Here is a 144,179-nt window from a genome sequence, read left to right on the forward strand (position 1 = left end):
CATACATACATACATTAGATACATACGTACATACATACATACATACATACATACATACATTACATACATACATACATACATACATACATAACAAACATACATACATACATACATACATACGTAAATTAGAAACATACGTACAATACATACGTACATACATACATACATACATACATACATACATTACATTACATTACATACATACATACGTACATACATACATACATTACATACATACATACATACATTACATACATTACATTACATACATATGTACATACATACATACATACAGACATACATACATACATAAATACATACATACATTACATACATACATACATTAGATACACACATACATACATACATACATAGCAGCCTGTTACTGGTCAGGCTTCTCTGTGCACTGATAACAGTGTGCAGAGGGTGACTGGCATCATTCACAATTGCCAGTAGTTTTTTTTAGTGTTCTCCTCTCTGCCACTGTCACCAGGAAGTCTAGCTTCAGGCCAACCACAGAGCCCGCCCGCCTGATGAGTTTTTCCAGCCTGTTAGCACATCTTTTTGTCATGTTACCCCCCCCCAGCAGACAACAGCATAAAAAAGCGTACTAGTCACCACAGACTGATAGAACATCCACAGGAGTTTCCTGCTGATGTTAAAAGATCTCAGTCTCCGCAGAAAGTACAGACGGCTTTGGCCCTTCTTGTACAAGTGATCTGTACAGCATGTCCAGTCCAGCTTGTTATCCAGCCACAACCCGAGGTACCTGTAGTTGTCTACAATCTCCACCTTGTCGTCCCTGATGGTCACTGGACGTGGTTGTGAGCTGGACTTCCTGAAGTCAATAACCAGCTCCTTAGTCTATACATACATACATTAGATACATATGTACATACATACATACATTACATAAACACATACAAACATACATAAATACATAACATACATACATACATACATACATACATACATACATACATACATACATACATACATACATACATACATACGTACATACATACATACATACATACATACATACATACATACATTAGAAACAAACGTACAATACAAACGTACATACATACATACATACATACATTACATTACATTACATTACATACATACATACATACATACATACATACGTACATACATACATACGTACATTACAAACATACGTACATTACATACATACGTACATACATACATACATACATACATGCATACATACATACATTACATACATTACATTACAATACATTACATACATACATACATACATACATACATACATACATAAATACATACATACGTACATTACATACATACGCACATTACATACATACGTACATACATACATACATTACATACATACATACATACATAACATACAAACATACATACATACATTAGATACATATGTACATACATACATACATACATGCATACATACATACATGCATACATACATACATACATACATACATACATACATACATTACATTACATTACATTACATTACAAACATACATACATATATACATACATAGATCCATACATTACATTACATACATACATACATACATTACATACAGACATACATACATACATAACATACATACATACATTAGATACATACGTACATACATACATACATACATACATTACATACATACATACATACATACATAACAAACATACATACATACATACATACATACATACATACGTAAATTAGAAACAAACGTACAATACATACATACGTACATACATACATACATTACATACATACATTACATACATACATACATACATACATACATACATACATACATACATACATACATACATACGTACGTACATACATACATACATACGTACATTACTAACATACGTACATTACATACATATATACATTACATAAAAACGTACAAACATACATTACATACATACATACATACATAACATACATACATACATACATTAGATACATACGTACATACATACATTACATACATACAAACATACATACATACATACGTACATTAGAAACATAAGTACATTACATACACACGTACATACAAACATACATACATACATTAGATACATATGTACATACATACATACATACATGCATACATACATACATGCATACATACATACGTACATACATACATACATACATACATACATACATACATACATACATACATACATACATACATACATACATTACATTACATTACATACATATATACATACATAGATCCATACATTACATTACATACATACATACATACATACATACATTACATACAGACATACATACATACATAACATACATACATACATTAGATACATACGTACATACATACATACATACATACATTACATACATACATACATACATAACAAACATACATACATACATACATACATACATACATATATACATCCATCCATCCATACCTACGTACATTACAAACATACGTACATTACATACATACATACATACATACATAACATACGTACATACATCCAAACATACATACATACATAAATACATACATACATTACATTACATACATACATACATACATACATACATACATACATACATACATGCATTTATTACATACATACATTCATACATACATACATACATACATACATACATACGTACATTACATACATTACATTACATTACATACATACATACATACATACATACATACATACATACATACATACATACATACATACATACGTACATTACAAACATACATACATACATACATACATACATTACATACATACATACATAACATTACATACGTACATACATAACATAACATACATACATACATACCTACATACATAACATTACATACATACATACGTATATACATACATACATACATAACATAACATAACATACATACATACCTACATACATAACATTACATACATACATACGTATATACATACATACCTATATACATAACATACATACATACATACAAAAGATAACATTGAAGGCAACAATGTTGTTTTGATGGCATACATTTGTATTGATTGGATAAGTTTTTTGATATTTCCTTCAATGGCATAAGAATCATACTAACATTGTAGCAGTTGTATATTAACAGCTGTAGAAGTTGGTTTTATTCAACTCCCAAAATGTCAGTAAAATTCTTTCCATTTTTCTTTCTCTGTATTTATATCTGCCTGCATGGATGTGCTGCAGACGCAGCCTAATATTCTGATCCTTTCTACAATGTCAGCCAAAACATATCTATAAATAACACTGCAGGGGCTTAGAGAAGAATATGTGACATATTCACATCGGCCTCTAGCTAATCCACTCCTATGGGGAGATCCAGTTATGGGCAATACGGACCAGGTGTCGGAATAATATTGCCAAAGAGGCATCCATCTCAAGTACCCTTTTTTGTTGCGTTTGTTGTATTTCACAGTCTCTCACCCCATAATCTTTACTTGTCATATGAATACAATAGATTAGTATTTAATTGATATTTAAATCAAATCCATTTTTGGAGTGTAATAGTTAATTATATTAATATTCATGCTCATATTACTAAACACAAAAATTAAAACAACAAGAAAAAGTACAAATTGGAAAGATAGACTTTGTACATTCATGATGTAAAGCCATTGCTTTGGGGTGGAATATCTTTGTTTAATGGTCCTTATTATGGTGTAACCGAAGTAACCTCTGAATGAAGACAGATTATTTAATCACAAGGGTTATGCTACAGATAAGTTATATATACAGATATATCATGTTCAGCTCAGTTTACTATATTCTTATACCATACAAACTTGCAAACATAAATGTTGTGACAGTTTTACATAATGTTAAATGTAGTAGGTATGTGACAGGCAAACAGGTATTTATACATACCAAATCAATATTTCCTTATATTGAAGTTATTAAAGGAAAAAGAAAAGGTTTGGGAAATTAATGTGAAAGTGATCCCAAATTCTTCAGCGGTAGTGCATTTAATGTTTTTTTTTGTTTGTTTTGTTTTGTGTGTGCATGTTCACTTTGCATTTAAGCTGTACGGGGTGGGTGAAAGTGTAGCCATGTTGTCAAGCTGAAAGGCTTAGAGATGGGAGTGTCTCTTCCCCTGCCATATAAATGTGCTGCTTTTATCTTTGTTAGTTTGGTTTCTCCACCAGTTTGTCAAGTCTATCAAGTTATCTGTTCTTTATCTTTTTCTCTTTAAAACAGCCCTCCAACAGTTAAAATGGAAGCCATCAAAAAAAAGATGCTTATGCTGAAGTTGGACAAAGAGAATGCCCTGGACCAGGCTGAACAAGCTGAGGCAGACAAGAAAGCAGCTGAAGAGAGAAGCAAACAGGTAGGGTAGTGAAAATTGATGTACATCATTAAAGGAATATCAAACAGTCAAACAGACAAAATAATCTGCTTTAGAAGCTGTAACAGAGACTTGTCTCTCTTCACATTTGTAAGCATTCCTTTACACTTCCAGCATGACATTGTTTTAAGCTTAACAAGTAATATCTTACTTAAAAAGTAAGCCCATATCCATAACTAGAATCAATAAAAATGATTATCTATTCCGGCTTTATCATCAGTGTGGTCACATTTCTCTGATGTACAGATGACTGGAAAACCTTCTAACTCTGTTTCAACTTTCACCTACTCAGCATGAAGATGAACTTCTGCAAATGCAAAAAAAGCTGAAGGGGACAGAAGATGAGCTGGATAAATACTCTGAAGCCCTAAAGGATGCTCAGGAAAAGCTTGAAGTTGCTGACAAAAAGGCTGCTGATGTGAGTAAAATGACAAAAGTGTTGCTTGCCATGCTTTGTATAACATCCATTAATACGTTACTTGACTCAATTATGACTGGCATCTCAATTACCTGCCTTTATGACACATTGAATGACTTTAATGTATTTTGTTAGATCGGCTTCTTTAGTTTTAAGAAATTTTGCAACTGATTCCAAATAAAAACTATATTCGGACACCCTTTTTAAATTGCTGGTGGAGACCTGAGGAAAGAGGCAGTAATAAATTCTGGGAGGACACAACACTCTCCTGTAACTTAGATGTAGAATATGCAACATTACTATACATTTGGAGCCTGAACCCATTGTTTTCTGGTGACAGTATCCAATGCATGCCAGCCTTGCTAGGGGAGTTGCATATAAATAACATCATTACCAGACATAAAAATAGAAGTCATATCCCTTATTATGATCTGAAAGGGATAGGTATGGTTTGATTCTGACATAAAAACTTCAACTTACTGAATGTGTGATATAAAATAAAGAAAATAATGTATTTCAAATTCAATATGTGTCCTATCAAGACCTTTCTGATAGGACAAAAATAAAAAGAACAGTGGAAACTGAGTGATGCAGTGAGTTCAAACCATGCCTGTTTTATTCCTGTCTCTCTTGAGCATTACATTCCCATCATGCATCCATGAACTCCTCACAGCTGTTGGTCAGATTCACAGTCCTATATCCACCATGATGTCACCAGCTTAACCTTGGCATAACAATTGTTTAAGTCCATTTTAGTTACATCACCCATTCCTCCCAGGTCACTGTTCAGTATCTGCCAGTGTTTGATTTGGCTCACAGTGTTGAGTTTAATTTGGTCTCACTCCTTCTGATGGAGGACAAAGTAAGCCAGAAAGTAAGAAATTTATTTACAAATCCCATTTCCAGAAAGTTTTCTTAAAATCCAGCTGTTTGAATATTTCATCAACAGAAATAATTTACAAAACATTTAAATAAGAATACTGTTTGTTTTATGCAAGAAATCTGTGTTCATTCTTGCTAAATACAATTTTTCTCCTGCCCACAGTTTTAGTGTTATTTGTTTATTCTCATGATGTCGAACACAGATGTGGACAGGGCTCTAAATGAACACTGGCCAGACCGTCAAATGCAGGTTAAAAATCAAGTTTAGTGGGTATAAATAAAAACCTACAGATACTTTGGCAGGTGATGAATTAGTGATTCAACCATAGAGTCAAATTTTGTCATGGAGAACCTGCTCAGCATTTACAGGGCATGACTTTTGTTTGATGAATGCACTATGCAGCCAATCACACGCTAGGACAGACCGAGACTGATACCATTATGTAAAAATAGGAAGTGGGATAGACACTCCAAGACAGTGTGGAGTTACAAACCAGTTTCACAGAGCGACAGAAAATGACAGATAAGTCAGATTGAATCATATTGAGAAAAAGTAAAAAAATAACTTAAAATTGAAAATTAATCGGCATCTGGCAACATTTGAATGATATTTGAGACTCAAAAGCTGAGAAAATAATTTGGAAAATTCTACAGTCATTTAGCAGACGCTTTTATCCAAAGCGACTTACATTTGAGAGTAAAATGAAAATGAAAACACCTTTCACTTTATCAAAAGTGTTGTAATGTTCAGACTTTATTTCTTTATTTGTTTATTTGATTTTATTTTATTTTATTTTTTTTTCTGAGTTCATTTGTTTGTCTAAAGGTTTGATTCAAATGTTAAACAACAAAGAAATCCATAAATATAAGGCTTTTACAAAAACACTGAGTAAAAAACATTGCTTACCAACATACAAATCATATACTGTATAATTGCTAAATTAGACTTAAACAGAAGCTCAAAGTGAGACTTTGGCAGACCACCCATGAGCACCTTTACCAGCTGCTGTCTGAACAAAATGCAGCTGTATGAGAATAGAATTTTAAAGGAAGTGGAGTTAAGAAGGGAAAAAATGTGGTGGTTGGATGACTATAGACTATGCTGGTTCACTAACCAGGTTAGTAAGTCACTTTGCTTCTTGCTGGAAAACAGAAAATTTGTGTTGTTCAGCATTTTTATGAAAGAATGAAAATATAACAATTTAGAGAAAAATTATGATTTACTATATATATATATATATATATATATATATATATATATATATATATATGATTAAATGTAAAAACTGATCATGTACATTTTTTTACCCCCAAAGATTTGGCTTGTAGAAATTCTGATTGGCTGGTAAATTTTTTTAAGAAGTAACTTTAGAGCCCTGATTGTGTAGTTTAGTTAGACCAGTCAGGCAAACACCATCTGTATCTATGAAGGCACATGTCATGTAGAATGGGGTCTGGCTAAAATAACCTGGTGAACCTCAAGTGATCTGATATCAACCCAGACCTTTATTGATCTGAAGTTAACACTAAACACTATTTTCCACATGGGTGCAGAATCCAAAAGTCTTCCAAGATTTCTCCTTAAATGACTTGGTATCATCATATCCATGAGAAATTCATCCATGTCATCCATAGGTAACGGAAAAGTTTAGTGGAAAAGGACAAAAGAATCTACATAGGCTGGAACAATAGTAAATTCAAATGATAATATCAATGATATATATATATATATGGGCCGTATGTCTCATGTTCCCTTGTCTCTCATTATATGAGGTAGGCAGTAGTGCAGAGGGAGGGATATATATATATATATATATATATATATATCTTTAGCTCAGTGTGTAAGTTATCCGACTTTCACGCAGGAGACACGGGGCAAGTACCAACACCTACTGTGTGTCCTTAGCCAAGACCCATTGCACTACTGCCTACCTCATAATGAGAGACAAGGGAACACGAGACATACCGGCTCAGACGTAGCCCGGTCAAACAAGGTCTGCGTCAGGTGCTGGGAAACCAGAGCATCCTGGTGAGAAGTGGGCTACTGGAACGAGACGGAAATGGACGAGAAGCAAGAACAAGGCTGTTGGAATGCTACCACTCCAATAACCCTAGTCAGAGGTTACATGCAGAGAATGTGGGAAATAAAACCCACAATCAACACGTACTGCCAAACAACTAGTAGCTCAACGTTCCAACATCCACAGACGGCAACTGCTATCACAGCTTGAGAATGACGAGGTACAATACAAATGCTACGGCAAGGGAGCCAGGACGCCAGGTCAGGGGGGAGTTAACAACAATTCCCCATCCAGAGATTGGGTACGAAGCCCCAATAAGTACAATCACGCTGAGCGAGGCAGCGACTGACCTAAGAGATAAGATCATGGCAAAAATTAACATCAGGCAACCCCAAGGCCAATCACAGAGGCTGAGTGGAGCACCATCGGAAAGTCTCCTGGAAGATGTGAATGCAGCCTTGAGAACGATTCCTACAATGACCATCACTGAAACCAATGAGCTCATCTACACCTCAGCAGCAGTGATTCTTGAGGTGCTTGGCTATCAACCAAAGAGCAACTATAAAGATACATATCCACCATGGAAGAGGAGGTTGGAGGCTAAAATCAAGGCAGCTCGGAGAGAAGTGAGCCAACTATCAGAGCTCCAGAAAGGTGCAATGAAAAAACAGGTACCCAGGAGGTACAGCCAGATGCCCATACCTGAAGCACTAGAAACTGCCAAACAACGACTCCAAGCCTTGACCACCCGCCTAAAGAGGTACAAAAGAGAAATTGAAGCAAGGCGAATAAACCAGCTGTTCTCAACTCAACCAGCTTAAGTGTACTCTAAGTGGCAAGGTAATAACAACAGGGCAGACCCGCCAAGGCTGGAGACTGAACAATACTGGAAAAGCATTTGGGAGAAGGAGGCATCACACAACAGCGGTGCACAGTTGCTGATGGAACTAAGTGCAGACCACAGCAACCTCCCCGAACAAGAACCAGCAACCACCACAGTGGCAGACATTCAACGAAGAGTCTCAGGTATGAAAAACTGGACAGCACCAGGGCCTGACATGGTTCACACCTACTGGCTGAAGAAGCTAATTGCACTCCATGACCCAGCTGCTAAAGGATGGGACCCACCCTGAATGGCTAACTGAAGGCCGGACAATCCTGATCCAGAAAGATCCCCTGACGGGAACAGTTTCATTCAACTATCGGCCAATGGGCACATGGATCAATACATGAGCCCAGCAATGAAGGGCATTGGTAAAAATACCAAAGGAGCAAAACACCAGCTGCTGGTAGACAGAACCATCGCTCGGGACTACAGAACCAGGAATACCAATCTGTGCACTATCTGGACTGATTACAAGAAAGCCTATGACTCAATGCCACACACATGGATCATGGAATGCTTGGAGATGTATAACATCAACAGGACTCTAAGAGCCTCCTTACTAAGAGTAAGTAAATGTTTATTTATATAGCACCTTTCAAGATAAAATCACAAAGTGCTTAACAATAAGATAAAACACTAAATAACAGTAATACAGAGAGAATAAAAACAAATAAAATTAAGTAAAAGCAAGTTTAAAAAGATGTGTTTTGCAAACTCAGTGTGGCAGTGGAAGACCACCCTTGAGGCCAACTGCAAGCCAATTACCAGTGTCCATCAAATGTGGCATATACCAATGAGATGCCCTGTCCCCTGTGCTGTTCTGCATATAGCCAAATAATCACCAAGACTGGCTATGGATACCGACTCAGGAATGGGCCCACCATCAGTCACCTCCTCTACATGGATGATATCAAGCTGTACGACATGAGCGAGCGAGACATTGACTCACTGATCCACACAACCAGGATCTACAGCAATGACATTGGAATGTCATTCGGACTTGAGTAATGTGGGCGGATGGTGAAAAAGAGAGGGAAGTTAGTCCATACAGAAGGGGTCTCACTCCCAGATGGCAGAATAGCAGACATTGAGGACAGCTACAAGAACCTTGGAATCACACAAGCAAATGGCAAACACGAAAGCTCCTGACAATGCATGGAGGGTTCCACCCCAAATCCAGCACCCTGAGACTGTACACTAAGCACAAGGAAGGAGGCAGAGGACTAGTGAGGGTCAGAACCACTATCCAGGATGAAACATCTAACATCTTTGAATACATCAGGAAGATGGCCTCAACAGATGAAGTGCTCGGTGAATGTCTCAGGGAGTGGAAAACAGATCATTTGGTGATGGAGGAACCATCATGGGAGGAATCCTACCAATGGCTGGAAAGGGCTGGACTGAAAGACAGCACAGAGGCACTGATCATAGCTGCACAGGAGCATGCCTTGAGCACCAGAGCAATAGAGGCCCAGATCTACCATACAAGACAAGACCCCAGGTGCAGACTGTGCAAAGAGGCCCCTGAGACAATCCAACACATAACTGCAGGGTGTAAGATGCTGGCAGGCAAAGCTTACAAGGAGCGTCATAACCAAATGGCTGGTATAGTGTACAGGAATATCTGTGCGGAGTACAGACTGGAAGCCCTGAGGTCAAGGTGGGAAACACCTCCGAAGGTGGTAGACAATAATTGTGGTGATGGACAAACAGCAGAGGAAAGCTGTTGTGGTTGACATCGCAATATCAAGCGATTGCAACATCAGGAAAAAGGAACATGAGAAACTGGAGAAATACCAAGGCCTGAAAGAAGAACTTGAGAAGGCCTGGAAAGTGAAGGCAACAGTGGTGCCCGTGGTCTTCGGAGCACTCGAGGCAGTAACCCCTAAAATGGAAGAGTGGCTACAGAAGATCCCAGGACAAACCTCAGACATCTCGGTCCAGAAGAGTGCAGTCCTAGGAACAGTAAAGATACTGAAGCTCCCAAGCCTCTGGTAGAGGACCTGAGCTTGGATGGATTAGATTAGATTAGATTAGATTAGACTTTATTATCTCACAGTGGAGAAATTCACTTGTTACAGCAGCTCTTGTTATAGAATAAAGTGCAGAAAGACAGAATAAGGTGAACATGCATCACAGCAAGAAGGTGCAATATAAATTATTTACAAGAAAAAAAAAAGTCTAAGAAAAGCAAAAATATGTACCATTATAAATATAAAAGATATATATATATATATATATATATATATATATATATATATATAATATATATATATATATATACTATATATATATGTAAAAAATATAACAACAACTTCACAGACTATATACATATTTACATGGTGATGGTGGGATATGAAGAATATGATGACATTGATAATGGGGGGTATTGCACAGTAAAATATAAATAAATACTACACAGTATTATGACTATACAGATAAGTTGTACAGTCTGACAGCAGTGGGAATGAAGGACCTGCGGTAGCGCTCCTTCCTACACTGAGGGTGTCTCAGTCTGCTGCTGAAGGAGCTGCTCAGCCCCTCCACAGTGTGGTGCAGCGGGTGAGAGGTGTTGTCCATGATGGATGTGAGCTTGGCCAACATCCTCCTCTCACCCACCTCCTCCACAGAGTCCAGCGGGCAGCCCAGGACAGAGCTGGCCCTCCTGACCAGCTTGTTCAGTCTCTTCCTGTCCCGGTCAGTGCTGCTCGCTCCCCAGCAGACAACAGCGTAGAGGACAGCAGAGGCTACCACAGAGTCATAAAATGTCCTTAGCAGAGGCCTGCATACTCCAAAGGACCTCAGTCTCCTCAGGAGGTGGAGGCTACTCTGGCCCTTCTTGTACAGGGCGTCTGTGTGGTGTGACCAGTGTTGGGAAAGTTACTTCCCAAGTGTAATATATTTCACATTACCAGTTACTTTCAATTTTAAGTAATACATTTCTTTACAATATTACTCTCTGTATAAAGTAATAAGTAACATATTACTTTTCAGTTACTTTTCACCAAAATAAGCATTTAGGACAAGGCATTACGCAATGAAGGTGCGCAATATTTTGTCATGGTGAATAGTTCTCATTTAAATGTAGTTCCTCATTATTATAGTATGTGTGTGGCAACAAAGTCTAATGAGGTTGCATCAGAAAGTAGTTGTTAATATGAACTGCTGAATTACAATAATGTAATGATATGGAAGAATTAAACGACATGATGTCATACAAACTCTTGTTCTACACCTCATTGTTCTTTTCGATTTCTCTGATGTATTCAAAATAGTGAGAGTAAACCCACTTAGAAAATGTCGAGTCGGTTGCCATCATTCCTCGTCCTTTTCTTCTTCTTCTTCTGTTAATTTAAAGCCGCCGCCCTCGTCTTCTTCTTCTTCCTCTTCTTCTTCTTCTTCTACTTCATATTTATTTTCGGCTGTTGCGCGATGGTTGTTTTATTATTTATTTGTCTGATGTTTATACTGACAGTTGGGATTGTAACGCATTACCGGACTCATTTACTGTAATAATATTACCAAAATATAGTTAGTAATGCGTTGTATTACTTCGTTACTGCCAAACGTAGTATATTAGAGTAACGAGTTACCTTTGTAACGCGTTACCCCCAACACTGGGTGTGACCAGTCCAGTTTACTGTTGAGGTAAACACTCAGGTACTTGAAACTGTCCACCCGGTCAATGTCCTTCCCCTGGATGTTCACCGGTGTGTGGGGTAGTGTCCTTCTCCGGAAGTCAGTCACCATCTCCATGGTCTTACTGGTGTTTAAGCACAGGTGGTTGCGCTCACACCAGTCCACAAAGTCCATGATGACTGACCGGTACTCCAGCTCGTTCCCCTCAGACACACAGCCCACAATGGCTGAGTAGTCAGAGAACTTCTGGAGATGACAGCTGCTGGTGTTGTAGGTGAAGTCCGAGGTGTAGAGGGTGAAGAGGAACGGTGAGAGCACTGTTCCCTGAGGGGCCCCCGTGCTGAAGACTACCACCTCAGACACACAGTTCTGCAGACGCACGTACTGTGGCCGGTTGGTGAGGTAGTCGATGGTCCACGCAGCTAACTTTCCATCCACTCCAGCTCCTTCCAGCTTCCCCCGCAGCAGCGCCGGCTGGATGGTGTTGAACGCACTGGAGAAGTCAAAAAACATGACTCTCACGACGCTCTCAGCGGTCTCCAGGTGAGCCAGCGCCCTGTGCAGTAGGTAGATGACAGCATCATCCACCCCGATGTTTGGCCTGTAGGCAAACTGCAGCGGGTCCATCATGGTGCACACCACGGAGCGGAGGTGACCGAGGATGAGCCTCTCCATGGTCTTCATCAGGTGGGAGGTCAAGGCGACGGGTCTGTAATGGTTCGGTTCCTTAGCCTGTGATATCTTAGGAACCGGAACCACACAGGAGGTCTTCCACAGGACAGGGACCTTCTCCAGGCTGAGGCTCAGGTTAAAGATGTACCTGAGCACGTCACAGAGCTGGTCTGCACAGGTCCTGAGCAGCCTGGGGCTGATGCCGTCTGGTTCTGCAGCTTTCCTGTTCTTCAGTCGCCTCAGTTCTCTCCTCACCTGGGCCGATGTAAGGGAGAGGGGGGAGGTGGAGGGCAGTGGGGGGCTGGTGGTGGAGTCCATTGGTGTGGAGTGGAGATGGGGGGTAGGTGAAAGTGGAGGTGAAGATGAAGGTGGTCGGGGGAAGGGGATGGTTGACGCTGGACTGGGGATGTGTGAGAGACCGCCCACGGAGGGCGAGGGGCCAATTTATATATATATATACATATATATATATATATATATATGTGTGTGTGTGTGTATATGCAGGGCACAAGCCAGTGTTCTGATAAATGCAAAGGGTTGTGTCAGGAAGGGCATCCGGCAAAAAACATGTGCCAAATGTATGTGCAAATGCATCCTATGACTACCATACCGGGTTAGATGGAAGTGGATAATTCACTGTGGCGACCCTGGTGGAGAAAAAGCCAAAAGGACAGAAGAAGATATGAATAAAAGTTTTAATTTATTAATTTAGAGAAGAGAGAATTTGTTTAACTTCAGCAGAACAAGCACTGGTTTCAGTCAGGGTTGGTACAGTCAGGTGAGTTTACTGCTTGAGTTTCTGTCTTGGTTTTGGGTTATTGTTTACATTGCTGGTGTGGGGCTCTGTCGTTAGCACCTTCTCTCTACAACCAGTTGAGGCCGTGACGCGGGTCACACCCACTGTGTACTGCTCAGGGCAAAGCAGATAGAGGCGGTGATTTTGAGGAAAATCCCGTATAAAAGAGAGAATTTGTTTAACTTCAGCAGAACAAGCACTGATTTCAGTCAGGGTTGGTACAGTCTGGTGAGTTTACTGCTTGAGTTTCTGTCTTGGTTTCGGGTTATTGTTTACATTGCTGGTGTGGGGCTCTGTCGTTAGCACCTTCTCTCTACAACCAGTTGAGGCCGTGACGCGGGTCACACCCACTGTGTACTGCTCAGGGCAAAGCAGATAGAGGCAGTTTCAGCCGGTTGCAATCAAGCAAAGTGAGCTCAGCTGTGTCAGCTCCAGGTACTTTACCACACATGGTGCACTTAAGCGTCAGCGAGGAGTCAGCCATTGTGTCAGCCCACGTCGGGTTAAGACCACAAAGGGTAAAGACCTGCGAGTCTACCTGCGCAAGTCCACGAGCTTAAACCTCCTCACAACTATATTAACGCACAATGTGCTTCAAACCCATCCCTGTCAGATATGGGTACAGACCAAGGCGTGTCACCTATAGACACCGCAATCCGCAAAACCTGTCCTTTCCAATGGTATGCACGTCAGCCACACCCTCTGTTACTTTTGGTCTCTGGAACTGTCAGTCTGCAGTGAACAAAACAGAATTCATCAGTTCATTGATAAATGCCTCTGACATTCAGGTCCTAGCCCTGACTGAAACCTGGATCCATCCAGAAAACACAGCTACACCAGCTGCCCTTTCTGTCAATGCAGAATTTGCCCAAACACCTCGCTCAGGTGGACGAGGAGGTGGAACGGGCTTTCTTATTTCTACAAAGTGGAACTTGAGTATCACACAATAAAGGTCTCTACACCCATTACTGTAACATTCTGGTCATTTACCGCTCTCCGGGTGGCAGTATAGCTGAGTTTGTCTCTGAAATGGACATGATTCTCTCTGACATTCCTGATGATGGCACACCACTAATTGCCATGGGAGACATGAACATTCACATTGGCAAACCACAGGCAACTGACTTTCTGGCTCTCATCTACTCTTTCAATCTCAAACTGGTACAGACTCCTCCAACTCACAAAGCTGGCAATACTCTTGATTTGGTGCTGACCAGAAACTGCTCCACAGCCAACCTGTCCGTCACCCCGCTGCACCTCTCAGACCACTTCCTGGTTAAATTCTCTGTCTTCCTTCCTCATGTCAATCAAGCGGCTCCAAAAATGGTGTCCTACCACAGAAACTTGAGATCCCTCAGACCTACACAGCTGTCTGATGAGGTTTACTCTACCCTCCCTTCCCACTCAGACTTCTCCTTACTGTCTGTTAATGATTCTACAGAAACACTCTGCTCCTCTCTCACCTCCTCTCTGGACAAACTCTGTCCTCTGGTGTCAAAACCAGCCAGACAAAACCCTCCCAGTCCATGGCTCACAGAGGTTCTGAGGGAGCACAGAGCCGGACTCAGGGCTGCAGAAAGAAAGTGGTGTAAATCAAAAGAGCACACTGACTTGTCTGAGTACCAGCAAAAACTTGAAACTTTCACATTCAGCCTAAAGGCGGCCAAGATAGCCTTTTATCAAAACAAGATCTGCAATGCTCCCAACACACGACAACTGTTCATGGTGTTTAACTCTCTTCTATCTCCACCACCTGCTCAGCCTCCCACTGTGCTGACTTCAGAAATGTTTGCTTCCTACTTCACTGAAAAGGTCACTACCATCAGTAACCAATTCACTGAGCCTGACCTCATTCTGCTCTTTCCGCTGTCTAAATGCGGACAAAGTCTCTAAACTTCTAGTCAGCTCAAAACCCACAACCTGTCCTCTTGATCCTGTTCCCTCTGACATCCTGCAGAGCATTTTACCTACAGTCAAAACTGCAGTAACCCATATTATCAACTCCTCTCTTAAATCCGGTGTCTTTCCCTCTGCCTTCAAGCAAGCTCGGGTTACCCCACTGCTGAAGAAACCCACACTCAACCTAGCCCAGGTTGAAAACTACCAGCCGGTCTCACTGCTTCCATTCATGTCTAAATTACTAGAGAGTGCTGTCTTCAGTCAGGTCTTACAGTTCCTCCAAGACAACAACCTGTTTGATCCATATCAATCTGGCTATAGGCAAGGTCACTCTAATGAAACTGCCCTCCTGTCATTTACTGATTCCCTACGGCTTGCCAGATCCACTGGTCAATCCTCAGTCCTTATACTGCTGGACCTATCTGCTGCCTTTGACATGGTCAACCACCATATACTGTTCTCCACACTCTCGGAGCTTGGCATCTCAGGATCTGTCCTCTCGTGGTTTACGTCCTACCTCACAGGGAGATCATTCAAAGTATCTTGGCAAGGGGGAATGTCCAGATCACATGGGCTGACAACAGGGGTGCCTCAGGGCTCGGTGCTTGGCCCTCTTCTCTTTTCACTATACCCCTCCTCACTCGGTGCAGTCATTAGCTCTCATGGTTGTCCTACCACTGCTATGCAGATGACACTCAGCTTTTCCTTTCTTTCCCACCTGACGACACAACCATCTCAATGCGAATATCAGCATGCCTTGCTGATATCTCCGCATGGATGAAGGATCGCCACCTTCAGCTAAATCTGTCCAAGACTGAGCTTATTGTCTTTCCAGCCCCAGGTCTTTCCAGGTTATTGAACCCCTAGCTGCTGCCATAACACAAAATAAAGAGATTAAAGGAATCCATGCCAAAAATATAGAACATAGGATAAGTCTTTATGCTGATGATGTATTACTTTTCCTCCAGAACCCACCGACATCTCTCCCCCAGACAATCACACTTATTAACACATTCTCATCAATATCTGACTACTCCATTAACTTGTCTAAGACTATTGTTATGCATATTAACTGTGACCTACAAAACACACTCAATACTACAATACAGTCTGGAAACATTAGATATCTACGCATAAACATTTCCCCCAGGTTATCAGAACAGAAGAATTATCTAAACTAGAAGACTCAATTCGTCTTCCAACTTCAAAATGGGAGGCTGACTTATCCAGTAACTTTAATAAAGATAAATGGTCACAAATATGTTTAAACACCTTTAAAATGACTAAGAATTCAAATATGCAACTGATACAATTCAAAATTCTGCATAGAACTCATTATACAGGACAAAGTCACTGTCACAATCAAACATCTGCCCACACTGCAATGAAAACACACCTGACAACTATGTCCATGCCTTGTGGTCCTGCACACCTGTCTGCAGGTTCTGGCTTCAGGTATGTGTGGACATGTCAACATGGTTTAAATGTAATGTTCCTGCAAACCCCACACTGTGTCTGCTAGGTGACTTGGGTGACATTAATATGGCAATTAACTCTGCACACTTGATATGCACAGCATTATGCGTCGCAACGAAAACTATCCTTGTGAACTGGAAAACCAAAAATAATCTGTGTATTCAGTAGTTTAGGAATCTCTTAGTTGACCACATCAGTAGTGAGACAATGTCTGCCTCCTGAAAGAACCATTTAGCTGATTCTCATTCCCTCTGGCTCCCTGTACTTAGCTCCATCACTTAGTATAGGTGGAGGACTTTGACCTCGTTGCATTGGGGGTTAGAAAATGGCCGGGAGTGAGTGGTGGTTGCGGGTTCTTTGTGGTTTCCCGTGGTGCGGGACTGGGCTGCTCTGTGGTGGGGGTGGCTCTGGGTCTGGCCCTGTCAGGGGCTGAGGGGGCCAGCGGTTGGAGTCGCCTCATGGTGGGGGGACCTTGGACCTTGGGTGTCTGGTGGGTGGGTGTCTTCTGGGGTCAGTGGCGACTCATTGGCTGCAGTTGCTGCGTGGCCTGGTCGTGGGGGGCGGCTGCCTCTGGCCTGTCTTGCCCTGGGGGGCCTCCTGGGGAACAGGGGTGCCTAGTGCTGCTGACAGCTCACCAGGGAGCTGAGGGAGGTTCTCTTCCCTTTGGACTTACATCTCTGGACCCCTCTTCTTCCCCGCTCTCTCTATCTCTCTTACATACACACACAGACACAGACACACACACACACACATAGGGATTTGGGAGGCGTGCACGTCATGCGGGGTGTAGCCGGGGGGGGCCACCCAAGTGGCTTCCTTAGCTGCACCCTGTGGCGACTCACCTCTCGGTTTAAATTACACTTAGACATCAAAACCCCAACACAACACACAAACAACTTCTGGGGGGCGTATCATGTGATGCATGGAGGGCGGGCGTAGGGGGCAGTGCCCCAGTTTTACTTGCAAAAAACACACTCACCACCAACAGTCATGAGCGGGGAGGAGGACAATGGGGACACCTCACACCCCTCTAACCCAGGGCACTGCCATGGGTGGGTAGGGGAGGTGGTTGCCCTGGGGGCCGGAAACCGGGGCAGCTGCGCTGATGAGGGGCTGCTGTTCTTGGGGGATGCCCGGTCGGCCGCATCTGGGTGGGAGGTGATGGGGGGTGACTGGGGATGGCGGTGAGGGCTGGATATGGGGCTCACCAATCTCTGGTCCACAGGGGATGTCTCTCAAAAGGCATGGTGGGAGGGAGGGGGGCTAGGCAGTGAGAGGGTTGTATGCTGTATGAGTGTTTATATTGTGTGGGTGGGGGTGAGGGGGCATGTACGTGTCTAATGTCTTGTGGGGGGGGGGGTCCTGGGGGGGCCTGGGGGGGCATGGGGGTGGTGTGCCGTGGGTCTGGGCTCTGCCGCCTTCCCCATTCTCTCATTCACTGTTAGGCATGTGGGGGGGTGGGCACCTTCTGGGGTTGGTATCGGCTCATTGGCTGGGGTCCCTGTTTGGGTCAGTTGTGGGGGGCGGCCTCTCCTGGCCTGTCTTGCCCTGGGGGACCTCCTGGGGAGCGGGGGTGCCTAATGCCTCTAGAGGCAAATGAGAACTGGTTCTCAAACATTTTTACCTGGTTAAATAAAGGTTAAATAAAATTTTTTAAAAAAGGCTCAACTTACTTACATCCCCAGACCCCTCTTATTTCCCGCTCTCTCTGTCTCACACACACACACACACACACACACATAGGGAGTTAGGAGGCGTGCACGCCATGCAGGGTGGAGAGGAGGGGGCCATTCAGTGGTCTCCTTGGATGCACCCTGTGGGGACTCGCCTCTCAGTTTTAATTGCACCTAGACACCAAAACACAACACACAAACAACAACTGGGGGGCATGTCATGCGGTGCATGTCAGGCGGGGCCACTTAGGTGGCCTTAGGTGGTGTCCCCACAGGGCATGTGTGACGTGACTGTGTGATGGTGAGTACTTGTGGGTACGGCACAGGGGAGGGTGTGAGTGTGGGGTTATATGGGGTGCAGATTGGAGTAGGTGGGGGGTGGGGGGAGGGGATCGATGGTGCCCTGGTTCCTGGGGTGTGAGGCTGGAACATCGGGGTGTGTGCTGGCCTACGCCAGGTGGTTGTCGGCGACTGCCGATCTTGGCTCACTGGGACCTGTGCCCCAAGACCGTGGGGGGCTCTTGCTGGGGCTCTCCTCTGCCACCCTTCAGGTGGGGCTGGAGTCGTCTTCATGGTGGGGAAACTTGGGTTAGTGCTCCGGGGCTGCTGCAGAGGGCCCGTGTCTCTGGGCTACCCTGGTCTGCCGCTGACCTCCGTAGGGGCGTGTTCACATTTGCACGATCTCACTCACCACTCTTCATCACTGATCACTCCTCTTCCTCATCCTCTGCATGCTGACACAGTCACTGAGTTGACCAGTCGGTTTATTTACTAAGAGATAATTCTTTTTTTTTATTTTTCCTGTGAGTTAGTATCTGGTCGCTGTTATGCTTCTTTCATGATATGCCTTTTTGATTTGGTTATTTAAAAACTCTTAATGACTAGCAGCTCTGTTTTTTGTTTTTTTGTTTTTTTTTGCAAAAGTTGTAGGAAACTTTCTGATGTGTTCATGTACAGGTGTAACAGTTTGTTGTCTGGTGATGGTGTGGATTGAAGGGTCGTGTCCTTCTGTCTGTGGTGTTTTTGTCTCCTTTCTTCTTTCCCTTTTGCATCTTTTTGCTATTTTCTATCTTTTTTTGTCCCCTCCGGTCAGGTCCAGCAAGATTATATAGATTCTGTGATTCAAAGTAAATAAATAAATAAAGGAATCAGATTATCAAGAGGAGCCTCACCCATAGGCCTCCCCTCGGCAGAGCAAATTTGCTCAGCACGATACAGCAACCAGATTATTATTTTGCTTGCTATGATGCTGGACAGGACAAGTAGAAAAAAAACAACAACAACAAAAAAATAAATAAATAAACTATAAGAACTCATAAGCGTGACAAGAATAAAAAAGTAGGTAAAGGAGTGCAGGAAAAATATAAAATAAAATGAGATATAATAACATAAAAACACTTCTAAAAACTACTAAATAAATAAAACAATAAGCAGTAAAACAATAAATCAGAAAACCATAAAAATAGGTAGTAAAAAAAATGTAAGAATATATGATTAAATAGGCAAAATTCTAAATAGCAATAAAATTCAGCTACAAGCTAGACTAAAAGGAAAGGTTGAGCCAGTTAAAAACATCAACAGTCTCTGCAGCCCTGAGGCTCTCTGGTAGGCTCTTCCACAGTTGAGGCCCATAGTGGTGGAAAGAGGCCTCACTGTAAGTCTAGGTTCTGACTTTGGGAACAACTAAAAGGCCAGTACCAGAGGATATCAGTGTCCGCCAGGTTCATAATTTAATATCAGATCTGATAAAAAAAAAAAAAGACCCAAGACCAGTAAGACATTTATAAATGACTATAAGAACCTTAAAATCAATCCTGAAATGCACAGGGAGCCAATGCAGCAAGTTTAAAACGGGTAATGTGTTCCCACCCTCTGATCCTCATAAGAACATGTGCTGCTGAGTTCTGGAGTAATTGCAGGTTAGAGATAAACTTTTTGGGAAGAACAGAGAGCAGGGCATTGCAGTAATCTAATCTACTAGAAATAAAAGCATCTAATGTGTGGAATAAAATCCACCTCTGAGTTAGAAAGGATGCCCACATTTCTCACACAAAGAGAATGTTTAAAGTTTTGTAATTTTGGTAAAACTATCTCTCTCTTGTCTACAGGATCGATAATTAAAACTTCAGTTTTGTCCTGATTGAGCTGTAAAAAGTTCTCTGCTATCCATGACTTTATATCTAAAATACAGTTTAAAAGGACATTAACTGGCTCCAGGTCATTAGGAGACATGACGATGTAAAGCTGCGTATCATCCGCATAGCTGTAAAAATCAATGCCGTGTCTCCATGTACAAATTACAAAGAAGTGGGCCTAGAACTGGGCCCACCAGACTTCTGACTCTGTTTAATAAAATCTGGTGATCTACTGTATCAAAGCCAGCGCTTAGATTTAGTAGAACCAGAACTGAAAGTTTCTGTGCGTCAAAATTACACCTGAGGTCATTAACAATTTTTAAAAGTACTGTGATTCCCCCTAGATTGATATTTTTCCAAAATATTGTTTTCATGTCTTCATGCAGCCCTGTTCACTAGGGTTGCCAGAGCAGTAGCATTCCAGCAGCACCTTGTTCGCATCTTGCTCTCCATCGGGGAAATGAACCAGCTCTTCTGCTTGACAGGCGTGGTTGAGCATCTTGCATGGCAGCTTCCGCCATCAGTGTGTGAATGTGTGTGTGTGTGAATGGGTCAATGTGATGTATGATGTAAAGCAAAGCACGTATCATTCCAGGTAAAGTAAATTGCTATATTTATTTACCATTTTACTGGACTAAATGTTTATTGAAATTTTAATATTTCATTATTTTATCACTTAAGTTAAATAAGCATTAGATCTCTCGTGTTATTCTTCACATTTTCTAACATTTTTCCTAACTTAAGACATCTCAGAGGCTTTTTATTTATTCATTTTTTAAGTCACCACAGCAAGCTTAAGTAAAACGTTTGTTACACATGTTTTACTCTAATGCAGGGTTAATATCCAGTTTTTGAAATTTACATCTACAACTTTCCTAGAAAACAAAAGAAAAGTTTTGGTAATGTTGGTAATATGTTGTGAATCAGTATCCATCATGTTTATCTGTGCTTAGGCTGAGGCTGAAGTGGCTTCCCTGAACAGACGCATCCAGCTTGTGGAGGAGGAGCTGGATCGAGCTCAGGAGAGATTGGCTACAGCTCTACAGAAACTAGAAGAGGCCGAGAAGGCAGCAGATGAGAGTGAAAGGTGAGTCTTTCCTTTGATTTTAGTCACAGATTTTATGTTAGCAATTTAGCAATTTAGGAAATTATTTCTGTAGTACCTTGTTTGTACATGTTCATATCTCTGTCACTGTTATGATGATACTCTAAGCAGATAACACTCTCTCAGCAGTTAGCTATTTATGGCATAGACACAATATTGTTTAAATAGCAACATAGATTCTGACTAGGCATACATTTGGGAAATAAACTGACCAATAAACTTTACCTGGCACAAAAAAACATCCCATATTTTAATGTACTGCTGGTTAACATTTACCATTTATCAAAAGGCCAATGGTATGTTATTCCAGGTTTTGTGCTTTTATCTGCAAAAAGTGAGAAAATAATATTTTCTCACTTTTTAGCTATTTCTCTTCACATATAAATACATTGACTAGTGTTATTTTCACTCATCTCTAATTTCACTAACCAAACTTTCCTTGTATTGTCACATTTTCTGGTAGTTTGTCCTTGTTAAAACATGCACATTATCCACACAGCCCCCCTCTGGAGCCCATGGGACCCTGTCGGGCTTAACCCGAAAGGGCGACATGGGCCTCCCCATCTTGTGGACTTGCCACCTGCGGAAATCAGTAAGGGTTGGGTGCAGTGTGAGCTAGGTGGCACCTCAAGAAATTTGCTTGCTTTTGATATTGGCGGGAATTGTGACATTTTCAAAGCAGTCTGTGACAGGCATGAAAGATGAAGATTCAGAAGATTTTGCTCAAATTGACAGAAATCTTGCTGTTGACTCTACTGTACAAAAGAGAAACAAACCTGGGTCCATCCTATTTTACACAAAAGGAAACAGCATGGTGAATATCATCATCTGATGGCGGACCACAAGGCTAATCCAGATAAATTCAGAACCTACGTTTGGACAAATTCACCCTGGTACCAGGTGGCTGCTTTTTATTTACATCTCTATAATCTTTGTGTGAAGTATTGTAGAGTGAGGGAAAGTCAGACACAGCTAGAATGATCTGTTCCTCCATGTTGGAAGTGTTTGCAGACTGTGCTGTCTAGCCTGCTCTCAGCTCATTGGTCAGTCAATGAAACCCTTGCTGGTTAGCTGTAGTACCATGCAACAGCAACAAAATTTGAATGTTTTTCTATTTTCTTGTGTTGCGTCCAAGGTTATAATAGTTTTGTATTTTTCATTAGTTTTAGTTTTTATTTCATTTTGATTTTTTTGTTTTCAAATTCAGTTAGTTTTAATTAGTTTTTAGGCCAGATTTTCCAGTTTTTATTAGTTTTTTTTTTTTTTTTTATAAATGCTTAGATTTAGTTTAGTTTTTATTAATTTTAGTGTTAGTTTTAGTTTTTTGTTGTTTCTAAATTGGGGTCTTTATCAGGTTCAAAATTCAAAATAATCAGTATAAGCACTCTATAATAAAAACTCAAAAAGATACCATTTTTAAAAACTGTATAAGGAGGAAACATGAACAACATCGACAAATCAAATACAATAGCCCATAAGATAGCAGCCTTAAGTAAAAAAAATGTGTGTACAATGCTGCTTCTGGGATTGTGTGCTATGTAAAAATCAACATAACCAACATACTAAAGACATACATCAACATAACATGAATCCATTCAAGAGACAGTTTACAGTCCTTGGCAACCAGGAGTCTAAAGGAGCTCAATCTGACTCATCATGAACAACCCAACAAACTGTAGACCAGAGCTTTAATTCATTCAGATGAAACAACATAATTAACTACATAAACAATTGCACTACAGGTGCAGCAGCTTTAGTACAAACCACTGCAGCTGATTAACAGTACAGGACCTCACATGTTATACTGGACATGATAAAGCAGTGAATATTTTAGAAAGTAAACGTGTCTGGTAGAACACAGAGCCAGCAGCTGGTTAAGATACTGATCTATCTCAGCTGGATGTTGATGTGCTTTTCTTTTCTTTTCAGAATTAAAATTTTAGTCTCCCAGTAAGACCAGGAGAAACTCCTCCATGATCCATCTCCAGTAGACTGGATTACTGTCATGGTCTTTAACAGGACTTCCTAAAAAGATCTGCAGCTCATCCAAGACGCTGCTGCTAGAGTTTTAACCAGGACTAAGAGATCCGAACACATCAACCCAGTTCTAACATCTTTACACTGGTTTCTAGTTTATACTGGTTTCCACTTTATACTGGTTTCCAGTTTATACTGGTTTCCACTTTATACTGGTTTCTAGTTTATACTGGTTTCCACTTTATACTGGTTTCCACTTTATACTGGTTTCCAGTCAGTCACAGAATAGATTTTAAAACCCTTCTGCTTGTGTACAAATCCCAGAATGGTTTAGGCCCAGAATACATCTGTGATATGTTCAGAAAATATAAACCTAGCAGAGCTCTTAGATCCAAAGACTCTGGTCAACTAGTCCAGACCAGAGTCCAGACTAGACTCCAGACCAGAGTCCAGACCAGAGTCCAAACCAGAGTCCAGACCAGAGTCCAGACTAAACATGGAGAAGCAGCATTTAGCTGTTATGCTGCAAACAAGTGGAACAAACTGCCAGTGGAGATTAAACTTTCACCAAATGTAGACATTTTTAAATCCAGGTTAAAAACATTTATTTTCTCGTGCATCTATAAATTCTGCACGGTAACTTATTAACTTATTTCGCTTTTAATCATTTTAATGTAATTTATAATTTTATTGTGATTCTTGCTATGTGTTGCTGTCTTTTACTATTTCTTAACATCTGCAATGTTTTGTTTTATGTAAAGCACTTTTAATTGTCCTGTACGTGAAATGTGTTGTACAAATAAACTGCCTTGCCTTCTATGCTAAGTGTACATAACATACTGTCCAACATTGTAAACAAAAGCTGTGTGTGTGACTGTGTGTGTAGGTCTGTTTCTGTACATATATGCGTGTGCATGTGTGCGATTGTGTGTGTGTAACTGACAGTGTGTCTGTGACTCATGTTCCCTCCCCATGCTGCTTGGCCTGGCTGGAGCTTCTCTTTCTGGGGAGGGGGCAGAGAGGCTACCTGGTCCAGGTGCTCCTGGTTAACCTTCTTGTGCAGCTTTTCAAATGAACTTTCAGATTCGTGGGTTTTCCTTCCACATACTGAACCACATATTGAAGCATCACACTAGCCGGCGTGGGCGGTCACGCTGTTGACACGTGACGTCGGACCTTCAGGTGCTGTACGACGCAGACATCTGCCGTAAATCCGGCAGAGCAAAGTAAACTGGTTTCATATCAACCCCGAGGGCTTATGTATGAAATAAATTTACAAAAAATGAAAACAAAGGACATTTTTGCTAAAAATTTTAGTTAGTTTTAGTTCGTTTTGTAAACACACAATACAGCTTCAGTTAGTTTTCATTTTGTTAAAACTCTCATTTGCAAGACCCCTGTGCACATCTACATAAACGAGCGTAACATTTCGCTTGCACGAATGTTGCCTGTCGCATGGCTGGAGGAGGGCAGCGATTTTCGCCTCATCGTGCAAGTACCATAGGAAATGATGGTGAAGGAGTGATATGCCTGCCTGTATAGAGTCCATTAGGAGTATTAATATCAAAAGTGCCTCATTATTAATTTTTGCAAATAGCTTTAATATATAACGTGGGTTGAAAGGCAATATTTAATTTAGCACTTGACAATAAAGCTGATTCTTCTTAATCACTCTGCTACTATTTGGCCCTGGTAAATCCTGGAATTTTCCTCTAAGTGTCAGGAAAGAATGTTTTTCTTTTTTTTGGGGGGGGGGGCAAAGTCCATTAAGATATTAAAATATTAAGATATACATGATATACTCTTGTAGTCAGCTTTAATTTTAACTGTCCTACAGCTCTACTTTGGAGTTTAATATTTTAAGTCTTTCTTTTTGGTCTTATGAAGAGGAGCTTCCCCATAATGTGATCGTATGGACATATTTAAGTACAAATTTACTGTCAATCATGTCTGAATGTGGCTGAAAAAAATTATTACACCATACAAATAACTGTAGAACTATAAAACAATCAAATGTTTTCCAGTTCATCACACTTCAAATCTTCACTTCAGTTAAGTGGTACTTCATTGCTACCTACTGGTGGAAACTGGTACCAGCTGGAAATGTAATGATATGGTTGCTGCCCTTGAATCAGATAATCAGAGGTTCAAACACCAGTCATTGCAATGTCAGAATCTTTGTTGTTAAGACTTATCAGTGAAACTGTGTTGACTTGAAGATAAATGAGGATCTGTGTCTGCAGAGGGATGAAGGTGATTGAGAACAGGGCTCTGAAGGATGAGGAGAAGATGGAGCTCCAGGAGATCCAGCTGAAAGAAGCAAAACACATTGCAGAAGAAGCTGATCGCAAGTATGAGGAGGTAAGCTTTTCTATCCTTGTTTCCTTTGTCTCTTACCTGCTTCGGGATCCCCCTGGATCCCTGAAGAAGTGGATGGGGAGAGAGAAGCCTGGGCTTCTCTTAGGCTTCTATAGTCCCTAAATTTCATGTCTCTGAGAAATACTTTCACTTATTTAGCCCAACAAAACATGTTGTTTTTAAATCTATTTAAAACCATATTGCAAATCACTTTGATAATATTTACTGTGTAATTAAGGCCCAATTTGATGATGATAATAATAATAATAATAATAATAATAAGTGACATTCATCAGGTCTGAGATGGGTGGCCATGAGCCCCCGCCACCCATCTCATACACCTTTTGCTAGCATGTAAGCTAATGTGCTAACATGTTAGGTAATATGGTAAAATGGCTAGCTGAGAATCTGAAATGATATACAAAGTTAGCATTTTTTGCTAGCATGCTAATATGCTAGCTAACATGCTATGTAATGTGCTTACTTAACGAGCTGAGATTTTGGCATGTTGATGGACATAACATTTTTTCTACAGCTAGCTAAGAATCTTAAATGTTGATCTACCTAGTTAGCATGTTTTGCTAGCATGCTGATATGCTAGCTAATATGCTATGTAAATTGCTTATTCAACTAGCTGGGATTCTGACATGCTGATGGATTTAGTTAGCATTTTTGCTTGCATGCTAGCTAACATGCTAGGTTAAATGGCTAGCTGATAATCTGAAATGTTAATGTAGCTATTAAACATTTTTGCTAACAGGCTGAAATGCTAGCTTGCATTTGCTAGCTAACATGCTGTGTAACATAGTTCTTTAACTAGCTAGGATTCTGGCATGTTGATGGATGTGGTTAGCATGCTAGCTACTGTGATAATATGCAATGTAACATGGTAAAATGGCTAGCTGAGAATCTTAAATGTTGATGTACCTATTAATAATTTTTGATAACATGCTAAAATGCCAGCTTGCATTTGCTAGCTTGCTAATATGTTAGCTAACATGCTATATAACATGCTTATTTAACTAGCTGGGATTCTGGCATGTTGATGGACGTAGTTTACATTTTTGCTAACATGCTAACATAAAATGTAACATGGTAAAACGGCTAGCTGAGAATCTTAGGGTGTGTCCCAAACCGCGCACTTCTATACTTCGAACACTACATTTAAGTGCTTAGTGCGCTGACACAGAAATTTCAGTAAAAACTCAGTGCACTGAAAGTACCCGGATGCTGCCCTAAACTCGGCCAAAAATCTAGTGCAAAACGATGGACACTACACGCACTAAAAGGACACCATCTTAAGATATATTTGCTTATTTAAAAGCGGTTTTTTAGTGTTTTAAATTGCACTTTATATTAACAAGTATGGGGGAGACATGCAAAGACACATGAACGTGTGCTGATGGTTCGTATTCTACTGAGATAGATTAATACAGTGGAGGCCACGGTTCTTTGTTTCACTAATGAGGCCTTTTAAAAGGCATTTAATAACATAAAAGTATGATGACATGCAAACAGGTATGTTAACATGATTTTGGATTTTGGAAGAAAAAAAGTATATTAACGGAGCGGCGCTGCTAAACCGGTAAGTGCAAAACGTTAGTGCTCAATTTGGATCAGGATTCTGGCATGTTGATGGACATAATTAGCATTTGGCGCTATACAAGCATTTCTCTATTCCAGTGATTGAAGTGTGTTATGCACTGAACAAGTATTGATGGGGTTAGTTTTAGAGCAGTTTGGTGCTAACCGTAGGTCAGCTGCTCCAGGAAAGGAGAGGTACTCAGTCCACAAGGTCACCAACCTGGTGGCGGTTGTCACCCGTACAAAGAGTGGATAAGCCCTCACCAGACTAATCAGGTAGGAGTCTTTAGCCAGGAATAAACAGTCCTCCAAATGTTTATGCTCTGAGAGATTCTTACATGGCCAGCTCATTCTGCCTGCTGGGTCCGATTCTGGTCAGATCCTTCTATCACGGTGAGGCGGACGTGTTGAGGACCTAAATGCAGGCTATAGGAGCCAAATATTGAAGATGTTGTATGTACCCAGTAGGGGGCACTGTATTGTTACCTGGAAAGGTAATAGACAGGGTTATATAAGAGGAAGACATCATTACATCACCAGGTGTTTTGACCGGAAGGGCAAAAAGGTTTTTGACCGCAGTGGCGCGAGTTAACTAAACTGTATTGTCTGTCTTGAAATGCATGATCGCAGAATAAATAGAAAAGGTCTGCATAGCAATTGGAAGTGGACATTTATTATTAGTTTAATGACAGCGACAAGGCGCGTCAACCACCACCGAGTCAAACATTCTCAGTGCTTTGCAATAGGCTGGCAGGCAGAATCACACAGGCAGAATCGGTGCAGGTAAAAGGGTTTATTCTCAAAATGCAGGACAGGGAACCACACATGACAGGGAGCTAACCAAAGGATCTGACAAGAGCAAACTGAAAACCATGGGGTATATATGCAGAGGAGGGAGTAACAGGTGAAGTCAGTAATTAGACCAGGTGAACTAACGAGCTAGAAACAGAAACCATAGGAACACAAGAGGGAAAACAGATAAACTTAACTAAACATGACAAAACCCAAACCATGATCTTAAAACAGAAACCAAACATGACAAAAACCAGAACTATAAACGAAAATCATAACTAAAAAACGACATACATGATCATGATGCAAACACAGCCCATGATCATGACAGATAGGAGCCACAGGCTGGAGAGCCTTCTGGCCAAACACGCTTCAAAGAAGCTTCCCCAAGTTAAAATAAGGATGGACAATAAATTTAAATGTGCCATTTGTAAATCTATGAATATTCATGTGGAAATGAATTAGTGCCAGCAGTATTTTCGTATGGCTGTGATGATTAAGTATGATTAGAAAAACATCTATAACATCCTATGCTGTGTTTTTTTTTATTTATTTATTTATTTATTTTTTTTTATAACAATTCTTTCATAATTGGCTCTACTGGAGAGGGTTGTTTTAATTGTTTTGTTAAGTTAATTAACATTATAAATGTAATGCTTTGTTCCCCCCAGGTAGCTCGGAAACTGGTGATTGTAGAAGGAGAGCTAGAGCGTACAGAAGAGAGGGCAGAACTGGCTGAGGCGTGAGTGTCCAAATCTATGTACTGGCCCATATTTTGTCTGGAAGCAAGGAAAAGACCATCAAGTTTGGTATCATTTAAAGCTGGAAAGTCTTTTACAAAGTTTAACACCAACATTACACTAAGGCTGGAAATTACAATCTATCTATCTATCTGTCTATCTGTCTATCTATCTGTCTATCTGTCTGTCTGTCTGTCTGTCTGTCTGTCTGTCTGTCTGTCTCTCTGACTTAGCGTTTTAGCAAATTCTACAATTACAGTTTTTTTTCCCAAACTCCTCCAGCTCATACTGGTATCCTTACTGCCACCTGTTTTTCCTCTTCTGTCTATAAAATAAAGTAAATGTGCTGAACTGGAGGAGGAACTGAAGAACGTCACCAACAACCTTAAGTCTTTGGAGGCACAAGCTGAAAAGGTAGGCCAAGCCAGAAGTCTGGCTAAGTACACCACTGGCTTATTACCATTTTATAGATCGCTCTTTTCACGCATGCTCATGAGTCCTGACATTTTCTCCATATTACTGGAGGGGCTGGATGTGAGAATGTAATTTCCAAATTAGGCCAGATTCCCAGTAAAAAGTTCAGATACCTGTCCAAAGAAGACCTTCAGTGAATGGGCCATCCCAGATCCCAGTTGTCTGAAGGATTTGGGGAGCAGAAGGATGCCTTTGCTGCTTTGTTATTTGTCTTCCTCCACATTCTTAGGGTGACATTGCTGACCCAACAAAATACAAGTATGTGCATCATCTATAGAACAGTTCACATAAGTGTGTACATTTTAAGTCTGTAAATGAAAAGTTAGGGTCTATCTTTCAGAACCTCGTTAATTTATTATAAATTGGTTTGAAGTTATTTGTCTGCACGGAGATGACACTATACAACAACATAATTTATTTAGCCACTATACAAATAAAGATGAATTGAATTAAATTAACTGTAATATTTGTTATGCTGTGATCAAAGCATCATTTTTGTAGCTACTTATTTGAATCTAATCTGATCTACATTTTTCTCTGCCAAAGCAAGTTTGCACGGTGTCAGATCCAAATTTTCCATGCCATGTCTTAGGTGTGACCAAAAAGTAACACAGGGAGATACACCCTAAAATCGTCAAGTAGTCAGGCTCCATCTTTCAGAAACCTTGTTAGTCATCTCATTGCATATGTGCTGCGTTGCTGAAGGGCATTCGGCCATGATGCAGAACTGACTTTCAGTTATTCTGTTTCTTAACACAGTACTCTCAAAAGGAGGACAAGTATGAAGAAGAAATCAAGATCCTAACTGACAAACTGAAAGAGGTGAATATAAAGAAGCAATAGACTTTTTATGGTGAATATCCTAAAGATTTTCATTAAGTCATTTAAAATTTAATTATTGCACTCTGTTCAAGTTTGTAGACCTTAAACATTACAGCATTTTATCAAAAGTTTTTTGTTTATCTCAGGCTGAGACACGAGCTGAGTTTGCTGAAAGATCTGTGGCCAAACTGGAGAAAACTATTGATGATTTGGAAGGTATGCTGCTGATTTCTACAAAGTCCATCTGTTTGTAGAACTTTAGATTTACAAATGAACTTGAAAAAGGAACTGCCATTTTGACATTTCAAAGTCAAATTGAAATTATCAGTTGTGCACTTGACAATGTGGTTGATATTTAATAATATATATATATATATATATATAAGCAATTCTCCTAAATTTCCACATAAATTACATACTTTAATTTACTGAGAAAACCCTAACCCTAATGTCACCAACAACCTCAAGTCTTTGGAAGCGCTATATATATATATATATATATATATATATAAACAGCTCTTCCCGTACCCAACCTCCCATCTTCCATGGGTAGGGTAGGTCACTGTTTATCTCCAGCTGATATTTCTATCATTGAGGATGGCTACATCAAGCACTGAGGATTTCCTTTGCTGCTTAGCCATGATCACAATGTCCGAGAGCAGCATTTCTCACTGCGGTTATATGTGCAGTTAAATTCCAGCTGTGAGTGACGGCTCACATCACCGTATATCTGTCAGTGCACCAGACACTGTTTCAGTTCTGATTCCGTTCTGGAGTCTCAGAACCATGGTGCTTTCTGGCGAAACTGGTCCGTGTTTAAAAAACTTCAACCATAAAAAAAAGATCTTTACTCTGTGGAACTAAACAAACAGATTTGGATAGGAAAATTGACGATTACGTTGTCTGGCTTCATAACCTAAAGTTTTCTGAAATAAAAAGCATATTTAGATGACAGAGAGAATTTTACATGCCTTGGCTCAACTGAATGCACTTCTTTACTTGATCAGAGACTGAGGTTACCAAAAACCAAACCCTACTAAATTTCTTTCTACTAAATGATAACACTGTACCTTTTTAGTAATGAGCTCTTCCTTGCTAGCTGCTGGTTTCACATTAGGTTTGAGTGTGCACGAGCTTGTGTGTCTCTCTGGGAGGTGAGCAGGGCGAGGACTGGGCCCGCTGCTAACTAGGACAGTGTTTGTGGTGCATATTAAAGGGGGAAAATATCCCGATTTTCCTAAAAATAACTCTTCATAAACAGCAAATTTGAATTAATCGATCAAACTGATTTATCACCCAGCCCTACCATCCTTCTATTTTCCCCTGCTTATCTGGGGTCGCAGGGGCAGCTGCCCAAGCAGGGAAACCCAGACTCCCTCTCCCCAGCCATTTCTTTCGAGGGGATCCCGAGGTGTTCCCGGCCAGCCGAGAGATGAAGTCCCTCCAGGGTGTCCTGGGTCTTTCTCGGGGTCTCCTCTCAGGGGGACGTGCCCAGAACACCTCACCAGGGAGGCGTCCAGGGGGGCATCCAAGCCACTGTAACCAGCCCAGTCTCAGTTCTGGCTTGTCCAAGAAATCTTTAAACTCGTTACTCTGTGTTGTGTGTGGGAATCAGAGGAGGGGTGGCTGGCTTGTTGTTCGGGCCGCTGTTTGTTCTGAACAAACAGAAAGATGCTAGTCAGACACAGTTGACTCTCTCATGGATGGTTCACATACAAGACACTATACCAGACAGGCAAGGTTAACGAAAACTAACAAAAAAACGAAAACTAAAATTAAAAAACCATTCTTGTTAACTGAAATAAAAATAAAAACGAGAGTTTTAAAAAAAAAAGAAAACTAACTTAAGCTGTATTGTGTGTTTACAAAACAAACTAAAATTTTAGCAAAAGTGTCCTTTGTTTTCGTTTTTTGTAAATTTATTTCATACATAAGCCCTCAGGGTTGATATGAAACCTGTTTACTTTGCTCTGCCGGATTTACGGCAGGTGTCTGCATCGTAAGGCACCTGAAGGTCCGTGACGTCACGTGTCAACAGCGTGACCTCCCACGCCGGCTAGCATGATGCTACGGAGAAAGTTAGAGAAAGGGAGGAGAGTCCTGTTTGGGATTTCTTTCGTTATGACCATGTCAAAGATAAAAGTGCCTTGTAGAAGAAGCAGGTGGTAAAATATGTGGAAGGAAAACCCACAAATCTGAAAGTTCATTTGAAAAGCTGCACGAGAAGGTTAACCAGGAGCACCTGGACCAGGTAGCCTCTCTGTCCCCCCTCCCCAGAAAGAGAAGCTCCAGCCAGGCCGAGCAGCATGGGGAGGGAACATGAGTCACAGTCAGTTACACACACACACACAGAGGCTGTGTCCGAATGTCCACCCTACTCCCTAACCCCTTGTTCACTACATAGTGACTCATTCTCTTGGCGATTCGGACATGAAGCTCCCTATTTTTTCCTTGCCGCAGACCACGTCACCATGGCGATCACAACACTCATCAAGATGTCATTCCAAATCCAATCCAAAGTTGTGTGTGAATATTTTTATTTTTATTCCTTATGTTGTATTTTGTCCTTTGTTTGCTTATAGGTCATTTCGCGCTGCTTGATTTTTTTCACCTCCACCGCCATGTTTAGCTTCTGTCCGCAATGCATTGTGGTCTTTATTGACCCATCTATAGATGGGTCAATAAAGACTATAGTGACCATCGATGCTCACTACTTTTCAAGATGCATTGTGGGTAATTTTGAGTGCACTTCTTTTTTCTCTCTGGAGATTCGGACACCTCTACAAAATGGCATGAGCCCTCCAGGCCACTATGTAGGGAATAGGGTGCACATTTGGACACAGCCAGCATCTTGCACACGCACACACGCAAACAGACCTACACACAGTCACACACAAAATCTTGAAAAGCTGAATTTGAGAGGCTTAAATTTGTTTTTGTTTACAATGTTGGACTGCAGGCTATGTACACTTAGTATAGAAGGCAAGGCACTTCATTCTTTATAACACATTTCATGTACAGGACAATTAAAAGTGCTTTACATAAAACAAAACATTGCAGATGTTAAGAAATAGTCAAAGGCAGCAACACATAGCAAGAATCACAATAAAATAATAAATTACATTAAAATGATTAAAAGCGAAATAAGTTAATAAGTTACCGTGCAGAATTTATAGATGCACGAGAAAAGAAATGTTTTTAACCTGGATTTAAAAATGTCTACATTTGGTGAAAGTTTGTTCAGATGTATTCTGGGCCTAAACCATTCTGGGATGTAAACAATCAGAAGGGTTTAAAATCTATTCTGTGACTGACTGGAAACCAGTATAAAGTGGAAACCAGTATAAACTAGAAACCAGTATAAAGTGGAAACCAGTATAAACTAGAAACCAGTATAAAGTGGAAACCAGTATAAAGTGGAAACCAGTATAAACTAGAAACCAGTGTAAAGATGTTAGAACTGGGTTGATGTGTTCGGATCTCTTAGTCCTGGTTAAAACTCTAGCAGCAGCGTCTTGGATGAGCTGCAGATCTTTTTAGGAAGTCCTGTTAAAGACCATGACAGTAATCCAGTCTACTGGAGATGGATCATGGAGGAGTTTCTCCTGGTCTTACTGGGAGACTAAAATTTTAATTCTGAAAAGAAAAGAAAAGCACATCAACATCCAGCTGAGATAGATCAGTATCTTAACCAGCTGCTGGCTCTGTGTTCTACCAGACACGTTTACTTTCTAAAATATTCACTGCTTTATCATGTCCAGTATAACATGTGAGGTCCTGTACTGTTAATCAGCTGCAGTGGTTTGTACTAAAGCTGCTGCACTTCTAATGCAATTCTATATGTAGTTAATTATTCATTGTTTCAATGAATAATTTAAACCTAGTCCAGAGTTTGTTGGGTTGTTGAGGTTGTTCATGATGAGTCAGATATATATATATATATATATATATATATATATATATATATAAAACCAACAAAAACAGACAACATCCCACAGTCCCGCCCACCACCCATTCTTACTGTACCACTTTATTCTTTTTAGCAATATTTGAGATGTTTTTAGAAATGTAGGTGTTTCCATTACCAGTTTTTATTGCAGTATTTAGGTTTTGCGCAGTTCTAGGGGTAATAGAAACCCCGCTACAGTCATTTACTCCAGACAGGCTGAGAAACAGCTGAAGGAAGGAAAGATATTAAGCTATTGATAAGCTGGCAAATATCACTGCCATGTGTTATTTCTAACAGTTTTAAGACTGTTTTAGTGTTTCAGGTGTGTTGTTAAGAAACAAGAGGAAGATTTATCAGGCTGAATTCTGTCGGATGTCTGAAATCATCTCTGAAGGAGAACAAACAGAAAATCAGAGCAGTCAGAGTTAGTGACTTCCAAACTTCCAAATCTCGGTTTTTATTATCAGACCTGAACTTTTTAGCATAAGAACTTAAAGTTTTCAGTCAGAATAGTAAAGTAAATTAATTCTACTAAAAATTTCATTTTTATATCTCGTCTTACATATTGCTTATTTTCATATAATGTCCTACTGCTAATGTTTTACTATTCTTGATCTGTGTGTTTACATATAGATGAGCTTTATGCTCAAAAGCTCAAGTACAAAGCTATCAGCGAAGAACTGGATCACGCTTTAAATGACATGACATCTATGTAAGTAGTAGTACTCACCACAAGTAAGTTTATACGTATCAAGCCTGCCAATCTAACTTTCTTTGGTGTATATCAAAATAACTTCATAGACTAATCTATGAGGTTGCATTTACCAAATCTTTATTTCTCAGCCTGTGAAAATGTATGAACCTGACACTATCTGAATGGTAGATCTTAGATTTTTTTTTTTTCTTTTTATATAAATTTTTACTTTTCGTTTTGTTTACAAGTGTTTTGAGGAGAAAAAAAAGAAAGGAAAAAAAAAAAAAACACTGTACATGTGTTTTGAAAATGATCACTAACCAGATGTGATGAAGGCAATAGATATAAGGGTACATTGACTTTTTATCTCTTTTCTTTCATTTTTAGCTAACTGCCCTGAAGCTTCACCATGGCTAGCTGTGGCTCTATTCCTTTATTCTCCAGCTTTTCTTTAAACCATTAAAAGTAGTTAAACCCTCACTCTGTGGTGATTTTTAGCTTCCTGTAACTTATTTTACTCCTCCATCAATTGTTTACTGATTGAAATTATTTTTGTCTATCATATCTTCAAGGATGGATGGATATCTTTAAGGGCTGTGAGAAAAAAATAAAAAAAATGTTTATGAAATGATGAAAATTTTGTTTTTATTCCTTGCAAAGTGAATTTCCCAAGGGTGAGAATTACTTAAATTACTATTAATATTTATTAAATTATTAGAATTATAAATATACAGTGTATGTATATACATATATATCCTTCCATTCATCCATGGGGGTGGGGGATGCGTTAATTACAATTAATTAATAAATTACAAATAAATTAACGCGTTATAAAAATGAACACATTTAATCACAATTTACGTTCGTAACAATGTGGAATGAAGAGTAGTTAGTGCATGATTTCTGGTACACCAGTTAAACTCAGACATGTCCGAGCTAAGCTAAATCAGTGTTGGTGCTCTATTTAACACGTTTTCAGACCCATCTGGTGACTCTATTTCAAAGAAGCAACTTGCAACACATCTGGAGACTTTTTCTGGTGTTATTGTAGATTTTGAAAACTTTGACTTTTTGTTATGTTTCTTATATTTACTTATTCTCAATGAGCAGGCATTCACAGCCCCCCCCCCCCCCCCCCCCCCCTTAATCTAAGAATCTGATCAAAAGAAAATGTATGAATATATATTGTATGTATGTGTACATATGGACAGACAGACAGATGATTTGAACCTGCATTGCCTGCGTTAATCGGCAGGCTTTGGTTGGTGGTTTCCAGACTCTACAGGTGTGAACCTGTTATTCCAGTCAAATGTCTGATATGTCTGTTGCCTCCATGATAAACAAGTCATTTTGTTCAAAGCTGAACAAGAAGAAAGAAGCAGACGGTAAGATGGGAATGTGGAACATTTCTTGCGTTGCGAAAGCTTTGAGCTCCTCCTTCCTGGCTCCTCTGCTGCTGAGGGAGGATCCAGGAAAGCTGCCAGGTTAGTGGAACGATCGACGCCCAACTGACACCACTGAGACAGAAAGAAAAGTTTGTCCAGTCGAAATGGCTAAGGTAAGACTAATGAGAAACTCTGCTGGTGTTTAATTAACGTTAAAGTTCAAGAGAGATGTCTTTACTCGGTCGGCTCGGTTTAATTTTACTGTTGGACAGTTTATTCGGTTAGATAAGTTATAAAGTCCGGTGACCACCGCACAGCACGCGGATGAGCGGCTCGTCGCATAAGGAGATAGCCTATGACATGTTTGGACCCTAATCCTGTTCCTGGACGGACCACAGCCCGAAATTATGAGTTTCAGAAAGAAACTTTCCAGATGCGGTCAGCGGCTCCACCCCGAAGAGGCGCAAACAGCGCAGTGTGCCAAGAACTGCCTGCGTTCAGACAAGAAGCTCCATATGTGCGCTGGTCTGACTGGCCAACATGTTTATACCACGTAGCACGTTTCTTTGTTCATTTTAGGGTCATAAACATGCATTAAAATGGACTTTTAACCCATGTCACTCAGATTGTGGAAGTCGGATGTCTGGAGCACATTTTCTGATCGCTGTTCAGATAGGTAGGTAGGTAGGTAGGTAGGTAAGTAGATAGGCAGGTAGGTAGATAGGTAGGTAGGTAGGTAAGTAGATAGGTAGGAGCAGAGAAGATTTCTGTTCTCCATTGAAACATGAGTAAGAGACAAGGTAAAATCCAGTTTTCCCTCACCTGACTGTCTACGGTCACTGAGTTTCAGCTTGATCTGGGTCTGAATACTGACACATACCCTAAAGATATTCTTTGGTTTGTTTCCACATCTTTCTGTAAACTTTGGAAGATCATTGACTTGTTTCAGATTTGCTAATGTGTCCTCAGCTGCTCTTTTCCCCTGGTTTAATAAACATTTCATTTTTTTTTTCTCAGAACTCAGACCTGGAGAACGCCATCAATACACTGGTCACCCAGTTCCATGCTGCCTCAGCGGACAAAGCTCCAGTTCTAAAAACCGATGAATTCAAAGGTCTTTTGTCCTCCCAGCTACCCAACATGGTGAAGGTAAAACCGCCATTTCTCTTCTTGTCTTTGCTGAAACCACATTTCCTGTTGACTGCAGCACCTGGGTGTGGCGGCCTGCCTCACCTACACGGCTCATACACGGAACCACAGAATTAGGCTGGTTACACACACACACACTGTGAGACAGGTCTTATCCACACACACACACACACACACACACACACACACACACACACAGTAAGACAGGTCTTATCCACACACACAGTGAGACAGGTCTTAGCCACACACACACACACACCTACACACACGCTTCTTTCCAGGAAGAAATGAGGAGACGACGATTCATTTGTATTTATCCCTGCAGCTTCAGCAAGCGGATAAAACGCCAACGTCTTTTTTTTTTCTATTTTTCTAGTAAAAGTTTGTGAGAAAGCTTGTTGTTTTTAAATTACCTCAATATCTTTGCTTTTATTGTAGACAGGTAAACATTTAGATGATGGTCTGTAGATATTTTAGCTGTACCATTAAAAACACTGCCACTGGCTCCCCAGGGACCCCAGAGAATTGAACCACAGTCCTCCAGACCCAAGTCCACCTTAAAAGTAACCACTTTTATTAACCCAAGAGGTAACAGATAAAACTGAGTCATGTCCTCTGGTGTTTCCATGTCTCCAAATGAACTGAATCCACGTCTGTTGGATCAGGTCTGGTTTCTGCTTTTTCTGGGACTGTAGAAATCTTCATCCACAGAAACAAAGCTAGTTTAGCAAGATTTTTCTAATGAAAAAAGTGACTCATTAAAATCACACTGGGTTTAAAGTTGAAAGGGGCAACCAGCTAAATCATTTTACCGCTAGGTTTGCTGTTGTGCGCTAGGGATGTCACAATTACAGAATTTTTGGTACAAGCATTGTCAAACAAAAAAAATCATGATTTTTATGCATGCAAATGAACTTCCCAAAACTATGTGTAAAATCACCTGAACACTCCTTATGTTAGTTTTATTTATTGTTAGTTATTGCTTTTCATGCCAAAATAGCTGAATTGATTTAACAACAAAGTAAAGTAACTAGGAAGTCTCATTCCAACTAAATCCCCTTTGCTATGTAAAGAATAAATAGATCTTACATATTAACTCGGATTAAATTGGATGGAAAAGGTTACATGAGCTCTACCTGGATGTGGGAGACTTCTTTCTGTAAACCACATTTCAACAATGATTTTGGACATTTCTTTTCAACCTGAGTAGAGTTTAGAAACACAGGAAAAACCATCCTGTTTGAGAGCGAGCCTCAGAACGGGATTACTGGTGGAGACGGTAGATTAAAGGACTATGGCTCCGTTTAGAGAATCAAGACACTTGGAGAGAGAGATCTGTTTGTCTTTGTAAGCGTTGCTGGACTTTAGCATCATTGTACAGCATATGTATGCTCTGAAAATAAAGAAAGGCAATGAAAATGTATTACAAACGCTCAGCACATTATTCAGCAGTTAAACCAATAAACATTCCTAAATAAGCTGCCATATGAGCACATGATTTCAAGGTTCACCAGCAGGGGCAGATCTAGAAAAGTATTGATGGGGTGGTAAGGGAGGGGCAGGAATTTTTCAGGGGTAACAGTAGCATAAGTGTCTGTGTGTATATAATATATTTTATATATATATATATATATATATATATATATATATATATATATATATATATATATATATTCCTTACACACACACACCCTTGAAATGTCATAAACAAATAAATGGGAAATCATATTATATAATAAATATATGAATTTTCCGTAGGAGTGAGAGTGAGTGGTTGTTTGTTTCTGTGATGGACTGGCAACCTGTCCAGGTGTACCTGCCTCTTGACTGCTAAGTGCTGGGATAGACCCCATGTCCCAGAAATGGACTGAGCAGTTAGGGAAATGAATAAATGAAAGATGGATCATGTATGCAGAAGATTTAATTTAATTTTGCATCATCTGAGGCAGCACTGGCACAAAAACATTGTATTAAAATGTAGCCAAGAACTCCATCAGAGTGATAGGACTTTCAGCCTCTTCTTTCAAAAATGTGGGACTTGATGGATTTAGTGCCTGTACACCTTTCATAATGTTACAATTTATGCTTGAAAATCGTCTTCCTATTTCTCCAATCATGTTATCCAGAACTGGATAATACACAGACATAGAAAAAGTGTCTTTGCTATCTGGAACTACATGCTGTCCCAAAGTGGAGGGAATGGCACTATCCTGAAGCACCTTTGTTGTTTGTCTTGACCTCTTTGGTTTTCTCTGAGTTATGTCAATGTTACTTCGTTCACATAAGTCAAGTGTTTCACTCCACATTTCATCAAAAGAGTCTTGACTACGGTACTGGACCAGTGTCTCTTTAAGAGACACAATAAGATCAACAACTTTAGAATAGTCCACTGTTTTAGACTAAAGCATGTCTTATAAATATTTGGAGTCACTCAAGACCTTTCGGAACAAAACAAGAGATCCAACAAAATTTAGATCAATCTGAGCCAATATCCCTCTTGCTTCAATAGCTCTTTGTGCATGGTCTTCAGATGCAATTTCTTCAAGCACCTGCACTATTGCAGGCAACCTGTCCATAACATTACGACATGCTATGTGTCTGCAGGCCCAGTGTGTGTCACTTAGCTGTTGGGGCTTCCTTTGTACGCCATCAAACATCTCCCACTGCACCTCCAGCCATCTGCTATGTACATATGAGCCAGATATGAATACATACATTCTTTCTAACAATGAGAAGAAGTTTCCTGCATCCGGCACACTCTTTACAGAGTCTACTATGACCAAGTTTAAGCAGTGTGAACTGCAGTGAACATAGAAGGCGTGTTTAGCTACATCTTTTATTTTAGCTTTGACACCTGCATGTGCTCCACACATCACTGCAGCCCCATCATATCCTTGGCCTACAAGGTTTTCCTTATACTCCAGCCCATGCTTCTCAAGAAAGCTTATAATCTTGCTACTTTAGGCTGTAGCTTTCATGAAGCACACCATCATAGTAGTATCTAAGAATGAAGGACATTTGCTCTTTTTTTTGAACATCTTTAGTTTAATCCACAATCACTGAAAACTGCTTGCTCTTTTTAACCTCTTGAATGATTTCCTCTTTAACCATTGCAGCCAAGCATTCAAGTATTTCATTTTGGATTGTTTTTCTAGTGTATTTTGCATTTTTAGCTTGTTGTTCAAGTCTTTTTTAATCATAGGGTTATGGTTACCCAGCAATCTAATACAGACAGGAAAACACCTTTTTTCTGAGTCAGGAGATTCTCTGTGACCCTGCTGAGCTATGTTTTCTGTGGCAGTTAGAACTAGGATCTCAGCTAGTGTTTTAATGAAGTACTGATTTTCCAACACCTTTTTCTTATTTTGCTCATCCATTAGTCCCAACATTGAGGTATTTTTGTCTGCACTTTTCTTGTTCTCTGTCCATTCATGGCTTTCATATCTGGAATGAGAACAGAAACCACTGTCTTTCATTGTTGCCTTTTTCCAATTATGATACCCCTCGAGTGAGGTCTAAACAGTCCTCGGAGCATCGGGGAGGGAAAAATGCCTACAGGCAAAACAATAAGCTGCATATTTTAACTGTGGTACTCCAGCCAAGGGTTGGATTGGTACCAGTCACTGCGGAAGCTTCTTCTGGCCCCTCCTTGAAAAGTTTTTGGGAAACTCTCCTTTAGGTTGTGCCACCAGGACTTGGATATGTCTATAAGATGGACAGTATAACAATAAATAAAAACAGTATTTGAAATAATCATTGGTTAACTATCAGGCTGAATTCGTGTTCACTCTATAATATTTTGTCCTATGAAGACATTTTTAGGTAAATTTGTTTAATCATGGAATTTAACTTAAGCTCAGTTTCCATACCTTGTGGACCTGATCTACTAGAGATGTTTGACGGCTCAGATCCTCTCTTTTGACTCTCTGAGCCATGTATGCTGTCTCCTCTCTCACTTTCTCCTTCCTCAACTAGGTGCAACTCTCCCTTTTCCATGTCTTCAGTGCAGTGATCTTCTTCCTCCTCCTCCTCCTCTCCCTCATCTTGGTCTTGCATTATCTCACTGTTACATTTGTGTTGTTCTTCCTCTCCTTCCACCTCATCATCTCTGTCAACCTCGCTCAGTTCTTTCATTTTTGTCTTTTCTCTCTCCTTTCTCTTTGGTATGAAAAACTAGAAATGTTCCCCTTTCTTTTCATTTCTGTAAGATTCAAAGCAACATTAAAATGTTTTCCTTGACTAATGTTTAGCTTTTATATCCTACACAGATTAACTTCAGACCTACAGTAACATTACAAGTAGAGAAATAGTGCTAATTTTTCGTCCTCTCAAAGTGATCTAAACAACTGTCAGAAACTATTAGGGTCAAGTTTTCATTATTGTTCCATTTTATTGAGCTGTAGAAAGTTTGTTTTTACCTCTCTTCTTCCGTGCTGCTGACTTCTATCCAAGTAGCCTCTGCCATGCTTCGCACCACTGGAAACAAAGCATTCTCAGCCGCTGTGAATTACATCATCATGCTGTATTCAAGACCGTGGGAGATCGGAGCTTCATGCTTGAAAGTATCCGATCGATGCGAAAACTATTTCTTCATTTTTGAGTTGCCAGCTGGGGTGGCAAAGCTTTGTGTTATGCCACCAAGATAGATCCGACCCTGATCACCAGTAATATCCATAACTTATGTACAAACTGCTACTTAAACATAATACAACAGCACAGATGCACTATTGGCGAAACAATTTCCAGTGTTAACGTTAGCAGAAGCAAAGCATGCTTAACAGCATTGTAGCCTTATTTCACATGTAAACCACAGTAAATAATTTAACTTTTTTTTTTAACAAAGCATGGTCACAATCACAACAATAAACTGGCTATATTGACATTTCAAACTAAATACTCATAATTAAACCATCACAAGCATTCAAATTTAGCTGCAGTACTAGCAAAGGCAGTGATTACTATTCCTGAAACACAGGCCACTTGGCTAACTCAAACTCACACAGCATATTTCCATGTAACTACACAAACTGGAATAACCATCAAATTATCCATAACTAAGAAGTGGAAAGCACTTATATTTCCTCAAAAAGGTACACATAATGCTTGTTAACTGGTCTGCTGCTTGTCAGTGTGGCTGAACATGTCCTGACTAGGGATGTCACAATTACCCATTTTCTTGGTACAATTATTGTCTTAAGAAATAATCACGATTTTACAATTATCATGATTATTGTGCGTAAATCAATTTCTCAGCACTATAATGTGTAAAATCACTTGAACACACCTTATGTCTATTATTATTAATATTATAATGTCTTATAATTAATATAACAACAAAGTAAAGTAAATAAAAAGGCTCATTCTGTCTCGTGTGGGGGCAGAGGTGAGGACCCAAGTGCAGGCAGAATCGGTGCAGGTAAAGCATTCATGACAAAAACCCAGAACTATAAACCAAGAGCAAGACCGAACTCAACATGACAAAAACTAAAATCCTAAACCATGATCGACATCTAACACACACCAAAACCCAGGAACCATGACACATTCCAGCTAAATCTCCTCTTCAGTGTAAAGAATAAATAAATCCTACATATTAACTCTCACATGGAAAAGGCTACAGATCAGGACATTGGAGGCTTCTTTGTGTAAACCACTTGATAAAAATGGTTTTGAACATTTCTTTTCAACCTGAGTAGAGTTTAGAAACACAGGAAAAACATCTAGCTAGCTTTGACTTCCAGCTGCCCTTTAATCAGAATAGCTGTCATTTGTTTATCACATAAAATAATACTACAATTGTGAAAATAAAGACCGTATATCTGGAATTAAATGCTGTTTCTTCTCATGTTGGGTCGATTATGTTTGAAACGCAAAACATCTGTCACAAAAGACGTATGTAGTTTCTTTGTCTCATCTGTATAGCGTAATGTTCAGTGAATGTGTTACATGACATGAAATTTGATTTCAGTGTTATGTTAGATTAACTTTAGCACCATTTAAGAAAACTGGTTTATTTCTAATCTGTAAGCTACAAGGTAATGTTTAGTGAACGTGGCTGAATCGGTCACTTTAAGCTGTAAGATCAACCTGAGCCATAACAAATGACACAATAACATTTCATTTTAATACTACATTAGATAAATATTAGTATTTATCCAAACTGTTGTGTAATTTTCTACAGCCTAAAAAGCTGCTGGTTAAACGTATTGGATGTATTTCCTCCTTTCTCTGTAATCTTTTGCAGGCTGGTGAGCCATCCTCAACAATGACACCTTAGTAATCTTTATTTTTTAACCCAAAAACAAACTAAAATTAAAATCCCACAAGGATGTCCTAATCTGTTTATTTGGAGGAAAAAACTCTTCCTCTGCCATCTGTGGCCTCATCTGCAACCCTCAAATTTATACTTGCGCGGCGTCTGCGTCGCCACCGTAGGTTCGACGTAGCTACGCAGAGGCAGAGGTACTCCCTTGTGATTGGTCAGTTTGGGATCACGTGTTGCTAGGTATCTGGATTTTCTCACTGGATTTGTGTGGTAACCACCGTTTTTAAAAACAATAATCGGTCGATCAAGTTGATGAGAGGCTGATCGAATTCTTTCTTCGTTTTCTTCCACAAGCTAATAAAGACACTGAACCAAACTGGACGCCTCGTGCAGCGTGATTGGGCTTTTTGGGGCTTCGTACCCCATCTCTGGATGGGGAGTTGTTGTTAACTCCCCCCTGACCTGGCGTCCTGGCTCCCCCTTGCCGTAGCATTTGTGTTGTACCTCGCCAGTCTCAAGCTGTGATAGCAGTTGCCGTCTGTGGATGTTAGAACGTTCAGCTACTAGTTGTTTGGCAGTGAGTGTTGATTGTGGTTTCGAAGATTCTATATTTCCCACATTCTCTGCATGTAACCTCTGACTAGGGTTACTGAAGTAGTAGCATTCCAACAGAGCTTTGTTCTCGCCTCTCGTCCATTTCCGTCTTATTTCAGTAGCCCACTTCTCGCCAGGGTGCTCTGGTTTCCCAGCACCTGACGCAGACATCTACACCTCGGGTCTGCCCACTTCTTGATTAGCTTTTCATGCCTAAGCAGGCATCTTTGTGTATGTTAGGTTCATCAAAGTTCTTACATTCTTCATTGTGACTCTGTTTCTTCAACTCTTGGTGTGAAAAGAGTGATGTATCGCAAGACAAGAAAAATGAAGAGAAGAGTAAAAGTGAAGAGAAGGCGTGCGTGTCTGTGTGCAACTTTTGAGTCTTTTGTTCAAGTTTGGGGGCAGTCCATGTAATCTCATGTGTAAGTCAGAAGATTCTAAACATTAAATTCATGTAAATTGTACTGGAAAATTGATTTACTATTCAAACAGGAAAAGTTAACCATAAGTGATTATATCAAGAATTTTTAAAACATTAAAGAAAAGGAATGATAAGGCTCACCATACATGGATCAACAAACATTAGTGCAGTTCATATGATAGTTTATCATCCCAATTTCAGATTTGTGGGTTTACAGGAGGTCTGTTCAGAACTCCCCAAATACCAAATCATCTTTTAAGCAAGATCCAACTCTCACCCCTTTCTGACAAGAGTATACATTCTGTTATATACGTTAGTATATTCGTTCGGTTGGACATTAAATCAAGAAGTTAAAACCTGAGAGGGGGCTCACAAGCCAGACTCTCCCCCTCCTTGGGGATAAGTTTCTTTGTTGAGAGAAATCCATCTGAAATTTAAGCTAATAGAAAATTAAAAGCAAAGTTCTTGATGTGTCCCATATGTTCCTTTCTGAGCAATGGAATACTCTACAGGTGTAACGTTGTTTTTATTCCATGCAGACATTGCGCTGATCTGCTGATATAACTCATGCATATTTTATTTAAAGTGACGATTTTGAGGGATCAATACCGTTGATTAATTGCAGCATTTACTACTGCGAGTATCTGTAAAATTAAATGATCGTGACATCCCTAGTGTGCTGCAGCATGGACAAGTTCAAAAAAACGAAAACGAAGGACATTTTTGCTAAAAGTTTAGTTAGTTTTAGTTCGTTTTGTAAACACACAATACAGCTTCAGTTAGTTTTCGTTTTGTTAAAACTCTCGTTTTTATTTTTATTTCAGTTAACGAGGATGTTTTTTTAATTTTAGTTTTCGTTTTTTCGTTAGCGAAAACTAACTATAATAACCTTGGACAGGACTCTCTTGCAAATGTATGTGAAAGCTGCAAACGCTCATGGAACTGAGAAACATAATCCAAAACATTCTTTGCAGGAGATGTGTGGGATTCCAAAATCTTCTCTATGAGGATCTTAATGTCCCAACACTAATTCAGCTGGACTAAATCCCAACGATTCTTGAGTGGGCTCCCAAGCAGCAAACAGAGCAAAAGGAATACCTTAATGTACTTATGTAGCATGGACTTTAACATCTGATGCCAGCACCTTGAGATTCCAGATGATACACACTGAAAACAGCATGTTGGATATTCAGTTCCTTGAGAACTAGTTTGAAGAGTTGTGACTGAAAGTTAGTAAAGTTTTGTTAGAGCTTTAACAATTACATTTGAAATGATGTTACACAATGGGATGGCTTCAGGAAAGCGAGTGGCAGCACACATTAGTGTTAATAGGTATTGGTTACCAGCTTTAGTACAGTGGGGAGGACCAACACAGTCTAAAATCAATCACTCAAATGGTTCACCCACTGCAGGAATGGGATGTAAGGGAGCACGAGGAATGGGTTGGTTAGGTTTAACAGCCATCTGGCAGGTGTGACAACCCCTACAGAACTGGGCTACATCGGCTTTTAGCCCTGACCAGTAAAAATATTTAAGAACAAGCTGGTAGTTTTTTGTTATTCCCAAATGTCTCGGTCATTGACTGTCATGTGCCAAGGATAAAATCTGTTGTCTGTAAGATAATAGTATGACATTTTCGTGAACTACATTCCAATCAGAATTAGGAATTACCATAGGACACCACTTACGCATAAGGACACCATTATCTTTGTAGAAGGTTGCAGTCTCTGTACTAGATTTGTCAGCACTTACCACACTTGAAAAACACTTCTGTTGTGTTGGGTCTGCCTTCTGCGCTGCACCCAGATGTGCAGCAGAAACTGGAAGAGAGGCTGCAGTGACCTCCGTTGTCTTCCCCGGTTCCACCCCACCTTAAAGAACGGACAAGAAAACTATCAGCCAAGTCAAAATAATGATTTTCCCACTTTTTTCTACGTGCTTGAGCACGAGTGAGATTGTTAGCTGCCTCAATGTTGACATAGCACATATTTTATTGTTTTACTTACCGAGTTTGAACTTGAGTGCAGTGCAAGGTTAAGGGTTGGAGCCAGAGGACGAGGCAGTGGAGGAAGGCCAGCACAGCATGTCAAAGACGGGCACTCTTATTTGTACACCATGAACCCGGAGGTGTTTAATCAGTAAACCTCCTGTGCATAATATAATGTTTTTTACAAGTGTTGCAATGAGCCAACTTGTCGTTATGTTTATTAAAGTGAAACCACACTTTAATAAACAGGACCGTCGCCACACACCGTTCATCGTTGTGAAGTAACACAAACACTTCTGGCGAATTCATATTCATTGGTTTTTGGCGTCTACTTTTTTCAGTCGGCGGACTGTGTATTAAAACTAGGAATCAAAATTTTAAAATTTGAATGATTCTGGGAAAATCAGAAAGTTCGTCCCGGTTCCACTCAATAATTGATGCCTAACCCTACTCATGAATGCTCAGATACATCTGACATAGCCAGGAAACATGGTCCTGGTTATGTCAGATGTATCTGGACAGGTGGAAACAAACTCCCCATGGTGAGTCTGACTCGCCTGACTTTGCTTCTTATTGTAACGTAATTATTTCATCTTCATTTGTTGACTCTGTCATCATGTGAGACAGTTTATGTTCTGTCTTTGGCAAAGTGGGAGGACGATGTCATCTGAATGCCTTCTGCTTTCTCTCTACTCTGACTTTGTTTCTTCTGCACCATTTCCGAAATATCAGCTGATACTTTATGTTCATTTACCTATCTGGACTAGAGTGCAGTTAGCTAGAGAAAGAGTCTCTGTCAGCCATAGTTTTTCTTACTGAGACACCAGGACCTTCACTGATGCCTATGTTTCTGTGTTCTCACAGGGGATCGGCACCGACCAGGGACTGGGAGAGATTCTGCGGAAGATGGGTGTTGGCGATGGGGAAGGTGTATCTTTCAAACATTTCTGGAACTTAATCCAGTCACTAGCCACCTCGCAGTACAGCACCCTCAGCAGCCAGATGGGTTCCTCATGCAGCTGCATCCTCCTGTGAAGCACTGGCTCCACCACCGGAACAAGACCCCAGTTTCCCAATATAAATACGCACTCTCCCACTTACACATCCAACAGAATAAAAAGGTGTACAGTCTAAGCTGTTTCCAACCTTTATTATTTAAAAACAAATTTAAAATCCACTGATCTCCAGCTATGATCACACCTCTGGTAAACTGTCCAGCATCCTCTGTAACAATTCACATTCAGACTAGTTTAACTGTTGAACAGATTTTAAAGGCTTAAACTACAATTTCATGGAGTCTAGAAAAATATAATGAAGTCATCTTCAACTTTAGAGGCAGATGGCATGTTTCTGTAGACATCAAATGAAGTTTAAATGATTTTCTCATAATGTACATGTTCATTTATTCTATTTGACAGAAAACATGCCCAACATGTCAGAAGCCACAATTTAATTTTTAACATTAAAAGGATGACACCCAGATTTTTTGTGTATATGTCAGATCCTGAAATGTCCTTTTAGGGTAACTATTTAGTTTCTTTCTCAGAAACCATCTTATTGCAGAGTGAAAGCTGTGTGGAGCTGAGAAGGTTGTGAGTAAACGTGAAATGACTGGATTTTAACTGTTGCCTTTATGGTGCCTTTTGGTGGTAATTTTTACTTCTCTGTCTGTGGGACAATGAATTGCTACTATTGTGGTATTTCACAACATCAAGAATCATGTTTAACAATAAAAGTCCTTAAAACTTTACTGTGTTTTCATATTTTGTCATTTTTTCTGTTCTCCCTTCTGTAGCTAAAGAAAACCAAAAAAATTATCAATAAAATAATTCCATTACAACAAATTTTAATTCTGTCATGACTTACTAGTTTATGACAACGGACGAAAGATAAATTGCTTTTAGAAGAGTATGAAGATTTAAGTCATCTACATCATTTAGTGTACATCTATCAAATGGGAGGAATAGTAATAGAAAGTTGAAACATTTCTAGCTTCTTTATTTTTTTAATGAAACCATTACACAAACCTGAGGCCTGTACTACACAGTGGGATACACTGGCCATCTCTCCATTTCCAGGGTTGACTTACCGAGACATTTGCTATCCTGATGAGCGGTACTACGAAGCTGGCTATCAACTCAGTTATTGAATCCAGGGTTTTCCAAATTTGATCAGAGTTGATTTGGAGCCATAACCAGACCTGCAAACTTCACGTGAATCTCGTAAATCCCGAGTAAGGACAAAGCCTTAAGAAAGCAGGAAACGTTGATGGAGATGGAAAGACAGCGGGTGTTCGACTGCCAGCATCCACAAGCGCTGCTGCAGCCAGAAGAACCAAGGCAGAGGAGGAGGCTCTGGCTAGGAGGCATGCGGCCAAACAACAAAAGCAAGCTTGTGAAACCTTTGTCCCAGCTAAGAAAAAAAGAAAGTGAGAATGACAAATGACAATGTCACCTTTTTTTCTCTAAGCAATTTGCAGGTCTGGTCATAACTGTTCCGGATTAGTCGGTCCATCTGAGCAGCCTACTTTACCTTGAAGGAGTAGACAACTTTTCTTTAAAAATATGAAGAATTTGAAAGACAATTCAGGCCAAAAGCAACACCGTTGAGCAACAGCCAGGAAGGAGTACTGGCAGAAAGTAGTCACAGGCCTCTGGACCAAGAACTTTCAGGTTAACTTCAGTGACTGAAAGTGTACCAAAAAAATCTCCATTTTTTCCTTTTTTTTTTTTTATTATTATTAATCTCAATTAAACCTCTTTTAATTTATCCATCTTTAGATTTACCAGAGAGCAGTTGGGAGATTTAAGGGCCTTGGTCAAGGGCCCATAGTGGTTCACTTCTGTTGGTGCACTAGGGACTTGAACCCAGACCTATTTATTTATTTATTTGTTGCCTCAAAGAAATATTTAGAAATGTTTTTTTTTTTTTTTTTTTTTTTTACTAAACAGGGACTAAACAGCTATGTAGCCTTAAGAAAACCACTTATCAGTGAGGATAATCAGAAAAAAACCCTAAATATACTGAATGAGCAGATTATTCCATCATCCCTGATGGTGTGGCCATATTCCAAGATGACTATGTCAGAATTCGTGGTGCTCAGATTGTGAAGGAGGTTAAGGGAGCACAATACACCATTTTCAGTGGACATCTAGAACTTCTGTTTTTGGTAAAACACCTGTGTCTCATCAGAGATGTATTATACTTAAATTGTGGATTTTAATTTTCAGGGAGCGAGGGAGCACATCCTCTCTTGAGTTTCTTTCCTTCAGGTGTACCTCGAAAAAATTCTATATAAGATGAAAACACATACTTATTCATGACTTTGATCCTCCCAAAGATATCCAGCTCTGTTTGCTCATTGTGACTGATGGCATTCATCATCTGCTTTGATTTAACGTACAGAGCATTTTCCTTTGCAATAAGCTGATCCAACCAAATTCGTCTTTTCTGCGGTGCCATCAGATAATTGCCAACAGTGCTGCCGTAGAACCCTCGTCCCACGTGTTCAAACCATGGCTGATCAGTTACCATTGGATGGTCATCTACAAAGGCTGAGCAGAGGGGGCTGTCATTTCCCCTTGACCGTCCAACTTCACAACCAATAACACTCATGAGGAAAAGTGAGAAGACTCTGAAATTTCGCACTGATGCTGAAAACACTGCTGCCATGAAGTAACGGCCCCATCGCTCACAGTTGTAGGTACACTGTTGGAACTGGAAGGTCTGGCGACAGAAATCATTGAATTTAGATGCTTTGAGGCCCTGCTGCAGCTCTTGCAGGGAGGATTCATCCTGCTGGTCATGGAAACTATGACGGAAATGTTCTATTTCTGCTTCGTTATCAGACCTCATGAATTTTCCCACCAGACTGACACTAAGATTTCTCTTCTGTACTTTATAAATACATTCGTTAAGAACATAGTAAAGATCTGATGCAACTTCCTCTCTGGCATTGTATCGTATCTCCATGAGCAGATTCTGTATGTTACTGATGTGCTTCAGCTCTGTGTGGCTTTCTTTGGTTACTTCTGGCTCTTGAAGCCAAACTTGTTTGAGTCCAACATGATCTGGGATATAATGAGGAGCACGTCTTTTTTCATTCTCCTCAAAGAATAAACTCCATGTAAGTCCCTCCAGGCAGTCAATAGAGGTGTACTTTTTACGCAACTCGAGTGGTACAAACATTTGAGGGTGGCTCGGCCACGCCAGTGTCTGAAGATACAAAATATGTCCTTTATAATTTGAAAGAAGAGGACCTGCACAGCCAAGCATCTGTTTAGTCATCAGGTCACCTCTCTGATTTAGATGAGCAACAACTCTGCTGCTGTGGTCATGTGACCTCCACACATTGTCACTTCCTGTTATTATTTGTCCGTCAGAGCTAACTGACAACAAAGTGTTGAACAAGTACAGTTTGGTTTCCAGACTGACAGAACGGAGAACTTGCAAGAGCCTCAACATGAAATTCTGGTCATTTCCAAGGTTGCAGCTGATAAGGTTGATGGTGCTTACATGTCCGATCATGATTTCATTTTTCAGGGTGGACACAAAAGTGGCCACTTCCTCTGGGCTGTATCCACCCAGATGGACCACACCTGTGGTGCTCTTACTTCCATGACCAACCAATGTGACATCATGATTTCTTGAAGAAAACTTCTGACTTCTACTCAGAACATGTAGTGCCTCATGATGATACCTCAGCAGAGTTGATGTAGTAGGGTGCCTCTCAAACAGGTAAGTAGCTGAGTTTATTACTGCAGCATCCTCCTCCATTATGACTATTGTTTGGTGTCCATATTTCTCATCAGCTTCCCTGAGAGTAACATAATGTAATGGAAACATAATTACGTCACCAATGTCATATAAATTATAGTGATTAAGTATCATCATAGTACTGATAACAGTGATCATGAGCCCATAAGAAAAATGAATGAAATATTTGATATTACTGTATTTTTATGTAGTGTAGATAGGTCCAACCAGGAATGGGAGTTGAGAATTAGCTCTGGCTTCAAACTCTGTTTGCATGGACTCAGGTACAAACTTTTGTGACTATGTACAAATGCAATGTCCCTATCAAATTAAAAAAAAAAAAAAAAAAATATTCATCAAATATGTCTTACCTGTTTCCTGGAACAGAGTTGAACAGAGTCCTCTGACCATCCCATTCTACAATAAATAAATAAATAAAATCTAAGTATTCATATCTGAACAAAGATAAAAGCAGGTTAACAATTCATGATTTTACAAGATGATTCTCCATCTCAGGCCTGTCTCCCTACATACATAAAGAGGAGAGTTTAAAATGTCTGTTTGGCTCGGCTCCAGGCGATGCAGACGTTTGTGGTAAGACTTAATGTATCACTTCCTGTTTACTTCACTTATTTTCTGTGCACCGCTAGCTCTTTTGCCTGTACATCGTAATTGACATTCTCCACTGCTTCTCTGACAGTTTAACACACTATCTGCTTTACTTTTTCTGGGATCTTTCGGTACAACACTAGATAATGTTGTTCCTCTAAAAAATAAGATAATCAGATCACTCAGGTTTGTTGGTTTAATTCACAGCTACAAGCCTTGTGATTGGAAAGAAAATGGTGTTTATCTGGTCTAGAAGAGTCTCAGTCTGGAAAGAAAGTTTAATAGTATATTAGAGAGCCCAGCGTAAGGCTAGAAAAACTCATTATTCATCTTTGATAGAGGAGGACAAGAAGAACTGCAGGTTTCTTTTCAGCACTGTAGCTGAGAGTCGTTGTACCATTCAGCCATGTATTTTTTTAACACGCAACTGTAATGACTTAATGAGTTTCTTCATAAACAAGATTGTTTTTATTAGAAAGAAAATCCACGATGTCCTTCCCACTATTGATGATGTCTCATCTACAGCAGCTTTAGAGACATTGTAATTTATGTTTGGACCATTTCTCTCCTGTACAGCTCTCTGAGTTAACCAGAATAACAACTTCATCTAAAAGTTGAATTTTAGACCCAAGTTGATCCAGACTGTTCAAGGAAAATTTCCCTTTATTAATACATCTGCATTGGATTTAGTCAACATATCTTTATGAGCAATTTTTAAAACTGCTGTAATCAAACCTTTACTTAAAAAAACAACTCTTGATCTAGGACTGTTAGCTAATTATAGACCTATATCCAACCTCCAATAAAATTCTTGAAAAAATAGTTTAAACTCAAATATGTTCCAATTTTAGCAGAAATAATCTGTTTTAAGAGTTTCAGTCAGGATTAAGAGCTAATAACAGCACAGAGACAGAACTGGTGAAAGTTTCCAATGATCTTCTCATGGCCTCAGATAAAGGGCTCCTGCACGTACTTATCTTGTTAGATCTCAGTACTGTTTTTGACACCATTGATCACAATATTCTGTAACAGAGGCTTGAACATGTTATTGGGATTAAAAGAACTGCATTAGGCTGGTTTAAGTCATAATTATCTGATAGATTTCTGAATGTTAGTGTAAATGATACGTCTTTCTCATGGAGTTCCTCAGAGTTCTGTACTTGGACTGATACATTTCATGTTATACATGCTTCACTTAGCTTCCCTTAGTTTATATCATTAGACATCATAGTATAAACTTTAATTGATATGCGGATGATAGTCAGCTAAATATATCCAAAAAGCCCGATGAAACTAATTAGTTTGTTAATTAGTACAAAGATGCCTTAAAGACATAAAGACCTCGACTGAATTTTCTCCTTCTAGATTCAGACAAGACTGAGGTTGTTGTCTTTGGACTTGAAAAACTCAGGAGAAGATTGTTTAGCTATGTAATTAACCTGGATGGCATTTATTTGGCTTCTAGTACTACAGTGAGGAACCTTGATGTTATTTTTGACCAGAATTTGTCCTTTGGCTTGAATATAAAACAGGCTTCTAGAATCGCTTTCTTCCACTTGCATAATGTTGCTAAAATTGTAATAATAATAGTAAACAATACACTTTTATTTTAAAAGAGGCCTTTCAAAACACCCAAGGACACTGTACAGAAGAACATTCAAACTGTTTAAAAACAATAAAAATAAAACAGAATGTCAAAGTGAAAGGTGAAAATTAAAAACTGAACATACAGATGGTGAGTGTGTGGCTACATGACGTAGGACTGTCTGAACAAGTGTGTTTTGAGTTGTGATTTGAAGAGAGGAAGAGAGTCTACGGTATGGATATCAGGGGGAAGAGAGTTCCAGAGGTGGGGAGCAGAGCGGCTGAATGCTCGGCTCCCCATAGTGATGAGGCGGGCAGGAGGAACAAGAAGCTGGAGAGAGGAGGAGGAAGAGGAGTGAACGGACCGGAATATAAAGGTGCAGGAGATCAGATATTTATGATGGGGCCAGTTTGTAGAGTGCTTTGAATCTATTTGTCACAACCTGTCCTGCCACTCTTCCACTTGCAGTTCCCTGATCCTCTACACCAGTGTCTGATCCAGTCATTTCAATTAAGACAACCAGTCACACCTGCCACCCATTATCTCACCAGCCTTTATCTATCTCAGCACCACAGTCATTCCCCGCAGGACCTTGACGTTGATCACTGCATGGACCCTGCTCATTTCCTGTTATCACCCCTTGGATCTCCAGCCAGCCCTCCCACTGCCTGCGTTCGTAAGATGACACATATTATCTACTGTGAACAAAGTTATGTTAACTTACCTTTGTCTCCTAGAGGTCCATCCATAACAGAAGGTCTGGCCAAAAACAGTATGAGTCGAGTAAGGAGGAAGAGGCATGAGTTTCTCAACGCTGGCCCATCTTTTTCTAGAGAGGCTGAGATGAGCTGCTGGCTGAACCAGATGATAGCCCTTCGGGAGGGTTTTCGGAGAACTCTAGCTTCCAAGCGTCCGACACCACAGCCACGGTCAACTCCGGCTCTACAGTGTCCAACGCCACAGCCAGGGTCAGCTCCTGTCCTGCAGCCTCCAATGCCTGCTCCCCGGTCTTCTCCGGCTTTAGAATGTCCAACACTGATGCCACGGTCTACTCCGGCTCGGGCTCCGTCGCCAAAGCAACGGTCTGTTTCGGCTCTGCAGCCTCTGACGCCTGCTCCCTGGGCCTACCTGGCTCTCCGACGTCCGACGCCGATGCCACGGTTTGCTCCGGCTCAGCCACCAACGCCAGCGCAACGGTCCAGTCCGGCGCTGCACTGTCCGATACCAGCTTCCAGGTCCCCGCAGCCTCTGGTGATTCCTGTCTCCAAGGAGGTCTCCGACCAGGACGCTCCTCTTCAGCCTCTGGTTCCTCTATGTCTGCCGGTTCCTGTCTGAGGAGATCTATGGCTACGACGCTCCTCTCCAGCCAGTGGCTCCAGTCTCCGAGGAGGTCTCTGAGTGGGATGCTCCTCTTCAGCCTTTGGTTCCTCCTTGTTTATTGGATTCTGGCCACGAGGGAGTCTCTGCGAGAGACGCTCCTCTACTGTGGTCCGTGCCATCTTATCCTGGGGAGAAGATGGCTCCTCTTCGTCCTCTGGCACCTGGGCTCGCTATGAGGTGGACGTTACTGAGCTTCCCAGAGCTCCCGTCCGTACAGCCGCCCAGTTGCCCGTCAGAGACTTTGCTCCTGTCTGTGCGACCTCCAGTTCCAGTCAGTGCGCCTCCCTGAGCTCCAGTTCCAGACAGCGTGCCTCCCTGCGCTCCAGCCCCAGTCGGAGGCCTCCCTGCGCTCCAGTTCCAGTCAGCGCGCCTCCCTGCGCTCCAGTTCTAGTTAGCGCGCCTCCCTGCGCTCCAGCCCCAGTCAGCGCGCCCCCCTGCGCACCAGTTACAGTCAGCGCGTCTCCCTGCGCTCCAGTTAGTCAGCGTGCATCTCAGAGATTCAGCTGCATCTGTCTATGTCCTTGTCAGAGACTTCGTACCTGTCTGTGCGACTTCCCACTCACCATCCGAAGATCCAACCCCAGTCATCATGCCTCCAGTGGATCCAGCTACTGTCAGCACATCCTACTAAGATCCAGCTTCAGGTTGTGCTGTTCTCTGGCAGTTCGCCAGTGTCACAGTCTGCTCGAACTCCTGGTCGCCCTCCAGGAACTCTGTTCCAGTCTGTGCAGCCTCTCGGTCATCCTCCAGAACCTATTCTAATGTCTGCTTGTTCTCCAGAGCTCCAGTCAATGCTCTCATCAGTGTGCATCCCTGAGTCCCAGCTCCACTCTGTGCGTCTGCCTGAGCTCCAGTTCCAACTCGTGCAGCCTTCTGACCGTCTGAGTGATCCAGCCTGCTTGTCGTCCGGGTCTGCCTCCAGAGCTCCGGTCCAAGCCTGCCCGTCCATCTGAGTTCCGGTTCTGGTCTACTCGTCCTCCAGATCGTCCACCCAAGATTCGGTTCTGGTCTACTCGTCTTCAGGATTGTCCTCCCAAGATTCAACCCTGGTCTGCTTGCCCTCCGGGTCGTCCTCCCGAGATCCGGTCCAGATCTGTTCATCTTTCGGGTCGTCCTCCCAAGATCCGGCCCTGGCCTGTGTGTCCTCCGTGTCGTCCTCCCAGGATCCGGTCCTGGTCTGCTCGTCCTCCGGATCATCCTCCCGAGATCCAGCCCTGGTCTGATCACCATTCTGAATGGCCGCCTGTGTCCCGTTTGTGGTTGTCTCCCCCTTTTGGTCATCCGCCAGAGGTCCAGCTTCTGTTGTTGCAGCCTTCTGGCTGTCCTCCTATGCTGTCTGGAATCCGGTCCTTGGATGGGGGGGTGGGGTACTGTCACAACCTGTCCTGCCAGGCAGGCAGCTGGAGAGAGGAGTGAAGTGAACGGACCGGAGTATAAAGGCGCAGGAGATCAGATCAGGCTCTACAGCGTCCGACGCCACAGCCATGGTCAGCTCCAGTCCTGCAGCCTCCCATGCCTGGCCCCCAGTCCTGTCCTACTTCGCAGCCTCCGATGCCTGCTCCCTGTCTTCTCCACACCGATGCCACGGTCTACTCCGGCTCAGTCTCTGACGCCAAAGCAACGGTCTGTTCTAACATGCCTGAATAAAATCAAATGGATCCAACAGCTTCTTGTCAACTTCTTCACAATAACCCATTACTTTCAGTCAGGTGTGTTAGATCAGGGAAACAATGAAAACCCACAGGATACCGGCCCTCGAGGACCAGAGTTTGACACCTGTGGTCTACAGGTTTGCTGTTTCTTGCTGGGTCAAATGCTCTAAAATAGTTTTAAATATTCTCATTTGGAGTGAAAATAAAATTATTGGTGTCAGCTGATTTTAATGAATTGTTGCATCATGTTTAGTGTAAAAATCAGTGTAGAAAACATATGGATAGAATAGTAGCATAGCAGTTGTCAGTTTAGCAGTTTGTGATAAAAATGTCTCAGAAACTTTGTCACAAACCTAAAAGGTCACACAAAGAGACAGATATCACAGGAGCATGTCAGTGTTTAAATAATGTTATTCTTTAGTAAATTATATATAATGATCCTACCGGCATTTATTCTTGCTGAAAAATACAGCTGAACAATGAAAACAGAAAATCCACAAAGCTTCATCGTAGCTCTGATGTTCTGTCCGGAGCAGCTTGACTGAAAATCGTCATGGATTCAACAGGCAGAGAAGCTTCAGGTCCTATCTCAGCCCTCATTTGGTTAGATAGTAATGTAAATGATCAGATAACTGTTCAACAGTTAAAAATTTAATGCGAGCAGGCTGTGAACGTATTATCACCCTGACTGCTGCAGTAAAAGTCTGTTTTCATCTTTAACTGTGTTAACATGTTCTTTCTGTTTTCTGTAGATCCTCATTCAAGGTTTGGCTGATCAGGCAACTCACAAAAAGAAATTCATCTCTCCAAATGACAATGACTAATGTGATTTAATCAATTGCACTTCACACAGAGATGGACTCATCTTAAATGACCAGAACTTATAAACCAATCTGACCACGTAAAGGTGCATATTATTACAAGTTATAGTAAAGGATTAACTAAGAGGACTAACCAAGTTAGGGCTTAGGATGGCTCAGATGGTTTTAGTTCTGTATTTGTATTTGCTATCACCCAAATTGACTTGCAAATTGAGCTGAACCAGCATTAAACAGCTGTCAGTGTCAGAGCAGGCCATCCATCAACTGGAAGGTTGGCAGTTCAAATCTCCCTTCATCCTAGTCCATTGGTACGCAAGTTCTGTCCTAAAGAGCCACAGTCCTGCAGGTTTCAGATGTTTCCCTGCTCCAACACACATGATTCAAATTAAATTGACGGGACAGGTTATTGAGTTCTGCTCAGTGACTCACTAATTTAAATCAGGTGTGTTGGAGCAGGGAAACATCTGAAACATGCAGGACTGTGGCTTTCTAGGACTGAACTTGCCTGCCCCTATCCTACTCAATCAGGGTTAGATATTAGAGTTGCATTTCACCCCACTCGCGTCCAGTTTTAGCATCACTGGTGTATGAATGGTTGATGGTGGTCACAGAGGTCATTGGAGAAGATTGGCTGTTCATCAGTCTGCTCCAAGACAGCTCTGGCTAGCTTACTACCACCAGTTTACCATCACCAGCTTGGTATTACCAGCTTACAACTTCCAGTTTACCACCAGTTTACCACCAGTTTACAAACACCAGTTTACCAGCACTAGTTTACCACCACCAGTCCTACCATTCCTGTCCAGGAGCCCCCTCCTGTCTTTGATGAATTGGTTGTTAATCCAGACATAGATTAAACTGTTAATGAATGGCTGATACCTTGACATTCTGAAACGTGTTGTTTTTCTTGCCCAGTCACCATGACGTGGTCATATCCAGCATCATACTTCTCTTATAATATGCAAGCTCAATGTCATTTATGTAAGCAGCTTCATGTTTGACACTAGGAGGCACACAGCCTGTTACCACATGGCTGTTTTCAGGTCACTGCTAATCCTCTGCAAGCTTCTTTTCTCCTCATTAGCCTTCTTACCCACTCCTTTCATTGCTGTGCACTCTAAAATTATTCAGTGGTTTGTTCATTATAACAGATTAATTCACCACAGTTTGGGCCTAAGCTTGGAACGTTTAAAAAATTTCTTCTTTGTGTGGCATGACAGATGGATTTTTCAACTTTAAGAAGCTGGACAGAAATTAAGTAGAGGGGACTTTAAGAATAGCCAAGAATGCACTGTCTCAACAATTCTGTGTGAGCCGAACACTGACGGAGCGCTGCACAGTATGGTTTTTCCTGTTCCACAGCTACAGCTGGTTTGTATGTGGAGAACGCTGAAAGGGTGAAAAGGACCTATAGCGGGAGACTGTGAACTCCAGGAAAACAAGATAACCCATAAGGTACATGCTCAGATTATAGCGAAGTGCATTAAACACTTCCATACAACCTGCTAATGTGTCTTTAGAAACACTTTTTCTGTTTGATTGAATTAAGGATATTGAACCAACGTCCAGTTGTCATTTTAGGACATTTTGAAAATGTAGATCTTCCAGACGTGCTTTTTAGATGATGTTTTTCAGCTGAGCTCATCTTTGTTGTTGGTGAGACGATGCTGTATAAATGCTACATTATGATCAAGAAGAGGAATACTCAGTTCTGCAGGTTTTCAATGTTTCCCTGCTCCAACACACATGATTCAAATTAAATGAGTCCAACAGCCTATGATGTTTGGCACAATGACTGATTAATTTGAGTCTGTTGTGTTAGAGCAGGGAAACACTGAAAACCTGTAGGACTGCAGCAAATGGCATCACATACTAGTGTGACTAGGTTAATTTTGTCAATTCTAATTATAGGATAGAATAATAATTCTTATGATCAGATGAGAAAGTGGGTCAGGCAGATGGGGTTTGCTTTAAGGGCTGCAAACTATGCTACATGAGCTAAACACTGCAGCCACAGGAGCGTTCAGCAACAACAAAACCAGTTATTTTTCTTGTCTTTAAGTCTAGTCTTTTTGCTCCTGAAGCAACATTTCACAGGGTTTAGTAACCGTGCTGTTCTGGTCTGTTGCCTCTGCTATCGGTGAAAACTGACAGAAACAGCTGCTAAACTTTTCACTTTAACACCAAGGTCAGATGCCGGAGGAGAGGTGATTTCTCCAGGGTAAAGCTGCAGCTAGCTTCAGGCTTCATCTTTCTTCACTTTACCCAGCAGTGACGAAGCAGACACAGGACTCTGCTGGAACTAAGAGCTGTGTGGTGTTTATTGCTAAAGCTGGTGCAAAACATTCACCGCTACACAGGAAGTTTCTCACAGCCACTTTCTTTACTCTGACATTCTGCTCTGTTTGGTATGTTCATATTAGGGCTGGACAAGTTTACACGTTTTTATCATGTTAATGCATTAATTAATTAACACTGATAATTTTATTTTATTGTGCATTAACATTTTTTTTCTTTTGTTTTTTTTGCTGGATAATCTGGATAAATCTGGATAATGAAGCAGTGAAGGTGCATGGATGGAAGTTATTGTGCATATTGTGAATATTTCTCTCTCCTCACCATCTAGATCAGGGGTAGCCAATGTCGGTCCTCGGGGGCACCAATCCGGCAGGTTTTCCAGATTTCCGTGCTCCAACACACCTGACTTAAACTAACAAGTCATTGTGGAGATCCTTATAGGCTGTTGGATCCATTTAATTTGAGTCAGGTGTGCTGGAGCAGGGAAATCTGGAAAACCTGCCGGATTGGTGCCCTCGAGGACCAACGTTGGCTACCCCTGATCTAGAAGCTGTGAGATTCTCATCCTGCTTTCTGTCTGTTCACCTGATGCTGATATTCATCACATATTGTTCCTTCTGTGTTTAGAAGGAAGCAGCTTCACAGCTTTAAATTCATCCTGCTGACTTTTCACCTTTTAGTTAGTAAATCCTGAACATTTCATCCTTCTTTCTATGTGGTTTTATATATGAAGAAATATTTTAACTGTTGCTGTTTAAAGAGAAAACTGCTGCTAAACCTGTTTATGTGTTTAGTGCAGGGGTCTGCAGCCTTTAGTAATTTTTCCCTCAGCCAGCTAAATAAAACTTGTTTAGAGACACTGATGTTCTGAGACTTCTTGAGCAAAGACAACTTAAAATTTTTGATAAATATCTACAATAGGAAATATGTTGTCATTTTTTAAGAAACATGTTTTATTTCTATTTTTAGGTTTAAGAATAAAGAAAAACATAAATCTTAAAAAGAGGATAGACAGGCATTCTTCTCTCGAATGTAGGTATTTGTGAAAAATTATGGATTTTTTTTTTTCTTAAAGCCCATAGTTTACAACCTGCTGTCACAAAAAATAGATTAAATATATATATATTACTGGTACTTTTAGTGTCATTATGTTGTGGAAATTCAATGCAATTGCTCCATGAAAAAAAAAGAAAAATTGTTAAAAGTCTGCATTTGTTATTTGTTATTGTTATTGTATCTATATTTAAAAACATTAGTTAGTTATTTAGCATTTTTAGCCATTTACTAAGAGCCATTGTGGAAGGTCCAGAGGGCCACTTGCAGCTCCAGCGCCACTGCTTGCAGACCCTTGGTTTAGTATTTGCAAACCAAAATATACTGCATTTTCTTCATATAGCAGTAGGCCTTCTTTTAAAGGAAACAGACATTTTGTACGAAATAATGTGATTAATCGTGATTAATTGCATCATTTCATGCAATTAGTCGTGATTAAAAATTTGAATCTTTGCCAGCACTAGTTCATACGTAATGTTCATATGTCTTGGTTAGGTCATATTTTTAAATGAGAAATTGATCCACAAAGATTTTAACTGAAAAAACAAAGGTTAAAAAAAGAATAATTTTTAACAGTTTAAAAACAACCTACATTTGTTCAAACACGTTTCCAGCTGAAATGAAGATTTGTGAAGTCTGACTGTTTGAATTTTATTATGTTGTTCTGTTTGTTTTGTTTTGGTTTTTCCTCTTCTTCTTTTTCTTTAGAATGACCCCAAATTCAGGCAAGATCAAACATAAATTATCTGATTTTAACACAACAACCTGATTCAATATTTTCTAACTGGAATCCATATTATTTATAATCATATGTTGTTTTATTTATAATGGAATATATTTTAGTCTGTTTTATATAACATATGTGTATTTCATCAACAGTAACAGCTGGCTTAGCAAAGTCCACCAGTCCACCAACACATAGGGGACAAACAACCATTCACACTCGCACACACTCCTAGAGAGAATTTAGAGTCATCAATTAACCTAACATCATGTCTTTGGACGGTGGGAGGACCTGGAGAGAACCCACACATAGCACGGCCCTAATTATTAATAATATTATTATTATTGTTGTTGTTGTTGTTATTATTATTATTATCTTTTATTTAATTTTTTTCCTCTCAGAATAATAGGGTGGGGCCTGAGCGCAAGTAGAGCTCAGTGTCTAGCGACGCCCCTGTCTTTGCCCCAGTAAAGAACCCACGTGAAAAGTTGAGTGTAGCTCCACGTCCATTTGCTTCGTCCCCATGGGGTCGTTTTCTTATAGATCAACTCTAAAGATATAGCATGTTTTACTGTTTCGTTGAGACAACAGCATCATGTAACCCTGGTGTTCTTGTTTGTTAACGCGTGGCTGACGATTTGTGTCAAACAGCTCTTCTCTCTGTGCGCTTTGCTCACCTGCATTTTAGAACAACCTCCAAACATTTAGCCGGCCCGCGATCAATTTCCGGGTCACAGGCGAGAGGACGCGAGGAGGTGCAAGTCAGACAAAAGCTTCGGAGACGAGTAAAGCAAATGCCGTCTGGCTCTGGTGTCACCGCCATCGGTACTAAGACAAACAAACTGTAAAACGTGAACATCAGTTGGGTGAGTGCTCGCAGACTTTAACATTTATAAAATGACGGTTCAGCGCGGCTTGGTCGTATGTTGTAAAACAGATGCGCCTCCGTTTCTAAACTGTGCTATCGGATTGTAAGAGCATCTGAGATGATGAAGATGGTTAAAGCAGCTGGCTGGGAATCTGAATGTGCGTTACTCTGCATCTGCGTGGGAAAACAAGTAGAAACACGCACATACCCTATGTTGGATGGACAGTCATAAACCAGCCATTTATCCAGATTAAAACAGCTATTTTCTGTTGAAAACTCTCTTGCTAGACAGACAGACGGTCTGGTCTCTGCCAAAATGAAAAGTTAAACAGTTTAACTAGACGAATTGTAACCTTGATGCAAGTAAAATAAATTTACAGACAATAGATTGACAAAAGATAAATCTAGGATCGTACTGTTTATGAATGCCTGAATTTGATTGTTGTCCATCACTTCATGGCTGCGGCCGCAATGAAAGCCCGAGACAAATTTCCCAGGGGGACAACAGAGTCAATCTTGGAGAGAATGAAATTGTTTGTTAACATACAACACCATTTCTGGACGTCTCATCTGTGACAACAGGAAGTTGAGACTGTTTTCTTCAGTCTATCCAGCAAACAGTTAAACTGGTACACTTGTCTGAGGTTGTCATGTTCGTTTGAATTCAGTTTTATTTGTATAGCGGCAATTCACAACAAAGTCATCTCAAGGTACTTTATAGACATAATCAATTCAAGCCAATTCATTGTGATCCGGTTAAAATAATTCATTATATTATCCACATTAGTCCAGTTCATAATAAATGTTTTCATATAAACCAATTAATAAAAATAATTACCTAGCTAAGGAAACCACTGGATTGCAGCAACTCTTCTCTTTGATTCAGTTCTCCGTCTTGAGCTGCACAAGAAAACAGTGGAGAGGAAAACGACATCATAACCAGGAAGGAAAACTTCCATCAGAACCAGGAAAGACACCCATCTTCCTGGACCATTTAGGGGTGGGGAGGACGGAAAGATGGGTCAACAAGCAGCATAACTCTAGGGCAGGGTTTCTCAATCCTGGTACTCTGGTTTGATTGCCCTGCATATTATAATTCTTTCCAACTCCAGCAGACCTGATTCAGATTCATTGAACTGCTTGTCAAGTTCTTTGCAAGCCTACTAATGAGCCTTTCATCTGTAACATGCAGAGAAGTGGTCCCAGAGGACCAGGATTGAAACTCTGCTCTACCTGCTGGGAAAGAAGAGGAGAAACACACATTTGTCATAACAATGTCAGATACTCCTACATGGAGAGTAAAGAGAGCAAAGAGGAGCCCAGAGCATCATGGGACGCCCCCCAGCAGCCTCGACCTTAAGCAGCAGATAATGGATGAAATGAATAAATGTCATTAAGCCAGCCCTAACTATAAATTTTATCAATAAGGAAGGTTTGAAGCCTGGATGAAGATATTCTTGAATCACATTTTTCAGCAACAATATCATCAGCATGATAATCAAATAAACAAAAGATGTTTTCTTTACATTTCTATGCATATTTGTAAGATTAAAACTGTTGATACAATGTGATAAAATCATTTAGAAAATAAATTGCACACCTTTCGTCAGATTAAATTCACACTGTAAAGAAGAAAAATACAGCTTGGCAGTGGTGGCTGAAGACAATGTGGAGTCCTAGGTGAACCTCAACTTAAAAGTTTTTTTTACCCCAAATTCCAGCAGCAACTTAATAGTCAGTGTTTGTCCCTTCATCAGGTTTTTGTATTGAACTGACACACTTTAGAATCACATTTAAAATATTAAATATAATTTCTGTAAATGCTCTCAGTTCAGTTTGATCATATGAATTACTTTTATTTAAAGTGCAATTATGATAATTTACTGGATTATAATGCTACTGACCTCAGCACACACAACAAAATCAATAGTTTAGTAATTACTTAAAATCTGAATGATGAAAAATATTGCCTTATCATTTATTTAATATGGACCACATTCATTTCCTCTGTAGGAATAATCACCTTGTTTGGGGGGCTCTAAACCTTTTTTACACTGGGGCCCATTCACATAGTAACACTTGGTTTATTGATCTCACTTTCATTTGTGTTCAATAACTAAACCAAATCCACTTGTTATTTAACAGCTAGAACCTTGTAAAATATGACCAGATGAAAATAATATGACAAACTGTAACTGTCACACATGAATTGAACCATGTTCCTCCATCAGGCTTGTTTCACATGTCGACAGGTAACAAAAACAATGGAATAGACTATGATTTAGAATTACCAGTAACGTGTGATTTTGTGTGTCTGATACAGATCATGTGACTCCAGCTACCATCCACACCCCCCCACTCCTCCCCAAGAAGTCAGTGATATTCCAGGTCAACTTCAGACCCAGTGGTTGCCCTCTGACCGTTGCTGTGGTCAGACACCTTCACCCACGCTCAGATGGGAAATCCCAGTCTACTGAGTTTCACAGTGGCCCTGCTTGGTTTGCTGAGCCCATGTCTGACAAAACTGACTCCGAGAGTCTCTTTCCCCATGGGTGAGTTAACGGTTATTCTCTGTTCAATAAATAAACCTAATGATGTGACATCTGAACAGAGATGGAAGACAACAAAATATTGTGTAAGTCCAGATAAAATTGCTGTATAAATCTTAAATGATGTAGAGATTATGAAGACCGTGTGGAAATGGCTTTTACCACAGCTGGTTCAGTAGTCACTGGCTTAAGGAAAAACACTGTCTTTACCTTCTCTCATAAAAAAAAAAGTTAATTTTCAAGTCACTTGATCCAGGTTTCAAACCTGCAGCCTCCATGGCTTTACAGATCCACTTCTTTAGATGTAATTCCTGTCTCTTCCGTGTGCAGCAGTCATTTAGAGTGACCAAACGTCCTCTTTTATTGAACATGCCCTCTTTTGGAGACTTAAATGCTCCAGTAGGATTTCAAAATGGGCAGTGATTTCATGCAAAACTGCGGAGAAAGTCTGAGTGGCTCTCTTTCCTTACCCCCTGTTACAGCTGTGCAGCGCCCTCTGCTGCCATTTGCAGCTGTTTTAGTGAATGGTTTGGGCCACACCGGGTGTATGTTATAAGCATCCCAGATGCACCTTGTTGTGGCTCTCTGCAAAACTTACATATTAAGTCTATTTTTGAGAGAGCACGCACCCAGAATGCATCAAACTCAGCAGTTCAGATAGAAGCAGACAGGAAATCAGACACTTTTCCCAGTAAAAGGGTTCAAAACATCAATAAAGATGAGCCACAGACAAGGTAGGCTACACATTTACATTAAAAATCATGTGACAGCTACATTCAGCTGTGAAGTCACTTTTACAACCCTAATCACAGACTAATATTTCATTAATGACTGAAATGCTAAAACAAAAAACACAGAACAGAAAACAGTCCAACTTGTGAAATGTCCTGAAGGAAAGACTGTTTACAGAGTGGGGTTCTACTTATTATTAAAGTCCAGACTTTAGATAACTTCTTAATAAAACATACAAAGAATGTTGGATCCATCTTAAGCCATAATACAACTCAGAAATTACTACAATGACGGTACATTCCATCCGTGATGGACATGAACTTCTCAGCATAACGCAGAGTATTTCCACCTTCACCTACCCAGGACAGTTTAAAAAAAACAGAATTTCTGTTTGATTTTCAGCTGGATGAAGCCGAATATTGTCTCACAAGGTTGGAGTGTAATCACCTGTGCGTGCATGCACTTGTCTGTGTATGTGATATTGGGGCCCACCCAGTATGTTTAATCCAGAAATCATGTAGAGAGAAATAATATGCTGTACTGTAAATCAGGTCAATAACAGCAGACTATTTAGTTTTTACTACAAGGACAAATTATACATCTGTAATAGAGGAAACTTCAGATTTATGGCCACAAGTTGCATCTTGCAGTTGGTAAATTAAGCTATTCATATTTCAACTTTCCCTTATTGTTAGAATATAGAGCAGTTCATATTCTGATGTAATCTTATGTAATAATCCTCCCATCTCATGTTTGAAATGTTGTTCTGTAGGAACACTGAAGAGAAGTTGGAATTTAAAAGATGAAATCACAAACCAAATTGCAATTAGAATTTTTATTTATTTATTTATTTTTTTCTCTTTTTTGCCCAAATCGTTTAAACCTATGTCTCAAGCTATTTCAACTTCCTCTGATCAGCCTAGTGGTTGGAAATGAATCCTAAAAGTAAGAAGATGTTTTTCCTTATAGAGATGAAGGCTTCAGGTTGTGACTCACTTTGCTACCTGGTTTCATTTCTAGTCTCCGTTCCACAGACTGGAATTGGTGGTTCATTTCATGTGAGCTGGTGTTACAATAAACATGAATGTTATGAAGTTATGTATCCATCCATTCATCCATCCATTGTCTGATGCTCATGACACCAAAAATGGTGTCCTGCCACAGAAACTTGAGATCCCTCAGACCTACACAGCACAGATGAGGTTTACTCTACCCTCCCTTCCCACTCAGACTTCTCCTTACTGTCTGTTAATGAGGCTACAGAAACACTCTGCTCCTCTCTCGCCTCCTCTTTGGACAAACTCTGTCCTCTGGTGTCAAAACCAGCCAGACAAAACCCTCCCAGTCCATGGCTCACAGAGGTTCTAAGGGAGCACAGAGCCGGACTCAGGGCTGCAGAAAGAAAGTGGTGCAAACCAAAAGAGCACACTGGCTTGTCTGAGTACCAGCAAAAACCTGAAATTTTCACATCCAGCCTAAAGGCGGCCAAAAAAACCTTTTATCAGAACAAGATCCGCAATGCTCCCAACACACGACATGTTCATGGTGTTTAACTCTCTTCTATCTCCACCACCTGCTCAGCCTCCCACTGTGCTGACTGCAGAAATGTTTGCTTCCTACTTCACTGAAAAGGTTGCTACCATCAGTAACCAATTCACTGAGCCTGACCAACTCAGCCTTACCAAACCAGCTACTGGTGCCTCACTCTGCTCCTTCCGCTCTCTACATGAGGACCAAGTCTCTAAACTTCTAGTCAGCTCAAAACCCACGACCTGTCCTCTTGATCCTGTTCCCTCTGACATCCTGCAGAGCATTTTACCTACAATCAAACCTGCAATTACCCATATTATCACCTCCTCTCTTAAATCCGATGTCTTTCCCTCTACCTTCAAGCAAGCTCGGGTTACGCCACTGCTGAAGAAACCCACACTCAACCCAGCTGTCCATCCATCCATTTTCTGGCGCTTATCCGGAGTCGGGTCGCAGCAGAAAAGCTGCCTAAGCAGGGAAACCAGACTTCATTCTCCCCAGCCACATTCACCAGCTCATCCGAGGGGATCCTGAGGCGTTCCCAGGCCAGCCGAGAGATGTAGTCCGTCCAGCATGTCCTGGGTCTTCCCTGTTCTGGGTAGAAACGTACATCAACTGGTAAATTGAGAGCTTTGCCATTTTGGCTCAGCTCCCTCTTCACCATGACAGACGGATGCAGAGTCCGCATCACTGCAGACACCGCACCGATCTGCCTGTCGATCTCCCGCTCCATCCTTCCCTCACTCGTGAACAAGACCCCGAGATACTTGAACTCCTCCACTTGGGGCAGGACCTCACTGCCGACCCGGAGAAAGCACTCCACCCTTTTCTGGCTGAGGACCATGATCTCGAATTTGGAGGTGCTGATTCTCATCCCAGCCGCTTTACACTCTGCTGCAAATCACTCCAGTGAGAGCTGAAGATCCCGGCTCGATGAAACCAACAGAACCACATCATCTGCAAAGAGCAGAGACTCAATCCTGAGGCCACCGAACCGGATCCCCTCGACACCTCGGCTGATCCTAGAAACTCATTTGAAACTAATCTGACTTACTCCTGGAAATGTGAATCAAACACTGGCACCGGTCATTCAGAGACCGGTCAGCTCTTACAAGTAGGTCCTGCACTCCATACTCCCAGAGTACCCCCCACAGGAGTCCCCGGGGGACACAAAGCACATGTAGACTGGTTCAGCAAACTCCCATGCCCCCTCAAAGACCCTGAAGGGGGGGTCCACTGTTCCATGACTGGGATGAAAACCACACTGCTCCTCCTCAATCTGAGGTTCGACTATCCGACGGACCCTCCTCTCCAGCACCCCTGAATAGACCTTACCGGAGAGGCTGAAGAGTGTGATCCCCCTGTAGTTGGAGCACACCCTCCGCTCCCCCTTTTTGAAGAGGGGGACCACCACCCCAATCTGCCAGTCCTGGGGAACTGTCCCCGATGTCGGAGGAGGAAGTTATGAATATAATGAAATATAATTTCCCCTTCTCGCTACCTTATCAGGGTGGAGTATAGTGGATGTTTTTGCATGTCTAGTGATCCTAGGAGCTCAGTTGTTTGGGGCTTTATGCTCTTGGTAGGATCGCCAAGGACACACAGGCGTTAGGGAAGAGACCAAAAAAGCATTGGTTCAAAAAGACCTTCTATGATGAACAAAAACATTGGATCTCATCCTCCCTTGGCCAGATATTGGTCACTAGGACCCCTCTCTGGAGCCAGGCCTGAGAGTGGGCCTAAATGGGGAGTATCATGCCCAAACCCAAACGGTAGACCTCGGTGGTGAGAAATATTGCCAAGCTGAAGGAGGAGTCCTATTTGGTCTTTTTGGCCTGTGAGGCTCCTGAGGTAGCTGATAAGTATAAGCGGGCTTAACGGAATGGAGCTTTGGTGGTTGCTGAGGCAAAAACTCGGATGTGGGAAGAGTTTGGAGGGGCCATGGAGATTGACTTTCAGAGGCCAAACTGCAACAAGATTCTGGCCCACCGTCCTTAGGAGGGGGAAGCAGTGCACAATCAACACTGTGTACAGTGGGGATGGGTTGCTACTGACCTTGACTTGGCACGTTGTGGGTTGGTGAAAGGAATACTTCAAAGACCTTCTCAAGCCCAATGACACATCTTCTGATGAGGACACAGAGTTTGGGAACTCAGGGATGAGCTGTCTTATCTCTGGGGCTGAAGTCGCCGAGATAGTTAAAAAGCTCCTCAGTGACAAGGCTCTGGGGGTGGACAAGCTCCGCCCAGAGTTCCTCAAGGCTTTGGATGTTGTGGGTCTATCTTGGTTGACACACCTATGCAACATTGTGTGGACATCAGGGACAATGCCTCTGGACTAGCAGACTGGGGTGGTGGTCCCCTTCTTCGAGAAGGGGGGCCAGAAGTTGGATTCCAACAACAGGGGGATTACACTTCTCAGCCTCTCTGAAAAGGTCTGTTCAGATGCCCTGGAGAGGAGGGTCTGTCAGATAGTGGACCCTCGGATTGAGGAGGTTTTTGTCTCAGTCAGTGGACCAGCTCTACACCCTCTGCAGGGTCTTGAAGGGGGCTTGGGAATCTGTCCAGTCAGTCTACATGTGTTTTGTGGACTTGGAGAAGACTCTGTCTTGTAGGTCTTATATCTGAAACAACAATCAAAGCTGTCTATCAGTCTTGAATCTCACATTTGAGAATTTGAGGCATTATGGTACTCTGCTAAATGTAATGGGCTATATCCACTGATGCATATATTCTATTAGTTTGGTGGTTAGTGATTTACTAGATCATGTAGACCCTTTTTCTTTCAAATTTTATTATTATGTTATAAGAAAATGATAACAATCTAGTAGCAAATGAAGGGTTGTTGGCATCTGAATGGTGAATGGCCTGTAGAGTAGAAGACTTCAGCCTGTTTACATCTGGATTCCTGTTATTGTCTGATATTGTTTGGAAACGCGTAATCCCTGTTCATTGCTGTTAAATCATAGGTAATCCAGGGAGACATCACACCTGCTTCAATAGCCATGACATCAGGAATACCACAACACTGCTTCTAAGTGAAGATGGAGAAATGCTTTATGTAGGAGGCCAGGATGCTGTGTTAGCGCTGAATATTAGCCACAAGGATGCCATCATTTTGAGGAGCAAGGTAGGAGAATCGCCACAATGGACTGACTCATTATTGTCTTCTTGCTAATGTAATACTGGTTTTTGTTTTGTTTTTTGGTTTTTTTTGTCTGGATAGCTCAAAATAAGTCAAGCTTTTACTGGACTATTGGGAATAAAAACATAAACACTGCATGAGGGAAACAACTTATTCTTGGAGGCTTCTGTGTGTCCTCCCTGCTACTAACTGAGTCAGAAGTCACATTCACTCCAGGGTCTGAGAAGGTTTTCAGCTGTGCAGGCTGAGAACATTTACTGTTAGACTGTTTAAAAAATGTCATTAAAATCTAAAGTTGATAGCCACATCCTTACCCAGCAAATAGGATCTGAACAGCCCTGCTGTTCTGCACTTTATCATGGCAGTTAGACTGCTTTATGAAATGTCCATTTTAAAATAAAAGTAATGATTTGAAAATCATTTGAAGCATACATTTGACCCCTTAATGTCTCATGTTGCATATTTGCATCAAACCCCTTCTAGCCTTTCTTTGTTTTTTTTTCTTATACTAAGTTTTTCATTTGATTTATTTATTTGCTTTTATTAAATTTGTTTGTATTTATTGCTCTTTGTATTGTTAATTTTAATTTATAATTATTAATTTAATATTAAATTGTACTTTAAATTGTTCCAGTCTTTTTCTTATCATTTTTATAGATTTTTTTTTCCTGTATTTATTTTGTTTTGTTTTCTTATTCTTATTCTCCCGTGGGCTCACCACCTACAGGAGGGGCCATAGGGGTCGGGTGCAGTGTCAGCTGGGTGGCTGCCAGAGGCGGGGACCCTGGCGGTCTGATCCTCGGCTGCAGAAGCTAGCTCTAGGGACGTGGAATGTCACCTCTCTGACAGGGAAGGAGCCTGAGCTGGTGCGTGAGGTTGAACTGTTCCGACTAGATATAGTTGGACTCACCTCAACGCACGGCTTGGGCTCTGGAATCACTGTCCTTGAGAGGGGCTGGACCCTCTTCCATTCTGGAGTTGCTCCCAGTGAGAGGCGGCGAGCAGGTGTGGGCATGCTCATTGCTTCCCGACTTGGCGCCTGTACGTTGGGGTTTACCCCGCTGGACGAAAGGGTAGTCTCCCTCCGCCTTCGGGTGGGGGGACGGGTCCTGACTGTTGTTTGTGCTTATGCACCAAACAGCAGTTCAGAGTACCCACCCTTTTTGGAGTTATTGGAGGGAGTGTTGGAGAGCATTTCTTCTGGGGACTCCCTCGTTCTGCTGGTGGACTTCAGTGCTCACGTGGGCAATGACAGCGAGACCTGGAGGGGCGTGATTGGGAGGAACGACCCCCCTAATCTGAATCTGAGTGGTATTTTGTTGTTGGACTTCTGTGCTCGTCATCGACTGTCCATAACAAACACCTTGTTCAGACATAAGAGTGTCCACATGTGCACTTGGCACCAGGACACTTTAGGCCGCAGTTCGATGATCGACTTTGTAGTCGTGTCGTCGGACTTGCGGCCACATGTTCTGGACACTCGGGTGAAGAGAGGGGCGGAGCTGTCAACTGATCACCACCTGGTGAGTTGGCTTAGATGGTGGTGGGGGGGGTGCCGGTCAGGGCTGGCAGACCAAAGCGTGTTGTGAGGGTCTGCTGGGAACGTCTGGCAGAGTCCCCTGTCAGAAAAAGTTTCAACTCCCATCTCCGGCAGAGGTTAAACCGTGTCCCAGGTGAGGCGGGGGACATTGAGTCCGAATGGGCTGTGTTCCGTGCCAGACGGCTTCGAGGAGATTCTGGTCCACCATCCGGCGGCTCTGGAGGGGAAAGCAGTGCTCCGTCAACATTGTGTACAGTGGGGATGGGGGGCTGCTGACCTCGTCTCGGGACGTTGTGAGGCGGTGGAGGGAATACTTCGAAGACCTTCTCAATCCCACCAACACGTCTTCCGATGAGGAAGCAGAGTCTTGGGTAGCTGGTGCTGGCTCTCCTATCTCTGGGGTTGAGGTCGCTGAGGTGGTTAAAAAGCTCCTCAGTGGCAAAGCCCTGGGGGTGGTTGAGGTCCACCCAGGGTTCCTTAAGGCTCTGGATGCTGTAGGGCTGTCTTGGCTGATATGCCTCTGCACCATCGCGTGGACATCGGGGACAGTTCCCCTGGACTGGCAGACTGGGATGGTGGTCCCCCTCGTCAAAAAGGGGAACCGAAGAGTGTGCTCCAACTACAGGGGGAATCACGCTCCTCAGCCTCCCCGGTAAGGTCTATACAGGGGTGCTTGAGAGGAGGGTCTGTCGGATAGTCGAACCTCGGATTGAGGAGGAGCAGTGTGGAACAGTGGACCAGCTCTACACCCTCTTCAGGGTCTTTGAGGGGGCATGGGAGGTTTCCCAACCAATCTACATGTGCTTTGTGGACTTGGAGAAGGCATTTGACCGTGTCCACCAGTGGGGGGTACTCTGGGAGTATGGAGTGCCGGACTTGCTTGTACGAGCTGTCTGGTCCCTGTACGACCGGTGTCAGAGCTTGGTCCGCATTGCTGGCAGTAAATCAGAATCGTTTCCAGTGCGGGTTGGACTCCGCCAAGGCTGCCCTTTGTCACAGATTCTGTTCATAACCTTTATGGACAGAATTTCTAGGTGGAGCCGAGGTGTTGAGGGGATCCGGTTTGGGGGCCTCAGGATTGGGTCTCTGCTCTTTGCGGATGATGTGGTTCTGTTGGCTTCATCGAGCCGTGATCTTCAGCTTTCACTGGAGCGATTCGCAGCCGAGCATGAAGTGGCTGGGATGAGAATCAGCACCTCCAAGTCCGTGACCATGGTCCTCAGCCGAAAAAGGGTGGAGTGCTCTCTCCAGGTCTGCAAAAGGGTCCTGCCCCAAGTGGAGGAGTTCACATATCTCGTGGTCTTGTTCACGAGTGAGGGAAGGAAGGAGCGGCAGATTGACAGGCAGATCGGTGCGGCGTCTGCAGTGATGTGGACTCTGCATCCGTCTGTCGTGGTGAAGAGGGAGCTGAGCCAAAAGGCAAAGCTCTCGATTTACCGGTCGATGTACGTTCCTACCCTCACCTATGGTCATGAGCTGTGGGTAGTGACCGAAAGAACAAGATCGCGAGTACAAGCAGCTGAAATGAGTTTTCTCCGCAGGGTGGCCGGGCTCTTCCTTATAGATAGGGTGAGAAGCTTGGTGATCCAGGAGGGGCTCAGAGTAGAGCCGCTGCACCTCCACATCGAGAGGAACCAGATGAGGTGGATAAACAGCAGAAAATGGATGGATGGATGTTTTCTTATTGTAAATAAATTCTGCTGTTGAGGGGTTACAAATATAGAGCCAATAGTTAAATTATCAAAACTTGAAACAGTAATGGAATAGTAAACACTTATTTTCGGTATTATCTACCCAAACCAAGTAATAGCGATGACTCTACCAAATGTAGAGCAGGAAGCTAAAGGGTTAACGAAATATAGTTAGAAGACAACATTTTTAATATTGAAACTGAATTATCCCCTCTTAATGGAACAAATCTGGAACAGATCTGGTGATCTGATGGAAGAGTCTGGTTATGGTAATTGCCAGGAAAATGGTACTTGAGAACTGTAAAACATAGTCATAAAATTTCCTACTTTTGCTGTGTTGCCTCAAAACTTACATCCACCGGGATAAAACCGCATTTAGTTAAAAAAAAAAATTTCATGTGTTTTGACGAAATGTTGGTTCTTTTTCTTCTTTCTCGAGTCTTGTTTCTTTGTGATTGTGCCCTAAATTTTCTTTTAGGGCACAATCACAGTTTTTAATTTTAATAAATCCACTCTCTCCTGATTACACAAGACGCACTGCTGCAGCAGGACAAGACATGCGGAAGAGATGGACTGCAGCCTCTGCATGTGACCAGTGAGCAAGAAGTTTGGGGAAAAAGAACCCCGTGTTAACCACAAAAAAAAAGAAAAAAAATTACGTCATTAATCAATTAATGCGTTAACACGATAATAAATTGTTAACATGCCCAATCCTAAGATATTATACCACGGTCTGGGTGAATACTCGATTCTGATTGGCTCGAAGGTTTCCATTAAAAAGTGATGATGGACACCTATGAAAGAAGTTCCGGCCAAGTAGCCTCATTGCTGTAAATTATTGCGCTGACTAAACGGTAGTTGGTAACCGTGGCAACAGAAACTCAGATGCCAGGCTGCAGACGCGCCAAATCAGAGCAGCCTGCTGGCTTATTGAACATGTAGGAAACGATCTGTGGACTTTGACTGTTTGAAACCAAATGTGGCATTATCCTCTGGACACACACCAGCTGTAAGAGCTGCACCCGCCCTCTGACACTTTGTGTCATGTAAAATAACGTTAAGAAAACATCTCCCTTTCCTCCACTGAACAGGTCTAATACAACAGCTGACCAACCGAGTTGCATGTTCTGTGTCAGAGCCAGTTACCTTGGCAATGCGTCACAACAAAATAGTCCACTCAGCTGGTAAAATACAACATTATTAATTTATTTAATACTTTTTTCTTAATGGACCATGGTTTAAGTGGGATAATGCGTGAACTGAGAGTGGGCATGAGAATGCATGAGATACTTTGTGAACTCAGAGTGGGACGCTTTGCATCAGATGGTTCACGCCTCCGTGTCGTCCATTAATTTATGATAATGGCCACCTCGTTGGTCATTATCCCTTACACTCACACACACACACACACATATATATATATATATATGTGTGTGTGTGTATACATACAGATCAGATCAGTTTCCCTTCACATTGTTGGTGAAATCACTGAAAGCTCCTTTAAGCAAAACAAAATAGTGGGAGGCCACCAGAAATAATGATTGTGATGCTGTTACACATGGCATTACATGATTGGAGATACTCTATAGTAGAACAGGTGGATAGAATAGAAAGCTGGACTTCAGGACTTGAGTGGTTTTCCAGGGAAAAAGCTCCATGTTGGGCTCTTGGTGAAAAAGGCTGAGTAAGGACAGTGATGGTGAATGAGACTGCAAGCATGACTCAGCAATAATGCACCTTTACCTCTCCTTGATATCTTATTACACAAAGTTTTACCTTTTAAAATGTGATTATTTACATTTAAAGACGCTCCCAGCCGTTGTTTGGCTGTAAATCTCTACAGTGGTTTGCTTGTGACCGTATTACATTCAGTTCATATAAAACAATAAACGTGAGGTCCTGCTAGTTTTTGTTTCTGACCCTACCTGAATTATTTTACCATTTGCTTCTGATTCAGTGATGATAACGCTCACAATACAAGGTTAGCTGAGATTTGATTTTTTTTTCTCCACAGATTATAAATGCATTTCATTTTAATGGAAAAGGTTATTTTGTATTTAAGTTTTGTATCTTAAGTAATTGATCATGACAATCAATTATGGGGGTATAACGATGACAGCTCCTATTGGTACTGAAAATAAAATTTGGCTTTGAAAAATTTAAATTTAAAATAAAATAGGAACACTGGTATTAAATTATGAGTTCTGAAAAATTAGCATTGGTTCTGAAAAAGTTTACTAAGAATAAAAAAAGTTGCATTGAAAAATAAAATACATAAATGAAGAAAATAATAACTTTCAATTCAGTTATTAATGCTGACAGTGTTTTTACTTGTTGACATAATTTCTTTACGCTGACCGTGTTTTTTAGTTGTCAGCTGTCTTTCAGTGATGTGATTTTCAGTTTCAACTCTCTGTCACAGTTTTTGCGTGGAGGGGGGGCGGTTTGAGGGGCGGGGCTTCCGTGCGCGCCACTTTCAAATAATCAGCATATAATTTGTATACTGCAGACAGCTTGAACATCTCCTGGCCTGGCGTTTATGGTTAGAGAAACACTGTCCACCGATTCAATGGCGGCTGCCAGTTCAGGCGGAACACCTTCACCGCAGGTATGTGTGTTTTGTACCTTTGCTTTTATTTGCAGTTTAACTGGACTACGTTTAGTTTTAAATATTTAATATGGTATATTGGTCTGGCAGAGTTGTGCTGAAGAGAGCTAAATTTAGCCCAACTGTTAGCTAGCTAACGTTAATGCTAAACCTCCTGTTTTGTTCTACTGAGCCATCTGTAAATAGATCAAATTAAGCTTATGTTTATATTAGAAAAAGATCAGTCTCTCTCACACACAATATAAATTGATAGATGATTTAATCTTTATCTAGTAAATAATTAATTTACAACTTGTAAAAATTAAATTAAAAGAAAAATTATTTATTAATCCGCGAGGTCATAAAGACAGTGATTAAATATTTGATGCTGCACAAAAAGAGAAGAAGAAAAATAGTGTAATCTATCCATGGCTAAATAAGTCACTGCATCACTAATAAATTTCTATATGTTAAATGTTAATTACAGACACCGTTGAATGGAAAGCAGTTTATGGAGAGAATGCTCAGAAGGCTTCATGAAGTTACTCAGCGGCAGCCTGTGGATTTGGACTATTTACGTTATAAGTCATGAAATGGAACTTGTACACTCTTTTGCTCATTTTGTTACACTGCTACAAGATGTTATTTATGCCTTATCTGATCTTTTGAGACTAATTAATTTGCAAGGGGTAGGGAAACCTACCGTTTCCGTCTTTTGGAGGTTATCCACACTGTTAGTGGGCAGCCTAAACTTGTTATATCAAAAGACAATCTGCAAGCCCTCATCAGCATGAAACTGTCAATCCCCTGCATAGCTAAGCTCCTGGGTGTCTGCAAAAGAATGGTGTTTCAAAGGATACAAGAATATGGACTCTCAGTAAAAGCACCGTATAGCAGTCTCACAGACGAGGAGCTGGATGAGCTTGTTCGTTCAGTTAAATCGAGATTGCCACATATGATGATGGGGGAACTGCAAGCAATGGGACACCGTTTGAGATGGGAGCAGGTTTTAGCATCTATGCACAGGGTGGATTCTGCAGGGATCCTGGAAAGAATGGCACATTTAGGCTGTGTTGCTAGAAGAGTATACTCTGTCAAAGCTCCCCACTCACTGGTCCATGTGGATACAAACCACAAACTTATCAGGTATGCTTCTGTACACAGTGAGCCTTTGCCTTTGTTAGCAGTAGTAAATTCTGTTTGTAGGGATGCACTGATACCACATTTATTCAAACCAAGTACAAGTACTTTCATTTGAGTTCTTGCCAATACAGAGTACCGATAAGAGTACTAATAAATCCTGTTACAGTTCACTGGTAAGGAGTGTGGAGATCAAATTGTGTATCAAAGGGGTCATCCTGCAGCCATCCTCTAAATGTAAAGGTTGAAAACTGTCAGAAGTGTCACAAATAAGGAGGATGAAATGGTTTTCGGTGGATTATGTTCATCACTGTCACCACAAGGCACCTACATGTCAAAAATAATGCCAAATTTAGTATTTTTCATTTAAGATATGAGTAATAACTTTTTTTTTTAATGCATAAAAAATATACTCATTAATTCAACAGATGTGTTAATTTTGGCAGAGCCAGTTTTTTCACATTGGTATCAGGTTCTGTAGTATTGGAACACTTTTATGAATACAAGTACACGCACATAATGTTGGACCGATACCTGACACTGTTGGAAAGTATAAAATGACTTAATGATAGAAACAATTGCTGTATACATTGATGTTCAGTTACCTTAGAACTCAACCACAAAAAGTTTAATTACTTTTGTGGATACAGTGTAGTGGATATTTTCTATTTTTGTGGAGTTGAGAATTAAATTTCCATTGATTTTAGTGAAACAAACCAGCACAGCAAGATATATAAGAAAAAAAGAATTATGACATGATTACAGAACTGCAATTTTTATGACAACTTGTCAAGATTGGCCTAGATATGACCTGGTAGAAAAAGGTAGATAAATCAAAACATTTACAAATAGATTTTATACTTGCACATTAATTTCCAGAGGAACATATTTCACTTGTTTTTTTTTCCTAGATATGGAATCGTTATCTTTGCTGGGATTGATGGTTATTCAAGAAAGGTGAATATTTAACAACTTTTCTCCTGTTAGAGCAACATTGCTGACCCTGGTGTACCCTAATGTGTTCATTGGGGTTTTTCTGTTATTAAATTGTGTTTTAGATAGTGTACCTGGGGGCAGCAAATAACAACAAAGCATCGGCTGCAATCTCCTTCTTCATGAGTTCTGTTGAAAAATATGGCTTTCCATCAAGGTAAGATGACAATTTAACAAAGCTTCCACTACAATCATTTCTTTTTTTTTTTTTGTATCAAGTAATGTACTTAAAGTATATTTCTATATAGTCCTTCAGAGTCAGAGGAGACCAAGGAGTTGAAAATGTTGCATGTTCATTGTTCGTGGCTGTGGCTGTGTTCGCAAGCTCCATCTCTGGTAAAAGCGTGCACAATCAAAGGCAATAGTGATTTACATTTGCAGGGCTTTGTTGGTATTTGAGCTGTGGTTGAAATCACCTAAAACTATTAACTGTTTGCTAAATGTTTTGTTGAGCATTCTGCACACTAAGACATTACTTTTTTTAAAAAAACTGAATATTTATCTAAAATAATTAAACAAGTACAATTCTAAAATTTTATTTTTTTTCTTGTTTTCTGTTGATACCGTTAATCTTGCAGGGTTGAGCGCTTGTGGCGTGATGTCTGAATGGCCGTAACAAATGTTTATTTCGAGCTGCTTCACAGCCTTGAAGAAGACCGCCTACTACATTCTTCAAACAGTCTGCACTTATTCTTTGCCCAGTTTGTTTTTGTGGAACACCTTCAGAAAGACCTTGACACCTTTTCTGATAATCATCCACTGCGCACAGAACAAAACCTGACTCCCAACCAGCTTTGGACCATAGGACTTCTTCAGAACCCAGTGGTTCCTCCAGAGAATGTACAGGTATGACTAAAATGTACTATCAAAGCTTCTGCTCCATGAAATATTAATGTTTGGGGTTTTCAAAATAATTTATGCATCTTGCAGGACATTCAAGAACATGCAATCTTGGACCTTGACTGCCTGAGAGCAGAGTGTGCTGGTGGAGTGATCCTGCCACCAATCCAGTGCCCTTTGGGCCCACAGGCAAGACTGAGGGCGGCCATTAATCCTCTAACATCTTCCCTCGACAGTGGAAGGGACCTTTACCAAGCAAACTAAACTATGCAATGTCACATCCAGAACCGCATCATAACACACTCTCTGTAGTGTAAGCGAGGTGCTTAGTAAATGCTTTTATTTGTGTCAAATGTTTTAACAGTGCAGTATAGAAACACGAAAGTCCTCTTGCTAGAGATGTTTGCCATTCAAAACCTATAGGGCTGTTTATGCAGTATTAAGTTTTTTTTTCTTGTTATAGAGAATTGAATGCACAAATATTTAAAATATCATCAAATTGATTATATTATTCACACATTCTGTTGGAGATGCATTCATGATTTTATAATTTGAAAGAATTTAAAGGTCCCATATTATACACTTTATTCCCAATCTGAGACCATTCATTAATATCTAAATGAAATATTTCCGCCATGGTATGGACAAATCGACCCTCAGTTTGAGTGCAGCGGCTTCTCTTCACCTCCCTCTTTTTAGCAGCTTCAGAAATGTGCCGTTTATGGTGGGTGGAACCCTGGTGGAGCAGCTCAGCTGTTGGCTCCGCCCAATGAAATCAATAGTAATATCCCGACCCAAACCGCGACGCACGGAGAACACAGCTAGCTACGCTCATCAATCTGATGCACAATGGCACCGGATACAAACAGTAGAAACAGTGACTTGGCTACATTTACAACAGTGCTAATATATTTTCAAGCTATCAGACTAATAAGGCCGAAACGATAAAATAACTGCCAGCTCTTACCTCTCCAGCTGTGTCACGGACAGTTGGTATTGAACCTGGCTTCAGCTTCAAACGGTTGGCGAAGCCTGCTTTCCATGCACCCATGTTGTGGAAACAGTCCTCTTTGAAATGCTGGCCACAGACATGCAAAACCTTTGGAAGTTTTCCGGGTACATTTCCTCCAAAAATAAAATTAATCCACTCAGTCCTCGTGGGTTCAGTGGATGGAAGTAAAAAAACGTTTTCGTGTTCATTTATGCAGCCACAAACAGAACAGTGCTTCTGTCGCTTAGCCATGTCCGCTAACGAGGGTTGCCGAAGAGGGAAAAACACTGGGCGCTAGGTGATTTTTAGAGGGCGGGCTTTGAGAGCCGGTAGACGGGTCCATCGCTCTGTGGGGAGTGGTTATTGTCCCTTATGACGTCATAACGTACACGCTTTCAAACAAGCTCATTTCAGCGCTTACTTCCCTAGAGGTGGAGCAGGGGGGAGAGAGAGCGCCTGAAAGAGTTTCACACTTACGGGTCTCCTACACATGCGGGGGGACCAGTATGACTGTTCCAAAACCATTAAAAAGTGAATTTTGCATAATATGGGACCTTTAACATGTTTGAAATGCCATGTCTTAAGAAGTGCTCAAATCAATTTACTGGCATCCTTTTAAAAGTGAAATACCATTTTATTGAACTGCAACAATGTTTTTCATTTATACAACAAAAGTTCTGATGCTCTGACACAGGACATAAAATTGCTAGCCATGGAAAAATACTATTACAACATGTCAGAAAATGCTTGAGATTTTGAAACCTCTCTCATAAGCAAAGGTATTTAAAAAAATAATTGTCCTCAAAAGGATTTTTCAAAAATGATCAGAAAACTAACAGAAGCTGTCCTTGTACACATCAATCTTTAACTGTAGTTGGGTAACGAGCTGTATCAGTAATTTTCTGTAACTAAAACAAATATCAAAGTGTCATAAATAAACTCCTCAATGTTAGTTAATGTGAACAGCGGCTTCATGAACTACTTTCTCAGTTTTCTGTTGAAGTCCTGTAAGACTTTATTGAGTAGATTTAATTACCCAAAAATTCTACAGCATTATACCGGATTATTCAGTGGGATTTGGTTGGTTATAACTATCAACCCTACACTCAGCCAAACTCTCTACCCATTGTGATTGCTACCGTCATGACATCATTAAACTCGGTGCATGTATTCATGTGTGCACCAGGAAAAGTGACTGTATTTGTGCAGGCACTTACAAGTGGGTAACAGATGTGGGGTCCAGGCATTTTGTCTTCTTTCAAATCTAACGTGTATTTTAAAATCTGCTCTCTCTGATGGAAGACAGGGTTTGTGTCTTTGTCCTGTCAGCCATTGCATGACTGCTGGGACAGACATTTCTGAGTGACTGGATTTGCTGTCCCAATGTCCTTCTTGGTTGTGATTTTGTTGTACTTCTGTAGTCCCAGGTCCACATCCGGATTGGTCTTCATCTTGACCTGGTAAATAAAGAACATATTAAATGGCTCATAACATTGCCAGAAGCCAACATTGTCTATGAATAAGCCATCCTTATTCTAACTGCCTGATTAATTCTCTTTTTATTTTATTTCCTTTTATTTAGAAAGAAGCATTATATAAAACATTTTAGAGCACAAAAGCAGATATTCTAACAGCTTTTAGTTCTTTCAGTGTTTCTCAGAGTTCTATCACTTGTTTCAGTTCAATTAGTTGGGAAGTGTATTCTGGTTTGTGCATTTTGTTTAGAAAAAATATCATATGACATGTAAAAAGGCCGTTGTATGTGAGCATGCACAGAGTCTAAGGTGGAAATTTCTAACTACTGTTGTAGAATCTAAGAATCTGTTTCTAAGTGGTGGTTTATCTGTTACATTTGTTTGCACTGACAATAAACCATTACCAGTAGTAACAGGAAAGGATTGACTTTTCAAACCTGATGTTTCAGTATTTTGAAGGAAGTCTTGAAAAAGTTGATGATGGCATTTTCTTTGGCGTGCCTTGAGCCTTTTCACTTAGCTCAGGTTCAAGGATACTCATTATGTAATCAGCATCCGGCTAAAATGAGAAAAAGGAAACAGAGCAACAACCAATCACTAATGGAGCATATTCTTTAAAAAAAGCCAACAATTCAATATATATAATAATTGACAGAAATATTATATAAAAATATTCTTTCAAAATCAGTAAAGTAGTGGAAAAAAAGGTAGAAACAAAAAAGACATTGATGTGCAGGTATCATTAGATCATACAGTATCATAGATACTTTTTTAGATCCTAGCTAAAGAGATCACGAAATGTTCAACATTCTTACCCCATCATCATCTTCATTGGGAACAAACAGGTTGGAGCAGAGAGTTCGATGTTTTTCAATAACGTCCAGAAGGTTGTAGACCTTCATTTCTTATCTGCTGCAGCATAGGAGTCAAACGCATTGTAGCATGCAGAACAGTCGCTCTGTTAACAAAAGGAAACATGACAGTAATACAGATTATTTGCTTTTCCCTCCATTGCATTTCTAAATTGGACTTACTGTGACTGTAGACTCAGTGCAAAACTTTGTTTCATACCAAAAGACAATGCAATCTTAAAATCTTTTACAATGTTTATATCGTCACATGGAGATGTGACCATGTTACCGTATTATACTGTCTTTTTTTTCCAGTTTGAGAAGCCCTGTGTAACCACAACTTGCAATTTCTTCTGTGAGCTCTGTCATATCAGTTGCACCCTCCACCTGTAATTACAGATTTATTAAATCTTAACACAGAGACCAAACATATATATAATTTTAACTTGCTTTATGCAGAAAATATGGATCTACTTACCCTTTCTATTCATAGAGTATATTCCTGAACGTCTTCCTTTGTTAGCTCCAGATCATCAAAGCTCCCAGTTGCAAGAAACCGATAACACCATTTTCTCAGGAAGCAGGGTGGTGGACCTCCTTGTGCAAGGCTGACTGAAAACACTTCCCCTGCAGTTCTGCACATCATCAACAAACACGTAATGTGTGTAAATACTACAGAATGTTGAAAAATTGGGAAAAAATTGGAAAAAATGCAAACCCGTAGAAACCATTTTCCAGGTCACTAATGGAGTCGACTGGACATTTTTCCTTTTTGCCACAGCCCTCAAACAGTCACCTCTCAATACCATGCATCATTTCTAAACACAGAACAGGATGATAGATCATACAAGCTAATAATTTACACAAAACCGATTCATTACTGTTCTGAGCTTGTTACAAGCTACATGACATTACCAGTCAAAAACTCTTTGCTTAAAGCACCAGTATCAATTTCAGCCTCTCCAATGAAAGTCTCATGAGTTTGTTAGCTGGGGAGCCCTTCTTCTGTCTTTGCCACTGAAGGAAGCCTCTCTGAACAAGGTCACCTCTGGTGATGCATATCTTAAAATCTCTGCTTGCATCGACCTGTGCTGCGAGCCACTGGAGCACATCATCTTCACTAATGAAAACATGGGAAAAGTTGCTAAACTTGAAAGTAAGCAATACTTGTTAAAATAATTGTTAAAATCACCTTGATAAATCAGCCATGGTTCTTTTCTGCTCTCAGAGTCAATTTGAGGACTGTAGTGCGCACAGAGTGTCTTCTGATCTAAGACTAATCAACAGCACAATAATGTTTCAAAATTGCCCCTTAAACACACAAATATTAGGGTTTATGCAAATCAGAAATAAATTGTGTGAAGATATTAAGCCATTTTAGTATTTTTAGACTGAGAAAGCTGAAAAATATTTCATTTATAACGTCCTGTCCTGCAAACATCATACAGTATGAAATTTGTAACGAACTGCAAATAATAATAATGGAAATAGATAAAACTGCAGAATGATGTAGATATTTGATAATACCTGTTCCAGGTCCCTGGACTCGTTCACAAATGATGAATTAATAACCGACAAACTGGACATCACTCTCCCAGTCCTAGAACGTACACATATTATAAAAGAATACATACTATTATTATTCATAAAGTATAACTAATATTTTCCAACTGGTTGAGATGCAGACTTGAGATGAATGACATTTCTTTATAAACACAATTATCAACTTTGACAGACAATGCTAAGCCTTACATGTTTTCTTCTTTAGACTTAATTGTGTTGTTTTTCTGCGTGATAAAAATGTTCTGTGTGCAACATGGTTGTTAAAGCCATTCCTAAAAATATTAAAATTCATACATTGCAATATGTAATCTTTAAAATAATAAATTTTGTTAAAAACCTGTCAGTCAAGTCAGAAAAATGTACAGAATTATATACAGTACCAGTCAAAGGTCTGGACACATCTACCATTTTCTTTGAATGAGTAGATCTAAACTTTTAACTGGTAGTATATGGGTAATTGTGTATTATGTATGTGAAGTAGAAACATGGACAAAACACTGATTGAGCTATGTTGTGAATTGCACTTTAAAGCCCAGTTATATGTATAAACAGTCAATAACACATATTTCACATTATAAGAGGTATGGATTCACCTCATCCTCTTCCTCCTATGTAGATGGATGCTCAGCACTCCTGCTGAAGGGGAACAATGTACAAGAGGGTCTTCCCAGAACCTGAAACCCTGCAAATCAGTCTTCAAGTATAGCCTCTACATCAGGAGGAATTGCAACCAGTTTCCTTCGACCATGGCCACCGTTTTAAACAGTGAGAAAAAGAGTTTTGCATCAATGAAAGAGTAAATTAATCTTTTTATACATTGTTTAACTCAAAGTGCTATACAACAACATACAAAACATATTTAGTGAGCATGTTTCAGCACAAGCCAGGCAAAAAAAAAAAAAAAAAAAAAAAACACACCTGAGGCTTTGTGCAACAGCCAACCTTCCACACCCTCCATTTTGGGATATTCTTCAATGATGATGTTGTTTATCTAAAACCTTCACATAAAGAGAATAATGTAATTAAAGTCCAAAGAATTCTAACAATTTTTGAACATATTCACATTTCAGTACCTTCACATCTATATCAGCAAAATGACAGAATAATGCTTTTGTTAAGCCCATCATCACAATTTAACACTGAAAAGGGTTTACAAATGTGCATGCAATAGCTCTAAAGTAAATTATGATTAATTTCAAAGTACAATATAGTGGTTACAGTACCATTGTATGATTCATATCATCTGTCAAGATGAGGGACCTCTTTCCCAGGCCTGCTTGGCTCTGCTAAGCTCTTCAGTAGCAGAAGGAGTGCAAGTACAGCCTTTATTGACTAAATATACATAAAGACTGAATGGCTTACAGGTTTTGGGTCTAACTGGAGTAGTCTGTAAGGGAGAAAAGCGACTTTTTCCCTTTCTTTTGCCAAAGAATCCAGGAAATGACCTGTATGACAGAAATGAGCATGAATGTATGAACTGATGTATTAAAATGCACATACTAAATATAACATCTATTTGTTAATGATAATTCAGTGAGTAAAAATAGCCTAAAACCTCGTCATCTCCTCCCTCACTGTGGGTTTTGGGGTTTGTACTTGCTGATCCCAGTCTTCATTGGACTGCATTGGATTTAGTTGTGGTGTTATCTGAGGTTGCTGAATATTTTGAGTTAGCACGTTTATGAGACCATGGACGGCAGCAATAACAATGGCCTCCAGCTCCTCGGGGGGCAAAAAGAATCACAAAACGGGAGGTTTAGCATTAACGTTAGCTAGCTAACACAGTTGAGCTAAATTTAGCTCTCTTCAATACAACGCTGCCAGACCAATATACCATATTAAATATTTAAAACTAAACGTAGTCCAGTTAAACTGCAAATAAAAGCAAAGGTACAAAACACACATACCTGCGGTGAAGGTGTTCCGCCTGAACCGGCAGCCGCCATTGAATTGGTGGACAGTGTTTCTCTAACCATAAACGCCAGGCCAGGAGAGGTTCAAGCTGTCTGCAGTATACAAATTATATGCTGATTATTTGAAAGTGGCGCGCACTGGAAGCCCTGCCCCTCAAACCGCCCCCCCCCCCCCCCCCCCCCCCCCCCCCCCCCTCCACGCAAAAACTGTGAGAGTTGAAACTGAAAATCACATCACTGAAAGACAACTGACAACTAAAAAACACGGTCAGCGTAAAGAAATTATGTCAACAAGTAAAAACACTGTCAGCATTAATAACTGTTTGAATTGAAAGTTATTTTCTTCATTTATGTATTTTATTTTTCAATGCAACTTTTTTTATTCTCAGTAAACTTTTTCAGAACCAATGCTAATTTTTCAGAACTCATAATTTAATACCAGTGTTCCTATTTTATTTTAAATTTAAATTTTTCAAAGCCAAATTTTATTTTCAGTACCAATAGGAGCTGTCATCGTTATACCCCATAATTAATTGTTTAAGTATTTTTAAAAAGATAGATGGGTATCCGTCTTGCAGCAAATAACTGAATCTAAATTAACTTCATTGTATTTTTCCCTTACCAAGTAGCCTGTCATGTTTTTCTTTTCACAAATATAGGTATGATGGTCAAAATATCTTTTTTTTTGGTGGGGGCACTTCAGTTTCTTTTCATGGGGCCCAAAATCTCTGACAGTGCCCCTGCCCACAGCTTGTGACCATAGGTGAGGGTAGGAACATAGATCGACCGGTAAACAAGAGCTTTGCCTTTTTGGCTCAGCTCCTTAACCATGATAGACTGATACAGAGTCCGCATAACTGCAAACGCTGCACCGATCTGCCTAGGCCGTAAGGTCAGCCCTGTTATCATTCCATCTCACGCCATCCCACGCCGGCGTGTCCTGGGTCTTACTAGAAACAAATCTGATTTACTGCTGGCAATACGGACCAAGCTCTGGCACCAGTCGTACAGGGACCAGACAGCGCATACAAGTGGGTTTGGTACTCAGTACTCTCAGAGCACCCCCCACAGGACACCCAGGGGACACAAAGCACATGTAGACTGATTGAGCAAACTCCCATGCCCCCTCAAAGACCCTGAAGAGGGTGTAGAGCTGGTCCACTGTTCCATGAAACCACACTGCTCCTTCTCACTCTGAGGTTTGACTATCCCATGGACCCTCCTCTCCAGCACCCCTGAATAGACCTTACCGGGTAGGCTGAGGAGTGTGATCCCCCTGTAGCTGGAGCACACCCTCCGGTCCCCCTTTTTGAAGAGGGGGACCACCACCCCAGTCTGCCAGTCCAGGGGAACTGTCCCTGATGTTCATCTGATGCTGCAGAGGCGTGTCAACCGAAACAGCCCTACTGCATCCAGAGCCTTAAGGAACTCTGGCCGGACCTCATCCACCCCAGGGACCCTGCCACCAAGGAGCTTTTTAACCACTCAAGTGACCTCAGTCCCAGAGATGCGAGAGCCAACACCAGGGTCCCCAGACTCTGCTTTCTCATCAGAAGACTAGTCGAGTCCCGAGTCGAGGTCAGCCCCCCATCCTCACTGTACACAGTGTTGATGAAGCACTGCTTTCCCTGCCTGAGCTGCCTGATGGAGGACCATAATCTTCTCAAAGCTGCCCGGAAGTCAAGTCACTCTCCATGGCCTCCCTGTACTCCTCCCATGCCTGAGTTTTTGCTTTAGCAAGTGCCAAAGCCGCATTCTGTTTAGCCTGCTAATACCCATCAGCTGCCTCTGGAGTCCCACAGAACAAATAGGGCCATAGGACTTCTTCTTCAGCTTGAAATTAGCATCAAATTAAATGTATGTAACATCCAATCAAGTTCCAATCAGGTATGTTGAAGCAGGGATACATGGAAAACCTGCTGGATTTCAGACGTCGTAGGACTGAAGTGAATAACCCTGGTCTAGTCCCTTCCCTGTTTGCCATTGTTGACCCTACTAGGGGCATACACCCTCCGACAACATAGCTCCTTGGATCATCAGGAAGCGCAAACTCCTCCACCATGGTAAGGTTGCAGCTCAGGGAGGAGCTGTGTGTGTTTATTTATTTATATATATATATATATATATATATATATATATATATACACAGTGTATACTGTCACTTGGGAAAATGGAGAAAGGAACGAAAAAAGACTAGAGCAGTATCTTTTGCAACCAAGGTGTAGAAGAGTGTTTTGCAACATGCAACTAGACAGAGGTGTTGATAGTTAACCAGATTTCCTGATTGAGCCACATGTGCCAGAAATTTGACCTGGTACTCCTCTCAGCTTCTGTGTGGTGTGTGTGAGCCTTTTTTGTTTGTTTCTTTCATTAATCTGAAATTTGAATGTGTGAGAAAATAGATAAACACATTTTCATAGATATAGTTTTGACAACTACAAGGGCTGCATTTTTTTTCTTTCATATCCACAATAAAAGTATGTTTTGCTTTTTTTTTTTTTTTTTTTTTTTTTTTACTTTGCTTTTTTTCAAAAGTGTCCAAACCTAAAGTTGTCAAAGCATTCATCTATCCATCATCTATTCCGCTTAGTCCAATTCAGGGTTACGGGGAAGCTGGAACCTATTCCAGCAATTAGGAGAGGAAAGGCAGAGTACACCCTGGACAGGTCGCCAGACCATCGCAGGCTTTCAAAGCAGATAAAGCAAATAAATTTACAGTCTCTTGTCATCTGTAAAGATGTTTCTCCACCACTCAGAAACTATGAAAGTTGATGACTCTCATTCTTTTCTTTCAGCTGAGCTGGAGCCCTTCAGACAAAGACCTTGAACAGTGCTCCATGAAGGGAAAGAAAATGGCAAGTTGTTTATTTGTAAACGCAGAAATATTGCAAACTGATAAACTGACTTTTAGCCAAACAAAGCCTGGACTGTAAAGTAGAAACATGTTGACTAATTCAGCAGCGGCTGTGGTTAAAGAGCAGGCTGTCGGATAACCAGAGGGTTCATTCCAGACATCTGACTTTGGAGACTGAAGCAGGACACTTTACCCATCTTACCTGGTGTATGAAACATATAAAAGTAATCCATAATTGTTAGGTAAAAGCAGTTACTGCTGAACTTTTCTCTGATGTCTGCAAACAAACACATTTTGGTTTTACTGAAAATCTAACTTTATGATCTATTTGTGTTTTGTTTTTTAAGGCCGACTGTTCCAACTTCATTCGTGTGCTAAATTTCCTGAACGCCACTCACATTTATGCATGTGGAACATTTGCCTTCAGTCCACGCTGCACCTACATTGTAAGTATATTTAAACACAGTTTATGCTGTTGCATATGAAAATCAAATGTACATCAAAGATGCCAGTCTGCTGTGATGTAGTGAATTAGAATCGTTATTGCAAATCATATATATATATATATATATATATATATATATATATATATATATATTTATATACATATATATAAATTGTCCCCTCGCCCTCCGTGGGCGGTCTCTCATCCATCCAAGCTTGGGTCCTTGAGGACTGGGAGCTTGAGGGTTCTGCGCAGTATCTTGGCTGTTCCTAGGACTGCATTCTTCTGGACCGAGATGTCTGAGGTTTGTCCTGGGATCTGCTGTAGCCACTCTTCCAGTTTGGGGGTTACTGCCCGAGTGCTCCGATGACCACGGGCACCACTGTTGCCTTCACTTTCCCACAGGATCTTAGCTCGGTTATTCTCTACCACCTTCGGAGGTATTTCCCACCTTGACCTCGGGGCTTCCAGTCTGTACTCCACACAGATGTTCCTGTACACTATACCAGCCACTTGGTTATGACGCTCCTTGTAAGCTTTCCCTGCCAGCATCTTACACCCTGCAGTTATGTGCTGGATTGTCTCAGGGGCCTTTTTGCACAGTCTACACCTGGGGTCTGGTCTTGTATGGTAGATCTGGGCCTCTATTGCTCAAGGCCTGCTCCTGTGCAGCTATGATCAGTGCCTCTGTGCTGTCTTTCTGTCCAGCCCTTTCTAGCCATTGGTAGGATTTCTCTATCAACCCATCCCATGGAGGGGCTTTTCCTCCCATGATGGTTCCTCCATCACCATATGATCTGTTTTCCACTGCCTGAGACATTCACCGAGCACTTCGTCCGTTGAGGCCATCTTCCAGATCTGTGGTCTGAATCTCTTCCTTTGGCCAGCTTATTATTCCCGCAGGGTATCTGATGACCGGCAGGGCATAGCTGTTAATTGCCCTGACCTTGTTCTTGCCATTGAGCTGACTCCTTAGGACTTGCCTTACTCGTTGGAGGTATTTGGCTGTGGCTGCTTTTTTTGCGACCTGTTCGAGGTTGCCATTTGCTTGTGGGATTCCAAGGTACTTGTAGCTGTCCTCAATGTCTGCTATTCTGCCATCTGGGAGTGAGACCCCTTCTGTATGGACTAACTTCCCTCTCTTTTTCACCATCCGCCCACACTTCTCAAGTCCGAATGATATTCCGATGTCATTGCTGTAGAGCCTGCTTGTGTGGATCAGTGAGTCAATGTCTCACTCGCTCATGTCGTACAGCTTGATCATCCATGTAGAGGAGGTGACTGATGGTAGACCCATTCCTGAGTCGGTATCCATAGCCAGTCTTGGTGATTATTTGGCTGAGAGGGTTTAGACCTATGCAGAACAGCACAGGGGACAGGACATCTCCTTGGTATATGCCACATTTGATGGACACTGGTGCAATTGGCTTGCAGTTGGCCTCAAGGGTGGTCTTCCACTGCCACATTGAGTTTGCAATGAATGCTTTTAGAGTCCTGTTGATGTTATACATCTCCAAGCATTCCATGATCCATGTGTGTGGCATTGAGTCATAGGCTTTCTTGTAATCAATCCAGGCAGTGTACAGATTGGTATTCCTGGTTCTGCAGTCCCGAGCGACTGTTCTATCTACCAGCAACTGGTGTTTTGCTCCTCCTGGTATTTTTACCAATGCCCTTCTGTGCTGTGCTCATGTATTGATCCATGTGCCCACTTATCTTAGCCACTATGATGCCTGGCATGAGCTTCCATGTGGTGGGGACACAGGTCATAGGCCGATAGTTGGATAGAACTGTCCTTCTGGATCATGATTGTCCGGCCTTCAATTAGCCATTCAGGGTGGGTCCCATCCTTTAGCAGCTGGGTCATTTGTGCTGCCAGGCGCTCATGGAGTGCAGTTAGCTTCTTCAGCCAGTAGGTAGGTGTGAACCATGTTAGGCCCTGGTGCTGTCCAGTTTTTTTCATACCTGAGACTCTTTGTTTAATGTCTGCCACTGTGATTGTTACTGGTTCTTGTTCAGGGAGGTTGCTGTGGTCTGCTCTTAGATCCATCAGCCACTGTGCAGCGCTGTTGTGTGATGCCTCCTTCTCCCATATACTTTTACAGTATTGTTCAGTCTCCAGCCTTGGCGGGTCAGCCCTGTTATTACCCTGCCACTGAGAGTACACTTTAGCTGGCTGAGTTGAGAACAGCCAGTTTATTCGCATTGCTTCAATTTCTCTCGTGTACCTCTTTAGGCGGGGGGCCAAGGCTTGGAGTCGTCGTTTGGCAGTTTCTAGTGCTTCAGGTATGGGCATCTGGCTGTACCTCCTGGGTACCTGTTTTTTCATTGCACCTTTCTGGAGCTCTGATAGTTGGCTCACTTCTCTCCGAGCTGCCTTAATTTTAGCCTCCAACCTCCTCTTCCATTGTGGATAAGTATCTTTATGGTCGCTCTTTGGTTGATAGCCAAGCACCTCAAGGATCACTGTGGTGTGGATCAGCTTATTGGTTTCAGAGATGGTCATTGTAGGAATCGTTCTCAAGGCTGCATTCACATCTTCCAGGAGACTTTCCGATGGTGCTCCACTCAGCCTCTGTAATTAGCATCGGGATTGCCTGATGTTGATGTTAATTTTTGCCATTTGCTCAGCGTGATTGTGCTTATTCGGGCTTCGTACCCAATCTCTGGATGGGGAGTTGTTGTTAACTCCCCCCCTGACCTGGCGTCCTGGCCCCTTGCCATAGCATTTGTGTTGTACCTCGCCAGTCTCAAGCTGTGATAGCAGCTGCCGTCTGTGGATGTTGGAACGTTCAGCTACTAGTTGTTTGGCAGTGAGTGTTGATTGTGGGTTTCGTAGATTCCATATTTCCCACATTCTCTGCATGTAACCACTCTTACTAGGGTTATTGGAGTAGTAACATTCCAGCAGAGCCTTGTTCTTTCCTCTCGTCCACTTCCGTCTTGTTCCAATAGTGCTCTGGTTCCCCAGCACTCAACCTCCCATCTTCCCTGGTTAGGCTGGGTTGCTGTTCATCTCTACCAACTACCATCCTCTACCAATGTCCTGGGTGCCTAAGGGTCCCACACAGTATCTTAGCTGTTCCTAGGACTGCTCTCTTCTGGATGGAGATGTGTGATGGTTCTCCAGGTATATGTTGTAGTCACTTCTCCAGTGTGGGGGACACGGCCCCCAGTGCTCCAATGACCACTGGTACTCCTGTTGCCTTCACCTTCCAGGCTTTCTCCAGTTCTTCCTTGAGTTCTTGGTATTTTCCAGTTTCTCATGTTCCATTTTCCTGATATTTCCATCATTGGTGATGGCTACATTCATCACTACGGCTTTCCTTTGCTGCGTATCCATGATCACAATGTCGAGTTGGTTGGCTACTACCATTTTGTTGGTCTTTATCTGGAAGTCCTACAAGACCTTAGCCCTGTCATTCTCCACTACCTTGGGAGCAGGGAAACATTGAAAACCTGCAGAACTGCTTCATTATCCAGATTTCTGGCCTATAAATTCTCTAAACTTTCATTTTTAGCTTGACTGCACCTGCAGCCTCCGCTACCAGGAGTTAAGGGGTTAACATCTCGTTTCCGGGTGTAGCGTCAGGTCTGTAGATGTAACTGTAAACATGTGTGGTATCCACAGAAAGCCCAGAATGTCAGCTACCAGCTCAGTAAAACCTTTTTCATGACTAACAAACATAGTTAAGACAACAATAATTAAAAAACCAGGTACACGGTGGTTTACACAGTGGTGTAGTGGTTAGCACCGCAGGTCGCTGTTCGTATCTCGGCATGAGGGTTCGAACCTTGAGGGCGGTGGAGTTTGCATGTTTTCCCCATGTATGCATGGGTTCTCTCCGGGTACTCCGACTTCCTCCCACCATCTAAAGACATACATGTTAGGTTAACTGATGAATCTAAATTCTCCCTAGGAGTGTGTGTGTGTGTGTGTGAATGTTTGTTTGTCCCCAATGTGTTGGCCCTGCGATGGACTGGTGACCTGTCCAGGGTGTACCTGCCTGTCTCCTGTTAATGCTGGGATAGGCTACAGCTTACCTGCGACCCTTAATGGACCAAGTGGTATAGAGAATGAATGAATGAATGTCTAGACCCCGCATTTTCAACAACGCTATAGGGGCGCATGTCTTTGCAGATGAAATAGCCTATAGCTTCTGTTATTGCTTTTGCATAGGTGGAGTAATCAACTAATGCACTTGGAAAGTTGCTGCTAGCACTAGTAGTACTTTTACCTACCTCTTGCTGAACATTTTTTCCTCTGTTTAAACATAGTGCCGTCTGCATAGGTGGAGAGCGCAGCTGACGCTATTGAAATGTGCTCTTGCACTCGAGTATAAAGTCACGGTGTTGTGTTGTAGTTTATCTTCCGCAGTTACCACACAACTCAGCGAGAAAATCCAGAAATCCGGAAACAAGTTATCAAAAATCATAAGGGAGTATTTCCGTGTAACCAAGCTGCAAGCATGTCGGGTCTGGAAGTGGTGTACATTGAGTCTCCAAGGACCTACGTGGAGATATGGTGGTGATGCTGTGACTGACCTTAAGCAGACGCCACACAATTATAAATACAGCTTAAGTTGTGTACGAAGTGGTCTGAGAGATTTCTTTCTTTTCATTATTCTGTTAAATCAAAGTAGTTTTTTCTGCTTTTTTCCAGAATTCAGAGACGCTCACAATGAGCGGCAGCCCTGATGAAGGAAGAGGTCGCTGCCCATATGATCCCTACCAGCGCAACACGGCTATCATTGTGGGTAAGGCAATTATATGTTAGCCAAGGTACTATAAGTAAGACGAACTGGCTGAAACCCAGTGTATATGATAGGGATGAATGCAAACCTACAGCTGAAGGTTGAATGAATGGATGGATGAAGATTTTTTTCTTTTTTTTTTTTTGTACTTGTCCTGTCCAGCATCATAGCAGCAAAATGATAATCTGTTTGCTGTATCGTGCTGAACAAATTTGCTCTGCCAAGGGAAGGCCTATGGGTAAGGCTTCTCTTGATAATCTGATTAATTTATTTATTTATTTACTTTGAATCACGGAATCTATGTAATCTTGCTGAACCTGACCGGAGGGGACAGAAAAAGATGGAAAATAGCAAAAAGAGCAAAAGGGAAAGAAGAAAGGAGACAAAAAGATCACAGACTGAAGGAAACGACCCTTCAATCCACACCATCACCAGACAACAAGCTGTTACACCTGTACATGAACACACCAGAAAATTTCCTACAACTTTTACAAAAGCAGAAACACACACACAGAAGAAACAGAGCTGCCAGTCATTAAGAGTTTTTAAATAATAACCAAATCAAAAAGACATAACAGCGACCAGATACTAACTCACAGGAAACATACAAAAATTAAAATAAAAAAGAATTATCGCTTAGTATAAAAACCCACTGGACAACTCAGTGACTGTGTCAGCATGCAGAGGATGAGAAATAAGGAGTGATCAGTGATGAAGAGTGGTGAGTGAGATCATGCAAATGCGACCACGCCTCCACGGAAGCCAGAGGCAGACCAGGGCCAGAGGCCCGGGCCCTCAGCAGCAGACCCGGAGCACCAACCCAAGCTACCCCACCACGAAGACGATGGATGGATGAAGATTTTAAAAGAAAGAATTTCACTATTGGTTGTGTTTATCATCAGACCACTACAAGATGTTCATTATTACTTCTACTGTTATTACAAGACATCAGGAATGATGCATTTTTAATGTTTCTACTAAAACTACCATCTTTCTCACTGGGTTCATTGGACTCTAACATATTTAATTAACCAACCTGACAGGCTGCCTACTCTAGCTATTAGGCCCAAGTGCTGAGGGAGGTGCAAAGGCCTATTAAAATACAACTGTTTATTATTATTCTTGTGGAATGTTTTTAAGCCAAATAAATTGCATTGTTGGGGGCCTGAACATGCTCAAAAACTCAACAAATTTTGCAAGTTTTTTTTTAACCAGGAGTTTGGAAATTCAGATGGATTTTGAGCACTAACAAGTGCACAGTTTTTTCACAATATTGCTGTCTGACTTGACCATATAAATGCTGAACTGGTTTGGAAAGTGTTAAGTCCACTAGCGCCATCCCTGATGAGAAACAGTTAATAGTCACTATAGCGGGAGTGGGGTCCCAGCTAACTTCTTGCCACCTGAGGTGGCAGCATAAACGAACAGTGTGATGTCAGTGAGTATGGTCCACACAAAGTCTGGCCTCTTTGAGGTTACTTTTTTTATTCCAATTTGCCCATGTCTGCATGAATTTATCCTTCTGGAATCTCAAAGAGAAAGCATTTTTTCCCATTTTGTATTTTTTTTAATTGTGTTTTGCCACTTCACTAATGCGAGGGGATGAGCCATTGCCTAGTTATAGACTTCTTACTCGTTGCTTACAGGGCCAGCAGCAGCTTTAAATCCCTTTACTGTGTCAGGACCTGCACATTCCCCAGATAGAGTGAATTAAAATTTTAGTTTTAGTCTTAAATACAGTGTATAATGGTTTATATATGTGTCTCCAGGACTGGGTAATTTTAGGATCGTCCCCAAAAAATATGAAAGTGGTTTGCCTTATCTATACTATACAGTCTCCAGCAGTTTGAGTTGAGCCCTTGCCTTTACCTTGGTGTGGGGTCATATCATATCATTTTTCCCCAGCAGTATTCTCTCTATTCCATGAAATTAGTTGGAAACAACAAATCCGCCCCATGCTTCCTATGAAATTTTAATTCCTGATTTGCTTTCCCACTTTCTTGTAACATGTATGGTCTTTTCATGTGCAGTGAGTAAACAAACCTTGTATAGTTTGGAGATGGTGTTTTGTCAGTGTAGATTTTGACCACCCTATTAAAGCAACACCACATCAAGTTCTGAGTTTAAAACTTCTGACTCATTTTGGTTCCACACTGACAATCATTCTCTACATTTATGGAACCGCCGTTGTCCTGCAGCATCCCAAGGTTAAGAAACCTGATTGACAACTTTATTTCCACGTCCTGTTGTGTCACATTATCATTGCATTTTGCTTTTACACACCTGAATATCATTAGATTGGATTTTTTAATGTGCACCATGGCTGATTCATCAAGAAAACATGCCTAGTTGTGGAGGGTGATGCAAGAATGACCTGAATCTTTCTGTTTTTCAGCAGACCAGAAGTAGCCTCTGACTGAACACACTCTGTTGTTTCTTCACTGTGTTGTGTAGAGGATGTGAAGAATATCCATCAAGGCTAGCAGCTTGTGCAGCATTCTTCTACTGAGTCCAGGAGCTCCAGATCAGTTCCCAGAACCAGAACTTCTGGATCAGTTTCTTCAGCTTTTTTAAGTCTCTGGGTCAGATGCTGCTGCCCCAACAGATTCTGCAAAGCTGACTTAACTCTTAACCTGAGACAAATAGAAGATATCAAACATTTTGGTGTAGACTGATGGAGGTCAGCTTCCTCCAGAAGTAGAGTCAGCTCTGTCCTTTCTTCTAGCTGCTTCTGTATTTCATTTCCCTTCTAGCCTGTTGTCCAGATGTACTTTCAGGAGGAACTTGTGTTTCTCCTGAAGTCAACAGTCATCTCTTTTTGTTTTGTTTGTATTCCAAATAAGAACACAGGTCAGTCAGTTTCTGAGATAATCAGTGATTGTCTCACAAACTGACTGACCAGCTCTCTGTATGTAAATGCCTAAGTGTGTTGGAGAAGGAATGCATCTAAAAGTTGCAGGATAGTATCTCTCGAGGACTGGACTTAGGCACCCCTGGTTAAGATGGATGCTGGATTAGCCATTGTTAGGTGGGGACTCAATGAGAAAATCTGTTCAGTAGTGGGGCTTTAAGTCTTTGTTCAGATAGTTTACAGATTTAGCAGTCTGAATGTTTAGGGAAGCAGTCCAGTTCATGTTTAGGGCATAGACTCTCCTCAACACCCATTTCCAGCTCACTTGCAAGATTTGCCTCCAAACAGAACTGAAATAATTATTGTAGGCGTGCAACAGAGGTGAACCACTGTGGGCCCTTGAGCAATTTTCTTAACTCTTGCTCAAGGTTGAATCTGTTTTTACAAATCTGGGCCAGAACTGAAAGTTGTGATTTAACCCCAGTTGCAACCCAGGTTTGGCTTTGAAGATCCGGTCTGTACCAGGGGTCTCATCTATAGAGATGATTGGTTATACACAGATAAGAGTTTTTAGAGGTAAATAATGTTTATGAGGTCTTTCAGTCTGGTTTTAAGTCTCTTCATAGCACAGAGTCTGCTATACTGAGGGTTTTTAATGATCTTCTCATAGCTACAGACTCTGGTGACCATGTGATCTTGGTTTTATTGGATTTAACAGCAGTCATCGACACAGTGGATCACAGCATTTTAATGACACATTTGGAGCTCTGTGTTGGCATTTGTGGTTCTGCCCTGGAGTGGTTCAGGTCCTACTTGTCTGAGAGGACATTCTTTGTTAAACTGGACCATTTCCAGTCATCCCCTGCTCCTCCATCATGTGGGGTCCCCCAGGGGCCCATTCTTGCACCATTTCTCTTTATATTATACCTCTTACCCCTTGGTCAGTTATTAGAAAGCACAATTTTGCTTTCCATCTGTATGCAGATGTTAGTCAGGTCTATGTCCCTATTAAATGCAAGGACTCTTATTCTCTAGAAAAACTGTTAATCTGTCTTAATGAAGTCAAAGCCTGAATGGCCTTAAATTTTCTTAGTTTTAATGAAAAGAAGACAGAAGTTCTGGTTTTTAGTCCTGGTGCCGGTGGGTCCTCTCCTGTCGACTTGGATCCTCTGGCACAGTATTGTAAATCTGATGTCACATAGCTATGATGTTTTCATGTTGTGCACACACGCTAAAGGCATAAGTGGCACATCTTGATGGGTAGGATGAAATATTAGATTTATCGGCCTGGAGGCAGATCAGGTTAAGCTGTCTGGGATGAAACATCATGAACTGAGGGGTAAATAAAATTTGGACATGATAATGCAGTAAAGACTTATGCAACACGGAATCAAGTACCTGCAACAAGTGAAAACTGTTGTTCTTGATAAGCATAGCTCAATAGATTTTTGTACCATTTGGCCCTGAGTGTTGTCATTAAATATGTCAAGTTTTTTATGTTTCTCAGATGGACAACTTTATACTGGTACTGTGGCAGACTACAGAGGAAATCGGCCTGTCATCTCTCGGCACCTCAGTGACAGCAGACATGTTGACCTGAAGTTGGATGATACATTAGGATGGCTTGAGGGTAAGTGAATTAGCTCTTTACATTAAGCATGTAAAAGTCTTTAGATGATAATTTGCATATTTGGACGCAAAGGTCCAGTTTTGTGTGCATGTTGTTGTGATAGTTGTGATGGCAGTAAAAATGCAGTCGTGTATGCATCTGAGGCTGTGTATACCCATTTACCACTAGTAAAAACACAAGAACACAATAAAAAAAACTAAAAAGACTATAAATATAATCAGCCACAGTGCAAAAACTAAATAAAAAAGAAATAAAACACACAGCCTAAGTAGAGCAGTCTGGATGATGCCACGCCATCTTGAAGGACACACATATATTGAATTTGGAATAAATTAAACATTAACGTAAAATATCCCACTCCAAATAAACTTTACTTATTCAGCGCTGTTTCATTAAATCAGAAATGAAGAGGATGACATCAAGGATCAAGTTAACAAATTATTAACAGATCAAAAGCAATGCAATTACAGATTATCTGGGTTCAAAGTGCATAGCCCTAACACCAACTGTATGTTGGGTCAGTTCACATGACCAGGGGCGCTGCCAGGGATTTTGGGCCATCTCTTTTTTTTTTTTAAATACTTACACAATTAATTATCTCAAGATCAAATACTTAAAATACAAAACTTAAATACAAAATAACCTCTTCCATGAAAATGAAATGCATTCATAATCTGTGGAGAAATAAAATCAAATTTCAGCTAAAACACCATGAAAAACGAGCAAAGTGAGCTAGCTTATATGACAACAAGCTGCTGTTCTATAACTGAAAACAGAAAAGAAAAAACTCAAAACAGAAATAAAGGTGTCAAAAGAAGACTCAGTAGTGAGTAGCTCCACCATTCTTGTTAATGACTGCAAAAATTCATTTAGGCATGCCCAATAAAGCATTTTCCACTTCACTTGAAATTAATTGTTTTATTTAGAAAAGTTTAAGAAAAAAAAGTAGTTCAAGAACTAGCTGCTTGATGGTCTAGCTGCTGTGTTGTGTCGCACAATTTCGCTTTGCCAAGGGGAGCTTTATAGGTATAAGGTTCCTCGTTTATCAGATTTTATTTTATTTTATTTTATTTTATTTGAATTATGGAATTTATGTAATCTTGCTGGACTAGACAAGAGGGGGTGGGGAAAAAAAGGAGAATGATGAAGAGAAGTAGAAAGGAAAGTAGAAAAAAGGAAGAGGACAAAGTCACTGTAGATTAAAGACAGCAACCCTTCAATCCAACCTAACACCAGACCAGTAACTGCTGCACCTGAAACACAACAGAGAATTTCCTACAGCCTTTACAGGTCAACTAAGCTGACAATCATCAGGAGTTCCTAAAAAATAACCAAGACAGCAAGAACAACATGTATCACAGCAACAACCAAAGTACCAGAAAAAACTACCCCGGACCCACCCAGAAGGTGGCAGGGTACAGGGGTGGGAGAGGTAAAGTTTTTAGACTGATACGTGATGGCTTGTTTTTCCATAAAAATTTAGATATATGTGAGTCCAGTGACTTAAACCAGCTGGAGGATGGTTTAGTGGGTATCATTAAAAACAGGTAGTTTACTTTAGATAGAACCATCATTTTAACTGTGGCAACCCTCCCCATGAGTGATATGGGTAAGCGCCTCCACCGCGAGAGATCATCCTCTATTTCTTTAAGTAGCTGGATATAATTTAGCTTTGTTAGTTCTGATAACCTGGGGGAAATGTTTATGCCTAGATATCTAATGTTTCCAGACTGTATTGTAGTATTAAGTATGGCCCTGTCTGGTGCCTCTCTGCAAACAGAAGCTTGGAGAGGTTTGATCATTGGTCTTCACACATGCATTTGGGTTGTTATATAATATTTTTATCCAATCTATGAAAGATGACCCAAACCCAAATTTGTTTAATGTTGCAAATAAAAATTTCCAGTTTACTCGGTCAAACGCTTTTTCTGCGTCTAAAGAAATGACTGTGGATTCCAGATTATGTAGAGTAGAATAATCTATGATGTTAATTAATCTACGCGTGTTAGTAGAGGAATGTCTACCTTTAATAAAGCCTGTTTGGTCAGGATGTATTATTAGAGGGCTTATTTTTTTTTTATTCTTCTGGCCAAAGCTTTGCTGATTATTTTAAGATCTATGTTTATTACAGTTTTCCTCTGCTGGTTTGGCTCATTTCTTAAAACAGAAATTCATTAATTCTCTGTACCGCTTATTCCATTCCAATTGAAAGACTACTGTGCATATGATGACTTACACAATGAAATCATGCAGACATGTTTTGGAGAGAACAACCATTAGACTGAGAATCAACTGATTAGTTTAGATCAGCAAGATCTATTTTTTTAGAAAATGTGCTAAATGTGGGCTCATTGTGCTAACTGTAAGCTACTTGTGCATAACCATTTGCAAAGATGCACTGAGACATTAAAATTTTTAACGCATGTGCAGCATGACAAGCCCCATCCATCCTTCATTTCTCTGTTATCACGGCGGGATGTGGAGCTGCAGCCAGCTGGCTCTATAGATGGACTTCAGAATAAACAGCGTTAATGAAGCAACATGGACGTCGCCTCCGTGGAGAATCGGGGTGTTTAACACACACTCTTTTCCCACATCCACACTTTTCCCGCATTCTTTTTTAAACTTGCAGCAGCTCTAGAGGATCTGTGGTCGTCTCTGTTTGAGCAGCGATGGCTGTCGGTGATCAGCTGATCGGCTTTTCTCTCATTGCCTTTGTTTATCGTCCAGCTGAGAAGGAGGATGGTTCACATATTCACCCAGAAGTCTTGTTGTTGGCAGGAGCTTCTCTAACGCAGTAGCTGCTGGTGGAAGACAGGGTTTATATTTCAGCCATGCAGGGGCGGGTCTAGAAAAGTTCTGATGGGGGCCAGACAGAAGAACTGACCAGGAAAAAAGTGAATAAAAACTAGTAAAACAAGCAGCCAATGATGTATTTTGTCAGCAGGTGTTTACTTTGGGTGATGCTGCTGTAGGACTTTTATCCCTGCTGCACAAACACACTTCAATGGTAAAAGGAAAAAGCTGTTTTTATCCAGATCATTAGTTTTATCAGAGTTTCTTCATCAATGTCGGCTGTTTAACTTTAGTTGTCACATTTGCTGGTTTTAGGACAGAAATAATCACCATGGAGACGGTTGGTGAGATGATGATGTATGAATTCTGAATTATGATCTAGAACATGGTAGAGATGATGCAGAACAACATACAGCATACATTACATGATGCATTTACTGACCATTGGACATCTGACAAGGAAAGGGAAGGTCAGTTAACAGTAAATATTTGTACATTTTGAAATGATTTATATATATATATATATATTAATATATTTATATATATATATGGGACAGTAACGAATTACACTTACATTATCGGTAAGGAAATGACTTTACTGGACTACAGTAACATGTTTTTCTGCGTTACTCGAGCCGTGTTTGCCTATGTGTAAAGACCTGGGGTCTCATTTATAACCGTTGCGTACGCACAAAATGGGGCCTGAAACTGGCGTACGCCTCTTTTCACGCAAAGGTTGTGATTTATAAAAAACAAACTTGACGTGAAAATGTGCGGTCTTTCACGGCAGCTCTGACCCATGCGTACGCTGGTTTTGGAGGCTGGGGGAATTGGCGACACAGATGGAGAGGTGGGGAATTAACAACACACTGCATCCAGAGTCCTCTTGTGGCAGCGTGGGGTCCTGTCACCATGTCTCCAATTAATTTTGCGCTCTGGCTGTATGACCGCAGATGTGATTTCGGCTCACTGGTCAGCGTGCATGACTTCAACCCGGCAAGAGTTCATAACCCGTCTCCGCTGTCTATGCGTCCTGCTGCACTCTTCCACATCCAATTTCCCTATATTGCAGGAGAACAGGCCGACATTAAAAGGCAATTTGCAGCAATGTCCGGTTTTCCTAATGTAATCGGCGCAATTGACTGCACTCATATTGCTAGGGCCCCATATGTCGATGAATTCATGTATGTCAATAGGAAGCATGTGCATACTATCAATGTTCAAGTCATATGTCAATCCAACATGATGTTGACAAATGTAGTTGCACGATGGCCTGGCTCTACACATGACTCTTACATCCTAGCGCAAAGCAGTGTAGGGAAGAGACTGCAGGCAGGCGCTGTACGTGATGGCTGGCTTCTTGGTAAGACAATAACTTTATATTGACAACCAGCTTAGCCAGATGCAGACCACTGATGCACTGTTTCATTGAAATGTAGGGGACAGTGGCTACCCCCTCCGGCGCTGGCTCCTGACCCCCTTCCCAAACCCCCAGAGCGCAGAGGAGACCCTGTTCAATACCGCTCACTCCCGTGCGCGCTCAACTGTAGAGCGCGCCATCGGCCTTTTAAAATGCCGGTGGCGGTGTCTGGATGCGTCAGAGGGTAGATTATTGTACCATCCCCAAAAGGTGTGCAGGATCGTGAGGGCGTGTGGCGTGCTGCACAACCTGGCACTGAGGCACGGCATCCAACTACCTCCTGGCCTCCCCCCTCCTCGGAATGCCGACCCTCACCCACAGCCCCCTCCCAGACACAGGGAGTTCCAACACGGGGCACGGCTCCGTGAGGAGGTCATGCAGCGATTAAGCAGACAATAAGGTTCACTTTTTCACAAGCTCTTTTAATGTGTTTGAAATGTCGAACATAATGTCACACAAATTATGCAGTGTTGTTCTGATTTCCTTCAGTTCATTGATGGTTTCTTTTTGATCTCCGCCATGGTCCGCTCTGTCCCGCTCACAGAGTTAACTGAGGTAACTATGTGTTGCCACTCACGACACTTACTCTTATTTGTCACGCCACTACTGTGGCTACCAAACAAAATAATTTTTCGACTCTCCACCTCACTCACTAATGCATCGATTTCTGCCTCTGTGAAGTTGCGTTTTTTAGTTCGCTTCCCTGCGGTTGCCATTGTTCATGGATCACAACATGGATCAGCTGGCTCATTTTAATACACGCTGAGGTACTTTGCATTGACCATTTATGGTGGAAAGTGGGTGTGTTGTGGGCGGAACATGAGCCAAATTCACCTGCGCAAACTTCAAGGACGAGTGTGATTTATAAAGGGGAAATTGCTTGCACCTGTGCGTACGCACGGTTTTATAAATCAGAATATTTTATGGCGTACGCCAACTTCCGGTTTTGGGCGTAAGTACACTTTTAGTAAGAATCCTACGCAAAGTTTTATAAATGAGACCCCTGATCTGTTTTAAGTGGTTACGCACTTGCTGCTGTGTGCCTGCCTGGGCACATTGCCATAGAGATCGTTTTGCATTACGTAGCTCATTATACGGCAACTAAGGAGAAAAATGAAGCTGGAGAGTCAGAGATACGGGCTTTTGGTCAGTGGCGATATTTGCATTATTTTCAGTTTAGTCCAGTTTCAGTCCAAACTTGTGGCGAAAGATCCTACTTGCTGGTCAGTGGAAGGAGTCCTTCAGCAGCCGACCCCCCTAAACAAACAGTCAACCCGCCTAAACAAGCAGCCCACACGCCTAAATAAGTAGCCGACCCACTGAAACATGCAGCCAACCCACCTAAACAAGCAGCCAACCCGCCTAAACAAGCAGCCAACCCACCTAAATAAGCAGCCAACCCACCTAAACAAGCAGCCAACCCGCCTAAACAGGCTAAGCATTTTTCAACATTTCCTGGAGCGCAGCAGCCAGTAAGACAAAAATAAACAAGCTAGTTGCAGGTTCATTGTAGGAGACATGCTCCCCCTGTCGACTATTGAATCCCCCAGGTTTAGAAAAATACTAGATAAAATTATAAGAGACGAGTGTGTCCATTTCTTCCCACAGACAGGGATGTTGTTCTTGTGGTTTTAAAGCCATTTTGTTTGCAGAATGTTTACTGTATATTGTAGACAGGCAGCGATGATTCGGCTATGATGTTTGTCCATGTCTACACAGTGAATTAAGAAATGGTAAAGTAAAGTAATAAGTAGTGGCGTTACTTTTCAAATGCAGTAACTAGTAAAGTAATTTCATTACACTTAACGAGTAACTAGGAACTAATTACTTTTTTAGAGTAACTACCCAACACTGTGTGTATATATATATATATATATATATATATACATACATATATATATATATATATATATATATATATACATACATATATATATATATATATATATATATATATATATATATAGAGAGAGAGAGAGAGAGAGAGAGAGAGATAGATAGATAGATATGTAGATATCTATCTATCTCAATTAAGAAAATTCAACAACATTTTAAAATCAACATTCAAAATGAAAAAATCAGGTAAGCAACAGAAGTCAAATATCTTGAGGCCATACTGGATCCTCAGTTTAATTTTAATCATGGAAGAAACATCTCAAAAACAATAATAAAAATATTTGAATTATTTAAAAATAATCAGACTTTATATGCAAAACCAGGCACAGGCTTATGTGGAAATATCATTGAGTGTGAGCAGTGGTCTTTGACCATGCTGATGGTAAATGATGCCATTCTGAAAAGATTCTCCTCTTTGCAGTTTTCAGGCTCAAACTCAGACTTTCCCTCTCTAGTTTTCAACAAAAGGCTTTTCATCACCATGCATACAACATATTGGGATGGTTTCAAGAGTACATAAAATATTATTGGGTACATACTGTCCTTACACCATGGTCTGAGTACTGCTAGTATCTCTTAAAGCTTTGATTGATTTTTACCATGCTCATTTTCATTCACACTCTTTTTGTTTTCAAGTCATTATTATGTCATGATAAAAAGTATATATTGGTCAGTATTGATTTTCTTCCTGCCCCCAAAGGTAACAAACTGGAGCTCTAAAAGTGGCCTTCAGCTCTTCTGCATTGTTGGGTCTGGCGAATCACATCTTCCTCTTCACAATAGCCCATAGAATTTCTACTGGGTTCAGGTCAGGCCCGTATGCTGGCCAGTTAAGAACAGGGATACCATGGTCCTTAAACCAGGTCCTGGTAGCTTTGGTACCGTGTACAGGTGCCAAGTCCTGCTGGAAAATGAAATCTGCATCTCCATAAAGTTGGTCAGCGGCAGGAAGCAGGAAGTGCTCTAAAACTTCCTGATAGACGCTGCGTTGACCGTGGACCTAAGAAAACACAGTGGACCAACACCAGCAGATGACATGACGCCCAAACCATCACTGACTGGAAACTTTACTCTCCACCTCAACAACGTGGATTCTCTCCTCTTTTCCTCCAGACTCTGGGACCTTGATTTCCAAAGGACGTCAACATTTCCTTTCATCAGAAAGCATAACTTTAGACCACTCAGCAGCAGTCCAGTCCTTTTTGTCTTTAGTCCAGGCGAGATGCTTCTGAGTGGCTTGACACCAGGAAAGCGACCTCTGAAACCACGTCTTGATACGTCTGTGCTGGTGGTTCCTGAAGCTCTGACTCCAGCTGCAGTCCACTCTCTGTGAATCTCCCCCACATTTTTGAATGGGGTTTGTTCCACAATCCTCTCCAGGGTGCTGTTATCCCTATTGCTTGTACACTTTTTCTACCACATCTTTTCCTTCCCTTCGCCTCTATTAATGTGCTTGGACTCAGAGCTCTGTGAACATCCAGCCTCTTTAACATCGACCTTTGTGTCTTGCCTCCTTGTGTAAGGTGTTTGTGGTCGTCTTTTGGGCAACTGTCAGGTCAGCAGTCTTCTCAATGATTGTGTAGCCAACAAAACTAGACTGAGAGACCATTTAAAGGCCTTTGCAGGTGTTTTGAGTTAATTAGCTGATTAGAGTGTGGCACCAGGTGTCTTCAATATTGAACCTTTCCACAATATTCTAATTTTCTGAGATACTCAATTTGGGGTTTTCATTAGTTGTCAGATATAATAATCAAAATTAAAAGAAATAAACATTTGAAATATGTCAGTCCGTGAGGAATGAATGTCTACATTATACAATTTTCACTTTTTGAATGTAATTATCAAAATAAATGAACTTTTTCATGATATTCTAATTTTATGATGAGCAGCTGTAGGTGAGGGACCAAGACCAAGTTTTATTTACCCCCAAAAATGTTCAAACACATCAGGGCCCTCAAATGAACAAAACTAAACCAAAGTCATGATAGTCACTTAAAGTAAATTAAAACTAACTATTCAAATAACAAGTAAATTAACACAAAAGAAACAAGTAAAAAAAAAAGGTATTAGTCTTTTAACAAATTAATTTAGGTCAATGATATGAATTTAAAAGTGGAATCAAGGTTGACAGGTTATAACAAGTAATTGATAAAACAGGTTAGCCTTAATGCTTTTACATAATAACCACATCCTTTACCAGACTGAAAGCTTTAGCCGAGACTTTCCCATCAACAGGGATGAAATGCTGCCGTGTTACTTAACTGCTGCTGGGCAGAAACCTTTTATTTCTATATTTTACCTTTTTTCATGAACTGACTTCATCATACAAACATGTCACACAAGAAAATAGCAGATCTGTAAGTTCAGCATATAGCAACACATTGTGAGCTTGTTGTTTGGTTATTTTCATCAATAATTACAAAATTAAAAGGAGTGGTGATTGTTGATGTGCAGCACTTTGGAGACTTTTCTTTGTTTTTAAAATGTGTTTTATAAATAAAGTGTATTGGATTGGATCTATCAGTGACTGAAGAAGCTGCTTGTCTGTGCGCTGCGGGTCAGGTGGTGGGCGTGGCCAAGGTGCAGCAGCATTGCTGACTGACAGATTGCACTAACAATAGGCAAACGTCTCGTCATGTTTTTGCCATCAGAGAGCTATTTTTAGCTTGTCACCCTCTCGTTATCGTCATGAAAAAAAAGTTTGTCAATTAAATAAATTCGTCATCGTTGACGAAAACAACCCTGCAACTAACATAACTAAAATGTGTGGGTGTATTAGGGCCTTTAGCTTTGTGAGTGTAGGTGTGGCCACACAGCTCAACATTTTATAATTGTTTGCTATTTTATTTGCCACAGATCCGACCTTTATCGGCTCCAGCTTCATTCCAGATGAAGAGAAAATCTACTTTTTCTTCAGTGAAGTGGGCAGAGAGTATGACTTCATAGACAAATTTATTGTCTCTCGTGTTTCTCAGATCTGCACGGTAGGTGTAAAGCAATCGCCACAGACAGATTTCTTTTATCAGCCTTCATCATTTTCTTTGTAGAACTTTCTTAGTCACAAATGTTGCAGTCCAAAGCTTTTAAACCTGTCAAACAATATATAGATAGATCAGATATACAGATAGATGTTTCTTTCCCTGGGAAAAAAAACTTTGCCAAAAGAGGCCAAAGCACATTTTAGGCCCATCCATCTAGCCATCCATCCAGCCAGCCAGCCGGCCAGACACCCACCCACCCACTCTCTATCCTCCCTCTATACTTCTGATTCCAATGCAGGGTCACGGGGAAACTGGTTTTTATCCCAGATATTAGCAGGTGAGAGGCAGGGTACACCTGGACAGGTGGACCTGGACACCAATCTATCGCAGAGATATAGGCTTCTCACAGAAGTAAATAATTGTTTTTTCATAAAATGGTTAAGATGAATATGTTTCTCTGAATTTACAGACATTCTCTGTGAACTACATAAAGAGCTTACACTGGTACCAATAAGCCACAGACCTACTTAGGCATTAACATGCTCCAAGCATATTAATCTCTTACTTGTGCTGCTGTGATACGATTTGCTCACGGTTCTGCTGGCACATTTTTAGCTGGCGTGAGAATGCTACTGCTGTATGAGCAGTGTTACAATCCTATAAATTGTATACAAGAAGACAAGTCATTACAAGTCACTGGTATCAGGCTTGCATTCCAATGCCTCTTCCTCCATGTGTTGTCCTGCAGCAGTGGCACGTCTAAAATAATCAGGAGAGATTGCATTTATTAAAATAAACAGATGTTTTCTGATGTGTATATTTATATATATATATATATATATATATATATTGAAGCTGCTCAGCTCCTGCCTCCTCATCGTCCACAGCGTTGGGTCTGGGGTTGTAATTTGTGATGTGTTAGACCTACAACCACACCTGCCTCAGGTTATTGGTGACCTGGTGACAGTATGTCTCCCACTTTCAGACCGGGTACATAGTTTTTAACATGAACTCATTACAACACAAAATGCTGCTGATGCGGACTGGAGGTGAAGTGATGTCATCAGAGTATTTCTGCAGATGATACTACCTGATACCTTCTTCTTTTTCTCTTCTTTCAGAGCGATGTTGGAGGTCAGCGGACTCTTCAGCGACGGTGGACCACGTTTGCCAAAGCTCAGCTGCTGTGCCAGGCTGGCAGCGAGCTGCCCTATAATGTCATCCAGGACATAGACATCCTCCCACTAGCAGAGGGCGGTCCTGCAGATGACACACTCTTTTATGGCATTTTTACCTCTCAGTGGTCAGTCATCCATTTTCATTTGTCCATTTTAGTTTGTGGAGGTTCTGTGTCCTTCAGTGATGCCATCACATCTAAATAACACATTTCTATTGATTGATTGATTGCAGAGCGCTGACAGCACTGAAGTTCATTTCATATTTTGCTGAAAATCTGCATAAATGGTTGTTAGAATCAATGTTATATGTCAATATGTTATAACTAAGGCTGTAAAAAAAAGGCTGTAAAAAAGAAAGCGTTAACGACAGTAACTCTTTTACATAATCAATTGCGTTAATATTTTTAATGCAATTAACACATGACCGACCCATACATTAGCGATTTCTCTGTGATGACAGCAGGACATGAAGGTATCTAGAGGTAAGATTTAACAAGATTAGTCAGCTGGCTCTGTGGATGGATTTTGATCATTTTTCAGCCCTAGTTATATAGAAGACCAGCAGGCCAGGTCACCAATTCTGAATAATTTTCTAATTTCCTTGGGTTCATCCTCTAATTTCGTGAAACTAGAGATGCAAAGAGAGAGGACTGAGCTGAATGTTTCTGGTGGTGCTTAAACCAAAAATGTCAGAAATCACTAAAAGCTAAATATCGCCCAGAGATGCTGGAGGAAGGGTGACTATCATATGCATGTAAATGGGACGTACTAAACACTGTAAAAAATATGTATTCAGTGGCTCAGTGGGTAGAACGGTCGTGTTGTAGCCTGAGGGTTGTCAAGCTCATGTTGAGGTGTCCTTGGGCAAGACACCGAACCCCTAATTGCTCCTGATGGGTCGTGGTTGAGCGCCTTGCAAGGCAGCTTCTGCCATCAGTGTGTGAATGTGTGTGTGTGTGTGATGTATGATGTAAAGCGCTTTGGGTATCACTCCAGGTACAGTAGAGCGCTATATAAATACTGGCCATTTACCATTTTCTCCTAAAATTTAATGAATCTGCAGTAAAATAATATAAACTTCAATACTGGACTTAAAGAAAATGATGAAGGAAAAAGAGTTGTAGCTCTCATGGTTTCTACAGGCACTCAGTCTTCATCATTTGGGCTAAAAAGGGAATCAAGAGATCTATATTTTATTTTCTAGATTCAGCCTAGAGGTAAAAACAGAATCAGCGGCCGGTTGTTCAAAAAATTAATCTGGATAAAAGCTATTTAGATTTGGGAATCCCATATTTCGGGACAGCAGATCACGTAATCTGGTTTACTTTTACGCTGGTTGTTCAAAGTAAAATAGGATTGGATACCCTGATCCCAAATCTGGATTTCCAGCATGTAAATCAGTGTGTGCCGCCGGCTATATGAAGAACAACTGGTAGGACAGACAGTTTGCCTTAACTTCTTGCAAGTGGAACCACCAGGAGCATGTTACGTAATGTACTGTAACGTAATGTAACGTAATGTATTGTCCTGCATAACATTGCTACCAGGCGGACTGTCCCTCTCTATGAGAACGTTAATGAGGCACCTGAGCTCCGTGAGGAGGAGCCGAGCCAACCTCTGGGACGTGTGGTCAGGGATGCATCGTTAGAAATGTCTTTTTTTACAGGTTCTTTTCTGATTATGCAATGATGAATAACAGGATGAATATTTCATTTGTGTTTGTTATTGGATTTGTTTGGGGATTTATTTCATGGGGACATGTTAACGTCATGTTTTTATTTTTGCTTTACTACACTGAAAAACTTAACAGGAGCCTCTGCCTGTTTAACCACTTTGTCCCTGGAACGGATCAACAAGTCAGGTGCAAAATACACATAAAAGCATATGTACCAAATAAAAAGTTCTATTATGTGATCAGCTGTTAGGTTTTACCACACGTTCTTCCTGAAATCCGCCTTGTAATCCTGCCCTCTGCTGGGATCAGGATAATCCTGTTTCTTTGGATCAAAGTTATCCAGATCCTACTCCAAAGTTTTAAACAAGCCAAACTGAGGGTTTGATCTGGAAAACAACCAGGATTGGACTATGTGAGCCAAGCCGATTTCCCTTTTGAACAAACCATTTTCAAGATTTGATCCTATCTGATAACTGAAATCCGATCGGATTACGTTTGACCAGCCAGACCAAGGTGATGACAAGCACCCTTAGGAAGACCAGAGAACAGCATGGTGTAATGAGACTACAGCTGTAGGCGTCACTTTATTCTGCTCCTCTTACTTCTACCTGGATCAGAGATCTTCGTTTTCAAGTGTTGTGACGGTTCATGTTTCCTGTTAAACAGGTCTGTCAACTCTGGACGTTCAGCAGTGTGTTCGTTCCGTCTTACTGACATCAAATCAGTTTTCTCCGGAAACTACAAAGTCCTGAACAGGGACACATTACAATGGAGCACACGAGTTCAAGAGAAGGTTGCAAACCCAGGAGAGGTAAATCATGACTGTCATGGTAACATGTAATCAAACTGGTATGCGAGACGACTTTAGGCTATAACATACACTATATTGCCAAAAGTGTTGGCTGACCTGCCTTGACTCTCGTATGAGCTTAATAATCATCCCATTCTTAATTATTCTGCAATTATATGCAATTATTATCCGCAATTATTAGATCAGTGTGATCTGGAGTGAAAACATTGTGATTTATTTGTATTTGTCAACAACTTTGTTTGAGTCAGTGTGGCCTGCACAACGCATCAGACAACGCTCTACGTTTCGTCAAAGAAAACTTTCTAGCAGAAGACAGTGTGAGGTCAATTGGAAGAAGTCTGACAATGGTGTCAACCGAGCACACTTACAGCCGTCTGACGGTGCAGCGAGTCCAAGCTGCCAACAGGAAGAACTACACTGTCCTGTTCCTGCTCACAGGTGAGACGCTGAAATAACAGCAACATTAATTATTTTCTTCCACTCAGCCATTTTTAGAACGAAAGAAAGAGTTTTTTGTGTTTCATTGTAAACAACAATTTGTTTTAACGTGTGACTCATAAGTGTAACGCTGTGTTCTGAGGATGGAAACAATACTTGTAGCTTTGTTTACTGATGGCGGTTCTTTTCCTCCTCTCTCTCTGGTGCTGATGTGTCTCGAGCTGTGATGATGTTGCAACACCAGCCTGGAATTTCACCCAGGGAATTATTTGATAAATATTAACTGATTATTTGTTAATTTCTGATTAACATAATTTTTGGGGATTATACTGTGGACATGTGTAAATTGCTTTTTATTGTAAACTAAAATAAGTTAAACAGTTCTGAAAAAAAAAAGGTCCCAAAGTGAACCAGGTGCAATGAGAAGCAGATGAGATAATAATCACTTTATCTATCAGGAATAATTCACATTGTCACAATCATTTCATCTAAAGATGTAAAAATATTTTATTCCAACTTAATGGGGGGGGGGGTTGTTCTCAACATGTTTCATATAGTTTTGTGTATTGTGAAAATACAATACACACTCCAGTAATGATATTATAGATTATTCCCTTTGCAGGTAATTAGCATGAAATATCAATATTTAAATTAATTTATTTTATTAACATTAATAGTGATTAATATTAATAAAATCACGCCTGTGGAGCATCACTATTCTCATACTTATTATATGGCATAAAGGTAAGGCTGTGAATTAATATCTACATAGGCAGATAGATAATTAATAAATCAGTCTCTAAATGCTGCATGTAGTGAGTTCTACTTTGAAAGAACATGCAGATATCACACAAACAACAGATTATGATATGCCAATTAAGGCGCCAACTGACAAGTAAAAAACCAAAAACTTGGTTCGAACTTTACGGTCTTACTACTTCATGATTTCTTTTTCTTCTTCTTTGTTCTAACTTTAAGTTCTCTACTATACTTGTGGGCTTAGGGCAGACTTCGTGCCTTTTGTCCAATCAAAGTCCAGGGATTTTGGCGCAGAAGTTGGCCTTAATTTTAAGGGCAGAGATTTAGAGAAAGTTTTCTGTAAGTTTAAACTTTTCCATTCTTTCAGCCTTTAAGAAGATCATATAGCACATATATGAAAAGGATGAACAACTCTTGACATTAGCTGTAAAATAAAGAAAACATGGCTAACATCAAACAGTAAAAGGGTAAGATTAATTAATTTAGTAAACAACATTTGATTCCTTTTTTAAATGTAAAAGTAATTAAAGAATAGCAAACTTGAACCAAATTCACTCTCTCACAATTATGTGATCGTCCCAGAATCGTAAATTAAATTCCTATTTTTATTTTCTGAGGAATGGAGGAACAACTTAACAAGGTTAATATGAAGAAATCACAACATTGTTTTAAACTCATTGTTTAAACCAGTTTTTTAGAGGAATAAGCTCTTTTTTGGCAGGTCTTGATAAAGGTCCTTTAGAGTGATTGTTTAAATCTTATCTTCTCTGCAGGGGTCAGAAAAGGGTGATGGTAGACTCCTCGATTTACAGTCTTCAAAGGAGGAAGAAAAGAATTGAAATTCAAAGGTCTCTTTGTATATTCTAATGTGATGAAGTGCCACTTAATGTCTGGACATAATCCTATTTAGATGGGCAGAACCAAAGGTAATAAACTCTCAAGGTCCATGAAGCTGGTGGTACCAGGCAGAGAGTCTTACTGATAAGCACTTAGACCGTTTGTGGAGGAAAGTAACTTTTGGGTTGGGTCATTAATCCTAAGGTCTTCTGGGTTTGGCTCGGGGGTTCCACTACTTGCATGTGCAGTCAAAAGAAAAGCCCAACTATGATGTTTCTGTATGTTTAACATCCTAATCTGTCCTGTGTTCCAGAGGCTGGTCAGCTACATAAAGCAGTGCTTCTGCAGAGTGGAGTCCACATCATTGAGGAGGTTCAGGTCTTTGAGCAACCACAGCCAGTCAAGAATCTGAAGCTCTCCATTCCCAAGGTCAGGGTTACAGTTAGCCTGAGATCACCTTACCCTAATACCTTACTAGTACTCAGAGCCAGATTCAAGTTCTTTGTGTCAGTTAAAGCCTGGAGAGTTTTTTCATGCTCCTGTCCCCTTCCAGGGAATGATCTATGTGGGAACATCGGAGGGAGTGGTGAAGATTCCTTCAGCCAACTGTTCTTTCTACTGGACCTGTGCTCAGTGTGTTCTGTCTCGGGACCCTTTCTGTGGATGGAATCCTTTCAGCAGATCCTGTGTGGAGGTCTCCCAAGCCCACGGCATCCTGTTAGTATAAAGTGACGTCACCACGGGGAGTAGGGAGGGGAGGGGGGACATCAGAGCAGAGGAAGCCACTGTGAGAAATTTCCTGATTAGCGGTGAATGTTTTGCTACCAGCTTTAGCAATAAAAACCACACAGCTCTTCTAGTTCCAGCAGAGTTCCATGTCTGTTTCATCACTGCTGGGTGAAGTGAAGAGAGCTAACCTTGAAGCTAGCTGCAGCTTCACCCTGGAGAAATCACCTGTGCTTTGCTTCCCGACGTCGATGTGGAGGCAGAAAGTCTACCAGATGTTTCTGTCTGAGTTTTCACTGATAGTGGAGGCAACAAACCAGAGCAGCACAGTTACTAAACCTTAAACGACCAGACTAAAAGACAAGGAAAATAACTGGTTCTGTTGCTGAACATTCCTGTGGGTTCTGTATTTAGCTTAAATACCATAGCACCTGTTAGCCTATATAAAGCACCCAAACCAGTTTGATGCCCACATCTTTCTGTCCCACTTTCTCATCTATCTGCTGAACAATACCGGACACTGGACCCACACAATGTTAAAAAACACTCGTTTGTGGAACACACACAATATACAAATAACATATACATTTTACATTTTACATTTGAAGATAAATATTTTTTTCCATTCCATTATTTTGGACATGATGATGTCACAACTAATCGACAAATCGATTGTGAAAGGCCTGACTAGTGAACTTCAGAAATCACCTAAAATGCCCATCCCTAATAAAAACACATAATTTTATCTTAATTTCTTATTCATAAAGTCACATTCAAACTGTGGTTAAAACAAATTAGAAAACATTCTGTTTTATAATCTAAAGAGGTCAGAGAAGTTAACCTCTTCTCGACTAGACCCCCTGCACATGAATAGACTAGGAAAGAGCTATTCTAACGTGTAGCATACCAACATGACGGGAGAAATTCAGCTAAAAGACTATCAGGAATACAAATCAAACACAGCTCAAACCCAAAGCAATTATATGAGAATGAACAAAAACATGAGAACAGCACTGCACTTTAAAGCTTCTGCTAATTTTGTCCACTTCAAGCAAACCACAGGAAACAAGGTGTCGTACGAAAGCAGAGACTCTGCTGATTACAAAGATGTCTGTATCATCACTCTGGGACAGAAGCTAAGATTAGAAACCACAACTTTGTCTTGTTTTGTGGTGAAAAGTTTTATTCCAGCTCTAAAATACTACTGTGTGCTATGACTGTTTTTAAATGGATCATGAAGGTCCTGCTAGTTTCCATGAAGATAAAGGGGGTTTTATTGTGAAGTATCCACTCTTCCAACATATGCCATCTTGGGCTTCATTTTTTTCTGGATCCTCATGGTGTTTCTAGGGGCTATCCCTGGATCCTCCTGACTCTGACCATTGATAGAGGTGTTCATCATCAACCTCGGTTGATGGCTTCCTGAGATATTTACCTGTGTAACACCTCTATTAAAACACTTGGAAAACCGTTCAGGTTCACTTGTTACCTTTTACTGTTGCACAGTTCCTCATCAGAGATTACTTCTCTATTTCCTAGGACAGCTTGACTCTCCTAGATGCTGCTATCCTCTCATTTTCACTGAAAGTAAAGTGGTTTTCATTTGGGAAGAGAAAACCATTTACATTTTCTACTGTGTTCCAGGTGAATTTACTCTGACACAATAACATATTTTGATTCATGTCTGTATTAATCTCAAATGTCTCATCTTTCTTTTGAAACAAAGATCATAAATACACCCCATGTAGTTGTGAAGATATATGTAGTTTATTTTGGGTATGTCATTTCAGACAGGAGAGAAAAATTTAATCTTGTCAAAAAGAGGTTAAAAAGCAACTTTATCAGGGACCATGTGCATTAAATTTTGGAGGTTTTGCTGAAAATAAGATGCTGTATAATTCCGGGCTTGAAATATCATTTGCATGTGCACATTTAAAATTTGAGCAGTGCAGACCACATGTGCCAGTAATGTGCAATGTTGACAACTTCATTCACACAGCCATTGCTACCAGCAGTCATCCCCCAAAACCTTACCAGGAGTTTTTGAATGACTTTAAAATCTGTGTTTGGTCACCATGCTGTCCAATGATTGCTTGGCTGTTCAGGATATCCTCCTAAAATGGATCAGTTTCTCATTAACAGAAATAAAATAATCAGATGCAGACAGAAAATTCTGCAGTGACTGAAAACAGATGTGATGACAGGATGAAAAACAGAAAACAGTTATACAAGATGAAGATAGGAAAGAAAAATGTTCTTGTTTTTCTATTTTTTGTCTCAGATGGAAAACAGTCTGATAATACTGTATTTTCTAGTCATTAAAAAGGTTTCATTAGAATTTTTTTTGTGTCTAATCCTTTCTATTTGACGTAATCTGGGTGTAATGTTGGTGTCAGGGGCCAGGACGTGGATGGAGGGAATGTGGAACAGGCCTGTAGCAGTGTGTCGTTAACACAAAGAACCAGATTCAGTCCCAGCGATCTGCCCACGGGTAAGTTTGATTTGTCTAAACGGAAGAGAATATTTGTCCTCACAGATAACAGGACTTCTGATGCATCACTTTTAACATCACAAGCAGGAATAATCAAGCTGAAGTATGACTGCTACAAATATTTCTAAGTAAATGGGTTTTTTCAGTTTTCTGTGTTAATATCTGTTTCATATGAAGACAGTTTTTAGTTTTCCTGACACCAGACGACACCCTGGTTCCGCTGAGATGATGGTTGTCAGCTGTAATCTGTATGTCAGCTTCATGTCCTTCAGGTGAGCTGCTTTCAGTGTCTCTAAATGAAGTGGTGCGTCTGAAATGTCCTGCGGCGTCCCAGCTGTCCCGGCAGTTCTGGGAGCGTCCAAATAGCCGGCTGTCATCTGACCTGTACTTGCACATGAAGGACGGGAGTCTCAGCTTTGTGGCCACACCAGCCACCCTGGGCCAATACCTCTGCCTGTCCACAGAGAACGGCTACCGGCAGGCCATGGCCATCTACCAGCTCAGACAGAAAAGCAGCCCCCTGGCTCCGACCAGCTACACCCAATTTAGAAGACCTACACCCACCACGCAGGCAGGACCTGGACCCGGACCTAGATCCGGACCGGACACGTCTGCGACAGCTTGGCCTAAAATCCCATATTTAGATCCAGGAGTAACTAAACTTTCTATGTCGATCAGGAACGCTACTGTCACCACCAGACAGACCAACTTGGACATGTCAACGTGGACAGGGGAATCAAGAGGGAAAGAAGCAGAATTCCATGATGGGAATCTCCTGCCAACATCCCGGTGCTCCTGCTATCTGAAGGAGGTGGTGGTGGTGTCGGTGCTGCTGGTGCTCTGCCTCAGTCTACTTATCATCATGCTGCTGTACGTCATCAGACAGCACTGCCACCACAGGACAGCCCCCCACACCGAAACAGGAAGTACAGGAAGTAGAGACTCCAACAGACGGAGCTCAGAGGTCCAGGGCGAAGTTTTCAACAAACACAATGGACCTACGATGCACGGAGGACACGGCAGCAGCTTCATCTGCAATGGCACGCTGCCGGGTCCTATAGAACATTTACCAAACACCCCCATCTGAGGGGGGCTGACTTACCGTGGTTAAAGTTACAGTGTCCGTGTTAGTACGGTGACTGTCTCAGTTACCATGGTTACTGTCTGAGTTACCGAGGTGGCTGTCTGACTTATTATAGTGACTGAGTTACCATGGTGGTTACTGTCAGGGTGTGCAGAATTATTAGGCAAGTTGTATTTTTGAGGATTAATTTTATTATAGAACAACTACTATGTTCGCAATGAACACAAAAGACTCATAAATATCAAAGCTGAATATTTTTGGAAGTTGGAGTGGGGCTTTTTTAGTTTTAGTATCTTAGGAGGATATCTGTGTGTGCAGGTGACTATCACTGTGCATAATTATTAGGCAACTTAACAAAAACCAAATATATACCCATTTCACTTATTTATTTTCTCCAGGGAAACCAATATAACAACTCAAAATTTACAAATATACATTTCTGGCTTTTAAAAACAAAACAAAAACAAATCAGTGACCAATATAACCACCTCTCTTTGCAAGGACACTCAAAAGCCTGCCATCCATAGATTCTGTCAGTGTCTTGATCTGTTCACGATCAACATTGCGTGCAGCAGCAACCACAGCCTCCCAGACCCTGTTCAGAGAGGTGTACTGTTTTCCCTCCCTGTAGATCTCACATTTGATGAGGGACCACAGGTTCTCTATGGGGTTAAGATCAGGTGAACAAGGAGGCCATGTCATTATTTTTTCTTCTTTTAGACCTTTTCTGGCCAGCCACGCAGTGGAGTACTTGGATGCGTGTGATGGAGCATTGTCCTGCATGAAAATCATGTTTTTCTTGAACGATGCTGACTTCTTCCTGTACCACTGCTTGAAAAAGGTGTCTTCCAGAAACTGGCAGTAGGACTGGGAGTTGAGCTTGACTCCATCCTCAACCCGAAAAGGTCCCACAAGCTCATCTTTGATGATACCAGCCCATACCAGTATCCCACCTCCACCTTGCTGGCGTCTGAGTCGGAGTGGAGCTCTCTGCCCTGTACTGATCCAGCCACGGGCCCATCCATCTGGCCCATCAAGACTCACTCTCATTTCATCAGTCCATAAAACCTTCTTATTATGCTCAGTCTTATGATATTTCTTGGCCCAGTCTTGACGTTTTATCTTGTGTGTCTTGTTCAGTGGTGGTCGTTTTTCAGCCTTCCTTACCTTGGCCATGTCCCTGAGTATTGCACACCTTGTGCTTCTTGGCACTCCAGTGATGTTGCAGCTCTGAAATATGGCAAAACTGGTGGCCAATGGCATCTTGGCAGCTTCACGCTTGATTTTCCTCAGTTCATGGGCAGTTATTTTGCACCTTGTTTTTTCAACACGCTTCTTGCGACCCTGTTGACTATTTTGAATGAAACGCTTGATTGTTCGATGATCACGCCTCAAAAACTTGGCAATTTTAAGAGTGCTGCATCCCTCTGCAAGACATCTCACTATTTTTGACTTTTCAGAGTCCGTCAAATCTCTCTTCTGACCCATTTTGCCAAAGGAATGGAAGTTGCCTAATAATTATGCACACCTGATATAGGGTGTTGATGTCATTAGACCACACCCCTTCTCATTACAGAGATGCACATCACCTGATATGCTTAATTGGTAGTAGGCTTTCAAGCCTGTACCGGTTGGAGTAGAACAACATGCATAAAGAGGATGATGTGATCAAAATACTCATTTGCCTAATAATTCTGCACACACTGCACTACAATGAATGTCTGAGTTACCATGGTTACTGTGTGAGTTACTAAGGTGACTGGGTTACCACAGTGACTGTCAGTCATCATGATTACTGACAGCACGCTCAGTGAGGGGGTGGTTCTGTTTTCATAGCCAAAGTTCCAGACGGGGGTCTCTGTGATCCTTATTTGTGATGTTTAAAAGTACCAGATGATCTTCTAGGATATGACTGTATTTCTGGTGTTCTGGAGATTTTGCTGGAGCTCAAACAGCATCTAGAACAGGCTGTCCATTTTATTTTATTTAACCAGAAAAAAACAGCTGAGATTAAGAACCTCTTTTTCAAAGAAATAAAGAGATATATCTATACAAAGATCAGCAGCAACAAATACACAGTTAAAACAGAAAAACATACAAAAATAATTTACAAACATTATAGAAAATGAGTGCATTCAATGGTTTCAACCTAAAACATTCTAAGGTTGGATATAAAAGCGCTCAGTGAAATCAGCTCAGTCACTTTCCACTTTTCTTGCAACATGACTGCTCAGTGGACAAAAGTCCCTTTTACCAAGTCCATACGGGAGTATGGGACAGCAAGCAGAAGAAGGTCTTCTGAGTTTGTAATAAACCTCTGGGAAGCATCTTCAACTGTATTCACTATCTTTATTGTCATTATGCAAGCATCATGAAATTCTGAGGAGTCTCTTGCTTAACCACACATAAATAAAAAAGCAGAAATATAACAGGCTTACATAAATAAGTAAAAAATAAAGATATAAAATATATAAAAGAAAAAAAAACATTTACAGAAAATGTGAGAAAGAATTTGCAGCAGAAAGTAGAGTAATATTTACAGGATACCAGTCATTCTGAGAGGTTTATCAGAAGCATTTGTGTGTCTGTCTCCCTCCAGAGTGCACACTGATGGGATCATTTGTGAACTCCATCCAGATTTAGAAAACAACATCAGCATCAAAGTTTCAGAGGAAGTCGTGAATGCTGGATTTTAGCAGGGATTGCCTGAAGCAATTGATCCACAGCAGAAAATTACTGTCATCAGCATAAACATGTGGGGATGCATTCACACCAGGATAGTCCGCTAGACGCCATTCAGTTGTGGGGGGGTAGGGGGGACCAAGATCGCAATCACAATCCTCTTTAGCCAAATGAGCCAAACCTTTTGAACATGTTCTCATTCTCACCAGAAGTGGCTCTGGATAAGAAATCCCCAAAGAGGACAAGACACAGTGAAAGAGAACTCGCTCATCTATAGGTTAATGCTAGAGAACTTCCGTTCTGCTACGTGCGAGCTAAACATGGAGCATTGCTTCCTTGGGTTTTTCATTTTGTCTTACGCAGGCATCTATACACTGCAACAACAGGCTCAGTATGAACAACAGTTGAGGCAGTGTTTTCTTGAAGTGGACTGAGACCTGCATTTGCTGGTGGACCAAGTCTGCTTCTTTTATCTGAATTAAAGTCTGGTTTGAATGGGCCCTAAAATGGCGCCTGACACAGTTAGACTCACAACACCAAAATAGATAATAAATGAAAGCGAACCTAAAACACAATCCATTGAGAGTTTAAAAAAAACTTTGATGGTAGCTGTAATTTCTACCTGTTCAAACACAGATGAAAACAAGAGGATTTTAAACTTCTGGCTGGGTCTGTGGTCTTCAAACACTGCAGAGTCATGGGTTTGGGAAAGTGATGTAGAAACAGTTCAGTCAAAAACATCCTAGATAGTTGTTCAACCATCTTTGAACATAAAGACCCCCTTTCCATCTAGTATGATAAGAAAACAGAATTTGGTTTGGGTGATATTACACAAAGAATATAAACGTGCCTTGGCTGCATGAGAACGCTGTTGTCACTCCATATGTTTGTTCTACAACACATTTCAGGTGTCCCAGATTTTCCTTCTCGTTTCCTTTCTGGAAGTTTCTGTACAAGTCATATCTGTGACTGCATTATTAAAAGTGATGTAATGAAATTGTAAAGATGGCAAATTCCTTTCTGATTCATTACTGTTGATTTACTTTCAGTAGTGCTGCAGATTAACTATAATGTACATGAAGCTGTAGAAATGTTTATTGTTCACAGTATACAGTAAGTCTACATAGTAACAGACTAAAAATCTCCCCCACATTTTTGAATGGGGTTTGTTCCACAATCCTCTCCAGGGTGCTGTTATCCCTATTGCTTGTACACTTTTTCTACCACATCTTTTCCTTCCCTTCACCTCTATTAATGTGCTTGGACTCAGAGCTCTGTGAACATCCAGCCTCTTTAGCAATGACCTTTGTGTCTTGCCTCCTTGTGTAAGGTGTTAGTGGTCGTCTTTTGGGCAACTGTCAGGTCAGCAGTTTTCTCAATGATTGTGTAGCCAACAAAACTAGACTGAGAGACCATTTAAAGGCCTTTGCAGGTGTTTTGAGTTAATTAGCTGATTAGAGTGAGGCACCAGGTGTCTTCAATATTGAACCTTTCCACAATATTCTAATTTTCTGAGATACTCAATTTGGGGTTTTCATTAGTTGTCAGATATAATAATCAAAATTAAAAGAAATAAACATTTGAAATATGTCAGTCCGTGAGGAATGAATGTCTACATTATACAATTTTCACTTTTTGAATGTAATTATCAAAATAAATGAACTTTTTCATGATATTCTAATTTTATGATGAGAACCTGTACTGGTTGCATACATGGGACATACAGACTACATACCGTATACATATTGGTTCTATACAACATGGTACACCTTATACATACAGATAACATACCAGGTACATGTACTTTAAATATATGTTACATACAGACTACATACCAGATACGTACTGGTTGCATACACATTACATACACACAACATAGAAGGTACATATACTTTAAATATATTGTATTATTATACTTTAATATACTTTAAATATATATAAATATGTGAATACACACACGGGCTGCACGGTGGTGTGGTGGTTAGTACCGCAGCCTTACAGCAAGAAGGTCGCCGGTTCGAGCCTAGGCGGGGGGGTTCGAACCTGGGGGGTGGTGGCCTTTCTGTGTGGAGTTTGCATGTTCTCCCCGTGTATGTGTGGGTCCTCTCCGGGTTCTCCGGCTTCCTCCCACCGTCCAAAGACATGCATGTTAGGTTAATTGGTTATTCTGAATTCTCCCTAGGAGAGAGTGTGCGTGTTTGTCTATCTGTGTTGACCCTGCGACAGACCCTACCTCTCACCTGTTAAAAATGCTGGGATAGGCTCCAGCTCACCCGTGACCCGTAATGGAATAAGCAGTCATGATAATGAATGAATGAATGTGAATACACATTACATACAGACTACATACCAGATACATACTGGTTGCATACACGGGACATACAGACTACATACCGGGTCCATACTAGTTGAATACACGTTACATACAGACATTATACTCGTTTAATACAGACTACATCCCAAGTACATACTGGTTGCATACATGTGACATAATGAATACATACCAGGTACTTTTTGTTGCATACACAGAACATACAGACAACATACTGGGTACATTCTGGTTGAATACACAGTACATACAAGACTACATACCGGGTATATACTATTCTATTCTATTCTACAGTCATTTAGCAGACACTTTTATCCAAAGCAACTATACTGGTATATATACTGGTTGCTTATATGGTAAATACAGACTACATACCAGATTCATAGTGGATGAATACACATTACATACAGACTACATACCAGGTACATACTGGTTGAATACACATTACATACAGACTACATACCAGGTAAATACTGGATGAATACACATTACATACAGATTACATACCAGGTACATACTGGATGAATACACATTACATACAGATTACATACCAGGTACATACTGGATGAATACACATGACATACAGACTACATGCCAGGTACATACTGGTTGAATACACATTACATACAGACTACATACCAGGTAAATACTGGATGAATACACATTACATACAGACTACATGCCAGGTACATACTGGATGAATACACATTACATACAGACTACATGCCAGGTACATACTGGATGAATATACATTACATACAGATGTAGCATTAGGCCCCAAGACCTTGGTATCACCCAGAGGGCCGTTTTAAGGTTTGCTGTCGGGATCACAAACCAAAATTTAAACAGTTTACAGAAACTTTTATCCATAAATATCCAGGACAGAACGGATAGTGAGTGACTGTAAATATGAACTTCATTTACAGGTAACGGATTGCCAAAGTATATCTGTGTTTTATTAACAAAATGGTATAAATATGTTTATATCTCATGGATAATTAACTGCCTGTAATAACTGGAAGTTGTGTGTGTTTATCTTTCAAACAGAATATTCATCTGTTTTATGAAATGTGTTTTTTTAGTGTACTTTCTGTTTGAACTGGCATATGGAAAAATAAGTTTATTCTTACATAGACAGTCATTAAACATCTAGGCCTTTGTATGTAAATTAAGCTCAACCGCGCCAATATTCTACACTGCGATTGGCCTAACCACACCAAACCCCGCCTTGGCAAGAGGATATTACCAGAAACTCAGAGATTTTAATTTAGAGGAAGAGAAGAGGAATGGAAGAGGAATAGAAGAGGAATGAAAGAGAAGAGAAAATAAGAAGGAAAAAGAAGGAGAAAGAAATGGTACCTATTAAAACAGATCTGTATGAGAAACAAATCCATAGAATAAGTCTTAGAACGTTCAACTTCGTTTTGTCTTTTGTTCGTGTTATTTGTTGATGTTTTGATCATTTTTGCTCAAAGCAGCCAAACCTGTTGCTACGCAACCAAGATATACAACTTTTGTATCCAGCACGAGAGATATTCTAACTTGTTGCATTTTTAATTGTTTTCCTTTTTGAGAAGAACTTTGGAGAAATCAGTCCAAAGTTCAAGTTTTTTTAAGAGCCAATCTCTGCCAGAAGCGTTCTGATCCATAACGCTCAATTGTGGACATTTCCAACAACAAGACTCTGATTACGGTTCCAAGCCTCTGGAACCACACCAGCTAATTGCCACCGCTGTGCCAGGGCAGCGTGGGAATCACCCCGGTTCGTCTTGGAAGCTGATCCAAACCATTGTGGACGGGCTGTCTTCTGCCAGGTACCAAACGACTTCAGGGACCTCCACCTTGACGCCGTACTGAATCCCGCTTGTAGGCCCTACCGCCTGCTCCAAGTAAGACCGAACCGAGCCTCCAACTGGGTCTAGCTGGTGTCATTGAAACGTTGAATTTTATTCACTCTCCACTCCAAAATTCATTTAGTCATTCCTTTAATTCAATTGACTATTCTAAATTGTCTTCCTAAATTCCCGTCTACTTCGTTAGGTTCCGACTAGAATTAAAGGCTACTCATTAGTTAGTTAATTTTCCCATTTTCCAAACTGCGTAAGATACAGATATCAATTTCTTTATAATCCCTGATTTAATTTGATTGCCTTCTTTACTCTTGTTTGTTTCATTGGTCTGTTTTCTTTCTACTGTCTTTTAAGCTGGTTTACCCTCCTGGCGCAACAGAAGGCCGGCAGTGTCTCTAAAGCGATGTTGATAATTTCATAATTTCTGACATTGATTTATCCTTGCTGTTAATTGATTATTGGTGTTAATAAATGTTTACATTTTTGAAAGTTAGAGTCGTTTCCGTGGTTAATTTTGGATGGAATCAAGGTCCCTTCAGACGTTGAATTCACCACTTCAGATATGAGGATTGGACTGAAATAAAATCAATTTTATTACAACCCTGCTCACGGTTTTCTCTTCTGGACCGTGGATTACTTAATCAGTATACAGAAGAGTGGTGCCCTAATTCGAGGAAAATCACAGTTATAAGGTTTAATTGTTTTGATATTAATTTCTACCACCGAGGTTTATATTAATTTCGAGGCATTAGGCTGTACAGACTACATGCCAGCTACATACTGGATGAATACACATTACATACAGACTACATGCCAGCTACATACTGGATGAATACACATTACATACAGACTACATAACAGGTGCATACTGGATGAATACACATTACATACAGACTACAATCCAGTTACATATTGGATGAATACACATTACATATAGACTACATACCTGTTACATACAGAATGAATACACAGCATATACAGACTACATACCAGGTACATACTGGATGAATGCATCTTACATACGGACTACATAGAACAGGGCTATTCAATTCTATTCAGTGAACCACAAGCCAAGGGTTTTTAACAATACAAAGTGTAGAATACAAACTATAAGGGTCATGTGTATAAAATTTTCCAATACAACAGACAATATACCATGTACATACGTTAGGAATACACATTAGATACAGACTAAATACCAGGTACATGCTCGATAAATATTCATTACTTACAAACTACATACCAGCTACATACTGGACTAATGCATATTACATACATACTACACACTAGGTGCATGCAGGTTGAATACACAGTATATACAGACAACATACCATGTACATACTTCATAAATACACCTTACATATAGACTACATACCAGGTACATATTGGATAAAAACACAGTATATACAGACTACATACCATGTACATACTTTATGAATACACATTACATACAGACTACATAACAGGAACACACTGGACGAATAAGGATTACATGCAGACTACATTCCAGGTACATACTGGAAGGATATACATTACATTCAGACTACATTCCAGGTACATACTGGAAGGATATACATTACATTCAGACTACATTCCAGGTACATACTGGATGAATACACATTACATACCGACTACATACCAGATACATACTAGATAAAAACACAGTATATGCAGACTACATACCATGTACATACTTTATGAATGCACCTTGCATACAAACTACATACCAGATACATATTGGATGGATGTACATTACATACAGACTACATACCAGATACATACTGGAAGAATACACCTTATATTCAGACTACATACCAGGTACATACTGGATGAATGCTTATTACATACAGTCTATATACCAGATACATACTAGATGAAAACTAAGTATATACAAACTATAGACCATGTACATACTTTATTAATACACCTTACATACAGACTACATACCAGGTACATACTGGATGACTACAAATTACATGCAGACTACATACCAGGTACATACTGGATGAATACACCTTACATACAGACTACATACCAGGTACATACTGGATGACTACAAATTACATGCAGACTACATACCAGGTACATACTGGATGAATACACCTTACATACAGACTAAATAAAAGGTACATACTGGATGAATAAACATTGCATACATTTCTACATTCCAGGTACATACTGGATGAATACACATTACGTACAGACTACATAGAAAGTACATGCTGGATGAATACACATTACATACAGACTACATAACAGGTACATACTGGATGAATACACCTTACATACAGACTACAATCCAGTTACATATTGGATGAATACACATTACATATAGACTACATACCTGTTACATACAGAATGAATACACAGCATATACAGACTACATACCAGGTACATACTGGATGAATGCATCTTACATACGGACTACATAGAACAGGGCTATTCAATTAATTTGGAATTGGGGCCAATTCATGAAACTGAGGCAAAATAAGGGGCCGGAGAATATGAGAAATTACGGTAACAAATAAAGAAATTACATCAACATATATAGAATAGAAATACATTTTATTTTGTAAATGCAGAACAATATATGCACATAAGTCCACACATGGACTATTACTATATTAACTTTTGTCCATTTTGAACATAAATCAAGACACCTTAACAATTGTAATGGAAAATTTTATACACATGCACTTTGTATTGTTACAAAACCTTGTCTTGTGTTTTACTGAGGAAGGAGGATGACTTGCACCAAGATAAGAATTGAGTGAGCTTCATTTACCTCCCCTTCCAATCTTCTTGTAACATTCCTTTGAAACAGAGGACTAATGATTTGTCTTGATGTGATCAGCTCATGCTAGTTTATATAAACCAAACCCAAATGCATCTGTTCAGACTTGCACAGCCAAAACTTCTTTGACTGTGGGACTCTCATTGCTGATCAGCTCTTATTAAAAATACTTTGTTTGATTCTCACTTAGTGTGTGATCTTTGATAAATAAAATTCCACAACACAATCAGTCTCTTTCAGCCATATCACACACATTTAAGATTGCACTCGTTTAAGTGACAGCCAACATCAAATTAATCTCCACCAACAGAAACAAAACCAAAATGCATTGTATGGTACAGAAAAGAATTATAACAATATAACAGTGCATGCCTTTTTTTCAGTATTTAATCAAAGCAATGTATTTCAAATTCCACCCTGTTTAGGTGAGCAAATCAGTTGTTTATATATTCATCCATTTAACTGCCAACTAAAATTCCAAGTGCATCAACAAATACAAAACAAAACTGCAAAGTATGCTTCTAATTATCACAAAGTTCCAGTGCATGGCACATTTTCAAGGCAAAACATTCCAAAATGCTTTCAACAATGATCACCTCACCCATTTAAGCCTTGCTAACTTAAAAAAAAAAAAAAATCACTAAGTCCCTTAGTCGCCCTCTTTTCATTATTTTTTCCTTATCTGCCTATACTAAAATTGCATCAGATACCTCAATCTTCAGTTCTGTTGAGCCATACTATATCAAGAAAAACATTAAGTATAAGGTGAATAACATGTGAATTGCATCATAGTGATAAAAACAAAACATCAATCCTCATTACTTGCTTGACTTGCATCTCTGTTATCTTGCATGTTGTCAGCATTTCCCATCTAATGAGAGAAATGGCATTTTTTTGACTTAGCAAGAGCAGTAAAGTCAGGTGTATATGTTGTCAGGGCAATGCGCAAGCAGTGTTGCAGATGCTGGTCAGTGAGGGATATGCGATTGTGTGTTTTAATGGCATTCATGTGTGAGAATGACGACTCACAAGTGTATGTTGAGCCAAACATTGTCAGAAGAAAAAGTGCAAGACCCCTTGAGTGTGGAAATTTCTCTCGGCTAATAGATAGATAGATAGATAGAAGTACTTTATTCATCCCAAGCTGGGAAATTTAGGTGTTGCAGCGGTACAGTCATTTAGCAGTTGTGCTTCTTAAGGTAGCAAAAAAATAGAAAACAGTATCAAAATTTCAATATTTACAAGACTTATACAAGGACATATTTAGCTATACACAGTAAGAGTGAGAATAGCCAGCAAATAATATAGTCCAGTGCAATGATTAGTAGTGAAGATGAGGAGTTTAACTGTGCAATGTTGATCCAGTCAGTGCAAAAATTCACCAGTTACAACAGTCACTCATATTGTTATCTCTGAGACCATGATGATGAGTTAAACAGTCTTATTGCGTGTGGCAGGAAAGATTTCCTAAAGCGGTCCTTGAGACAGCGAAGCTGTCTAACCACATGGGTCCAGAATTTTTCATAACCTGCCTGCTGCAGTGACTGTCGCAAGTCATCTGATGACTCAATGTCAATAAGTTTGAGTTGTAAAAAACCCTCATCCAATGATGGTACCAGCTCATTTCCTTTCAATGCAAAGTCTGACTCAACATTCACACAAAAAGGGTCCTTAACAAATCTCATGACTTCATTGGAGATGCTGAAATCATCAAACCTGGTGGCAAAGTTGTTTGTCAATGATTCAATAAAGCCTGACATCATCTTGGTGATTTGTAGACCAGATTCCCTTAATGTGGGGAAGTGGAGCATCTTCCCAGGACAAAGATCAGTAGAGAAGAGTGAGAGCTTTCTTAGAAAAGCATGAAGTTTCTCCACAAGTTCTGAAACTGTTTTATCTCTGCCCTGCAACTTCATGTTGAGCTGGTTCAAATGATGGAAAATATCACTCAAAAAGCAAACAGTGGCATTAAACTCATCATTTTCCATTAGAGACAGAAACTTACCAGCTTTTTTTAGTTTTGAAGACCGAAGAAACACCAGAATCTCATCTCTTAGTTCACAAAAACGTTTCAATGAGTAAGCCATCTAATGTCATTATGAATGAGCAAATCTTTGTATTCAGCAGACATGTCAGTCAACAGCTTTTGGAAAAGGCGATGTTGCAAACTGGAGGTGCAACGGATAAAGTTTATAATTGACATGACAGAGTCCATGGTCTCTTTTAACTCACCACTGAGTTTGGCACACAGGAGGCTTTGGTGGATGAGGCAATGCAGCGACCTTATCTGGGGAGCCGCGGCTGCCATCCTCGCGGCGAGCCCCTGATCCCTGCCGACCATCGAGGGCGCACCATCCGTCACCAGCATGTTGATGCGCGCCAAATCCAAGTTGTTCTTCTCAAAGAATGCAGCAATTTTGGTGAATAAAATTAAACTGGTGGTCTGCCCCTCCAGGGGAATTAGACCAAGCAGATCCTCGCGAAAACATTCTCCATCAAAAAATCGCACATAGAGTCATAGCTGTTCAACATCACTGTTATCTGTCGACTCATCCACAGCCAAAGACATCACATCAGCCTTCCTCAGCTTGTCCAAAAGCAACTCGAAAACGTCCGATGCAAGGGACTCGACTCTCCTTAAATTTGAGGTGTCAGATATTGGAATTTGTTTGATTGAATCAATAACGCTTTTTCGTGTTTTCTCATCTGTTACCACCTCATCAATGGATGCCAGCATACGCTCCTTGACTGTCTCCAAGTCTGTAAACGGCTTTTTCTTTTTTGCCAATATCCATGCTACTTGTAACGATGCCGCTGTTGCTCTCTCTTGATCTGTACAAGCCCGGAACAATATCCGGCTTCTTTGCTCATAACAAAATGTAAGCCCCGATATTTTCTGCCTCCGAGCGGTAGAATCCAGTGGAAAAGTAGCGTTAAAGTTAGCATGCGTTGTGTTGAAATGTCTTCTCAAATTATACTCTTTATACACGGCGAGGCACTCGTTGCAGATTAAGCACACAGGATTTGCATCGACAGCGATGAACACGTATTTCTCTGTCCATTCATCATTAAACTGCCTGTTCTCTGAATCAACTTTTCTTTTTTTTAAAGGTAGAGAAAGACATTTTGTGTTGTTAGCCAACCTTCTTGCTTAAATTAAAAACAAGTCACGGCAGTCAGAACGTTGCGCCGCGAATGGCAATTTCTGATTGGTCTTTTGCCGTCCCCCAAAAATATATATCCGGCTAAAACAGGTATATTCTAACTGCTTTTATGCACGATTGTATGTACAATTAGTCATAGGCATGCATTATAGGAAACTATCCATATGTAATAATTACAGAACTCTCTAAGGGCCAGTATAAAATTGTTCAGGGGCCGGACCAGGCCCGGGGGCCACCAATTGAATAGCCCAGACATAGAAGGTACATACTGGAAGAATAAACCTTATATTCAGACTACATTCCAGGTACATACTGGATGAATACACAGCATAAACAGACTACATACCAGGTACATACTGGACGAATGCATCTTACATACAGACATACCAGGTACATATTCGATGAATTTTCATTACATACAAACAACATACAAAGTACATGCTGGATGAATACACATTACATAAAGACTACATAGAAGGTACATACTGGATAAATACACATTACATACAGACTACATAGAAGGTACATACTGGACAAATACGCATTACATACAGACTACATTCCAGGTACATACTGGATGAATACACATTATATACAGAGTACATTCCAGGTACATACTGGATAAATACACATTACGTGCCGACTACACGCCAGGTACATACTGGATGAATACACATTACATAGAGACTACATTCCAGGTACATACTGGATGAATACACCTTACATACAGACTAAATACCAGGTACATACTGGATGAATACACATTACGTACAGACTAATTACCAGGTACATACTGGATGAATACACATTACATACATTTCTACATTCCAGGCACATACTGGGTGAATACACATTACAGACAAATTACATTCAAGGTACATACTGGATGAATACACAGCATGTACAGACTAGATACCAGGTACATACTGGATGAATGCATCTTACATACAGACTACATAGAAGGTACATACTGGATGAATACACATTACATACAGACAAAATACCAGGTACATACTGGACGAATACACATTACATACAGACTACATTCCAGGTACATACTGGATGAATACACATTATATACAGAGTACATACCAGGTACATTCTGGATGAATACACATTACGTACCGACTACACGCCAAGTACATACTGGATGAATGCATCTTACATATGGACTACATACCGGGTACATACTGGATGAATACACATTACATAACTAGATACCAGGTACATACTGGATTAATACACCTTACATACAGCCTCCATACCAGGTACATACTGGATGAATACACATTACTTACAGACTAAATACCAGGTACATACTGGATGAATACACATTACGTACAGACTACATTCCAGCTACATACTGGATGGATGTACATTACATACAGACTACATACCAGGTACATACTGGAAGAATACACCTTATATGCAGACTACATACCAGATACATACTGGATAACTACAAATTACATGCAGACTACATACCAGGTACATACTGGATGAATACACTTTACATACAGACTAAATAAAAGGTACATACTGGATGAATAAACATAACATACATTTCTACATTCCAGGTACATACTGGATGAATACACCTTACATACAGACTACATAGAAGGTACATACTGGATGAATACAAATTACATACAAACTACAGACCATGTACATACTTTATTAATGCACCTTACATACAGACTACATACCAGGTACATACTGGATGACTACAAATTACATACAGACTACATATCAGGTACATACTGGATGAATACATAGTATATACAAACTATAGACCATGTACATACTTTATTAATGCACCTTACATACAGGCTACATACCAGGTACATACTGGATGAATACACATTACATACAGGCTACATACCAGGTACATACTGGAAAAATACACCTTATATTCTGACTACATAGCAGGTACATACTGGATGAGAACACAGTATATACAAACTACAGACCATGTACATACTGGATGAATGCGCCTTACATACAGACTAAATACCAGGTACATACTGGGTGAATACACATTACATACATTTCTACATTCCAGGTACATACTGGATGAATACACATAACATACAGATTACATTCAAGGTACATGCTGGATGAATACACATTACATACAGACTACATAGATTGTACATACTGGATGAATACACAGCATATAAAGACTACATACCAGGTGCATACTGGATGAATACACAGTATATACAAACTACAGACCATGTACATACTTTATTAATGCAACTTACATACAGACTACCTACCAGTTACATACTGGATGAATACACATTACATACAGACTAAATACCAGTTACATACTGGACGAATACGCATTACATACATTTCTACATTCCATGCGCATACTGGATGAATACACAATACATACAGACTAAATACCAGTTACATACTGGACGAATACGCATTTCATACAGAATCCATACCAGGTACATACTGGATGAATACACCTTACATACAGACTAAGTACCAGGTACATACTGGATGAATACACACTACATACAAATTACATTCAAGGTACATGCTGGATGAATACACATTACATACAGACTACATAGAAGGTACAGACTGGATGAATACAAATTACATACAGACTACATTCCAGGTACAAACTGGATGAATACACAGCATATACAGACTACATATCAGGTACATACTGGACGAATGCATCTTACATACAGACATACCAGGTACATATTCGATGAATTTTCATTACATACAAACAACATACAAAGTACATGCTGGATGAATACACATTACATAAAGACTACATAGAAGGTACATACTGGATGAATACACATTACATACAGACTACATAGAAGGTACATACTGGACGAATACGCATTACATACAGACTACATACCAGGTACATACTGGATGAATACACATTATATACAGAGTACATTCCAGGTACATACTGGATAAATACACATTACGTGCCGGCTACACGCCAGGTACATACTGGATGAATACACATTACATAGAGACTACATTCCAGGTACATACTGGATGAATACACCTTACATAGAGACTACATTCCAGGTACATACTGGATGAATACACCTTACATACAGACTAAATACCAGGTACATACTGGATGAATACACATTACGTACAGACTACTTACCAGGTACATACTGGATGAATACACATTACATACATTTCTACATTCCAGGCACATACTGGGTGAATACACATTACAGACAAATTACATTCAAGGTACATACTGGATGAATACACAGCATGTACAGACTAGATACCAGGTACATACTGGATGAATGCATCTTACATACAGACTACATAGAAGGTACATACTGGATGAATACACATTACATACAGACAAAATACCAGGTACATACTGGACGAATACACATTACATACAGACTACATTCCAGGTACATACTGGATGAATACACATTATATACAGAGTACACACCAGGTACATTCTGGATGAATACACATTACGTACCGACTACACGCCAAGTACATACTGGATGAATGCATCTTACATATGGACTACATACCGGGTACATACTGGATGAATACACATTACATAACTAGATACCAGGTGCATACTGGATTAATACACCTTACATACAGCCTCCATACTAGGTACATACTGGATGAATACACATTACTTACAGACTAAATACCAGGTACATACTGGATGAATACACATTACGTACAGAATACATTCCAGCTACATACTGGATGGATGTACATTACATACAGACTACATACCAGGTACATACTGGAAGAATACACCTTATATTCAGACTACATATCAGGTACATACTGGGTGAATGCCTATTACATACAGTCTACATACAAGATACATACTAGATGAAAACAGAGTATTTACAAACTACACACCATGTACATACTTTATTAATACACCTTACATACAGACTACATACCAGGTACATACTGGATAACTACAAATTACATGCAGACTACATACCAGGTACATACTGGATGAATACACTTTACATACAGATTAATAAAAGGTACATACTGGATGAATAAACATAACATACATTTCTACATACCAGGTACATACTGGATGACTACAAATTACATACAGGCTACATACCAGGTACATACTGGATGAATACACCTTACATACATTTCTACATTCCAGGCAAATACTGGATGAATACACATTACATACAAATTACATTCAAGGTACATTCTGGATGAGTACACATTACATACACACTACATAGAAGGTACATACTGGATGAATACAAATTACATACAAACTACATTCCAGGTACATACTGGATGAATACACAGCATGTACAGACTACATACCAGGCACATACTGGATGAATGCATCTTACATACAGACTACATAGAAGGTACATACTGGATGAATACACATTACATACAGACAAAATACCAGGTACATACTTGACGAATACACATTACATACAGACTACATTCCAGGTACATACTGGATGAATACACATTATATACAGAGTACATACCAGGTACATTCTGGATGAATACACATTACATATAGACTACATAGAAAGGACATACTGGATGAATACACATTACATACAGACTACCTACCAGGTACATACTGGAAAAATACACCTTATATTCTGACTACATAGCAGGTACATACTGGATGAGAACACAGTATATACAAACTACAGACAGTGTACTTACTGGATGAATGCGCCTTACATACAGACTAAATACCAGGTACATACTGGGTGAATACACATTACATACATTTCTACATTCCAGGTACATACTGGATGAATACACATAACATACAGATTACATTCAAGGTACATCCTGGATGAATACACATTACATACAGACTACATAGATTGTACATACTGGATGAATACACAGCATATAAAGACTACATACCAGGTGCATAATGGATGAATACATAGTATATACAAACTACAGACCATGTACATACTTTATTAATGCAGCTGACATACAGACTACCTACCAGTTACATACTGGATGAATACACATTACATACAGACTAAATACCAGTTACATACTGGACGAATACGCATTAAATACAGACTACATTCCAGGTACATACTGGATGAATACACAATATATACAGACTAAGTACCAGGTACATACTGGATGAATACACATTACATACATTTCTACATTCCATGCACATACTGGATGAATACACAATACATACAGACTAAATACCAGTTACATACTGGACGAATACGCATTACATACAGAATCCATACCAGGTACATACTGGATGAATACACCTTACATACAAACTAAGTACCAGGTACAGACTGGATGAATACACACTACATACAAATTACATTCAAGGTACATGCTGGATGAATACACATTACATACAGACTACATAGAAGGTACATACTGGATGAATACAAATTACATACAGACTACATTCCAGGTACAAACTGGATGAATACACAGCATATACAGACTACATATCAGGTACATACTGGACGAATGCATCTTACATACAGACATACCAGGTACATATTCGATGAATTTTCATTACATACAAACAACATACAAAGTACATGCTGGATGAATACACATTACATAAAGACTACATAGAAGGTACATACTGGATGAATACACATTACATACGGACTACATAGAAGGTACATACTGGACGAATACGCATTACATACAGACTACATTCCAGGTACAATCTGGCTAAATACACATTACGTACCGACTACACGCCAGGTACATACTGGATGAATACACATTACATAGAGACTACATTCCAGGTACATACTGGATGAATATACCTTACATACAGACTAAATACCAGGTACATACTGGAATAATACACATTACGTACAGACTACATACAAAGTACATGCTGGATGAATACACATTACATAAAGACTACATAGAAGGTACATACTGGATGAATACACATTACATACAGACTACATAGAAGGTACATACTGGACGAATACGCATTACATACAGACTACATTCCAGGTACAAACTGGATAAATACACATTACGTACCGACTACACGCCAGGTACATACTGGATGAATACACATTACATAGAGACTACATTCCAGGTACATACTGGATGAATACACCTTACATACAGACTAAATACCAGGTACATACTGGATGGATGTACATTACATACAGACTACATACCAGGTACATACTGGAAGAATACACCTTATATTCAGACTACATACCAGGTACATACTGGGTGAATGCTTATTACATACAGTCTACATACCAGATACATACTAGATGAAAACACAGTATTTACAAACTACACACCATGTACATACTTTATTAATACACATTACATACAGACTACATACCAGGTACATACTGGATAACTACAAATTACATGCAGACTACATACCAGGTACATACTGGATGAATACACTTTACATACAGATTAATAAAAGGTACATACTGGATGAATAAACATAACATACATTTCTACATTCCAGGTACATACTGGATGAATACACCTTACATACAGACTACATAGAAGGTACATACTGGATGAATACAAATTACATACAAACTACAGACCATGTACATACTTTAGTAATGCACCTTACATACAGACTACATACCAGGTACAAACTGGATGACTACAAATTACATACAGACTACATATCAGGTACATACTGGATGAATACATAGTATATACAAACTATAGACCATGTACATACTTTATTAATGCACCTTACATACAGGCTACATACCAGCCACATACTGGATGACTACAAATTACATACAGGCTACATACCAGGTACATACTGGATGAATACACCTTACATACATTTCAACATTCCAGGCAAATACTGGATGAATACACATTACATACAAATTACATTCAAGGTACATGCTGGATGAATACACATTACATACAGACTACATAGAAGGTACATACTGGATGAATACAAATTACATACAGACTACATTCCAGGTACAAACTGGATGAATACACATACAGACTACATATCAGGTACATACTGGACGAATGCATCTTACATACAGACATACCAGGTACAGATTCGATGAATTTTCATTACATACAAACAACATACAAAGTACATGCTGGATGAATACACATTACATAAAGACTACATAGAAGGTACATACTGGATGAATGCACATTACATACAGACTACATAGAAGGTACATACTGGACGAATACGCATTACATACAGACTACATTCCAGGTACATACTGGATGAATACACATTATATACAGAGTACATTCCAGGTACATACTGGATAAATACACATTACGTGCCGACTACACGCCAGGTACATACTGGATGAATACACATTACATAGAGACTACATTCCAGGTACATACTGGATGAATACACCTTACATACAGACTAAATACCAGTTACATACTGGATGAATACACATTACGTACAGACTACTTACCAGGTACATACTGGATGAATACACATTACATACATTTCTACATTCCAGGCACATACTGGGTGAATACACATTACAGACAAATTACATTCAAGGTACATACTGGATGAATACACAGCATGTACAGACTAGATACCAGGTACATACTGGATGAATGCATCTTACATACAGACTACATAGAAGGGACATACTGGATGAATACACATTACATACAGACAAAATACCAGGTACATACTGGACGAATACACATTACATACAGACTACATTCCAGATACATACTGGATGAATACACATTATATACAGAGTACATACCAGGTACATTCTGGATGAATACACATTACATACAGACTACATAGAAAGGACATACTGGATGAATACACATTACATACAGACTACCTACCAGGTACATACTGGAAAAATACACCTTATATTCTGACTACATAGCAGGTACATACTGGATGAGAACACAGTATATACAAACTACAGACCATGTACTTACTGGATGAATGCGCCTTACATACAGACTAAATACCAGGTACATACTGGGTGAATATACGTTACATACATTTCTACATTCCAGGTACATACTGGATAAATACACATAACATACAGATTACATTCAAGGTACATGCTGGATGAATACACATTACATACAGACTACATAGATTGTACATACTGGATGAATACACAGCATATAAAGACTACATACCAGGTGCATAATGGATGAATACATAGTATATACAAACTACAGACCATGTACATACTTTATTAATGCAGCTTACATACAGACTACCTACCAGTTACATACTGGATGAATACACATTACATACAGACTAAATACCAGTTACATACTGGACGAATACGCATTAAATACAGACTACATTCCAGGTACATACTGGATGAATACACAATATATACAGACTAAGTACCAGGTACATACTGGATGAATACACATCACATACATTTCTACATTCCATGCACATACTGGATAAATACACAATACATACAGACTAAATACCAGTTACATACTGGACGAATACGCATTACATACAGAATCCATACCAGGTACATACTGGATGAATACACCTTACATACAAACTAAGTACCAGGTACAGACTGGATGAATACACACTACATACAAATTACATTCAAGGTACATGCTGGATGAATACACATTACATACAGACTACATAGAAGGTACATACTGGATGAATACAAATTACATACAGACTACATTCCAGGTACAAACTGGATGAATACACAGCATATACAGACTACATATCAGGTACATACTGGACGAATGCATCTTACATACAGACATACCAGGTACATATTCGATGAATTTTCATTACATACAAACAACATACAAAGTACATGCTGGATGAATACACATTACATAAAGACTACATAGAAGGTACATACTGGATGAATACACATTACATACAGACTACATAGAAGGTACATACTGGACGAATACGCATTACATACAGACTACATTCCAGGTACAAACTGGATAAATACACATTACGTACCGACTACACGCCAGGTACATACTGGATGAATACACATTACATAGAGACTACATTCCAGGTACATACTGGATGAATACACCTTACATACAGACTAAATACCAGGTACATACTGGATGGATGTACATTACATACAGACTACATACCAGGTACATACTGGAAGAATACACCTTATATTCAGACTACATACCAGGTACATACTGGGTGAATGCTTATTACATACAGTCTACATACCAGATACATACTAGATGAAAACACAGTATTTACAAACTACACACCATGTACATACTTTATTAATACACATTACATACAGACTACATACCAGGTACATACTGGATAACTACAAATTACATGCAGACTACATACCAGGTACATACTGGATGAATACACTTTACATACAGATTAATAAAAGGTACATACTGGATGAATAAACATAACATACATTTCTACATTCCAGGTACATACTGGATGAATACACCTTACATACAGACTACATAGAAGGTACATACTGGATGAATACAAATTACATACAAACTACAGACCATGTACATACTTTAGTAATGCACCTTACATACAGACTACATACCAGGTACATACTGGATGACTACAAATTACATACAGACTACATATCAGGTACATACTGGATGAATACATAGTATATACAAACTATAGACCATGTACATACTTTAATAATGCACCTTACATACAGGCTACATACCAGCCACATACTGGATGACTACAAATTACATACAGGCTACATACCAGGTACATACTGGATGAATACACCTTACATACATTTCTACATTCCAGGCAAATACTGGATGAATACACATTACATACAAATTACATTCAAGGTACATGCTGGATGAATACACATTACATACAGACTACATAGAAGGTACATACTGGATGAATACAAATTACATACAGACTACATTCCAGGTACAAACTGGATGAATACACAGCATATACAGACTACATATCAGGTACATACTGGACGAATGCATCTTACATACAGACATACCAGGTACATATTCGATGAATTTTCATTACATACAAACAACATACAAAGTACATGCTGGATGAATACACATTACATAAAGACTACATAGAAGGTACATACTGGATGAATGCACATTACATACAGACTACATAGAAGGTACATACTGGACGAATACGCATTACATACAGACTACATTCCAGGTACATACTGGATGAATACACATTATATACAGAGTACATTCCAGGTACATACTGGATAAATACACATTACGTGCCGACTACACGCCAGGTACATACTGGATGAATACACATTACATAGAGACTACATTCCAGGTACATACTGGATGAATACACCTTACATACAGACTAAATACCAGTTACATACTGGATGAATACACATTACGTACAGACTACTTACCAGGTACATACTGGATGAATACACATTACATACATTTCTACATTCCAGGCACATACTGGGTGAATACACATTACAGACAAATTACATTCAAGGTACATACTGGATGAATACACAGCATGTACAGACTAGATACCAGGTACATACTGGATGAATGCATCTTACATACAGACTACATAGAAGGGACATACTGGATGAATACACATTACATACAGACAAAATACCAGGTACATACTGGACGAATACACATTACATACAGACTACATTCCAGGTACATACTGGATGAATACACATTATATACAGAGTACATACCAGGTACATTCTGGATGAATACACATTACATACAGACTACATAGAAAGGACATACTGGATGAATACACATTACATACAGACTACCTACCAGGTACATACTGGAAAAATACACCTTATATTCTGACTACATAGCAGGTACATACTGGATGAGAACACAGTATATACAAACTACAGACCATGTACTTACTGGATGAATGCGCCTAACATACAGACTAAATACCAGGTACATACTGGGTGAATATACGTTACATACATTTCTACATTCCAGGTACATACTGGATGAATACACATAACATACAGATTACATTCAAGGTACATGCTGGATGAATACACATTACATACAGACTACATAGATTGTACATACTGGATGAATACACAGCATATAAAGACTACATACCAGGTGCATAATGGATGAATACATAGTATATACAAACTACAGACCATGTACATACTTCATTAATGCAGCTTACATACAGACTACCTACCAGTTACATACTGGATGAATACACATTACATACAGACTAAATACCAGTTACATACTGGACGAATACGCATTAAATACAGACTACATTCCAGGTACATACTGGATGAATACACAATATATACAGACTAAGTACCAGGTACATACTAGATGAATACACATTACATACATTTCTACATTCCATGCACATACTGGATAAATACACAATACATACAGACTAAATACCAGTTACATACTGGACGAATACGCATTACATACAGAATCCATACCAGGTACATACTGGATGAATACACCTTACATACAAACTAAGTACCAGGTACAGACTGGATGAATACACACTACATACAAATTACATTCAAGGTACATGCTGGATGAATACACATTACATACAGACTACATAGAAGGTACATACTGGATGAATACAAATTACATACAGACTACATTCCAGGTACAAACTGGATGAATACACAGCATATACAGACTACATATCAGGTACATACTGGACGAATGCATCTTACATACAGACATACCAGGTACATATTCGATGAATTTTCATTACATACAAACAACATACAAAGTACATGCTGGATGAATACACATTACATAAAGACTACATAGAAGGTACATACTGGATGAATACACATTACATACAGACTACATAGAAGGTACATACTGGACGAATACGCATTACATACAGACTACATTCCAGGTACAAACTGGATAAATACACATTACGTACCGACTACACGCCAGGTACATACTGGATGAATACACATTACATAGAGACTACATTCCAGGTACATACTGGATGAATACACCTTACATACAGACTAAATACCAGGTACATACTGGAATAATACACATTACGTACAGACTACATACAAAGTACATGCTGGATGAATACACATTACATAAAGACTACATAGAAGGTACATACTGGATGAATACACATTACATACAGACTACATAGAAGGTACATACTGGACGAATACGCATTACATACAGACTACATTCCAGGTACAAACTGGATAAATACACATTACGTACCGACTACACGCCAGGTACATACTGGATGAATACACATTACATAGAGACTACATTCCAGGTACATACTGGATGAATACACCTTACATACAGACTAAATACCAGGTACATACTGGATGGATGTACATTACATACAGACTACATACCAGGTACATACTGGAAGAATACACCTTATATTCAGACTACATACCAGGTACATACTGGGTGAATGCTTATTACATACAGTCTACATACCAGATACATACTAGATGAAAACACAGTATTTACAAACTACACACCATGTACATACTTTATTAATACACATTACATACAGACTACATACCAGGTACATACTGGGTGAATACACATTACATACATTTCTACATTCCAGGTACATACTGGATGAATACACTTTACATACAGATTAATAAAAGGTACATACTGGATGAATAAACATAACATACATTTCTACATTCCAGGTACATACTGGATGAATACACCTTACATACAGACTACATAGAAGGTACATACTGGATGAATACAAATTACATACAAACTACAGACCATGTACATACTTTAGTAATGCACCTTACATACAGACTACATATCAGGTACATACTGGATGAATACATAGTATATACAAACTATAGACCATGTACATACTTTATTAATGCACCTTACATACAGGCTACATACCAGCCACATACTGGATGACTACAAATTACATACAGGCTACATACCAGGTACATACTGGATGAATACACCTTACATACATTTCTACATTCCAGGCAAATACTGGATGAATACACATTACATACAAATTACATTCAAGGTACATGCTGGATGAGTACACATTACATACACACTACATAGAAGGTACATACTGGATGAATACAAATTACATACAAACTACATTCCAGGTACATACTGGATGAATACACAGCATGTACAGACTACATACCAGGCACATACTGGATGAATGCATCTTACATACAGACTACATAGAAGGTACATACTGGATGAATA

At 40.3% G+C, this 144,179-nt stretch overlaps 5 protein-coding genes and 2 long non-coding RNA genes across 7 annotated transcripts; 4 read left to right on the plus strand and 3 right to left on the minus strand.

The window, feature by feature from the left end:
- Positions 1-4,148: 4,148 nt before the first annotated feature.
- On the plus strand, positions 4,149-36,031 carry LOC121656830 (tropomyosin alpha-3 chain). Its single transcript, XM_042011997.1, has 10 exons — positions 4,149-4,391; positions 4,702-4,827; positions 21,860-21,993; positions 26,232-26,349; positions 29,394-29,464; positions 29,801-29,876; positions 30,696-30,758; positions 30,905-30,974; positions 35,341-35,419; positions 35,789-36,031. The coding sequence occupies exons 1-10, from the start codon at positions 4,278-4,280 to the stop codon at positions 35,790-35,792; spliced, it is 855 nt and encodes a 284-aa protein (XP_041867931.1). The 5' UTR covers positions 4,149-4,277; the 3' UTR covers positions 35,793-36,031.
- Positions 36,032-36,807: 776 nt separating this feature from the next.
- Positions 36,808-48,955, plus strand: s100v2 (S100 calcium binding protein V2). Its single transcript, XM_042011998.1, has 3 exons — positions 36,808-36,959; positions 37,804-37,935; positions 48,070-48,955. The coding sequence occupies exons 1-3, from the start codon at positions 36,951-36,953 to the stop codon at positions 48,238-48,240; spliced, it is 312 nt and encodes a 103-aa protein (XP_041867932.1). The 5' UTR covers positions 36,808-36,950; the 3' UTR covers positions 48,241-48,955.
- Positions 48,956-50,059: 1,104 nt separating this feature from the next.
- On the minus strand, positions 50,060-57,705 carry LOC121656829. Its single transcript, XM_042011996.1, has 3 exons — positions 57,631-57,705; positions 52,332-52,377; positions 50,060-52,021 (listed from the first exon to the last, which is right to left on the minus strand). The coding sequence occupies exons 1-3, from the start codon at positions 57,692-57,694 to the stop codon at positions 50,425-50,427; spliced, it is 1,707 nt and encodes a 568-aa protein (XP_041867930.1). The 5' UTR covers positions 57,695-57,705; the 3' UTR covers positions 50,060-50,424.
- A 5,115-nt stretch (positions 57,706-62,820) lies between these two features.
- Positions 62,821-118,272, plus strand: sema4ab (sema domain, immunoglobulin domain (Ig), transmembrane domain (TM) and short cytoplasmic domain, (semaphorin) 4Ab). Its single transcript, XM_042012261.1, has 15 exons — positions 62,821-62,948; positions 65,274-65,502; positions 70,730-70,890; positions 89,285-89,344; positions 89,691-89,789; positions 94,452-94,545; positions 98,901-99,023; positions 107,992-108,119; positions 109,238-109,419; positions 111,636-111,780; positions 112,029-112,218; positions 114,128-114,243; positions 114,368-114,531; positions 116,937-117,031; positions 117,289-118,272. Exons 2-15 carry the CDS (start codon positions 65,406-65,408, stop codon positions 118,116-118,118), a joined length of 2,484 nt encoding a protein of 827 aa, XP_041868195.1. The 5' UTR covers positions 62,821-62,948; positions 65,274-65,405; the 3' UTR covers positions 118,119-118,272.
- On the plus strand, positions 77,221-79,942 carry LOC121656992. Its single transcript, XM_042012342.1, has 6 exons — positions 77,221-77,869; positions 78,775-78,820; positions 78,922-79,013; positions 79,113-79,214; positions 79,435-79,702; positions 79,787-79,942. Exons 1-5 carry the CDS (start codon positions 77,514-77,516, stop codon positions 79,460-79,462), a joined length of 624 nt encoding a protein of 207 aa, XP_041868276.1. The 5' UTR covers positions 77,221-77,513; the 3' UTR covers positions 79,463-79,702; positions 79,787-79,942.
- Positions 82,675-83,413, minus strand: LOC121657004. Its single transcript, XR_006013505.1, has 3 exons — positions 83,303-83,413; positions 82,978-83,120; positions 82,675-82,721 (listed from the first exon to the last, which is right to left on the minus strand). It is a non-coding gene; the product is annotated as an uncharacterized LOC121657004 (long non-coding RNA).
- Positions 83,496-84,220, minus strand: LOC121657001. The gene is made up of 4 exons (XR_006013502.1): positions 84,206-84,220; positions 83,929-84,133; positions 83,732-83,831; positions 83,496-83,648 (listed from the first exon to the last, which is right to left on the minus strand). It is a non-coding gene; the product is annotated as an uncharacterized LOC121657001 (long non-coding RNA).
- Positions 118,273-144,179: the final 25,907 nt, after the last annotated feature.

The sequence above is a fragment of the Melanotaenia boesemani genome, chromosome 17, assembly GCF_017639745.1.
Source record: "Melanotaenia boesemani isolate fMelBoe1 chromosome 17, fMelBoe1.pri, whole genome shotgun sequence".
Lineage (NCBI taxonomy): Eukaryota > Metazoa > Chordata > Actinopteri > Atheriniformes > Melanotaeniidae > Melanotaenia > Melanotaenia boesemani.

What these genes read in the sequence shown, in the direction of transcription:
- LOC121656992 (XM_042012342.1), top strand. Translation starts at nt 77,514, where the DNA reads ATGAAACTGTCAATCCCCTGCATAGCTAAGCTCCTGGGTGTCTGCAAA. An exon ending in ACAAACCACAAACTTATCAG is followed by an intron (nt 77,870 to 78,774) that starts GTATGCTTCTGT and finishes TTTTTTTCCTAG; the next exon opens with ATATGGAATCGTTATCTTTG. An exon ending in AAATATGGCTTTCCATCAAG is followed by an intron (nt 79,014 to 79,112) that starts GTAAGATGACAA and finishes ATAGTCCTTCAG; the next exon opens with AGTCAGAGGAGACCAAGGAG.
- sema4ab (XM_042012261.1), top strand. Translation starts at nt 65,406, where the DNA reads ATGGGAAATCCCAGTCTACTGAGTTTCACAGTGGCCCTGCTTGGTTTG. An exon ending in TGTCCTGTTCCTGCTCACAG is followed by an intron (nt 112,219 to 114,127) that starts GTGAGACGCTGA and finishes CCTGTGTTCCAG; the next exon opens with AGGCTGGTCAGCTACATAAA. An exon ending in TGAAGCTCTCCATTCCCAAG is followed by an intron (nt 114,244 to 114,367) that starts GTCAGGGTTACA and finishes GTCCCCTTCCAG; the next exon opens with GGAATGATCTATGTGGGAAC.
- LOC121656829 (XM_042011996.1), bottom strand. Translation starts at nt 57,694, where the DNA reads ATGAAGCTTTGTGGATTTTCTGTTTTCATTGTTCAGCTGTATTTTTCA. An exon ending in TTCAGCAAGAATAAATGCCG is followed by an intron (nt 52,378 to 57,630) that starts GTAGGATCATTA and finishes TATTTATTGTAG; the next exon opens with AATGGGATGGTCAGAGGACT. An exon ending in AACTCTGTTCCAGGAAACAG is followed by an intron (nt 52,022 to 52,331) that starts GTAAGACATATT and finishes TGTTACTCTCAG; the next exon opens with GGAAGCTGATGAGAAATATG.
- s100v2 (XM_042011998.1), top strand. An exon ending in AGCTACCCAACATGGTGAAG is followed by an intron (nt 37,936 to 48,069) that starts GTAAAACCGCCA and finishes GTGTTCTCACAG; the next exon opens with GGGATCGGCACCGACCAGGG.
- LOC121656830 (XM_042011997.1), top strand. Translation starts at nt 4,278, where the DNA reads ATGGAAGCCATCAAAAAAAAGATGCTTATGCTGAAGTTGGACAAAGAG. An exon ending in GCAGCAGATGAGAGTGAAAG is followed by an intron (nt 21,994 to 26,231) that starts GTGAGTCTTTCC and finishes CTGTGTCTGCAG; the next exon opens with AGGGATGAAGGTGATTGAGA. An exon ending in AGGGCAGAACTGGCTGAGGC is followed by an intron (nt 29,465 to 29,800) that starts GTGAGTGTCCAA and finishes TATAAAATAAAG; the next exon opens with TAAATGTGCTGAACTGGAGG.